This window comes from Gallinula chloropus, assembly GCF_964237585.1.
Source record: "Gallinula chloropus genome assembly, chromosome: 3".
NCBI classification, from domain to species: Eukaryota; Metazoa; Chordata; class Aves; order Gruiformes; family Rallidae; genus Gallinula; species Gallinula chloropus.
In genome coordinates, this window is record NC_140087.1 from 83,949,746 (window position 1) to 84,093,924 (window position 144,179).

The 144,179-nt window shown below is 44.2% G+C and overlaps 1 protein-coding gene across 1 annotated transcript; it reads right to left on the minus strand.

The window, feature by feature from the left end:
* Positions 1-5,066: 5,066 nt before the first annotated feature.
* On the minus strand, positions 5,067-81,112 carry CCDC85A (coiled-coil domain containing 85A; the record flags this gene model as incomplete). Its single annotated transcript, XM_084261138.1, has 5 exons — positions 80,317-81,112; positions 76,830-77,745; positions 23,850-23,926; positions 15,222-15,341; positions 5,067-5,174 (listed from the first exon to the last, which is right to left on the minus strand). Exons 1-5 carry the CDS (start codon positions 80,533-80,535, stop codon positions 5,067-5,069), a joined length of 1,440 nt encoding a protein of 479 aa, XP_084117264.1. The 5' UTR covers positions 80,536-81,112.
* Between the last annotated feature and the right edge of the window lie 63,067 nt (positions 81,113-144,179).

Here is a 144,179-nt window from a genome sequence, read left to right on the forward strand (position 1 = left end):
TGTCCTCCCCGCTTCCCACATAGGAGGCACAAGGGATAAAACCGAGCCTGGGCAGATCAGAGCCACCACGTCAGAGCATGTTCCATGGCGGCAGAGGGTAAGACACAGCTACCAGCCACACAGACATCCTGTCACAATCAGCTGGTCCCAAATCCACAAAGGCTCCACACCATAGTGCTGAACCTAGGAAGGCAAACTGCTCAGGGTCTGCTAACAGCTCCCTGGGATGGAGACACAAGCAGGACCCAGCCCCTAGAGTCCCTTTGGCACCAGCATAGAACCAAAACTGACAAGGAAATTTTCAAGTGACAAATGATCATGGCTGAAGGATGCTGAGCATCAATTATTTCATCAAGACCAAAGATAAGGTTTTATCTGTGTTAGACTCCCGTGGCTCAGTAGAGCACCAGATCGCTGTCTGATTGTTATCAAAAGCCATCTTCTCTCTATTGTTCCTTCTTCCTGCTGAGGCAGGGATATTAGCAGGGAAAAGTCAAGTATATAGTCACATGGATCTTTCATCTAAGAAAAGGAAGAGCTTCAAAGGGCCGAGAGACACTCCTCGTAGTCTGGAGCAGTCAACCTTTTTTTTTTTTTTGGTTTGTGTGTTGAGGCAACCACTCTCTCTTTTTAATCTGAAAATTTGTCTAAAATGGCTTTAGAGCAACATGTTTATTGTACAGTGCTGGCACATATCTGCCTTTACATGAGTCTCAATCTTCTGTTAGGACTTACTGGACACAGTAAAGCTATTACTTAACATAAGCACATATGGATTATGGATGTTACGTGTGAGTATACCCATAGCTTCCATTCTGTCAGAGCACCAACACAGCCCTTGTCACCATGGCTTTTAAACACATCTAGTATAAATAGGAGGGAAGCAATCCTTCCCCCTACCTAGCACCGGTGGGACATCTGGAGTGCTGGGTCCAGTTCTGGGCTCCCCAGGTGGACCTGGTCATACAGGACTGAGTCCATGGAGGCCACCAGGATGACTGGAGGCTGCAGTGTAAGATGTGTGCTTCTCTCCATAGGTGCCCAGCAAATGGATGGGAGACAAATGGGAATGCAGGAGATTCTGGGCAGATATGAAGATAACTTTTTCATGATGAGCATGATCCAAAAGGATGAAAGGCAGAGCAATGCTGCAGTTGGTAAGGGTGAACCCTGCACATCTGGTATGGTCTAGCCCAAGAGCTTAGTCCATACAGCTCCCTGCTGGCACTCAGCTGCTGGCACATGCCAAGGGCAACAGCTTCTCCTGCAGATGACTGCAGGGCACTCCTATCCTGTTTACTTCTTATGAATTGTTCCAGCATGTTTTCCAAAGCCTGATAAAACTGTGGAAACAGCTCATCTGTTCATAAGTGGCTTGTCAAGGTCCTCAGGTGCCTGACCCCTTTCTTCCGCTGTCAGGCCCTGATGTGTAATCACCGAGCAAACTTGTTCTGGCCGACAGCTTAATTACAGCCACATGCTATTGGGGTCAATGCAGAATTTAGAGACTCAACTCCAGGTAACATATGGCATAATTTACAATTACAGAGATGTACTGGTGCCTTGCTGCCTTCCTCCCCGTCTGATTATGCACATGGCTGCAAACCACATGTGGTGGATCTGGCCCAAACAGCTCTCTCCCCAGATGGTGAAAGATGGGGGCAGCTCTGCTTTGCTACACCGTACCATCATTCTGGGGACGGGCACATGTGCATATCTGCACACAGACCCACCAGAGCACATGTAAGCACCTGAGCAAAAGAAATCCCATACCATGACATGCAATGAGCCTGACAAGCAGGAAACTAAAAATATATACTATTTTCTTACTATACTGTGGATAAATTCAGTAGCAGTTCTTAATTCACGCATCATTATGAAAGGCTCAATGTTTATGAGGGTTTTTTTTCAGGGTTTTAAGTATTTCAGCATTAAAAGGCATATAACACATGCTCCCCTTCCAGCCCTGAAGACCTGTGGGCCATTTGGCTGCCAGCAGTCCTGCCAGAGAGGAGCACTGATGCTGTCTGAGGGCACCAACAGACTAACGTTTCCGCAGGGACCTGAGGGATGGTGGTGCCAGAAGGCAGCTAAGTAAGGGCAGAGGGCATCGTGGTTCAGCAAGACAGAACCTGAACCACAGAGCCTGCAATTTAGAGGTTCTCACGCTATTTGTGATATCCTGTTCCCTTGGAGAAAAGATTTTATCCCATGCTATGAAAGATTTGTCTTGCTAGATGGCACCACCCAGAGCAGAAGGCCTCCAAGAAGCCTTTTTTTGCAGTTACACATGTTCAAAGCTTGGTGTAAAAGCTAAACCAGAGCAGTCCCTGGGACCTGTTATACAGTGATAAGAAGCAGCCTTCAACTCCAGCCAATTCCTACTTCATTTCTTCATCCACTTCCTACAAACTTGGCTGCGCACACAAGTTCATCACAACTCCTCTCTTACAATGGGCCATGTGAGTGATGTCCAAGGGCCTGGACATCAGTGACTGCAGGTGTGGAAGGAAGGTGGGTAACCAAGGCTGAGAAATCGTCACTTCTGGCATTCAGCATCACAACTTCTGCCCTGCCACACAGGTTTTATCTGTCCATGGCTACAAATGCTAATGTTCAGCTCAACTGCTCTGCAACACCACTTGCATGCTGCACGAGAAAAGCATAGGAGGAAAGGAAATCCCAGAGTCAATGTTTGGTAGGCTACTAGCAGCGCAAAGTGAGCGACCCAGTGACACTTCCAAACCCCAAAATACCCAGTGCGAGACTCCAGGATCTTTAGTGAGAAGCCAAATGGATGCTGCAAAATGGCTGGAACAGGCTTAAAACACCCTCAAACCAAACCGAACAAGCGTGATGTTCACAACAGAAGGAAAAGAATGCTTTGGTGTCACATTGGTGTAAGGGGAGAACATACAAGGAGGCTTGTAAAGGCTTTAAAATGAGTTTGGTAGTCTGCTGTGGTTGAAGGAAAGGCCTTATTCAAGACATCCCTCATCTTGCACTTAATTTTAAGTACATGTTGGGGTTCCAGCCTGAAGCAAAGGGTTAATTCTCCAATTATTTCCCAGGATTAGAAGGGTATTTTTTTCCCCAGGAAACGCAGTGTTATTGTGCAGCCCATCCAGACATGCTATTTTATAATTAATATCAAATAAAAAGTGAATTCTCTCCTTTGTCTAAACAGTTTGCTTTGGCTCAGCTAGGAGCAGCAATTAGCAAGACAGCCTCCCTGAATGTATTTGATCTGCTACAGGGTTTCCTGCTGCGTATCAGAAGAACAAACCTGATTTCACACAATACGTGGGGTTTATGTTGGCTGGATGCACTATAATTAAAAAGATTCCCCCCCCCCCCCAAGGCTTTGTTTCTATGCTTGTGTTTTTCTGTGGAGACACATACACATCATTTAGCCATTCTGTTGATTTACTCTCTTGCTCCTTACCAGGTTCCCTTTGTAACGTTCAAGGTAGTTTGGTGCTGAAATTGGGCCCCGTTACTGCTGGTGTTACAGGTCCATTTTGTTCAGATGAGCAAAGGAACAGTTCCCATGGAAACGCTTCCGTGTTTCATGGTGTGCTTTTCCTGGGATTCTCAAGGCTGTGTAGGGTGGGCTCCGGGGCGCTCTGGGGCTTTCTAAATGGGCACATGCAGCAGCGTGTGAATGCTTCCCCTTCAGCAGGGGGAGAAAAAGGATGTATTTTTATGTATTTCCTCTCTTACTAAGTCTAACGCCTGTGAAAACAGAGCAGCTTGACAGCCCCACGCCACAGAATTGGCTGTTCAGGCCAATTCCCACCATTGTGACAACAATCTGGATCTTATTTTGCTAGGCCACCTCAAAACCCAAGAGAGCTTTTTCCTTCCACTCTCTGACCCATATGATTAAGGCAGGAGTGATGTTGCAGTTTAACCAGGTTGAGCACACTTGCCTGAGCCAAGATGCCCTCGTGTCACTGGGGACCATCAAAGCTTCTTGGAAAAAAACAACACGCCGTCAATCCTCTCCTCAGAGGTACTCAGGCCCAGGGAACATCACTGCTCATGGGCCAGCCCTGTCCTCTGGCATTTACCGAGAGCAAGACTAAAACCCCAATAAATAAAGTCCTACATGGAAATGTGAACCCACCTTATTTCACACAGCTGTTCCCTCAGGCCTCGATGACTTCAACCAGCACAGGTGAGCTGCAGAGCAATCAGCTTGTACCACCAGCAACCTAATGCTACCCAGGCTTCACCTGCAGCCTGGCTCCCTCTAAGACAGGTCCCCATCCCACTTCCCTTCATCTTCTTTCTTTACAGAGACAGGTTCCCAGTGTTATTCCTAACTTTGCTTTTTTTCCATCTGAAGACTTATAAATAATGTTTTATATTTACTTCAACCCACAGCGGTGGGGAAAACCCACCAAACTTCAGACCGATGGCCACCTAGCAAATTCTTATGCAAGCCGAGAGTAATTATCATCTTGTAGAAAACATATTATTATCATCATCATCATTATTATTAGTAGTAGTAGTAGTATTAGTATTATTATTATTTTATTATTTTGGCACTTCTTTGTGAACCACATGTTCAGGAAGCTGTTTCAGATGGCAGCTTGCAAAGGAGTCTCATGGGTCCTTCCCCACCAGCTGGTAGCACGAGAGGAATGCTTGGACAGGGCTGGAGCTACCCAGAGCCTGGCTCCAGCACAGCCAGCAAAGACCTTGTATCCATATAAAAAGATGCTATGGTTTGACTTATTTTTCATTATTACCCATATATATTTCTGAATTTTCTAATTACTCCCATGGAAATGTTTGAGCTTTCTCAAGAAAGATTTGTGTAAGGTTTAAGTTTCTGGTCCATGTTATCTTTAAAGTTTTTCAAACATGATAATATCTTTATGTAAGACTAAAATGTTACTTCTATTCACACTCATGTTTTTGGGTTGTCTGACCCGATACCAAAGCCAGTAGGAGTGCCCAGGAGCACACCGTGTTGTTTCACACTCCTTCAGCAATTACTAATTCCCTTGATTAAAAAGTGCAGAACCTCTGGTAACTGAATCCAGGCAGAGCTGCTATCAAGCCAGGTTCTTACCTTCAGGTTTCTGGATGGCCAGAGCCATGGAGCTAGCTGCTGGCTTGGGGGCATTGATGGCTGAGTCTCTGTGTACATAGTTCACTGGCACCTGGAAAACACAAGTGTGGACATGTAAGGAGGTCTTGGCTGGGACCTGCATTTACCAGTCCAGACTGCTGGAATTCAAAGTAAAAGACAGTCTCATCAAGATTATTTCCCTGCTGAAACTGGGCAAAAATGTGGCTCAGCCCCTTTGTTCTGTATCAAACTGGAGAGATCAGGATGAAGAATTCACACAGTCCTGGGACTTACTTCTAAAACCCATAAAAAGCTCAACAAACCACTGCACTGGCAAGGGCAGCATTCGTGGGGAGGAACCCCCCAGCAAGCTGGAAAGCCTGGGGAGCATTCTGTGTTCCAGAGGTTCAGGCAGCACGAAGGAGCACTTTGGGCTGGCTGTGCTCAAAACGTTCCAAAGAGCACACTGGCTTTGTGCTGTGTTTATAAACATGTCCATCATCTGCAACCTTTGGGGAATGGGCTCTACCGAAGCCCTTCACTTGCTAGAAAACAAGCTGCCATTCTCTACCTTCAGCAAAGCAGCTTTTCTCCACCCCAGAAGGTAAAATCCACTCTGCATCCACTAAATTTCCTCACAGAGTGAGGTTTACAGCTCATTCATGCTCAGAACAACAATAAAACACTGCTCAAAGAGGGGTTTAGCACCACTATGGTTTAGGGAAAACCCCCTCACCACGGGGGTAGAGAGCACAACAGGCCAGATGAGGGTCCATAACTACCTCAGCATTTTTTAATCATTAGTGCACACACAACAGTGGGCTACCCCTACCCTCCAGAGCACTGACCCTCCTCATACACTGCCCACTTTCTCCTCCTAGCAAGCTGTATTTTTCAGAGCCCCCCCAGGACTTAGCAGAACTGAGATACCAATTGCACTAAGTACTTAATTCCAGAAAATTTACTGCCAGCTTTCTGCAGCAGGCATCCCTTTCGCTGCACCTTCCCCTGGCCCACACAGCCTGGTTCTGGGACAGAGATGCATTGAGCACAGGAGGCCACCGACACACAGTGAGACATGTCCCCCCAGAACCATGAACATGCCTGCGTCTCTTACCTGAGTGAAAACAGCTCCAGGAGCTCCATACTGCCCTATCCTCACCTCAAAGCCACACTGAGGAGAGAGGGAGGGAAGAGGAGGAAAGGCTGCCCATGAGGCACAGCTGGGACTTAACACCTTTCACCTGGGCTGTGGCAGCCGGAGCTGCCGCATGGTGCCCCACCATCCGTATGTGCACACAGGGCAGCTACCTCAGCTTAGCATGCAAGATACAAGCAAGTCCATGGATCTGGGAATTGTTAAGATACCTGGAAAGAAAGCGAAAGAAAAAAAAATGCACAAGATGCAGGCAACTTTTCAAGCAAGCAGGAAACATTCCCAACAGCTCCTTCTCAGCTGCAAGAGCCCGAGCACCGCGCAACTTCGGCCATTAAAGGAGAGCAAACAACAGTAAGATTCTATAATTTATTACTGTCGCTAAGATGAACACAGATAGTTGATAATCATATGCAGAACTGTAAAAAAATAGCTTTAATACAGTATCAAAATTTGCACAAGTGTAGTCTCAAAAGACCGGTGTCCCTCAAATTAGCCCCTGCACATAGGTACTGCAGGCACAATACATGTTTTACGGCTTTTCGTACATATATATAGATATATAGGAATACAACAATTGAAGTTTAGCTATGCAAACAGTATGTATTGGAGAAAACAACATGGAAAGGTAACAGAGAACTGTGTGGGCTGGGTCGTGTGTCAGAAGTTAAGTGGGAGTGCGATGCTTCAGGACGGAAGGCTGGATTCTGCATTTCCAACTCAAGGAGACGGAGCGGGCAGGAGTTTTGCCTGAGAAAGCAATGCTGGACCAGAGGCCTTACGTCGAATGGTACCAAGTAAAAATAACAACAGAAACCAGTATAAGTACTGCTGCAAATTAACACACCTTCTCTGAAGACAGCAGATTCACATCATACTCCTATATAACGAAAGATTGTACAGCAACCGAGCTACATTCCACTGCAAACAGCCCACAAATACAGCATGTCGCAAGCTCAGAGAAAACAGAGGTTCTGACTTTGGCTCAAATCTCAGTAACCAAGAACAAACCAAGAACAAACCAGAAACCCAGGAATTGTTGCATTCCTTTTTTTTTTTTTTTTTTTTTTTAATTTTATTAAGTCTTTTATAGATGCTCTGCTATGGTAAAAAGATAAGCAACAGCATTCAGTCACAAGCCTGTCGCACATTCATACATGAAACTATGGTTGGTTTTGGATATACACAAAATACCTATCATTGCAATTCAATACACACAGCTAGTATCATACACAGTGGTAAAAATAAACTAAGCACGTCTAGGGTGCCGTCTGGTCAAATCTCAGGCAATCTGAACAAGAGCTTTCTGCCTCATAATAAGGAAAGACATGCTCTGAGTATAATAAACCCTTTTTCTTTGAAAGAATGCTACAATGGCAAGAAAAGCTTTTTTTTCTAATGCAGTGCGATCCTGTAGATCCTTGTAGGCTCTTGTTAAATAAACCAGCATGTCTCTAAATTAAACAGGAGAAATTAGCATCCTGACGATGGGAAAATACTTTCCAAAACAAACTCTGATGGAGATTCTGATTTGAGATCTACGCTAGCAATACCCAAGGATCCTGTTCACCACGAACACCGTACACGTCTTCAGCAGATGTGCATCAAAGCGAAAAGAAAGCTATCTGTACTTCCATTTAGAAAGAAATTGTGTTTCACTACAAGTCCTGTAGTTAGGCTACACTACTGGCTGGTTAGGAGACTTTATGGTCTTTTAGCACCTCCAAAGGCAGGTATTCTACCAAAGCAAAGAAATCATCTGGAAATTGCCTAAGCACCACTATTTTACAGACCGAAATGTGAGTTCCTAAGAAGTGACTTTCTCAAAAGCACGGAGACCAAAGGCACAGTTCATCAATGTCTCTCCAGTCTGGTGAAAAACCTCTGTTGGATCCAGTGGAAAATTCATTCAGACTTACTAGAGATTCACTGTAACTAACCAAAATAAAACTTCTTCCGTGTAATTCCTGCAGAACCCCGATTCTATTTTACTTAGGATGGAAATACCTCAGTGCTTCTAAGCGTGGTGTGTTGAAGTGAGGATGCAGTGGAACATTTCACTAGCCAGGATACCAAACAACAGTGTTCAGGAGGACGCTGACAACATGGCTCCTCCAAAAGAATCCAACCAAGTCTCCTGTAGTGCATACGGACACCCCGTCGTCAACTGCGAAGTCGCTGTGGACACAGTCAGTTCTTTCTCTCTCACCAGGAATACAAACTCTTTCTCTTCAGAGAGAGGACTTGCTCAGGGCCTTTTACATAGGTCCTTTATATTGATTTCCTGACAAATGTTGTCTAATTCCAGGGCACGACCCTGCAGCATCTCCAAGTTTCCTCCACACAACCTGAAGGGAGGGATGGAAAGAGATCTCGTTATCACCCGTGAAGATGCGCCAGGGTTCACACAGCCATGCATTTGGAAACGCCACATGCTCGATAAGCAGACCATGCAGCACAGGTACAGACAGAGGGAAGGACACACAACAGGAGAAGAGAACATGTCTCAGGGGACACGACATTGCTTCTGAACACAGAAAGCACATGCTGCTAGGTAAAAATGATTAGAAACAGAGACGAATAAACTAGCACGTGCATCACCAGGAGACGTTACGCTTCAGATACAAGAGCGAGGGCATTTACAGGCCTCAACTGAAGCTCTGTTCAACTATTTCCCAAAGGACAGCTCTTGCGGGAGGTAACTCAGAGGCACGAAGCTCAGTCCAGGGGAGTCTAAACCGAGTTTAAAAGGAGTTTAAAAAGCAAAGAGCAGTTCTCCTCTTTTTCCAAAGAGTTTACTCATTCTATTAAAATCAAGCAAGGCATTAAAGGTGCTTATTTCATTTGTTCTTCCTTGAGACGAGTTGTGCATATGGTTGCTGTTCTACACACGCCTGTGTGCTTTTTGAAGTCTACAATTCAGTCAAGTCAGCATTTTTTTTCTCCACATGGACTACACGTTACAGAGGTTCCATCAGACTCAGTCTGCTTCCATTCCCGACTGTGTAACATCCATATCACAGTTATGGAATTAAAAATGCAGAGAAGTTATGCGTCCAAACTAATCAGGAAAGTATTTTATACTGATTTGTAAAGAATTGGCCAATTCTAAGCAGAAGAAGCAGTAATCTGTGTCCAATCACCAGACAACTCTTCCAGGGGCCACCAAAAATAACAATGGGGACTAACGACCACCATACTGTGTATTACGATTTAGGATTATTTCTGTTTAACAATAACTAACTAGCTAAAGTATAACTGCTACTAAGCCACTCATTAATTTCAGGACCAACAGCGATATGACTGTCAAGAAAGCCAAACCCTGTTTTTCACTGACATTATTTATTGCTTCTATTTTAACAGTGCCTAAAGCCCAGGACTGAAGTGAGATTGCATTAGCTGGACCCGAATAAACACAAAGCAGCTGGATTCTGGGAAGTCAACATCCCAAAAAGACAACATGAGCCCCAGTTCCTACAGCTGATGAGCAAAGGCAGAACAACCCCAAGGTCCTACTGTTGTTCTGTGACAGAGATGGGAAAATAACCCAGTTCCCCCAAGCCTTGGCTGAAGAAAGCTGGAGTATAAGCAGGAAAATGAGAAATACTCCAAGCAATAAGATTAGAGTCTTACTACCAAGGGTCAGAGTCGATTAAAGGGAACCCACTTTAATACTAATGGGTGGCGTAACCCAAGTCCTGTGAACTTTCTCTATGACCCAGTCTTGCAGCCTGAAATCAGAAGTTACCACCATAAAACCACGCAGGTGTTGACTTTGTTTGCTATGCTGTGAAACTCTGTACCAGGGTGAAAGCATCAAGAATGGGTTTTCGGTGAAACCTCCTAAATCAGCCACCAATGGCTGAGCCATGGGAAGTGGGGGGGCTGGATGGGATGAGACAGGCCTTGATCCAATTTTCCTAACTTAACGTTATCAAAAAGAAAGGTCTCTTGGATAGCTTTTGTGAGCAGGCACACTGTACCTACATGTGTCTTTCAACAAACTCTCTGGTCAATAACCATCAGACAATATTTACCGAGCAGCTAATGCTGACACAGTAATAAACCCAAAGGTGACACTTCCCAATGTCCTTTGTCTCCTGCTGAACAAGTGCCCCCGATGGCTGGGAAGGGAGAAACACGCATAAGACAGCCCTGAAAGCCAACATCCTAAGTAGAACTGGCAAGGTGGGGTTCAAAAGGAATACTCATGCTGTTTTGATGGGTGGGAAAAGAGGAAATCTGTATCAGGAACCCCTTGTTCATAAGGTGCAACAGATACCTGGGTCTTGGAGGCAGCACAGCAATTTTATCTGCCTCCTGTTGGGAAACACGGGATGACATAGGCTGAATTTCAGGAGGTTTCTCACCAGAGTCTCCTTTTGTGCCAGCATATGTACAGGCCTCTGCACACTGCTGCCTTCCACACACACCCCTGGCCCTCTGCACTGCACACACGTTTTGCATTCGCTCACGGGGCCGCCTTCTCAGCTCACTAGTTCAACACTGGCTTCTCACGAGCAGCACTAACGGAATTACTCTGTGTTTACCAGCACTCGGAAGAAAAACACTGCTTAAGCATTCCTGAATGTGTTCTACGTAGTTCTGACAGAGTCAAAAGCCCAGAACCCAATGTTTCTGCAGGCACCTTGACTGAATGAAGGACAGTTCACCATGCAGGCATGGCAATCTGTTTCTAGCCTACTTCCAAGCCACTGCAGTGAAAGGCTGGAGAAGCCAGACAGAAACCTACACCCAAACTGCAGACGACAGCCGCTACGTCAACTGCTGGCTGCGGTAGCATTCAAAGCCCATGGTACTTTATGTGCAGCATGAAACGCTCGTGGACATCTCTAGGCTCACTGGTCCCTCTTGCCCAGCTTGCCCACCCATCCCACATGGCACACCTCCTCTTCCCCTAGGCTCCCAGCCCACCTGAGCATGCTGTAGCCCTGAGAACAGAACTGAGAAGAATCAGAACAGTTGCCTGAGAAGAATCACTAGGAGAACCCTTCCAGCCATTCCTGTACTCACTAATACATGATCAGCGACCTCTAAACTCACTGCTACGTATTACTATGTCCTCCTAAGACAATGCAAATACACAAAGCAAAACCTTTCCCAAACACGTTGTTGATGAGGTGGCACCAATACCATACTCACATCCCGAGGAGAGAACGCACACATCTGTTACCCTGACAAAACACCAACCTGATCACACACCACCATGAAGTTCATACCACATGAGCTATATTGTATTTCAGTACCAGTTAAGACTATGCATGGAAATTATAGTGCCCAAAATGAAACTTGTCATTGTTCCACTGTTTTCAAAGGCAAAACAATGCTGTGGCAAATGTTTTGTGGGGAAAAACCCCAACACAGAGGGCCTAAAGCTGCAGCAGAACAGTGAGCTACTAACTGGAAGGAACTGCAAGGAGAATTCAAAAGAAAAGAAACATTATAATTGGTTTATCACAGATCCAGTGTACTTTTAGCATGGCCTTAGATGAGTATATGCAAAAGTAAATCCAGAAAGGAAATAAACAACTATTCTAAAAGTAGAATAATGTATCGTTAGTCAACTCAGACATACATCGTAGAACCAGAAGGAAAGATAGCATTTCAGTGCCAGCAGCAGAACTCTGAATGGCTGAGGAACAAGGAAACAAGGTAGAATCCAAGTGTATATTTGGAATTTACAAAAATTATTTGATAATGCCAAATTTAGTACATTAGCATTTTAGAAGTGGCATCCCTTACATCATGAGACGTTTTATAGATTACTTTTAAATATCTTAGTCAGAAGCTGCTTTTTTTCCCCATAAATTGTGAAGGAATAGTTTAGGCAAGAAGACACACAGATGCCACTATACAGATGGGGAAACTGAGGCTGCCAGACTGCACCATACTAGCCAGAGTTTACTGTTATAAAGGATAAATTGAGGTCATCTGAGTCATACGGGACAATATCCAAGATATATTGTCACACATAGATTTTTCTGATCAATACTGACCAACACGTTAAAATGACAGCGCTCCTAATAAAGGATTAATAGCATTACAGAAACAGCAATTAACTTCATTTCCATATAAAACCTTCAAGGGCATGTTATCAGCTTTTAAACAAAAAATCTGTTGCATCTTCAGGTGTTATCAGGCTCCATGTGGGATGTAAAATTAAACACCTTGAACTTACACTGCACATTTCTCCATCTCAATAAGGTAGTGGAAGGAGTCTTTACCAGCCTGCCGATTTCTCTTTCCCTGAGCTTCCAAGAGAAGGGTATGTTAAAATAACTCAAAGTAAAAAAAAAAAAAAAAAAAAAAACCACTAAAAAAAAAAGAAGAAACAACTTTAATTTACAGATTTGCTTTGCAGGCCACAAATAAGAGGAGTAGATATTTAAGCCTTCCTGAGTATGGGCATGCCTATCTAACGGACCATTTGCATCTAAGGATTAGACTGCTTCAGGTGCTCTGGATTTTGGGGCAGGAGGGATCCCTTCCACTTCTTGCTCAACAGCCTGGGTGCCACAGAGCACTTACTTTTCTGCAGCAACACCTCCACTTAGGCTGAGAGCTCAGCTTTTGTCTGCAAAGCAAACCTATGTGGAATATGTGCATCACCATGCACAAGCATGCAGAGTCATCATATGCAGCTCCCAAAACAAACTCCAAAGGCATCCCAACACATGGAATAACTACTTCTGTATCCCTAGCGATCCCACTTGATCTTAAGGAATAACCCCATAGCCACACGTGGAGCATGGCCATTTCTTCCTTCAATCACCTGGCATGATAGGTCAGGGAAGAGCCGTTGTCAGAGCAGCTTGTGGCTGAGCTCCTCTTGCTCTTTCACCATCTCCACCAGTAGGAGATTTACAGGAAAACTGGTGGGTTTTTAAAAAAAAAAAAAACACAGGAAAAAATAGCACTATTTTTAGCAATGAGCCCCCTCTGGTTTCTTGTGGGTCTGTCCCTTTAAAATGCATTCCTGCTCCTCAGATTTCTTGCTGTGCAGAAGGGGATGGCATCGCTGAGGCTTCATAACAAAGCCTGTTCCTTTCTTGCAGAAATTCCAAATTGCTGGATTTGTAAGGAAAAGCAGACTTTGCCTTGTTCTTCCTCCTGCATCCGATTCTGCTTAGCGATGCAAGTGGGAGCTCTGTGTCCCCAGAAAGGTGGGATAACACTCCAGGAAACAGCAGAGTCTCCTCCCTGGCTGGGATGAGGAAGGTTGGGCACTCTGTTTAGCTGAGAGCTCAGTTTCAAACAGGAGAGAATCATTCCCATCGCTCTGTGCCTGCTGCAACACCTCCTAGCAAAGGGAAAGCTGGGCCTTCCCACCAGGCTCACCTAAATTCTGTGCGCTTCTCATCAGTGCCTTTCAGCGAACATTGTTCAAGTATTTCACTTACACCAACCAGCTACTACAAGCTGCCAAAAGCTTGTTGTTAAACGTTCTGTTCAGAGAAGTGTCTTTGCCAACGGGTGTATCAAGAGAAGCATAGAAGGCTTTTTTGGATAATTACTCACCATCTCTGGACAAAGTGACCTGGCACAGCTTTATTTTCTAAGCAACTGCAGGTGATACCTACAGAGGATGCGCTCAGGACCTTTAGCGCCACGGAACCGTGGGTCCTCTACACCTGTCCTGTCCGAGGGCAAGACAGTGAGCTCGAGGGGGAGCCCCAGAGAGAGCATCTGCCATTGGGCACGTGGAGAGGGGCTCGAGCACTCTGCTGCTGCTTCCCCCTTCGGAAACCAGAGGAATGGGCGAGGTGGCTGTGGGGAAGCACTGCGTCTGGGTTTTATGTTACAGGAAGGGATCTGATTGCTGTAATTTGTGCACAGTTCGCTTGCATAAACCTATTTCCTCAGGCTTCATCGAGGAGAAGTCAATGTCACCCAGCCATGTGGAAGATAATCACCCTGAGCATAAACTCAGATGTCTAGGCAAGTCAAAGGCACTACTGAGCCCTTACTGTGCATTGTGTGTCTCCGCGAAGGTCAGAAACAAGGGAAATAGCTACAAAAGTCCCTTCCAGTTCTCCCTTGAAGAAGTGCAAACCAATCCCTTCCAAGTAACCAGTATGGCCCAGCAAAGGCTGCATAGGTGGGCAACAACACCCACTTAACCCAGTGAGTACCACAGCACTTTAACTAATGAGTGAAGTACAAGAGGAGAGATGACCAGAAAACCGTCATGCCCGAACCAGAGGTAGGAGACAAGAATACAAAGACCATGCTCTCTGCTCAGGTCACCATCAGCTCTTGGCCCTCTCCAGAGGAGCATGGAGGCAGCTGATGCCCATGCTGCAGTGAGACAGCGAACTCAACCAGCTGTTGATTCAGATCACCTGATAAACCACTGCATCTTGGAACAGCCTTCCAAGTTCTGTTAGCTATAACAGTTTCAGTGTTGACACAGGCAGGAAACTGCAAGTTTGCCTCTCCGATTCTGTGTGTCAGTCGCTGTCTATCAGTGCAAGGTGAGGCTTTGCAACCCAACCCTAACTTCAGAATAAATCACACTTGCTCACAGAAGTTTCACCACCGACCTTGGGATGCATGGTCTCCAGCCCAAGATTCTGCTACTTATTAGGAATATACCACATGTGTTGGCTTTATCTTTGCATTAAAGGATTTCTCTCTGCATCCATTATATTTCACTGGAGAATAAATATATCCATCCTAGATGAAGTAGAAAGACTTCCTCATTCAGAAAAACACCCCTTGCACCTTCAAAGAACTCTGTGCAAGTCTAAGTGATCTGGAGAGCAGCTCCAGATGGCACCACCCTTGTCAGAGGGCCAAGGAACACACAGTCCACAGATGCAATGAGTAACACACAGAGAAACAATCCCGCTCACAACAGTAACATCCCAGTGGTGCCCACAGGAATGTTGCCAGGACAATACGACACATGTTGAGTCACAGACACGACATTTTGCATGGACTGTACCGGAGGAGCGTTACCTTCAGAGCATTTACCACTGAGTCAGACTGCGGAGAGGCTGAGCCATGTCCACTGATGCTAGCTGGCTCGTTTGCAGAGCAGTAACTCCCCTCCGCCCCTCCTGGCATCCTAACGGGATCCTTTGCAAAAAATTAATTTAAAAAAACTATTTAATAAAGAAAAGGGTTGGTAACTAATCAAAACAGATGTTAATTGTGGTTTTTTTGTTAAAAAAAACCCCAACCCTGAGAAGCACTCAAGGCTTGTTTCACTCCGAAGTCCCCCTCTTTCTGTGTCACAGTACCCAAGGTCCACATGTGGTAGCTCAAGAGCTACTGCTGAGTGTCTCTCCAACACTGTGGCCCTCAAGGGTTTCAATCTGGGGAAGCAGGACACAGTCATAACATTTCTGATGCAGGTATGGTGCCCCATAGAAGTGCTGCAAGGTTCAGAGGGAGGATTTCAACTCCAGAGAAAGGTTTTGAGAATGTGTCTAGATTTATCCCACTAATTCTGAAGGTTGCTCCTTCAATAAAACTCACATTTTTAAGTGTTGATGTGAGGATGGTTTGCATGTCAAGCTCCAGCTGACCAGGGAAGGAGCCTGGAGCTCCAGGCTGCCTGCTCACTCCTTCCCTGCCTCTGGCTGCCTCAGTATGAGGGTATTTTTGTTCCCCCCCCAGCTCGCCTGTGAGATTTCAATTTATACGCAAAAGCAACAACCTCAAGGGCTTTTCCTCACAGTGAACACCTGGAAGGGTTTCTTAGGACACTGCCAAACAAATGCAGGGAACCTGGACTCCTACAGCTCAAACCTTGCAGGATGTTAAACATCTCCTGGAGTGACTGCAATGCTGAGGTAACCTGAGCAAGCAGCCTTGTTTGGAGAAGTGCTAAAAATACCGCTGCTGCATTCACAGCCAGCAATGGGATAGCTGCACCGACAGCCATGGCCCGAGTAGATGCTTCCAAGGGGCTTTCAACCTGACTGGCTCTTCACCATCATTCTTCATGCAGAGGTTTGGTTAAAAAAATAAAGAAAAATATAAAGAAGAAAAACATTTCAGAGATCGAGAGGGGAAAGTTCCTTTCTTACTAAGAAACACCATAGGAAACACTAAGAAATAATGCAGTGGTAATATTCCTGCTGGAATGTGTGGGAAATGCATTTCTGAAGGAGAAATAATGGCAGTGGAAGAGCCTCTGCTCAGAATCAGTGCCCCGATGTGCACTAATTTGCCCCGCTGAGCAAGCACACAGCACACTGCAGGATTTTTGGGGGTGTCTCTACGCTAAACAATAGGAAAGATGGAGGTGGGTGTAGGAGAAAAAGGGCAGGGAGAGGTGACATGAGGCTGAACTTCACAGATCCAGTGTGCCTGAAAATTTTTAACCAACAAGAACCCGAGTCCAAAGCAAGTTCACATGTTATGCACAACTTCATCATGATGCACCCAGGCCTCTGTAACCGTGCTGTGGAAGGAGTGCATCGCAGCGAGACCCCCTGCAACTACTGAACACGGCAGACTCGATCCCAGCAACCGTTTGCAGGAACCTCACGTCTTCAAAAGAAAAGAAAAAGAAGTAAAAACTATTTAAAACCAAAAAAAGACTGTCTCATATTCTAAGCCCTCAGAAAAAGGTGCCCCAGGTGTGAACAGGAACCCTTCATTTGGTGCCTCTGGCACATGAATTCGTCTTCCAGGGCCACCCTCCTGCCAGTCAACGGATGCTGCATGAACTGTGGGCTCCTGAGGGTCTCGTAACACTGGCGCATGCTTAGAGCAGCGCACAGCCTATCATCCTACAATGACTGTTATCAACTTGCTGTGATGTACAGAGGGAGGTTTAGGGCTTGTTTTTCCTTGGGAAGGATTTATAGATCTGTTAGTGACTGGGCAGGCTTAATGCTATACTTGGGGAAAGGAAATGAAAGAGGACAGAGAAGGGGTAATAAAGCAGATTGGAGTAATTCTGGTTTCAGATAAATTCCCTCAGTGAGCCTTGGGTTTTTTAATAAGTCAAAGGATTCTGTTTCTTCACGGACTCCAGAGCCAGCCAAGATTTTGGTCACTTTTGAACAGTAGAACACAAACATTGCTATTAAAAGGCTGGGAAAATTAGTACCGTTTGTCCATCTAAAGCCTCTTAGATAGGAAAAAATCCAAAAATCCTGCAAGTTGTGCTGCTGTGAGCACTGAGGCTGTCCTCCAGGCAGCCGTCCTCCACAGCTTCTTCCATGCCATATGCAGCACGTTTCTGTCTCCCTTCCAGAGAACGAGCCGCTTGCCATGAGCACACTGCTCTAAGCAAACAGCATTCTCAACACGTGGTAGTAGGAGCTTGAAAATTAGTATTTCCCCTGGGGGCATCCTTCTCCCTCCTCCCTCTGCCCTTGATAAGAGACATAAGGTGTTCTTAAAAACCAAGGCTCTTGCCCAAGTTCAAGCAGGGTTTGTGGCCCTGAATCCCCAACCTCCAGCTCAGGGATGCCTCAAGCAAGGCCACCCCACAGAGGGAGTACAGGTCCTGCCTTCTTTTGAGGAAGTTCCTTCCAGCAGATGATGGGGCTGGGGCCAGCCTGAGCATGGGTCTCCTGTTCCTTGGCAAGTCCTGCAATTGGGAAAGGTGCAGATCCCTTTTCTGCTGCAAATAATGCAAACACGTAACACTAGTGAATAGAAAGTGCAGGAAACCCAACTCAACCCCCTAATATCACATAACAAAACCTCAGATGAATGGAAATTTAGCATCTCCCTCACACTGAGTCCAAAACATTAAGGATACACTGTTCTCCCTTAGTGCCAGAGGCAAAGCCTGCACTGCACCCTGCTCACAGTCAGAATAAAGACACCTGTGTAGAACAAACAGGACGCTCTTTGATGGAGAGAACTCATCATGAGCCTGCTTGAGCCAGTAGGAAACATCATTTGTTCGATCCATGCTGTTCGTAGGGTCAGTCATGAATGACACCCACTGTAGTGCAGAGCACAGCGTACAGCTCACTGCCAGCCCCTCCGGAGGAAGCTGCCACTCACTGCCTGACTCACAACCTCCCCGTGGCACGCAGGGAGAGCCAAGGAGGGAACAACACAGTCCAACACAGTCTGTCTCTGCCCCAAGGATACTCGCAGCCACCCCAATGAGGCTCCCAAAAGAAGCCTTGTCTGCTGGGCACTGCGTAGTTCACTTCCCGCTGGAGACCGACCTCACCAAATACACAAGACCTCATATCCCAGAGGCAAGATAATGCCTCTATGGGAAGCATATCCTCCCTGCTACGCCAGTCCAACCACTACCTGATTTCCAAAGCTTTTCTCTCATTTCCCCAGCCCTCAATTTCCCTGTCAGCTCAAAGGAAACATGAGCTGTGTTTGTCAGCTTGTTTCAAACTCCAAGGCAGGAGAGAGGACAAACAGAAAGCAATAAACTGCAGCATGTTGCTCTGCTGGATTGATAATGAGTTAAACAAAAAGGCAACGATGTTTTTTAGAGAAAACAACTGTCAATTAAAATCACCATTTTAAAATGCTGCACTTGGTCACTGCAATTCCTGTTCTCAAAGACCTCAGCAGAAAGAAACCTCTTCATCTGTGACATAGCCTCATGGCATAATTGAAGCACACTCAGATCTCCGAGAGGCCAAAACCATTTCTGGCTACACACCTTCAGAACAACCATCTTGAGCAGGCCTTTCAGAAGCCTCTTTTGCTAATGAACCTGTAAGAGAAAAAACACTCTGGGCTGTAGCACCTCCCAGGCTTGGAGGCCACATATATGAAGACCACCACTGCTTAAAATCTGGAAGATGGAGTGGGGTCTACTTGAAGAATTATCAGTACAAGCTAACACCAGGTTTTGCAAATTACTCTGGGGAAAGAAATAAATTAAATCTGTCCTTTTCTCTGAACTGCAACTCTCATTAATTGGTATCTTGGTCACATCAAACCCGTAAGCTCTTGTGACAGGGTCCACCCCGTCCCACCAAGATGGAAGCACTATACTAAGGATGTCATGAGACAAAGATTCTGGTTGGAACTTCAGCTGTTGGAAACTAAAGTTGCTCCTTTAATGACCTATTAATTTAAACTGAGAATGAGAGCACAGGAAAGAACAGGGTGAGTGGACGCTGTTGATTTACTTTCGGCAGATATTTGATGATTTGAAGAGGTAACAAACACAGGTTTGTTCAGTAGGGTTCAGTTATATGTTGGTTGAAGGATCCTTATTCTTCTCTGTGCTATGGCAGTGCAGACACCAACAGTATTGGGCTGAGAGTGGTACAGATCCTATAAAAACATCCTACCCTCCAAGTTCCCATCTCCTGATTAAATTTATAGCTAAAACCATGCCAAAGCTGAGGGAAAATAAAGCATTTATCTCAGCAAAAAGGTTTCTGAAAGATCTGGAAACAGCTTGAAATAAAAAGTGATAATCTAGTGGAAGGGCAAAGAAAGAGAGAAAAGCAAAGTGTTGGAAGTGCTTAAAAATAAACCAGTGTGTGCCTAAGGGTCACGTCTGCCATTTCACTTCAACTTCCAGGGCTGGAAAAGGCTAGCAAGGATGCAAAACCCCCCAAAAAGTGCCTGGAGCAACAGTGGAAATGAAAGAGATACAACAAAAAGAGATGGAAAGGCACCAAAAGACTTGTAAATGAAAGGAGGAGGAAACAGAGGCAGAAATGCCCACGGGAGGGAACAGAAGAGCGCCAGTTCAGCCCATTGGACTCATAGATCTGCACGCTGTGGAAGCTGGGAGCTCAGCTCCCCACAGCCAGCCACTGGCCCCGCTGGCCCACCCAGTTTGTTTGCTCAGGGAGCAGCATCCTGGCAGTGCTCCTTTCCCCTTCACTGCAAGGTAAAGCTAAATTCCAAGGACAAAGCATTAGAAGGGGGGGATGTCTGACAAGTCTCCATCTCTGCCTCTTGGTCCCTCCTTCCATGAAAGGAATGAAAACTGAAGCGATTCACACTGGCTGGCTTGCCAAGTACATCTTCTCCAAATGCATCCGTGTCATTACGTGACAGATGTCTGCATTTCCATAACATTTCAGCTGAGCTTATCGGCCCCGAAACATTATCCCTACAAAAATCCAGGGCTATCTTCTATCAGTTGACATGTGGGTGCCAGATCCTGATCTCGCTTCCCCCAGCATAGGGCATGGACAGCGTTTCCACACATCAGGTCTGGGAAGGCACTCCTGCTTTCGGTTAGCTGATATTACTCACTGCCATAACAGATCCGTCACAGCCCAGAAAGCTGTAACTGGGATCTGAATCCATTGCTTGGTCCCTACACATTTTCTTAATTATTGCTGAGTATCTTCGTTACAACATGCACAGACGCTCTGCTCTCTCTGGAGCACGGGCTATACTATCATGTTTGGTTTTGGGTTTTTTATGTTAGCAGCAAAACTCGATCCCTGGTGATGCCGTAGTTCACAGAATCACAGGGGTTGGAAGGGACCTCAAGAGACCATTGGGTCCAATCATATCCCATACACATTTTGAGGCAGCAGCACTGCCAGAACCCATGTGCTGTAAAGAGCTTTCCTGCCGCAGCCCCACAGGGAACCACTCCAGCTTGAAGTCCATCCAGCAGAACAGAAATGCTCTTGCTCAAATCCTTTTGCCCCGGTGCGCTGTCACGCACCCTTACCTACACGGGTGTTCGAGAAGCTGCACACCCTTGGCCTCGGGCGCAGCTGGCCCGGTTTGGCATTCTCAACAGAAGAGCCAGCTGCATACCATGTCTTGGAAAGCATCTGCTTCCTTGCACAAAAATCCTATTTGTGGCCAGAATCCAAAAGGGTCTGGATTGTATCTTGCTACGTGCTATCTGAGAGAAGGAAAAACCAACAATGGCAACAAGAAAAAAGCCAGAGCAGCTTGTTACAGCTCTCACCAACGCAGCAAACCTACAACCTACCGATGGCTCCTCATCACTCTTAAGCCCATTACTGTGCTACAAGGGGCCACGAGTCTGACTGTGCCGCACAGGAAGAGACATTAACAGGCTCCTGTGGATATGTGTGGTTTTATACCTACTACCTGAGCAGGCTAAAATAGCGACTCCACAGTGGAACTGCATTTCCCTTCAGTGCAGCAGAGCGAACTAAAGCTCAGGTTCCACCCCAACAATGGTGACAACCATTTTCTCTGGAAACATTCTTGCCACTAAATATTAATAAAGCCTTTACATTTGAGGTCTGCAGGGTTTTGAAAGGAAACTATGTATCCAGGAAGGCAAGCAAAGCCAAAGAAGCAGGAAAAGAACCACACACAAGTAAAAGGACTGATTTATCTGAAGAGGGTGTCAACGAACCTGCTGTTGTGTTTTCAGGGGTGCCACAGGAGCAGAAGGGGGGGCAAGAAAGGATTTAGAAAGCAGAGAGGAGAAAGAACAAAAGTGTAGCAGGAGAACAGAAAACCCCTCAGAAAGCAAGGCAAGGCCTTTTCAGTGAAGACCTAGGAGAGGTGTCCCACTCACGAGTGTGAGCAGTAACTTCTCATACTATGCACAGTCCTCCCAAACCCTCCCGAACCCTCCCAGTCTCCAGTCTGCCACCAAAGAGGTGCTGTGCAAAGAGCAAAAAGCCTTTTCTTACTGGTGAAGTTTCAAGGCTGTAACCAGGTCAGAGATATGCCAAAACCCTGCAGAGCTCAGCATGTATCCTCAGGTGATCTGTCAGAAGCACTCGGTTTGGCTAAACACCCAACAAACTCTCATTCCTCCCATTGAACGGAATCGATCCAGCACCAAGAGGGAATGCAACTCCATCCAGCACCCTTGTCTCTCTGGCAGAGCCTGATCACCACTGAAAGCATGTTCAAGGTGTTCCTCACAGGAATAACTAACTCCCAAAACAAACTCCTGCGAGTGCAACACCGAGGTAATGGAATGCAAAGTCAGAATGAGCTTGGTGTCTGCATTTCCTGCCTCTCCCCAAGGCAATGATTCTTCTGGAGTAAAGGTAAGGTATGCCAGGAAACACGAGCCTTTGTCACTCATAATAAAGTATCCCAAGATATTAGGAGAGTTTTCAGAACTCTACTGCAGATCCTTCTGCCAACAAAACCAAACATAAGCCAAACACTGACCTGTAGTTCAAAACCAAGAGCAATTTGCAGGCTTGCTCACCTAGTTCTTCCCCTTCAAAACCCCACAATCAGCATGTTTTGCTACAACTCAGCAGCTGTGAGCTTAGGTGCTGTTTTCACAAGCACTATTTTCTGATCTTGGCACCCCACCGAAGAAGATATTTGCAGTGAACTCCATGTCTACAATGTGGGTGTTCCAGTCTTTGGCAAGATCTTGCAATGCACTTGATGGGTCTCCACCTGAATGCCTCAAGATATGGCCACTACTAAATCTGTTGCCCCCAAAGAATGTTCTGCACAATTTATCCCTTCCCGACCAAAGACAAACCACAGCAGTGTTTTTCAGGTAGGTTCATTAGCATTTGCCCCAAACAACGTTCTTGACAAGGAAATAACAACATTCTTTACCACTAAAGATCAACCTTTGTCTTTCCTAGTGAAGACTCTGTACCTGTCAGTGAACAGACATTAACCATTCTTATGGTCCTTCTTCTCCAGATCAAAAAACTCAGGGTACAGAGAAGTTACACACATTGCTCAAGGTCACTTAGCAAGTCAAGATCTAAACAAGAGCTACAAAGGCCCTTCCACCTGTCATGATGTAGGCGAGGAAAAAGCCCACCACGCTTTACTTAAAATCTACCCTAAAGGAAATAGTTAATCTGGGGTTGAGATCTTCCAGCTAACCTTGGCTTACACAAATGAATAAATCAGAGCCAGTGATTTCACTTTTCGCTACACTTCTCTGCTATCTCCAATTTCAGATCCAAACAACAGCCCTGTACCCAATAAAAAGCACTTATCCTCTTCAGACCAGTGTCTTCCTTTAAGCTGGTGTCTGATTTCAATGGAACACAAGGTCATTTTTCTTCCATTGAGCAGCTTTATGGATTTTCCCAAGGATCACTTAATGAAATACAGCAGAAAGATGCTCTGGGCTGCATGTGTACATGTAGCAAAAATATAAATATCTCTGATTCATTCTTAACAAACTTCATAATCTTTCATTCTTAAAAACATACTGGGAAAACTTTCAACTTAATATTTGCTTATTTATTCGATTTCACGTCTGTCTTCTACGTAGCTATATATATATATTCCCTCACAATACAAAAAAAAATACCAAATCATTATTATATAAACCATTTGCACTTTTAAAGCAAAATATCTTTCTTAACTCTAAAAATCACTTGATATTTTAATAAGAAGCAGCTCTTGGAATCAAACCAGAATGCAAAAGGCTGTGATTTTCAACTCTAATTAATTAACTGTAAGTAGCGGCTTGCAGTGAGTTTTTCTTAGCAAGGTATCAACACCTGCAAAGGAGAAAAATTAATGAAAGCATTGTCATAGTCATAAATAAATACCCCACTCAATCACGAGCACGATGAACAGATGTGAGTGCCCTTGATTATCCCAATGATCAGCCTCAGTGTTCAGATGCAGTAACGTGAAATGACAAGTAATAGCGGTTTTATCTCAAGCACGAAGACTTGAGCGTCGCTGTCTAGCTGCCGGCTACTGTTCCCACCAACAGAAGTCACCCACCTGGGGCAGCATGCGATTTTCCTCCTCCAGCTGTCTTACTCTTGCCTCCAGCTGCCTAACATAGGACAAGGTTGATTCTAAAAATCAAAAAGAAAAAACAAACTCGTATTATCCACAGAGATCTGCTAGTGTTTACTGGTGTCAGAGCCTGCACCTCATTCTGACTCGTCTTCACAGCAGACCACCTCTCCCAAACATCTACAAAGAGTCAGCTCTGCTCCTCTCAAGGGCAGTGCAAGTAATGCTGATACTAGAATTAACCCAAGCCCTCGTTGCTTGTGATTCTCAACTCCTGTGCTTTAAGGTGGTCCTTCTCAGACACGAGGCATCTTACGGACAGACAACACCGACTTGACTCCTTCCAACCCATCATCCCCCCCAAAGCTCTGTGGTTTTGGAAACACTTCATAAGACTAAGGTGTTATCCCACCAAGTCACCACTGAGAATATAAGATTGTCTTCTGCAGGAGGATGCTGTTCAAGAGGCGCCCCCCTCCACACAGTCCAGACAGTCTTCCCCACAGTCATGATCTCGCCTGAGGGGAATACAGTAGCACGCTGGCACAGAGGCTGGAGCCTCCACCTGTGCTACAGGCCAGACATATTGTCACTGCTCCAGCCTATGCTAGAAACCAGATGCGTGTCCCCAGGGCGCGACTGATGGCACGACAGCCCCGGGCATGGTGCTGCTCACAGCATGTGCTCCTCGCCCCATGCATGCCAGAACAGTACTGTACTAGGACATGATCCCCAGTACAGCTTTCCTATGTCAGCTCAATTGAAGAGCAAAATCCTGTCCTCTCCATTCACAAGTAACCTCACTGACTTTTGTAAGATAATTTGGTTGATTATGGAGAATATGAGTCACTCCTACTCTGCCCTGTTCCCAAGAACTTAATATAAGAAGAGTAGATCTATGATCCATCCCTAAAAGCATCTGAGAGCTTTCTTATTACGTGTTTCTTGCATCATACAGGATTTCTGCTATTAAGGTCCTGTATCTAAAAGGAATACGTGCCTGAGAAAGCAGCACTCGACCATCTTGTGCGAAAACACTGCTGAGACTCTTGTACCTCCTTGCATGCAGACAGAAGTCCACAACATCCTCATTCCTGACTCAATGATCCACTCAACCTTATCCGAGACGTCAATTCCAGCACGGTGTTTGTACTCATTCTACCATAGAACAAGTAAAATTGTCTCTTTAATGATTAATGGTACGGAACCCACAGGTATCGGGACAGCACTGTCAGTCAGTGTAACCCTGCAAAGCTGCATTGACAACAGAGCTCTTTGCTGGTTTAAACTGACAGATGAATTTGGGTACTGGTTTCCTCTGATACCTCATCACCATGCCAGCCTGTCCGTGGAACAAAGGTGATGGGAAATGAGGTGTCACTTACTGCTCTTAGGGGACTGTGACAAGCTAAAACCCACGCGCACAGGCAGAGCATGGGAGTTTACACAACAGGAAGACAACACACAGTAATTTGTCAAAAATGATTAATACACAGCGAGGCACTGGATTAAAAATAGCATTGTATAATAAAAAGGAAAGAGGTAATCTGAGGTTCCGCGCGCTCTGCTGCGTAAGGATTGTCATAGCTAGTGATGGGTGCATCTCCGGAGAGTCACTAAGCCCAGCTCAGATGAGCACTTAGAAGATGAACAGCTTATTCAATTAACTACATAGGATGGGTCCCTCCCATCAAATCAGTCTCCTTCCCAGCAGCAGCACTTCTGGGAGGAGCTGCGGAAGCTCCCTCACCATCAAGGCCATTAGCAGAGGCAATAGCTCCCCACCAGCATATCTTTTCTCTCTGCTGTTTTCTACGCAACATGGTTTCTGTGGAACCATCTTTTTTGGGGGGGGCTGAGACTGAAGCAAGTGCTTTCTTTGGCATGAGCCATCTCTAAATTCCTTGGTCATAAGGCTTGGACTCAGACTTCCCACCCAATTCCAGCTTCCCAGCTGTGCTCCCCAGCCCACTTCATGCAGTCTCCCTTCTGGGTTCTCATCAACTCTGCATCTTTTGTCATTTTCTGGTTTACCAGTTATTAGCTCCTCCTATCATGTAATATCTCTTGGCAAAGTTTTATTCCTTCATTTACATGTTGAGAGTCCAGAGCTGAGCTCTTTGCTGCTATAGATCACTCAGCTTTGCTTTCAGTCCACAACTTCCCAATGCCAGTTCACACCAGCTGAGGATTTGGTCTGAAATCTCTGCTAGTTAACCCTTCTGAAGTGTGAAACAGTTACTTAAATCCCCTTTTGTAATCTGATTAAAATGCAAAATCAGGTCATCTACCAAAGGCTTGATCTAGCAAATCCTTATTTATGTGAGCCTTCCTGACACATAGATGAGAGGCATATATATTTCAGTATCTGTTAATATATTTATGCTGTGATGCTATGAGCTTAGAGGAAAGCATGAGCAGAAAAGCCAGTCAAGGACATGAGAGATGGAGGAGTTGAAAATACACAAAGTGAAATACTGGCACCAGCAACATCAAGAGCAAATTTAAAATAAAAGACAAAGTAGCGTCTTAAAGGTATTTATGAGAAGGATTCCATGATGCATCTGTTCTTAATCAGCCTGAAGGCCATGAAGAGCTCTAAACAAAGAGCAAATCTTAAGATGCCATCCAGAAAATGGTTACCTGATACCAGGCAGATTTTCCCAAGACAATGAAGCAATTTAAAGCGAAGCAGAAGAAACTGAGGATGGTAATGCTTCAGCATCTGAGCTGAAAACACACCTCTCCCAAAGGGAAAGCAGTACAGAAACTTTGCATCACTTCCGTACCATTACTGTTGTCTTATAAGACAGCACTTAATAGGATGCTACACTATGTCAGGGAACCGCTGCTCCGTAGTGCAACCTGTGCAAACAAGATGATCCCAAGCAGATGTCCTTAGTCAGAAAGCCTTGCTGTGTTCTGTCCGTCCCCAAACAGATTCATCTCACACTGCTCCCTTTCACGGAGCTCCAAGTACACAGAAAACCCCTCCCTTATTTGCAGAATCTTAAATCTGAGTTGTAGACTGCTTACAGATACATTTCCAAACACACATCTGCTGAGCTTCCCCTGCCCAGAACACAGCCAGGGAAAAACAGCATCAAAGCTCCACTCCTCTCCTCTGGGTAACAGCACAGGAACGCTTTAACTATACTGAGATCAAATGCATACTCAAATACAAACTACCTGTTTCATCACCTGTGGGCTCCTTGGGTTACATCATTCCTGCTCCTTCCCATCTTCCTTTGCTGGGAACTTTTGCAGGAGCAACAATTTTGGACAATTCCCATTTTCAGGAAGGGATTCCTATCAAATGAGCTTCCCTAGTTCAGCTTCCCATGCTCTGTGGGTGACTGAAAACATGATTGCCATGCGATGCTTCAACCCAGGGCTGAAAAACTAAAATTCTCTTCCAAATTATTAGAAAGTAGTTATCATGTTTTTAGGGCAAGTAAGTGACAATCCACACCTTCTCCACATCTGTCATTCTCACATGTTATTAGAGAACATCAATATTTATGTAGCTGATCTAACTCGACATCTACACTCCTGAAGCTAGCAGATATTTTGGGGTTATGTCAGACTTTATCAGATGCCTCCGTTGCTGCCACAGGCAGCATTGGCCTTGGCTTTATCCATTTTTGTGTGACTGAGTCTGATCTCCATCTATCAAGTAAGTCCTCTGCTGTTCTAGAATGGTTGAGGGTATCATGTTAAATTCTGAAGCTTTTATTTTTTTCTAGGTTTGTTGTTTTGCAGAGACAAGACAGCTACAACTCACTGGCGTGCAGCATTGACTGGAGAACTCCTGATCGAGGTCCTCTACCTGACTATTGGCTCCCTGTAAAGCAAATAGATCAGAATCCCGGGAAAAGCAGAAGCTCAAGGGTTCAACTTACACCTCCACTTGTTCACATGAGTAACACACACAAAACAGCAGGAAGGGATTTTATCTAATGATGATCTGAGGTAAAGAAAGAGTACGAGATGCAGCACCTCCAGTAGTGATAGAAACTCAGAAAGTAAAGCACAAGAAGTGTTTTAATTGCATGAGTAAAATTAACTTTTTCTGCACTTTAAAAACCCCACTGGTTCCAAATTGTAATAGTTGTCTACAAAAATTAAGTGCAGGGATTCCACAGACCTTCTTCTGACTGACTTCAGAGGACAAACCCATCGATGCAAAACCACTACTTGCTTCAGGGAAGTGAAAAAATACATAAGTGTATTGAACCTTTTAACTTTGGAGAAAGCAGAGGAGCCAAGCAGACATCCCAGAGGAAGTAAAGCCAAATCCTCCAAGCTGGAAACACTGAGAAGGCTGGAGGTACTGGGACAAGTAATGCTGTTTGCCTCAATCTCTGGCTGGCATGAAGAGAAGCAGCCGGTCCTTGTGTCCTGATTGCCAGAAAATGGAAAACATGGTTTCATGGTAACACAAACATCACCTTGGTACTGTTAGCAAAGCTTTCTGCTTCCTCCTGCTCAGCTCTATCTGCATTCACGTTCCTAAAGCAGGTCACTGGAGTCAGGAGAGCTGTCACATCCCAATACACATATTTTAAACACTTAACGGTATAAACAAGGGAAACCACCAACAATTTACCTCAGCAAAGAATTGAGCATGTTACATGTAGCCAAACTGTGATGCATGGCAGTGAAGATTCAGTTCAGGTAGATTCAACTCCAGTGGGGAAAGTCATTTGTTATGATGCTCTTCCTGCCCTGTGTTGGCAGGAATATAATCATTGCCTATCAAGTCGTGTTTTGGTCATTCCAATTCATACCCAGCACCCTGCAGTGAAAGCTAAATAATCTTTCAATAAATGGAAGATAAAAAACAAGGCTGTGTGAAGGCTACTTAAACCCTCCCTTAATTAACTGACAGCTCCAGACATCTATGAAAAGGTTTCCGTGCTGGCTGGGGAGCAGATTCAGTGACACACAAAGTATCTCCCTGTCCTGTAATTCACAGTCATCTGATTTAATTACTTCAATATTAATATTCATGACTAAAACATGCTATTACTGCAATCCATCCCATTTCAGCTACCTCCTTTGAATAGAAATAAAACCACCCCACACTGCTGGGTTTACGCTAACACAAATTTACACCACCTACATCTCTAAAGGGGCGACGCTGCTTGGTGTTTACGTCAGCAGAGGCCAGGCTCCCAGCAGCATGATCAGATGACCTCTGAAGGTCATTGTTAGCCCTGTCTTCCTTGATTTTCTATTGCAGCTGCACATCTTACGTAACGCTCCTATCAAGTGCGGGCTGGGGAACTTCAGATTAAAGTGCAGCCCCAGTAACGCAGCGGCGTTAGGACTGGTGCTATCATGTACACAGAAAGAGGTCTGCCTAAGGCACATTTTTATTAAGCTCATGTTTAGGAGCTATTTACTGCTACAGCACATACTCTGGGGATGTTCTGGGGCAGCAAACACTGAAGCAGTGGCATTAAGAGAGGGTTTGCACTCCTCAGTATTGCTGGTGTCTGAAATTCTCCTACCCCAGGCTGGGGTGTCTTGTGATTACGGATCCAGCACTTCTTCACTTCTCCCTGTAATTAAAAACGTAATTAACTAAGCTTAGCTGGTTCACGGAGCATTTCCAACTGGTGCCCTAGCAAAGGGGAAAACATACATATGGTAATTCAAACCTCCAGAATGCAGCATTACCCCTGCCACTTCATTTCATTTCTCAGGCAACATGTGTGGCACTTCCCCTTTTCAGCACACTACACACAGACATGTGCTAACTGCAACATCTCTGTAACCACACATTTTCACACAGATTTCAGATAAAAAGGGTTTTCTCAGTTGCAGCAGCTTTTAAATGCAAATTATCTATTTATCAATAGAAAAAAAAACAGTTCTGCTTGCCTTGAGGCAGCCCTAGCCATGCCCTCAATGATCCACCGATGCTGTCTGACTCAAATTGCCAACATGTTTGCATCTGTCTGGGTTTAAATGTCACTTTGACACCGTGGATTATGCAGTTGTAGTGAGAGGGTCTGGGCTTTCACTCCTTCTGAGGTCACCCAATGGCTGCCTGTGACATAATCTACTGAAAATCTAGGGTTTGTTTCCTCTTAAAAACTTTATTGATTTGGGTTGGCATTTGTTGGAGGTCTCATTGCATGTTTAGCTTTAGGGTGCAACAAAATTTCCAGTTGAATTCATGTAGAAAAAAGCTCTAGTTGAAAAAAACCTCTCACAAAGCAAGAGGTTCAACAACAGGAGTACCTAAAATTGGTATCAAAAGTCAGATGAGGTAAGGTTTTGGTTTCTGGTTCTCTGAAGCCATCTGTAACACTCTTACCAACAGCTGGGTAACACTGTCACACTAATGGCCTGCTGTAACACTAAGCTCGGTTTGTTTGGGTTGGGTTTTTTCAGCACTAGAGGTGACAATGGCAAAGTTTTTCTTGCTGGCTTGCTTGATACCCTCCACTTCAGCTTGTGCTAAATGCAACTGCCACGTTATTGATGACAACTGAGAAAATCAAATCCATTATGTGATTGCTAAAACCTTTCCCACTGGCTGTTAGCTTGTTCTGGTATTGATTTTGTGTGTTTCACGATTGGTAAAATCCTTATCGACTCCACTTACTGAACTGCTTGGGTTTGTCCTCATGCCACCGCACTCCGTTCGCTCATTAGGAGTGTCTCCCAAATGCAGGCGCGTGCCCCAAGGCTGGGAGCACAACAGGAGGGGAGCAGGGGTGCTTGGAGGGCTCCTGAGCCGAATTGCATGAAGACTGGAAAAGGCAAGCCCGAGAACTGCGCTGCTTAGGGGAGGAAGTAGGTGAGAGCACAGGCTAGAAGAGATATGTACATCAAAAAAATAGCTACAAGTCACTCTGACCTTACATCACTGCCTCCTGATCACGTTGGTCCGTATCAGTTCAGTGGTCCCTTGCAAACACACGGCCAGTAAAAAACCATGCATGCCTTGATGGCCCCATGCACCCACAGAGCCACCTCCAGCTACGGGCAGGTCTGCTGTGCCCATGTCAAATGATCACTTGCAGCACAATGAAATGAAAAAACAATAAATGAAAAGATAAAGCTCCCCAGAAATGGCAGTATTAGGGCAAAAAGCAGAGGACTAGAGGGTCACACTGAGTGAGGTGCTAAACACATGTGCTGACAGTCCCTCAGCATCCCACTACTCCCCACAGATACTCATGGCCACCCTTCTTATGTAGAATTTCAGTTCTCACTCAAATCATCAGATAATGAAGAAACTATTATGACATAAAAAAGTTACTTGGCTTGAGAATTTCAGTACTGGTACAGCAGGCTCTAGTTAATAATGATATTGGCTTCCACTGGGAAGTCCACAGTGCTGGCCAGAAGTGAAAACTGCATCTCCAGGAATTCTGAATCAGATGAAACCTATGAATCACTTCTGTGTTTGTCTGCTGCCTCATTAGGAGGCAGTTATCCAACCTGTAAACTTCCTTCTCACGGGTTACTATTTGTGTGCCTCAAAGCCAAATTCAAACAATGCTCCTAAGGGAGCAGGAACAGAAGCTTTCACATTACTTAAGCCACTGAACAAGAGTGCTCACGGTTTTTCCTTGCTACAGCTATGACACGGGTGCCAAAACTCGAAACAGAGATCGATACCCACATGAACACGTGGAGGAACAACAAACCCACAGTAAGGTGCTTCCTTGTGTGAGTGAAACCAACAGTTCCCACTCAGGGTTTGTGTGGGGCAAGTTCACATGGAGAGGAAAAGGCTGGAAAAGATCCCGCAGTACACAGGTAAATAAACAAACTGGTCACCATGGCCTGCGAGTATATGGAAGCAGACTGCGTCCTACCATCAGCAGGCTGCAGACCACAGCACACAGCAAGTTGGGTCAGGGAGTCCTCCAGTGATGTGGTCTCACCTGGGAGAACCTGGCCACAGCTTCAGCAGGTAAGAGGGGCAGTGAGGCCACTCAGGCTCTGTTTCTCAACTCAGTTCTGATCCTGCCACTGCTCCATCTCCTGCAACGGAAGCATCCTGCAGCGAACCCCACTGCAGACAGCAGCACATAGCCTTGCATAAACCCTGCTGGAGAGCCAGCACGGCGACAGCATGTACAAAATGATGCCAGCACACCCAGTCTTCAGGGGGAAAGTACCACACAGTGATAGCCCAGGAAGGCAGCAGGGTTTAATAAGCTATTACTTGTGAGACTGCTGTCTTGGGGCGCAGGAAAAGCCAAGGGTCAGGAGTCTTTTGCATTCCCTCAAACTCAGATGGGCAGATTGACAACTGTCATGTCAAAGGTCTGGAAAGAATGCAATCAACCACTCAGAGCACTGTTGGGGAACCTCCTTCTGAAGAGCATTACCCAGCTCTAACACAGCCACGTTTGCAAACTTTGTGTGGCCTGAAGTGCTCTGACCCGTTCCTGCAGTACAGCAATCGGGGCAGCAGAGAGGCTGTCAGAGTGCAGCATGCTGGATGGAAAGAGGAGCATTTTACACTGACCAAACACAGGAGGGATACTGAATGTCTCAACCAAATGAAGAAATCAATTCCTGAACCAATGTCAGAGAGGAGAAGGAAAAGGAAGGAAACAGCGAGCTGAATGCCAAGACGCTAAATTTAGAGCAGCTCTTATCCCCGCACCACAAGTATCCGCAGACAAGGAACCTGCCTGCTCGGAGCCACCACTGCAGCTCCTGCGGCTGACAACTAGGAGCCAAAGCACAGGTACATTCCACATACCAAGTGAAGTCACAGGGGCCAAACACACCAAAATACGTCACACTACATGAAATAACAGGTACATTCAGAGACCAACATCCCCGATGTCCTTACGCCGCCTCCCAACTACATGTGACAGCTAAAATCCCATGACACCTCAGCTGGTTCTGCTGGTCCATCTCAACCAGTGCTCAAGTGACGGGACCGAAGTTCTCCTACGTGCAGCCACTTCACAGCTTGGGCATATCCACAACAGACACTGCAGTCCTTCACTGAGAAAACCTAGTTGGGACAGAAGCAATTCAAGGTGTGTACAGAAAGGTGTCACTTTATTTGTGCCAGAAGACCTCAGAGTCTTTATCACAATATTGTGGTTTGGAAATAAACATATCCCAGTGTTTTATGAACGACGAGGAGTCGATAAGGGACATCATTATTCAAATACACACACAAGATAAACGTATCTGAGAAATAATGATGAAGTGCACAGCTGTTTCTCTGTGATGCCTCAAGTCCCAATTCTCAACCACAGAATAGAAAAGAAAAAGGAATAAAATTCTTTGGGATGATTGCCAGAGCTGTAAACATTCCCAGGAATGGCTCACTAGTGGTGTTCAAAGCTCCACCAATACACATTTCATATTGGAAGGATGAGTTGTACTTTCTGATGAGCACGGGATCAAATTTTGAATTCCAGACCTGTCCATCAGGCTCCCCCCAGCCTCATGGTCTGCTTCTGGCATGGGACACCTTGGGTAGCATTTGAGACACAGGCACAGAATCACAGGCTGGTTTGGGTGGGAAGGGACCTCAAAGCCCACCTAGTGCCACCCCTTGCCACAGGCATAGACACCCGGCCCCCGAGCCCAGGGTACCCAAAGCCCCATCCAGTCTGGCCTTGAACCCTGCCAGGGATCCAGGGGCAGCCCCAGCTTCTCTGGGCATCCTGTGCCAGGGCCTCCTCCCTCCTCGGGAAGGATTTCTGCCTCCCAAGTCCTCTCCAGATGCCCTCCTGCAGCTGAAGGCCATGCCCCTGGGCCTGGCCCTCCCTGCCCTCAGCATCAGTCCCACTCCAGCTTTTTTGGTGCCCCTTTAGGGACTGTAAGGTGCTTGAAGGTCTGCCCAGAGCCTTCTCTTCTCCAGGCTGAATCATCTCAATTTCCTCAGCCTGTCTTCATAGCAGAGGTGCTTCAGCCCTCTGAGCATCTTTGTGGCCTCCTACAGACTTGCTCCAACAGCTCCATATACTTCTCCCCCAGATGAGGAGACAGTAGTCCAAGGTAGGGTCTCAGGACGGCAGTGTAGCTGGGCAGAATCACCTCCCTCAACCTGCCAGTCATGCTCCTTTTGATGCAGCCCAGGATACCATTGGCTTTCTGGACCATGTCAGCTCATGTTGAGCTTCTCATCCACCAACACCCCCAAGTCCTTCTCTGCAGGGCTGTTCTCAATCCATTCTACGCCCAGCCTGTAGTTATGCTTGGTATTGCCCTGACTCACGTGCAGGACCTTGCATTTGGCCTTGTTGAATTTCATGAGGTTTGCACAGGCCCACCTCTCCAGCCTGTCAAGGACCCTTCCCTCCAGCATCAGTGTGCAGCTACACACAGTGCCTGCTGCCAGGATGGCTGGACCTCATCGCTAAGAGGAAAGAGAGGGCAAAGGGGGACACCCAACACCTCTCAACTCTAGAAACAAAGGCATGAAAACAGCAATTCCATGTCGTTGCAGGCATCCCCTGGACCAGGGCAGGCTGACTGCATGGCTGAAATCTCCATCCAAGCCGTGAGCCCCTGCAGCAACCAGCACTTAGCAGCAGTGCAGCATCTCCTCCCAGAGGCATCAGCAGGAGACACCAACCGCAGCAGGTCACCACAAAAAGAAGTGGGACGATCTGCTCCCCCAAATCCTGAGTATCTTACTACATGATGGATGTTCACTGGGAAACACGATGGGGAAAGCTACAAAACAAGCAGGTATCCAATATTCAAGAGAAGCTGGATTTATATAATTATCCATTTCCACAGATGAGTGATGAGGAGCACACCCATGACCAGGCAAGAGCAGAACTGCCAGAGGAAGACAAGCTAATGGGGACAAAACCAGTGAAGATTTAACATTATCAGGATGAAAGGGGTTTGGGGATTAATTTCTTTACACAGAGTGATTAAGATGTAGGACAGGCTATTAAATGCAGTAAAAGATGTTGTAAGATTAAATATGTCCTCAAGACTGAAACTACCCTCTCGCTTCCCCCTGCCCATTAAAGAGCCACAGTGTAACAATGCCACCCTCTCCCCACTGAGCCTGGCCACATTTAAAGCAAGAAAGATGACCGTTTTGTATAATTACTCCAGTGGCAAACTCATCACAGAACCTAATTCTGAGGCAAAATTAATCATCCATTTCACATCAGCAGCAGTGGAGAAGGTTGTCTGTATAATCTTCATCTCTTCACGAAGATTTTTTGGGGCTGAATGTGGAAGGGAGTAATAAAAAGAAGTATTCAAATGACACGGTTTAAGCAAAAATCTGCCAGTATCTGTAGGTGCTTCATCTCCAAACATATGCCTGTCAGGCCATGTGACATGAGGACTGGGCTGCTTCATCCTCAGCTGGAGCACTCATGTCTCCAGACAAAATCCTGGGAGGGGAAGGGTCCAAGAGGGATCTCAAGGGCTGGAAATCAGTCTAAATATCCAACTCCAGCTTACTAACCTGCTTCAGCACTTTGGAAAACTCTGTAGAAGCCTCATGCATCTTCCAGGCATGTCAAACAAACCTGGCCTCAGAGATCTGTACCCGACCAGACCAGGCGCCCACCTAATGCAGGATCCTGCCTCAGCCTCTCCTCTTTATCGCCCTGATTTCTGGAGATCTGAGCTGCTGCCCCTGGTGTCCTGATACGATGCTGAAACGACATGATTATTCCAGAGAGACTCTCAGCAGCCCTCGCTTCTGCCGAACCACAGCCAGGACCACAACTGTTGGCAGAGGGGACTCAGGTGCTGCAAACCTCCACACTGTGTTTTTAGGCATGGAAGCTCTCCCAGAGACAGGGACCTTTCTCACTTTTCCCCATTCATGTGGTGGGACACACGGTTCCTCCTACCCATATTTAAGAGCAAGATTCAAACACATCTCCAAGGAGCCCTAAAAAAGGGCAGCAAGCCTCCTGCAAAACTACGCTGCCATCAACCACCCAGCAAGGCCATTTCTGGGTCTCATGTCTCACTGTGAGCTCCCTCCTAAGCACAGGAACCGATGCCACACCGCTATTGGCTGCACCATCTCCTCCTGTGTACCAAGTACCATTTAATTCCGTGTGGGCGGAATTGGTCAAGCAGAGGGAGGGTTCTAGAACATGAAAGTGCTGAACCAACAGTCGCAATAATTCTGCAAGTAGTTACGTCATCTGCACGCCTTTCATCGGGGCTACAGGGCTTTGTTCTGGTGTGCAAGGGGCTTTGGCATCCAGACAAAGCTGAGAGCGACTCACGGAGCAGTCAGACTTAAGAGCTCTCACAGCTGCTTATCTGGAGCATCGGAACAAAACAAATATTTCCAACAAGGTCTCAGCTGTTTGTTTCCTGGTCACTCCACTAATGGGAAAGCAATTTACGTATTTCCTCTCCCTAAACATGTAAATAATTGAGCAAGGATTTTGTTTACAAAGGCTGTTGGAAACCATCGTGTCCTTCACGCTGAGATTTATCAAGAGTGAGTCCCTCCTAGTCCCCTCACCCTGGGCACAGGAAAAGGGGCTGCATGACCTCCTGAGGGCCCTTTCTTCCCAACCACCATCAACTGGGTCCCTCTGATGCTTTGCAGGACACATGGAACAAGAAGATGGATCTCAGGAGTCGAGACTGCACATGTTTGTGTGTGTTATGTGCACACGAGGTGAGCCTGTCTACTCACCGCCTGCCTTGAAGACCCTGGGGTTTCACTCTGACCGTGTCCTCAAGGCTTTCTTGGTAGGATTACAAGGACTGAAACTTTGCCCCTTCAGGCAAAGTGACAAAGAAGAGATTTTTCCTCCTTCGCTGAGCATTGCCTGAGCAGGTGGGACAGTCCAGTCACCGTTAGCATGTCTCTCTGATTAATACTAATACTGAAATATGATAAAGTTGTGAAATACAATACATTCTAGAAAGAAAAAACCACCAACATTTTACCACCCCAGCAGCTGCAAGCTAGGACTGCATCTCTCGAGACTTTCTAGAATGAAGACAAAAAGACACAATTACTCCCAGAGTTCTGGGCAATAAAAGACATACGTGACTGTAACCACAAACTGAAGGAAAACTGCAAGTAAAACAGTCGGGGGGGAGGAATTACAAATCAGATTATATTACTTAATATGACCGCTGCAGTTAAAGCCAGCACAACCAGACTACCTACTATGTCATTACATGGGGATGAGCTCAGAGACTGTAGTGCTGAGGGCGAGGAAGGCAGATTAAGTGTGTAAACAAGCTGTCAGGGTAGCTGCCATAACAAAATGTGGAGAGCATCCTGCAATTTCTGAAGAAAATGGAGAAATAAAGACGGCCTCCGAGGTTGAAGGCTAGCAAAAGGCTGTTAAAACAATGCTGCCTGGCTTCCTGCCCTGCACAGACAAAGGAATTCTGAGTAATTCCAGGAATGCCCGGTTTCCTTTTCGCTGCTGGAAGTGGATGCAGCCAAAAGACGGCTGGGGGCTTTTTCTTCTACAGAAAGTACTGGCCAAAATGCAAAAATAATTGGATCAAAATTAAGTTTATGACCTGTGGCTTAGAACATAAATAAAAGGTCTGTAACACATTCTGGCAGGAGAGTTATATTCACAATATATATATCGGGACAGCCCTGCTTTCACGGTCAGCTCCTGGAAGAGCAGGAGAAAACCTGTATCACTCACCCTCCTTCGCATTGTTTACATCACATTGTGTGTAAGGAAATCCGTTCACCTCAGCTGGCAAACCACCCACCGGAGGACATCCCGTGATGCTTCCTCCAGCCACCTGCTTTGACATCGGTCTTGCAATAAGGACCACAGCACCATGCTAGAGTTAAGGGTTACCCAGGGCCCTAAGTACAGTGAGATATCACAGAATCATCTAGTCCAACTGTCCCCCTATCACCTATATTACTTACTATGCCATGTCCTAAAGCACCTCATCCAACCTTTCCTTGAACATTGCAAGGGCTGGTGACTCCACCGCCTCCCTGGGCAACCCTTTCCAATGCCCAACCACTCTTTCTGAGAAGAAATTTCTCCTCATTTCTAACCTGAACCTCCCCTGATGCAACTTGCAGCCACTCCCTCTTGTCCTATCGCTACTTATCTGCAAGAAGAGGCTGATCCCCAGCTCACCACAACCCCCTTTCAGGTAGTGGTAGAGGGCAATAATGTCTTCCCTCAGCCTTCTCTTCTCCAAGATAAACAGTCCCAGTTTTCACAGCTGCTCCTCCTAAGACTTGTGTTGCAGGCCCTTCACCAGCTTCACTGTCCTTCTCTGGACATGCTCCAGGACCTCCATGTCTTTCTTGTAGTAAGGGGCACAAAACTGAACCAGTATTTGAGTTGTAGCCCCACCAGAGCTGAGCACAGGGGGATGATCACTGCTGGCTATGCTATTTCTGATGCAAGCCAAGATGCCATTGGCCTTCTTGGCCACCTGGGCACACTGCTGGCTCATGTCCAGGCAAGTTTAAACCAGCACCCCCAGGTTCTTTTCCTCTGTGAAGCTCTCTAGCCCCCCTGTCCCAAGCCTGTAGCACTGTCTGGGGTTGTTATGACCAAAGTGCAGGACCCAACACTTCAAAATCTTACACACCCAAGGACCCCCAACAACCCAGAAGGCACAAACTATCTGGTTTCCACTAATTAGCAAAGAACCATCCTTAGCTGCTCTTGGCAGTTCCGGGGCAGGCTCAGGGCAGGCTTGTGTCACTGGCTGTGGAGAAGGCGAGGTTTCACAAAAAACTTCCAGTCTTAAGACTAAAAGAAAAATCTCAAAAGCATGGGATTGGAGAGCACAAGGAATCTCCTTGCCTCCCATTCTTCTAATAGCAGCAATTACAGTATACGGGCTCCAGAAACAGTTGACACACAAAACAACTTCTTCCTGGAAATGTGCCAGAAGCTCAGGAAAATTATAAGCTTGTCTTTCCTGTAGCATAAACACATTTCAGTGAAGTTCAGCAACAACAGCCGCAGCAGAATTATCAGGCAGAGCAGGCGCTGAACGCTCCGTGCCTCACTGCTGACAGCCACTGGCACAGCCGGGCCGTGTTTTCCAAGGAAAGCGGCATTGTCTCAGGCAGCTGAGATGACCTTTTCTTGAGTACTCCGGATCCAACGCCATTAGAAATCCAACTCTTCCAGCAGAGTGCCAAGTCCCATCGTTTCTCACCACACAAGCAGAATTTGGTACCCCAAAGCACCTGGGCAGTGGTTGGAGCCACAAGAGTACTAATGGGAACTGTCTGCTTTGGATTTTCACTGGATTTTCCATTTTGCTGGGGTTTGGGGTGTTTGGTTTTGTCCTGCTGTTCCAAACAGGCAAAAGACAAAAGGACATTGAACACATCTCCAAACCACTTACAGCTTGGAGAGTGCTGGCGAGTTGATATTTATTTTCCACCTCTGTCTCCATACCTGCGTGTCACAAATCCTTCCGCTTCAAGGGTTCCCAATATCCCCAGGTTTCATTTTCGCTCCTGGCTAAAGGAATGCTTGCAGGGCAACGAGTACAGTTGGCTGAATTTTGCTGAGGGTATTTGTTCTATCATGACCAGAGACCTGGCTCCTCAGACAGCATGCAGGGACAATTTACTCTTTACAGGGCAGCAAAAAAAGTGCCATGGTTGCAGAATGCACATGGTGACAAGAGGAAGGTATTAAAAGGCATCAGACTTTCTCTGGTTTGAATGAAGTACTTCCTCTGGTAAAGGATGCTGTGAAGGGTTAACATCACTGAGGAGAGCTCTAACTTGGCCCTTGATACAGGAGATGGGCAGAAGGATTTTGTTTCTGTATTCCCCACAAAGGGCAGAGAATGCTCTTGATATCTCTCTTTTCTTTCAGTTTCCTATAAACTAACTGGAATTCCCCTAAAGGGAAACTGGATATCTCAGTAACACCGCCACCCCGCCACCCCAGGAACCGACTTCCCATGACCAGAGAACAAGGAAAAGCCCAAGATTCACCAGGGTTATACCGGAATTCCCCATGTGCATAAATTCAGTAACCATGGCAAGTCCGTAAGTAAAAAAAGAGTTAGAGCTGTCTGGGCAACATTTTCATGAAACCTTTGTCCCCATGTCACCAAAGCATCAAGAGTGTCACCTACTCACCATCTAGACGTGACTGAGGGCATCATTTTCAGCTGAACAGAGCAGAGGTACAATACGCAGTGAGATTAATTCCTATGAGACCCGTTTGCCTCTAAGCACCTTCGGGTTTTGACCTCAAGCAAAACTTCAAGCACAGACACCAAAGAGAGTGGTGATTCTGTGAGCAGGACACAGCTCCAGGGCTATAAATGATCAAACCAGTTGTCTTTCAGACTGGTCACTGAACAGACACCAGCTTCCCATACAAGACACACCAGTAAAAAAAGCCTTTTGCCACGTTCCAGATGTGGTTGTTGATTGCCATCCTGACCAAGGACACTTTATATTTTGATGGAAATGCTTGTGTAAGCCCCAGCATGCAAGTCATTGATCTGTTTTAGAAGACTAGAAGATTAAAGGGTCAGGTCTCAAAAGGATTGGATCTCTTGGTTAGAAAAAAAACATGGGATAGACTTGTGCTTGGATTCTAAGTTTTCAGAATGGAAAAGAGAAAGAGAAGGAAGCGGAGTCAGAGAAAGGAAACTTGACCTCAATTTGAAATAACAAATGAGACAAATCTTTTGTGGAAGACTGAGGAACTCAGACCTGGTTGGAAAAGTAAATCAGAGGAAATAAGTAATAATCAGTAAAGTTATTTTCAGAAAATCATCCTCTCTTTACTGCTTTTTTCTTAACACCAACTCAATGTTTCTTATGTTATGGTACAAAATTCTCCATGAATTTAAAAAGAACTGATTGTTTTTTCTAGTCCGTTTTCTTAAGTCATCCATTACCCCCAAAAAAATCTATAATCCCTTGAGCACCAAAGCATTTGCCACTGAACGTGCTAAGCGTTGGCACCAGCCAATTCTGTCTCAAAACGCTGGCTCTGCAGTACCAACTCCTACTTTCCTGCACTAGCTCCTGTCAAAGCCCAAATGACACCCACTGCTGGAGCCACCTAACCAGCTTCTCTCTGTACATTGCAACCCTTTCCAATGAAATTTCTTTCCACACTGAAGTGGTCAGACCCACAGAACTATGGGCCACCTAGCACACTAAACAGATCACATCTCAAACCAAAGTCACTTTTATCCTAAAAAGAAAGGGCTGTTGATTCAGTAGAGTAATACACCAGATTAAATTTGCCACTAATCCACGTCTTTCATTAAACAGCACTGGTTCATAATTCACATTTAATGTCTCGGCACAAATTAAAAGGGAGTTTAAATTTTACTTCCTCTGGCTGATGTGTATCTCTGCGATCAGCTGCTTTGCCACCCCTGGCAGGGTGTATTGCCACTAATCGCTTCCGCCTTTAGAGTGCACTGAAATGGCTCATGTAATTTTGGAGATGACTGATATCAGAGCAGCCACAACCTAAGATGCGGTGTAACTGAGCACCAACCTCACATCTGGCCAAGCCTATTGTGGCTCCACCGGGCGCAGGGGATGTCAAGGAGGAGATCCCCTGTGTTGTACCTCTCACAACTGGGCAAACACAATGCAACCAGCAAAGGGGTGCGGGACCCACTCAAAGGTTAGCTGTGCTCCCAGGCAGGGATGTGTGGATAAACAGAGTATTTATATCCTGTTGATATTTTTATTCTTTAGGTATATTGATACATATGCTTTGGGTGAGCTCTTGCCCCTCCTCTCCGCAACTGGCAGAAGCTCAGAGGCACTCTCAATCCCTCTTGGCGGCAATGCTGCCTGGAACTTGACGGGTCACATAAGACCCAGGGGAGGCATGAATCTTCATTTGCAGAATTTACCTATTAGCCAATTTATATACCCAAAGTGGGGACCAAAACTAAGGACAAATTGGGACTCTCTCTCACCCCCCGCCCAGCTGCAAAAACAGCTGCCTGATGCGAGCTGCAGGGCTGGGCAGCTCTCCCAGGAGCACCTAACTTCTTTCATCAGCATCCTTGAAATCGATGCTATTGGATTGGTATCTATTTTCATCATGCTGAGACTCATTTCCCAAACATGGGCCTTTACCTGCTAATTGTTAAGTTTACATTTTCACCGGTAATTGGTTTCCACACGCCACCCATGCTGCTGCAGACTTTAAGAGACCTGGAAGACTCCTTAGCAAGGACTCAGTCTAACCGAGCATGGCAAGTTGCTTCACACTGTAATTAAACCTGTCTGGCCCCGTGAACCACAATACAGAAGTTAATCAAGCGTAAAAGAAATTAGGGCTGTTGCTACTCAAAACACCCAAATTTTACAAGTCATATTTCTTAACTGTAAGATTATTTCTCGTCTGTCATTCATTTGCCCCAGCATCTCCCTGAAAAGCCAGCAGGAAAATGATGTTTATTTGAAATGTCACCTTTAGCAATCTTCACACCAAGTTTAAGCTCAATAAGCTCATACTACATTAAATTGAAAATCTGCTGAATGAAAGATGAGCTTGACTGCAGTTTTCATAACGTAATAGCACATAATCAAAGGGAAGATTGCTATCCCCAGCAGAACTCTCTCTAGTAAGAAATCGGTTTCATGATAACAGGATAGGTTAATTACTATTTCCCCCCAGTGAAATTACTTTTATATAGTTTTTGCTTATTACATTAGAACAAACGACATATGCACATTTTAAAGTATGATTTCTCACTTCATGAAGGCAATCGTAACTCACCAACAGCATCCTAAGGCTTTTCTCTGCTGTTATGGTGTGTTTACATGAAGAAACTCTCACTAAGGACCACAAAAAAGTCCTGAGGTTTTATCCCATTCTCACTATTGTCACTATCTAACAATTTCTGAGACTGAGAATTAACAAGCGTTTTCCTTACATCTTTGCATCATCCACCATAATGCAACTATTGGCTTGAACTCTTTGAGACACGCTAACAAAACTACTGGAAAGCCCTTGGAAAGCAGCAAGAGGCAACATATACGTCCACGCCCTCAAAAATTTGCTGCCTATCTTCTTGTCAAACATGTGTCTTAGATTTGACAAGTTTATCAGCTGGATAAATATCCACATGGTCAAATTTCACACTCAGAGGCTTCATTTTGACCCCAGGGCAAACATTCACATTGTGTATTTTTGCAGCTGGAAAACCCACAGAAGACAAACATGGTTTGAAAAAGGCAGCAAGATCGAGGCCATATGAATGAACATGGAAGATTATAATGCACGTAAGCAAAAAAACCCCTTTTTCTGTACAACAAAACACCCAAACAAAACATTCAAATCAAGTTAGACCCAGTGGCAAAGAGAAGTTTGAGGACAAGTTTCCAAAGAGCGAAAAGTCATTTCAGGTGTGCCACTTTTGGGCCTTTTCCAAAGTTCTGGCATACACACAGAAACATTTTGAACATGAACAAATAGCTGTATTTAACCTCTAAAAATATGCATCATTTCATACTAGTAGGCAGACCTTGTATTTGCTGGGAGAATAGCTCTGCTGCCAATTCCCATCAATTAATTCCCCATCTTACAAAAGTATCGGAGGGGGAACTAGCTGACAACGAATACAGAGAGAGATTTCATCAGAGACTCTGAAGATCGGCACGCGGTGTCCTTTTAAGCCATCCCTCCGTCCCTCAATGGGCTGCCTACCAAGAGGGACAGTGTGCAGGAGAGCACTTACAGGTAAGTTACACCCACTCTGCACACCAGCCTTTCCATCCCAGGGTTTTCACAGCACTTTGGTTTCCAACCAACAATTTTCTCTTGCACATACAGCTTGCCACACAGCTATAAAATTCAGGATGTTCAAGGGTGGATGAATGGTTTTAGCAAAACTAAACTAACTTGAGCCAAAGCTGATTCAAGATCTCGTTCCACCTTCCAAATGGGAGTTATCAGAACTCCTCATACTTGCTGTTACATAGTATGGAAGGAACAAAAGGCAAATAAAGTCACCAAGGGTCTCCTTTGCTGCAGTTCAAGAACTGGTAGTGTCTGCCCAGCCCACCCAACATCCCTCTGTCCCGCATGCATCATATAGGTGAGCTGAGCCACATGCATGGGGACCAGAATAGATCCTCTCCTTTAAATGCTCCGTTCAAACAGGAATTGCTCCTATTTATCCCAGGGGCCTCTCCCCAGCTCCAGAGAGAAAATGGTTAGTGACACATACTTCCCGTAATAAGCCAGTTCAGAAAATGTCCCCATCCTGAAGAGCCGCTATAGCAAGCTGTATGGGTAAGATTATTAATGTGCAGGGACCGAGTCAAAGTTCAGTCCCCATTTCTTTACTTGCATTATTCAATGCAGGCAGGTGTGAAGAGAAGCCTTTTTCCCTAAAAACACAGGACAAGCTCCATATTCTTTATTCCCTCGACCACAAAAGCTTCTTTAAATTACAGCAGATGTGGTACCAGTGACTGACATGATGGAAAACTATCCACAGAGCTGTCCTAAGGATGAGCTGTCAGTTCAGGATCTGACTGCAGCTGCACCAACACTGTCATCGACGTGAAAACACATCTTGCCCACAGCCTGCAGGCCTCGACAGACAGGAACGCAGCAGAGCCGCAGCTCTTCCTCAGGGTCTGGACCTGACATCTTTGCCCTTGAAGGGCCAAGTGCTGCTTTGAGAGACATGCGTCTGCCTAACACAGCATGCCTCTAACACCTACATGTGCCTACGGTTTTGAGTCTGATTTAACACAGATTTAGACCCCCATTAGCAGGACATAGGTGGAACTAATAACCACAAGCCTGTATTCTTTTCTTTAAACACATCAACGTGAGCTCCCCAAGCAGACAAAGTGCTCGGGAGGGAATCCCACCCGCACAGAACAGGACCTGTTCGCAGAACAGGATGGGTGGTGCAGACCTCCGGCAGAGCATCCACCACTTCTCTCCACAGTTCTTTCTACTACCAGAACACCTGCATTCAGCTCCGTGAACACATAACAGGTTGATTTTCCTTTCTAGCCATGTGGATACCACACCAATATGTACATGGATTGGCATTTTGCTACGCAAATACCATATTATAATTGCCCCAAGCACTGTAAGAAGAACTCTAACTCACGTTAAGAACTACAGCCTCGCTGAAGCGATGGGGGAGCTGGCCCCAAGAACAGACCATGAACTGCCGCCAGCATCAGGAAACACGGGTGCTAATCCAAGGTCCGCTGTAAATCACAGGACCTCATCCCGTCTTTCAGAGGCACCCACTGCAGTGAAAGGGACTGCCCTGTACTCGCGTCAGCATGCTGCCTACTCCAGCAGAGCTGCTGTACTCTCTGGTCTGGTACATGCTGGCTGACACTGAGAAAATCATGTGCCATCACGCCAAAGTCCAGAAGAACACGCCTGCCGCAGCGAGCCAAAAGCGAGTGGCTGGGGCTTGGCCGGCAGCCAGGCCCTATCCCAGCTGAAGCGAACAGTAACTCTTCCACCTTCCTAACAACTTATCTAATGGGTATATTTATAGTGTAAATGCTGTACAGTCCCACCATAAATGCTGACATCCCCTGTAAATCCACTGTAAATGCTGACAGTGAGCTGTCATATAACAACTTATGGGGCTGCCTTTAAAAATCAGGCAAGTGCCAGCTCTGTTCCCATTGAAGCTACCAGGAAAAAAATCTCTCTTGATTTCAGTAGATAACTCGAGACTTTGAAAACCTTCTAATTACATGAAGATGTAAAAGTTCACTGAAACAAAATGTGTGTATAAAAAATGTAAATCCTTAAGCAATTCTTTAAATTTACATCACATCAAATGGTGCAGTTTGCAGGTATTTCCCAAAGCTGTAACAGATAGGAAAGCCAAGAGAAGGAGAGAGGGAATTAATTGAGACCCATGACTCTTCAGTTTCTTAAATCCAGGCATAGCGCATCATGACTGAGCCTTAACCTCGCCCCGAAGTGTAATACATGACAGCGCAGTGTTTCTTACAGCAAAGGTAGCTATATCTTGTGGCAGTAACATGTAAAATTTAAATGACATAAATAATTAAGAAGAGATTAATAGACGCTTTAAATAATGGAAAAGTTTCATGAAAAAAGCATCCCATACATGTTTTAAAACCCTTAACTGAAGGTTTAGTAAACATTAAAGCACCTGCAGGAAATCATTTTTCCTTGCACAAAGCAGCCTACTGATTTATAATGCATTTACAGCAGTAACTACCACGTATCTAGAGTTTTCTTGAGGGCAGCTTAAAGTGCCTGTTGCATTACTTGCAAGTAAAGATCAAATCTGCTACCTTTACCCATGCTATGCTCATTCTGCTCAGGACCTGATCCTGATCACACACTCAAAGCTGGCATTAAAAGTACAAAGGCTTAGCCAGGTATGGCAGCTCCCAGGACAAAGGTGATTTCCTCAAGGAATCCCAATTTAGATTGAAAGCATCCCCCATTCAGTCACTAGCACATATGATCCTTGGTACCTAGACACTGAGGTACATCCCAGAAGCTAGATCCCAGAACATCTGGGTTAATGAAAAAGGTATTTCCCAAAGAAGTGCCAGGAGAAGAGGAGCCTCTGTCAGGCTCCTGAACCCTTTCAGCAGCTAGAAGAAAGGGAGTAGAAATCGACAGCTGTGATTCCCACAGAACTAACAGGACTCCCTTGCCCTGGAGGCAAAGGTAACAGGAGACTCTATAAAGAATTACTGCTAAAATAGCTTCTTGCATAAGGTTCTAGAAAGGTATCTAGAAATGAGGGGCACCTAAAAGGCAGTGAAATGCTTGTTCATTCAGAGCTATTTGGGCACAACAACAGCTCCCAGGAACTGCCATGACAGAGTACTTCACAGAGCACATTGGAAACCAGGCACGGCTCTCACATGCACAAGGTGGGTAGACATCTCAGCACCTCACAAATCATTCTTCAGACCAGAATACAGAGCTCTCAACACTCAGAGCACACCCCATCTCTAACTGCACTGTCAGAGAGGTAACATCTCAGAGATGAAACAGTGAAAAGCCTAGAAACCAAAAGCGTTGCAGGTACACCGTTCAATTGCCCTCTCACACGTGCTGTCCCACACAAAGATGACATCAGAAAAGCCCCATCTCAGGAGCTCTCATAACCCAAAGAGCAGTTAATGGAAGAGCGAAACTTCCCTGCCGGGACACCAGAGACCTCACACAGCACGCGTCACCTGAGAGTCAATGTTTGAGTTATAAACCTCCAAAAATAGGACTTGAAGATTGTTAATTTTCACATTCCCTTGGCTGAGGCATTACTCTAAAAAGAAACTGCTGAAGAGAAATCTATTACCTGAGGTAAGATTAAAAATCAGGTTTCAGGACAAGTAAGTTCAATGTAGAACGTAAATGTGTTTAAGAGACCCATTTATTCCATGCAGTTGTATTTCTCCCTCAGCTTCCTTTTCTTTTCATGCAACTATATTTAGAATTAATAGGATTTAGAATTATATTTGGAATTACATAGTCAAAGCTGTAGAGCTGTGTCCATCTTTTTAAGATGCTTTCAAAAATCAATGTTCTCAAAGATTTCGCCGCCATCTGAACTAGATATGGACTCTTTTTCCTCCCATTTTGCAATTTCACAGGTATCTGGATTTAAAAAAATAAAACACTTAAACAAAATTAAGCTTAAAAATAGTACCTGCTAATGACAACCATTTGCTTAATGGTAGTTGTACAGACACTGCCGTAAGAGATTGCTTACGTGTGCAAACAGAAACCATTTATAAAAATTAGTCCTACAAACCACCACACATAAATCTATGGGAAATCAATGCCCATGGCTTCTATTAGGAAGTAGTAATGAGTTATTACTTCTCCAAGAAGTAAAGTAAGCTCTTTTTCCTTTTTCCCTGTAAAATTCTGAAGGCTGGATACAAAACCCTTAACTGTCAGTGAAGCCCCTGACTTCCGCGGGCTTCAGATGACACCCTTCGCCTGTCCTTAATCTTGTCAACAAATTCTATCATACCCTTCAGAGAAAATCCTGTAGTTGTTTTAAGTACATCTAATCCATAAGGACAAAGCTTTAATGAGTTTCTAAATTTGTATCTTAAGAAGTAAAACAAAATAAAAAACCCCTGTGACCCAGAAGCTCTTCCAAAGCACTGCTCATCTTTTCACAGGCTCCTGCAGCAAAGTCTCTAGATCAGATTTCTCTCACGTACATGAGCCAAGAGGCAGAAGACAGGAAAGAAGCCTCCTGCTATGCAGAAAAATGGTTTTTCCCATTTCCCTGTAAAGACAGCAAAGGGGCCACACCCTGCGTACCCACTGTCACCCCAGAGAAGCCACCACCTCATCTGCCTGCAAGTCAGTGAAAAGCCCCACACATTAATCGTGGTTATAGGGCTTGATGTACAACTTGTTGACCCCTCACCAGAGCTTTGTGATGGGAAACCTCGATGCAGCAGTACCAACAGCCTGGGGAGACTGCGCAACGTTTGTCACTGAGGTTGGAGAAAAAGCCAGAGAAGCACTTGTCAGGAGGGCTGTGAGGGAGCCGATGCTGCCTTGGCAAGGTGGTCAGTGAGCTGACCCCGCTGAGCCTCCTCCATAGCAGTGTTCTCTGAGAGCGCCTCTGTCCCTGACAGTATGACATCATTTCTAGATGAGAGAGATTTATTTATTTGATTTCTCGTTTTTACTGAAACAAGAGCTGGAGAAGTCCAGTGGGAACAGTAAGAGCCTTCTCCTTGATTCTCACTGTCCACCCCTTAGGTGGTTTAATAAAGGGCAGGATATTGTGCATTGTAAAATGAGATAACATTCATAAGACTTCGTGTGCTCCTCTGAGTTTGTTTATAATTTGGCAGCTCTGTTATTTAAGAGAACTGAACAGTACTTTCCATGCAGCCTTTATCAACCTGAGAACAATAACATCCCCATCCATTGCCTAGGGTTTATTACACTCCTAGCAAAATGACAAACGAAAGTGAACACCAACCTCTCGCTTGTTCCTCTTCAAGAATTTAAATTCCCTCCGATGACCCAATTCTGTATCCTACAGGAAACTACAAGGCAGAATCACTTACTTAGTCCCTTTTTATTTAATTTTTCATTTAAATTTATTCCCTTTAACATAAAACAAAATAAACCAAAGCCAGTAAGCAGTTAGGGGAGTGGAGGATGAGTAGAAAAAGGAAGGTAACTCCCTCGATTGAGTCACACATGCAGAACATATAGAAAAATGTATGAAAATGCATATACAATGTATTTATCACCCCACAGAGTGGCAGAGCTGATTGGTATAGCACTCTTTGCATCCCTTTTCTCTTGTCTTCTCTTGGTGGAAAGGACACTGGTCCTTTGTGTTCTCACCCCGCTGTTGGGCACATTCAGGCTGCCCACGTGAGCCCCTGAGGCTAATGCAAGGTACAGCGGGGAGGGTCAAGAGAGCAACCGACTAAGCCTTCTCTGTTCTTGAACAGATTTGCATACTGCTTTTAAGGCCTGACCCAGAGAAAGTCCTGACTACATCAGAGGGGGCCAGGACAGCAGAAGGCACAGGTCAAGATGATGTAACTTGAAGTTCACACCCCTTTTGACTCACAATGGTGGTAAAACAGCCCCCATTGATGTTCTGACCTCCTCCCAGCTAGTGCCAGCCATAATCCCAAAAGAACCACTGCCTTCTCTAAAACCAGAGGGGGTTGCAGACAAGCTATAGAGGGGAGTCACCAGGCACACCGCAATGCAGACTGCTCCCCATCATATCACTAGTGAACAGAAGCAAGGGAGAAAGCAGGTAAAAACCCCAAACCAAACACCTCTTACACTGTGCACTGCTTCTTTTTTGGTCCTACAGCTTCTGCTCTGCTTGATCTTGCTGAGTATGTAATAAAGAATGCCTTTTCTGACATTTGTTGGGGTGCTGCTCCCTTGCCTCCTGTTTGTATTTGTTCAAACTCTCTCCTAGCTGTTCAGCCACATCTCCATACAGAAGTGTGTGTACATCTTCAGAATCCAATCCAGACAGTGTTACCTCTGTAGATATAGCCTAAACAAAGTTTCTACTTACAAATCCCCTTAATTATAACCAATCCCTTGCACTAAGAAAGGTTACAGTATTTCACAGACTTAAAATCACAGCATCCTCAGGATGACCTCTTGTCGAGCGTAAGCCAAATGATGTGTACTAGCTGCACCTCTACAGCAAGACCCTCCAAGCAAATCACTGTGCACCAAAGTGATCTATTAAAAAAATAAGTAATGCCAACAAATTATGGAGTAGGACATAGGTATGAAATGAAGCTTCAACGTATAAGTCAGATGAGTCTCTCTGATTAGTTCAAGTTGAGCAACAGGCAAAGAGCCTGTGACAGGGTGATGCAGGGTCATTTGTCCAGTGCAGCAAGGGAACACACCCTGCTCTTTAGCACACAGGAGTAAACAGAATCTTGAAATGTAATTACTGCCTAACACAGTCTGTTACAGTCAGTGATGACCCCAAACATTCTCAATATCCATATTTCAGCCTTTTTTTAATTATATTTTCTGTATCAGCCACCTCTTGTGGTTACAAATTTTATTTAAACAACATGTACATTTCTTTCATTGATTTTCAGTTTCCTGCCATTGTATTTCATAGACTAGCTCCTACATTCTCTAGAATAAATTAAAGCTTTTTTTCTCCAAAATGGAGATGATCAGAACTTCACTTATTTACAATAAAGCCTGTACAAAACATACCACACTCTCTGTAGTGTTCACGACCTCACGTGACCTAACATCATCGTTGCTTTTTCCAGTGAGCACAACACACACCCAGGGCCTCCTTCCAGCTCCAAGGCCCAGGTTCAATACCAGCATCAGTAACACCATCATCAGTCCCAGGGGAAAGTACCTGAGTCATTTCACATGCCTGTTAGAATTATCTTAGCTGGACAGTGGCCCGTGTGCTCATGAATCCAAGTAACAGTACAGCAACTCACCTCAAGGAAGGAATAATGTAAAAATGGGAGAGGGTTGCTAGCACAAGCAATACAGGTAAGAGAGAGTATCTTTTTTGTTAATATTTAGGTTGATATAATGACTTTACATCATATTCTAGTGGAGCTGGACAAATTGATGACATTCAAGTTGAACATCAATAAGCTTGTTTTGCTAAGGAAAGCATTCTTCCCAGGCATGACTCATGGATTAAGCAAACCCAGGCCACTACGTGCTTATATTCACAAAGATATTTGAACCTTTTTCTAAGAAAAAAAAAAAAAAAGGGACAGAAGGACAAATATTTGAGACCTCCTCTGGGGAAAATATTTGTTCAATTGCTACTTCACTGGGATTTTCTTCCTGTACTCACTGGCATCGTGATTGTGAATTCTGCAAATGCTCCCTTTGCTCTTTTTCAAATGTCACTCTCTCTTCATGTCCCAACCATTTATTTAAAGACAGTTTTTCTTACTTGGTAAAAGGGCATCTGAAGGCATAGCAGTAGTCTAACATTTGCAGTTCCAGCCCTGTAGCGTGTCAATTTAGTTTCATCACTTGTCTCAACCTCTTTTTATTCCTCTTGCTTAGGAACCTGCAGACATGTGGCAGCAGTCATCCAGAGGCAGAATGAAGTGGCACAAGCTTAGAGTAAGCTGAGAAAAATTCCCAAGCACAAGGTAATGCTTTTCACTAGAGGTACCAGAGTTAAATATAGCACTAAAGTGCCTCAAATACCCCAGCAGCACGTTCTGCATGGGTGTGTACACTAGGAATGCCTGTTTTTCAGGTGGTAGACTTGGGCCAAGTCCAGGTGAGGAGCAGTTCCTCCTCAGCTGGAATGCCAGCGCTTTCTGAAGTTGAGTTCCCAAAATGAGCACAGGCCAGCAAGGGGTCAAAACCATCTCCTATTTACCTGCAATTTCAATATTTTGTTGATAGCAAAAAGCATTTTCTGTGTGAGTCTGCAGGTGGTTATTTCCTGTTATAGCACGAGCCGGTGATGCTGTGGAACAGATGCCAGCTAGGAGAGCTGCTCTGGCAGTTAACAGGCCATCCTCATGTTAGTGAACAGCAGAATTCAGAATGATGAAATTAAAGGAAAGGAGATTTCATCTACATAGAGAGGAAGGCATTTGCCTCCCTTCTTTAGGTTAAAGTGTTCTGCATGGGAGTAAGGCCCATCCTGCCAGCAAGGGTATGTGGAAGTTCAAGGACTCACCATACCTGTTGGCCATACTTTCAGGTGCAAATCAAACACAGAGTAATACAGATGCTGTTTTAAGTAAAAGGAGGGTCCTCCTGTTTTACCCACTGTGGTACCTGCATCATGTCCTCACCCCTAGTGAGGACATGACTAGTTGACTAGTAACTGGTCTTCCCATCCAGAGCCCTGTGGAGCCTGAGCTGCTGCAGAGAGAGGCTGAACAAAAGCAGCACACCGAGACCACTGGCTGTCAAATGCAAGATACTTTATTTTAACCCAGTACTGATTCTTCTCTGCTGAAATCTTCCTTTATCATTCACAGGACACATCTATCATCTTTTAGTAAGAGTTAGCTTTAAACCTTTAAGGAACAAAACTGAAAATTAATGGCGTTAACATATAAGTGCAATAAAAATAGTGGCTGATAAAAATCCCTGTTAAAATGAAATACAGGTTATTCTTCTCACAGCTTTACATGCAGCTTGCATCCCTTCCTAAAGCTTCAGAAACGGCCAGGAGACAGACTATTTATCAGAAAACCACCAAGCTAGAATTCAAGCCAAGCTAAAAAGATCCCAGCTGAGCTGCTTACTTATAAATAAAAGAACCTATGAAGTACAGTACAGAGCCTTAGCTTTGAACCCCAAAGCTAAACGGCCAAACCTGCAAAACTCTATCCATGGTTTAATTTATCTCATTTTTAAAGTTCTGCTGCAGCATCAGTCACCATTGGATTTGGTATCAGGCCTTTCTCACGCATCAGACTAGAAAATACACACAGAGCCCTGCTGAAGCTGTCAGCTCATTATGGAGAGTGAATTCAAAGCTACAGCGCTATTGAGACACCAAGAAAATAAGATCTTTTGCATTGGCTTCCATAGAGGAGCCCGACAACTAAGTTCAGGGCCAACCAGGTGCCATGGTACTGGAATGGTGAAATAAAAGCACTGAAATTTAACAAGATCCATGTTACATACAAGAAGAGGCCAGTGCTGGTCTGCTTTCAGATGGAGCTTAAGGTAGTTATGCCTTTGACTGCAGCAAAAGATGAGTTATGGATCCATAAAGCCTCACCTTGCAGCCAGATTGGCTGTGTGTAACACAACTTTAGTGCAGCCTGTATCATGAAACACGTAAGATCTACTGGCTGAGCTGACCGATTAAGTTTGACTTGTGTTGTAATCAGTAAGTCAGGGTACAGTAGGAAGATGGAAATCTTGAGCATCACTGGGATGGCCACTATCCCAAATCTTTCCAGCTTTCATAACTGCTGTCATTATTTGACACAACATATGAAACGGCATGAAGATCTGAAAATCCAAGCCAAATTCTCCATCCATTGCGAGTCCGTTGCACTACACCATCTCATGTTAGCTAAGGATTTGGCATCTCATCCCTTAAAATTTTAAGCTTGTATTTGGTGCACTGGATTGCCAACACAAACTGGTACCCCTTCCCTGTGGCTGTAAGGGGCTGCTTGGACAGTGCTGTGCTCACAAGGAACTTCTCTCACCACTCCTAAAGGGAAGACTGAATTTTCACAGCACTTTCATCAGGAATCCTTTCCTTTTCCCCTCACTACATTGTCTTTGCATTTCTTAAAACTCTTTTGGGAAGAGAAAGGGAAAGCAGCAAGATGCATTAAGACATAAAAATACATAAACACACACACAACATCATCTCTGTTTTCCAGCTATTATTAAATTAAACTAGCTCCTGTAATCAGACCCACCTCTTACTGCAGAAAGCAGCAGCAAAGGAACGGCTGTGAGAAGAACTGGCCTCAAGAAAAACATCATCATTATTCCCTTTCCATTCCAAAACCTTAAACATATTCAGTCTTACTTGATTTCATCAAGATACTGCCAAAGCAAGTGAAAAGCTTCCAAAAATAGTGTCAGCACCAAGACTACTTGCACTGCAACATATTCCTGGACACTTTCTTCTGATCTATCCCTTCTGACATGACATCCAGAACATCGCTAAAGCTTAGTATCAGGCTGTGGTGCTCTGCATCTGACACTGCAGCAATTACCTAGTTCCTGTGATTGAACATCTCTCCCCCAGTAATCCCCACAGACTGGTATTCCGCATAGGAATTTGACTTTTGGAGAGAATGCTGATCTTCTGCACTCTGACACAAGATGTGCTTCCACGTCCTGCACGTTCAGCACAACCAGAGCAGCCCCAATGTGAACATCAACCATCAAATTAAAGTCCTGGTGCTCTGCAACCTCTGTCTACCTTCAAAACAGTTACTTAGGTCTTCTATCTAATGTCACCCTTGGCACATCCTTCTGCTTCCTGCCCTTTTCTTGGCTCTACTACAGCACCTTCAAACCTTGACACCAGATCTGCTCGTTGCTGTAACCACACACCGTGTTACGTGTAAGGAACACAGCTGATGTCTTGCATTTCTTCACTATCCTTCTGTCCTTCAGAGGCTTTTAAGATTCCCGCTGACACAGCCCACCTGGGAAACCTCAGCTCCAGAAAAGGGGTTGGGTTTCTCTAAGGAAAAAAATATGCAAGAAAAAATCCAACTCCCTCAAATTGCTGGTCAGACAAATGTGTTGGGGTGCTGAATGTTTAAGAGCTCTATTTCTGTTCTCTCCAGATTAAGAGCCAAAACTTCCACTACAGCATGTGTCAGCCTCAGCATGTGCAGAGGTAGTGTGACTTCACACACACCAACAAGAGTTGTTCCAAACTCGTTTTGGATTTCCCCTACAAATCAGACATTCATTCCTTCTTTACTACTTTTTTGCCATTCCTTTGTCATTCAACTGGGAACAGCTAAATGGAAGCACGCTGTGCAAAGCAGATGAGGGGTACAAAGTGCAGTATATCCCCAGGTAGGCATCAAATCCCGCCTCTGCCTTGGGATGTGAGCACAGAGCTTCTGCAAGCATCTGAGGGAGAAGCTGGTCAAGATTTACTTGAGATCCCGAAGTAGAAGCACAATGCTTAAGTTGGCTAAACTGACAGACCCAGAATTTGGAATGGTACCTGTGCCCTTTGGAACAGCACTTCAGAGGATCCAAACTATGGCTCCAGGCAGCCTCCTTCCCCTGTGCCTCTCACAGGCAGCTGAAGACCAGGCTATTAGTCCTTCCTTGTCTTCTATTCCAAAGTTTTATCCTGTTTCAACAGGGGATGCTGCTGACAACACTTTTAGCTTTTTAAAATTTTTATTCTGATTATTTATATTCCAAAACATAACATTTTTGATGTGTGTCCTGTTCTTACCCAGAGGGATTTTTTACCCCTTGTTCTTCCCATGCGGCGTACGGAACCATTTTTGTTTTGCTAAAACATCCAAAGAAGGGACCCTTTCCCACACTGAAACACATAGCATCTTTCTTGCCTTACAAAAAAACTGAGCCCAGGCCTCCATCTGTTCAATCTGCCACATTTAACACTTCTGTGAAGGAGAGCTAGTGCGATCATCACCCATCTAGACTTTGATAGAGCGATCACAGGATCCTGCCTAAAGGATAGTAACAAATTTTGGTGCCTCTCTTGTTAGCAGCCATCAGGTAAACTTATGAGACTCAGAATTATGCAAAACAACCCCTATTATTCACAATAATAATAATAAAACTATTATGCATGTTGTGAAGAAAGTGAGGAGTACATCACAGACACAGAAGGGAGCAGTATTTGCAAAAGGCAACAGTAAAACATATTCTACCACTGAGAGTAAAGCCAAGGCCGAGTAGTTCTGCCTTGAGCAGACAAGGAAGACCTGGGGACGTGTGGGAAGCCCAAAACAGGGGGAACTGCAAACAGACCTTGGATTTTGCCAGGTTTGTCCTGCTAGGTCCAGGCAGTACCACAGAGTACCAGTACAGCAAAGTCAGGATGATTTCTGAGAGCTAGTAAAGAGCCCACAGAGGTTTGGCTGCCAAGGAAGACAAACAAAAACTATTTTGGACCTAAGACATTCCTCTAATATAAAAAGACTTTTCCATAACACAAGTGTGATGGCTTCGTATTCCGTAAGTGACTATTCTGAAACCATTGGTTTATGGCTACACTGAGCATGACTACATTGATGTCTACTTCATCAACACCTATTCACTTTTTACAGCTTCTCCAAGGGTGAAGACTGAGATGCCAACAGCCCTTTAAGGAAACTGTCTCCTTCATACCTCCAGTCCCTCATCAGGCAGTCAAGTCAGATCTAAGTATGAAAGTCCAAACACCAATCCACTCTGACAAATCTGTCATGACAGATAACAGAACAGGGAGATGCAGAACAAATAACCACGACTGGTTTTTTACCAAACAATCACTGGTTTGTGGCAATGCAGGGCCTGGTCTCCGTAAGGTGCAGTGATCAGTTGTGTGCAGCTCAGGGTCATAAGGCACGGCAGTTGTTCTCATGTAACCAGAGTATGGGGGATTGCAGAGACATCCAGTAGTTACTTGCCACCCATGAAACGCAGAAGTCTGGCTTCTGCATTTTACAATTCCCTAGCACTGAATTTTCTGAAGATGTGGAGGGAAACAGTTTTCTCTTTCCAAAAGAGAAAACAGGTCAGGCAAGGGATTTTTTTCCCCCAGAACAGGAATCATCCATCTCTTCTTGACACAGTCCTGGACCATTTCCATCCTCAGCAGGCATTTTTGCTTATTATGAAATCTATTTTATCTTCCAAAAATATAACACTGAAGAGTTGCAGAGATATGGGGCAAAGACACAACCTAAGACAAAAGATGGTTGTGATAGAGAGAACAGGTGCCACGATGAGAGAAGAGAAAGCGAATCTGCTGCAGGACTCAAAGCAGATGGGCACACAGGGCTGTGCTTGCCCAGAAGCACACTGCAGCATCATACCGCAGTTTCTGACCAGAAGTGACTGCACCACCGATATATGCAGAGAGCCTTGGAAAAACTTTAAAGCTCTTGGTCTCAGGGACTTCAAATAACAAGAAAGCATCACAGCTTAGTATTTCAACCTTTATCCTTGCAGTATTTATGACTGACTCAAAAGATAATGGTTTTTCCAGCCCTGCCTAACAGACCTGTGTTCCTCCCAGTGGTTAAAAATCCAGGTAATGACCCTGACTGACACAGCCCACCTTACAAATGCTGAGAAGTGCCTTGCTTGCAAAAGTACAGCTTCTTTTCTTTTAAATAAGGAATTACATAAAACACTGAGTCTTTGCTTTTGTTAGCCAAGACACCGCTGAGCTCTTCTGCCACTCTGGAACTGCACAAGAGCCTATGAATAAAGGAGGATTATGAAACAACCTCCGAACAAGGCAAAGTCATCAGCTCACCTGATCTCTGTAGGGCAAGGACCAAAACTACTAAGCACCTGAAAAATTTTACCTAAGCCCAACACTTAGGTGTTACAGAGATTGTCAGAGGGTATATCCAATGTTGCCTAACTCCATGGATTTATGAAGTGTGGTCAACACTGATCCTTCCATCAGTAGACATCAGTAGCATAGCCCTGAAGCCAGATGCTGCTGAGCCGTTCAGCAGCTGAGATGGCCTTTACCCCAACGAGACTCTCAAAAAACACACTGCTCACCCCCAGGAGCCAACGCACATCATCAACTCATTTTATAAGAGCCAAGATTACCAAAAGATCTCCACCACAGCTCTGAGTTTAAGGAACCCACTCAGGAAGTAGCACTGTTTTTTCCAAATGCGCTCTGCATCCTCCTCTGGATGGATTCTCTTTTGCTATCCCATGCCTAAGCAGGTTATTGGCCCCACAAGTTGAAAGGTTGGTCCAGGTACTTAACTCAGAGCTGAAAATTCCACTATTTGAGCAAGCCCTGATGTGGGCATCTCATGATGACTGGGCTCCCACTGCCCGGGGTTTCAAACCAAGGCCTGTCAGCTGAAATCAGCACAGAAACTGCCAGGGGGAATCAAGGACCATGCAGAAAGGGATGATCTATGCATTTCAGCCCATCTCCTGAGAGCTTTCAAGAATAAGACCAGTCATTTGATAAGGAACCAGGAAAAAAAAAAAAAAAGTGAGCCATCTTTTTGCAGCATAAACTGCTGTTAGATGAAGTCTGCAAAACATCTCACGGGGAAAAAGGGGGAGGGGGTATTGTTGTGAAAAGCAGAACTGTAAAATCACTCACGTTTTGAGTTTGTTGGGGTTTTTTGAAATGATGTTTATCAATCATACAAGATTCCAGGTGGTACAGGCAAGTGATAACATGAATAATCCACTGAAAATTAATTCTGCAAGTTGGTTCTACATTTTTAAAGTAATAAATCATCAATCACCAGCACAGGACCACGACATCTATTTCATGCATGAAGCAGCACTTGACCATGGTAAATTTAGTTGTGTCTTATTAACCTGACTGCAGTCTCTGGCCAGCTGGCAGAACCTGAATAGGTTTTCACATTGTACTCCTCAGAGCTTAAAGTAAGTAAGAGTTTCAGGCTCATCTCTCTGTGATTTTTAGAAGACAACTTAACCATTTCAAGTACTGAGCTACTCGCCAAGCAGTCTGAGGACTCAAAGTCCCAGGAAAAATCACTCTTCGGCTCCCGTGGCCCTGGCATAACAATCATGTTAAAGATTAAAAAGTTAATTTCACCTCCTTGCAGTCAAGCAGATTTTGTTTCTACACTTTTCATTTTGGGTTGAGGTATTTTTTGAGCATCAGTAAATCAGTCAACACCAAAAGGAAAGTATCACAGGCAAACGACATGGCCAAATCCTGCTCCTCTGGAAATCAATGGCAATATTTCTACAAGAGGATCAATTTCTCATTCAAATTCCCTTTCTCCCACCAAAAATGAAATTCAAGCTATTTAAGCATTTTCCAAATCCCTCTGTCCCTTCTCCCCATTGTTTACTAGCCATACTATTCTGGATGTATTATGTGTGGCCAACTGTGCCGAGGTTTTATTCCAACCCCACCTGTTTCCTTCACAAGATAAATATTGATTTTAAATACTTCAATGACCGTGAGAAGTAAAGATTTAGAGACCCAGTTGACTATCAAGTAGGAAACATATGCTCCCATGAAAATAAAATCAGAAGAGAATTCTTGTGTGACCTGTTCTTTGCCACAAGATAAATTTCCCCTCTCTTCCGGACATGACATTTTTCTTAAAAATCAAGAGGGGGTTGAACGGGCAGGAGATGGTACTTCGGAACCGCCCCTGTCTTCTGCTGACCTACAGCACCCGAAGCAGTGGCTCCGAAGTCAGTGGCTGCTCCCAGCAATCGTCATTCTTACTCCTACTTCAAGGACTCCCCTGTTCAGCAAGGAAACAGGCCCAACAATCCGGCTCCAGTGTTTTCTGCATTCTGCTTTGACTCTCTTTCTGTGTGTGTCCAAGAGATTACATGACAGACACATAAATAGATTTCTCTTCCTCTGTACATCTGTAGTGAAGGGCATGACTGAAACCAACATATTACACTCTTTTCACTCGAGATCCTTAAGGACCAGAACATCGAACGTTAACACACGCTCAATGAACTCCCAGAGTTCCTCTGATTTACCCGTGAGACTCTGGGCTTAGTGTTTCAATATGCCTGTTGCCAGGATGAACGCAGGAGCACAGCACTGGGATGTGGAACGCTCATCAGGCTCACAGTCAGAAGGTACCAAACACATCCATTTTTTTTTTTCCACTCTGAGATATTAAACCTCCAAATCTTTCAAGAGTAAACTCTTGACAAATTTAGATAGACCTTCTTGATCTACATAGAGTTATAAAACTTCACACAATTTCTGTTGTTCTGTCCTTTTACTCTGCACTGCCAGGTATGTACTGCTTATGAGGTCTTTTTCATATGCCTACTCACAAGCCAGCTGCCCAGGACGAGGAGTCAACGCGAGTATTGCCACTGACTTTAACCTCACCTAAAGTGATGACAGGAATAACTGCAGCTCAGCAGAACCTCATCTAAAGGCTGCACAGTCCTGTTCTTGTCACAGCTTCCACAGCAACCATCACTATCACATTTCCCCATCTAGTTCCAGTTTCCTGAAAAGCAGTTAAATACTTCATGCAATTCCTTAAGAAAAAAAAAAGTGCTCTAAATCACACAGCCACAGTTGTGACTTTTAACATCTCTGAGACCGAAATCTGCATTTCCTCAAGGAGAACAGCCATCTTATCAGTCTGTCATTATCTATTTAGGAAGCAAACGCTGCTGGCCCTTAGCTGTCACCAAAGCAATGTTGAAAGGAAAGAGGCAGAATGCTGTTCCAGTCCCCAGAAATATAATCACACCACAGCTTGAGTGCTACTCACGTATAGTTCTTCTTTTGAAGCATCAGATGCAGCCCTGCACACAGCAAGACTGGCTCAGACTTTTGTAATATTAATTTATTGCAGAGAGCAAGTCTAATTTCCTGCCCTCAGTACAGTAATAGATTGGCACCGCTCTCCTATTAATTTTCCTTTCTCTCATCTTGCTGAACATCAGGCAGTGTGTATACTTAAATACTGAGCTTATGTGCATGGTTGCAGGGTAACCTATGGGTTCCCACAGTGTACCTTCTCGTGCATGACCTCTCCATTTGGAACAGATTTAGAAGCTCCCACAAACAGGTTCACATCCTACATGGAGCTTTGTACAAAAGCCTATATGCTGCATGGAAGTGGGGGTGTGGGGATGCAAATGCAGCCCACATCTACCGATTTTCTGGAGAAGCACTTATTACCTTGCAGAGAAATTGGAAATCTAAAAATCCTCTCTGATAAACACCCTGATAAAGTGGGGTGGCAGTCCCACCTGCCTCTCAGACAGCTTACACTTCGTTGAAACACAAAGGCATTTTCATGTGAGCTCTGTGCAATTATAAATAATAAAATAAGTATCTGTTTCTCTTTTCAGTGACCCTGAAGGAATCCCACACTACTATTGGTTCATGCTAAATTTGTCAGAATTACCATTGAGACCAAATAAGAGATTAAAGGTACTTAAGGCTATAGTCGTAAGACTAAAACTAAGCCCCACAAATTATTTGGGTAAGATTATTTACCTGGATAATTTTGGAAACAAAACCACACAGTTTATAATGACTGACCAAAACTATGTGGTTTAACGTTGGCTACATGGTGCCGTATAGCTACGCAATATACAGTGAGATGTTGATCAAGCACTACATAGTAGCCTTCATAACTGAAGTTAATTCACTGGTTTTACTTTAATTAATGTGATAACAGGTATGCAGATGGGCAGTCGTGTTTGTGCAGCTGAGTGAACATCTTCTATTTGATTTGAGACAAGTGGTGCCCTAAAATTAACAAGTGTTACCATGTATGGACACACGTAAACTGATTCCTCAGATTCTGCCCCATTCTCAGATTCATTAATCTGAGAATCTTCCCAAGTGCAAAAGCACAGGCACCTTCAGAAACCTACAGTGCCATAAACTTCATAGCACCGTCTTTATCTGACTGCACTCTGTCGTTCAAACCGTCGCTAGACAAGGACTGACGAGGAACCAGGAGGAATTTCTACATCCCTGTCTCGTTCTGAGTAACACACCACCCATTATCAAAAACAAATCAAGGAAAATCAAACATTTTGGAGGAGTCTCGTCTTCTCAGTCACTGACAGATTTGCAATGATACTGCTCTTCATGGGAACAGGCACTGTGCAGCTGAGACTGCAAAAGCCATGTCAAGACCAAACCCTCAAATGAACAAATGCTGCTTTTGTGCTTAAAACAAGGACCCCACAGAAAAGCTTACAGAAGACAACATCATCACTTCAGCACAACGGGTTAGAGCTGTTTGGAAATGACACAGTGCAGGGTCGAAGATGTAAGCTTGCACACATAGAAACTGCAACTCCAATGTGTCAAGACAACCACATCCAAACCTATGTACTGAGTTGTTACTTTATTCCAGAGTAACGTGCGTTGTCCCTGGTCTGAGGGACCACTGATTACGCTCCTGTGCACACCACTAAGCTTTTAAGGAGCTCTGCAGTGCTGGAAGAGCAACGTAGTAAAAAGCATCTCGATCTTCCACTGAGAACCTTAGAGGATCCTTCTGTACTCAACCTCTTCTACCACTTTGGCCGCTGCCTCTGTCTGACTTCAACGCTCAATCTCCAGTCAAATCCCAGCAGAGATTTGCAGGCACAATGGATTTTGTGCTTTGAGGAGAAGCAGTTGACTATATTTTTAAGAATATATATTGTTGCAGCAACAAATTACAAAGAATTGGATTACCTCTGTTCTCACCTATAAATGGTCTAAACCATGCTTATAAAAGGCAGAGAAACATCGTCGCTGCTCCATGTAACTGAAAGAAACGAACACTGTATTTTTTTAATCTCACAGACTTTTTGTTGGCCTTCCAATGTAATTGCTTTTTCAACAGCAATAATCATCAAAGGACTCAGAGTAATAGCTCTCACAAATTGTTAAGATTAATTTAGGAAAAAGTGGATAGAAAACCTCTTCTGCTTTCTCCCTCTTAAAGAGGAAAGCCTAGATTTAGTAGCAGAGTTCATCACCTAACACAGACTTTTCAGCGATGTCATGGCAGCAATTGTTTGAAAAATTAAGTATTTAATAAAGAAAGACTTCTGCCTTTCAGCAGGCAGGGGAAGGGTCCTGCTCTACAGCAAGCTCTGGGAGAAGAATTGAGGGTATGTACGAAGACATGTACATTCCTACACTCTTAGCTGCTAGGACTGCTGAAGCAGCTGCAGCTGGACTTTGCCACTCACAATCCCAAGGGAAGACCTGCAGTAGGCACCTTCAAGTGCTCAAGACACAAAAGCCAGGGGGAGGTCAGAGATGCTATGGAAGTAAAAATGCTCAGCACCCACCATGAGTCAGTCAGGATTGACGCCACCATGGCAGTGCCACCATGGCCAGCAGATACTGTAATGAGTTTTTCATCTGAGAGCAGGATGGGGGGTGGGAGGGAAGGACAGCAAACCTTTGTGACTAAGCACTGCACAGGTCTTAACAAAACCCTTCAACTACTGTATTTAGCACCCACAAAAGTGCAATATATAAGCAGTCATTACCAATGTTGTTTCCTGTCATTCTGAGTTTGGAAATACTGGGGATCTTGTTGCCCCTGTAATCTAATTCTGCTCTCCTGCACCTGTTCTCATGATGCAGGGATACCATTAAATATGGTGTAAATTCAACATAATCCAACCTTGAGTAACAGGATTATGACACTTTCTCTTCTTCGTAGTCCTCACTTTGATATTTTCCTTACTTCAGAGTCCTTCACTTCACACCCAGTGTACTCCGTAACAGAACTCCTCAAAAAACTCTTGGAAACCACAAATTCTTTTCCGAGCAACTATTTATCATCTGTGCTCAGCAGGGTGCAACTCAACCCTCAGCATCAAACACAGCCTGCTCCCATTATAGGTACAACACCAGCTTCACGTCTGAGTGACACTTCCCTAGAGATGGCAATCAGCTTCTGAACCCAGTTTCAAGAGCAAGGAGAAAGGAGATCCTGTTTAGTTCATCCTTCTCCTTCCTTTCCGCTTCCAGCAATTGTGCATTTGCTACTCCATCTGTAAGCCCTCGGGGGAAGAGAGCTTTCTGCCTCTGTGCTACAGCTGCCCGAGCATGACTGATTGAGCTGCTCTCTCTCTCCCCTTTCCTGGAGACCGACCAGGCTTTCATCCCTTGTAGGGTCATTCAGGGTATTGCCAGAGCTCGATACTTGCTCTGGCGTTTCCAGTGCAGCAGAGAGGGAACCCAACATACTTCCCCTGATACTAAAAGCTGCAGAGGCAGCTCCTACCGTGTCCTCAGTGTGGGCAGGAACCCAGCCCTGTGGTGGTCAGTGTAGGCAGTGCCCCAGGGACAGAACCTGGTCTGAGTCTCCAAGGCAAAATATCAATCTCACTGAAAGCAGACAGTGGAAGAATGGAACTTTGAAAGAGAAGTTGCAAGATTTTGTTCACATCAGAACATTAAGGTCATTATGCTGCCATCTTCCCCTTGAATAAATGTCTATGTCCCAGCTCATATTCATGTGACACCATAAAAAAAAAAGTATGAAATCAGCCACCTGCACAAACAAAAGCAGTATCAAACCCTAAGTGATTTCATCAGCTAGATCAGTATCTCCAACATGACACAGTGAGTCACTTTGTTTTCAGAAGACCCAAGATTACAGCACACATACACACACACGCCTTTCTATAGCACTGTACACTGAGTCTAAAACAGGCAAGTCATCCTTTATTCCAAGTAGCAAAAGGTGCTTCAGGTGTTGGCTTAATACAACCTGCCTGTATTATTCCTAGAAGGCATGTCAGGATATTTTCAGCAGCTTGTCTTTCAAAGTCTGCCCAATTCTATCCTTACATGCACATGAACTGCTGGATCCTGAACACCACAGCTGCTGGGAAGCAACAGGGCAGCACAGGACCCCAGCATCAGCGTAAGGCTCAGAGCATCACCTAGAGCAGTGCATAACCTGGGTGATGCTCACCACGTGCCTGTCCCTTGGCATCTTACTTTACTTCAGAAGGGATAGAGCAATCCGAATCCTTGCTTTCCTACCGCTGTGAGAAATAATTCTTGCTTATTTCTAAAGAAGTTAGAAACTTTTTCAGGATGTTTATCAGGCCAATTAGCCTCCTGCTCATCATCTCTCATGCTGGGTCCAGCAACGTAAGCAAAAGCATAAAATTGTTCTGGTTCTTCTACTTCACTTTCCCAGTTATGCCAAACCCTCCAACCTCAGAAACACACTCTATTTCCCTTCATTGTATCAAGATGAACATGTTGCTATTTTACATTTTTAACACATGTTCATGACTCAAACTTCACATGGCTCACACAGAACAAACACTTTCACTAGGAAAGTGCCTTCACTAGACTGACATGAGGTGTAACATTAACATGTGAGTGCCCTGAACACTACTAGAGGGCTCCATGTCTCCAGACCATCAATGATATCTCAAGAGCTGAGTTTAAAACAAACAAAACAACTCTTATTTTGACTCTTGCAAAGTATCTAGGAAGTGTTTTGATGAAGTGGGTTTTTTCCATGCGTTTATCATGACTGTATTTTCCACTAGTCTCTTTCTGCCTGCTTGCTGTTTGTTTTTCTTATTCAGGGTTCCAGTTTAATGTCTTGACCTACATCCAGTAAAAATTTACGACTACAAAAACATGATAATCCCATGCTGCAGTTATAAAATTGGTTAAATACATTAGGAATGTTTTTACAGGAGAAAATTCTATGGCTCTGCAGAAAATTTTACAAGCAAAGATATTTAGACAAGTGCTACATCAGAAGTAGCACCATATGTTCCCATACTTCAGCATGAAAGACAAAATGCCCATAAAATGAAAAGCAATCATTTTTTTTTTCTTCCCCAAAAGTACTACCATGAGTACTTAAAAATACACACTTATTTCAAGTACCAAATAATCTAACCAATCTAATTAGGAAAGAGATAATTAAAAGACCAACAGGTTGCTAAGTCATGCTCAGGACACACAAACTGGCATTAGCTCTCTAGTTTATAAGTTAAGATTAAAATAGCAACAGACCCAACGTGTCTCTCATCTCTGCACAGGTCTGAACCATTAAATTGCACTCAGACCACATTTCATCATGAGAAGCGCCATTAAAAACTCACCACTTAGCACGGCAGGAAGCTGCTGTAATTGCAGCCGCTTTCTACTCCTAACATGAATTGGTACTGTGGTCCTGTCATCACATATCACTGACTGGAAATGTTTAGGCTGTCGTTCCTGAGCGTCAGAGCCCAATTCCCCACTGAGTTATGTGACTGCGGAGCTTTAAAATCCTGAATTCTGATCAGTGCCCTTCATAAACATTTTTAGAAACAACTCTGCTACAGATACGTGGCACAGGAAACCTCCGTCTTCTGGCAGACAGCAAGAACCTTTGCCCAGCCTTCCCTCAAACACAGCTACCCCTGTACAGGCCTAAGTGGCATTTCAAGCTGTGGTATTTCCCAGGGGGCAGCAGCAACCACCTACCTGCTAGAAATTAATCTACCAGCATTCAGCAAAAAGAAAATCTCACAATACAGCAGTTCACCAAGTCCCTATCATCCCCATCTGCCAAGTCACACAGATGTTCTGATGAGACTCCTCGTGGAGACTTGTATCTGCCAAGGCCCATCTCCCCACTCCCCGGCATATTCGCAAGCTGCCACACTACTGATTGATACTAAGGGTCACATAACCATTTCGGCCAAATACTGTCTTTTGGGGTTTTTTTTAGCATCAAAGAGCTTTCGTTTTCAATTTTTATTCTGATGAAAGACTACTGGTTCTTTTGATCGTACCAGTCAGCGACGTGAAATCCCCAGCTGATGGCTGAGCATGCCTCCGATTCTATCAGCATCTTGATTTCCCCAATGAAGACAACTACAGTTACACAACTCGTCTGTGACATTACTGACCTCAAGAAAGGAGACAGAAAATACAGAGCTTCTTTTAGTAAAGTTACTCAAGCACTTAATTTCCAGTCAAAGTTTGGATTCATTGTAAATCACCTTCTCTATGTGTAAAGACACTTTTAAGTACCCCACAAATGCAAAAGGTACATTAACAACTAATATGCCCACCACACAAACACACCAAATGTAATTTAAAATAGCTTTGGTTCCTGCTGGCTTGGTTAGCACAAGTCAGGAAATTCAGGAAGGAAGGAAACATTGCCTTAAAAGCTGATTTGGAAAGGAAACACATTGAAAATGTTTGTGTCAAGCTAATTGTTCATAAAGGTGTTTTCTAGGCATGTGAGCAAACTCAGCCCACAATTTTACACAACACTTAAAACAGACTTAATGAAGAAAAAAGCTGTTAGAAAAGCAGTACGATGCAATGGAATAAGTGGCTAAGACTCAGGAACCTGGGACTTAAGGTTTAGGTGGTGGCTGATGAATCCTGTCTTGTCACTTCTTTAGCCCATTGTTCTTCAAATCACAAGATTTGCTTCCTTTGCAAATTGTTTTGAGAACTACTGATAAGATTTCTAAGTAATAAGCAGGGACTACTAAGGGGTGTAAGAATTTTCTCAGGTTAGCAGCGCAGCCATAGCTTACTACGCACATCAAGATCTCAACCTCACAAAGCCATTTACTCATGCTAGTAGGTGAGTAAACCAACTGGCTGGTTACTCATTGTCTAACTACTATGACTACTCACACTCCTGCGGAACACAAAGACTATGCTGAGTGGTAAAAACGTGACAGTGAGGTTCACTGTTTGAAACTAAGATGCTTCTGGTTCCCTGGGAAACAGTATTTCCTAATAAACCGAGTACAAGCACTATTTGGGTTTTTCTCACTCTGGGCAGTGCAAAAAAAATCTACTAAATCACTTTCATCTTCCATTACAGATCCTTTCTCCAAGTTTGAAGAGCTTCCTGTGCACAGCAGTGTACTTCGTAGCAGCCTTGCAAGAACAAACCAATTAAAATCAAACAAATTTGGGGGGATATTAAAAATATTTAATTAAAAATATTAAATTTGAGATCAAGTGTTGCCTGACTCTTCACAGTCTCTTCCCTGTTTCTTCTATGATGAGGAGAATGAATATCCAAAAATCTCGGGTTAGGTTTAAGTGACATCTAAAATGGGTATCTAAAAACAAGTAGCTGAATAATGCACCTGCTAAATGCACCTCTACAAACACAAAGCAGATACAGCCAAGTTTTGCTGCATTTGAAGTACAGAACTTTTCAGTGATAAATTCAGCAGATAGTCTGCTCTCCAGCAAACAGAGGTTACTAACCGTTAAAACTTTCTTTGCTAATCCTTCAAGTATCTATTTTCCAAACTGATATGATTTTGTTAAATAAAATAAAATAAAACCACCAACACAGAACAGAGGTGAAATAGAACATGTTGCCCAGGAAACTGACTCTTCGCTTCAGAGCCTGAAGTCCACATTTCTGGGTGGCAGTGGATGCACAGGGACTTGTCATTTAAGTACAATACACTTTGTTTAAAGGGGGTTGTTGCAGACAGCATAAAAGAGGGTCAAGCAATTTCTTCCGTTACATCTCTTTTTGGACTCCTCCAAGTATCGTTTCAGTATTCTGTGGGTCTACAGCCCAATGTAATTGCAGTAGGGTGATCGATACAAGGAGTCAGCATTATCTACCTCATTCCTGACAAAACCAGGATGACAGAGTGACTGGAGAGGGTAAGAACTGAGATCCAAGCTTCCAGACAGTCTGATCAGTCACTTCTATGCTGTCAAACAATCCAACAATTCATTTTTATCAGTACACTCTAAAAGGTTAAGAAATCTTTCCATTTTGGTTATAGAGATGGCAAAATATCCAAACACCAATGCCTATTGCTGAAATCAGGATGACTTTAACATGCTCAGGATATTTTTTGCCCTCCTATTTCTCAAAAAGATCTGCACATGCTATGGCTGCAAGCAGTCAAAGTGCAGCATTCAGCAGTGCTGACTGGAGCGTAGATCAGGTGTCAAGTTCCAACTACAGGAAATAAATCAGCTAAGGCACCTGTACCTGGAGGAGACAGATTCTGGTACCTTCTGCTCTTTAGCTAAGACCATAGAACCATTGTTCTTGGTGGTTGGAGAGCTGGTTAGGAAAGAAAACGTTGGAATGCTTAGCTTTCATGTTTTCTTTACAGACTAAATGATACTGCAAAACCCTAAAATACAACGGTCTATCCTCAGGTTACACAAACTCCTACAGTGGAAACAAGCAAGATGAATGACTGGAACAGAGAAGCGACTTCATTCAGAGCACTGCAAGAGCGTGGATATTTCAGCATCTCGCTTCTGTCTGAGCATCCAATTTCAGCACAAGTCAGGTGCCAACAAGGACTGAAGTGCTCAAATAATTTGAAGGATCTAAGCCAATTTTAAGGTTCTACCTCAAAGCATTTATAGACCTGTGCTTGAAATATTCAGCTGCCTTCAGTGAAATGCTCTTTTTCTCCCTCCCACAGTCAAACAGTATTTTGAGAGACCCATCTTAATATCATGGCTGATGCTTTCAGGCCACAAAAACGATGAGATGGATTTTTATCATCATTAAAATTCACCTACTGTAAAACAAAAATAGCCTTGGAAACCGAGAGGGGATGTGGGTCACCCATCGATACTTTTCTCCTGGCTTAGCCAAACTGCATAAATGTGAGCTACAGAGTAATGAATCAGCCCCGCAACCTCTGTAAAAGGTATAGATATATGTATATTTTCTTTGAATCCAAGTTACAACTATATGCTCCAAAAACCTACAGCAAGTGTTGATCAAGGCAAATTTTCACAATTCACAGAAACTTAAGGAGGTCTGGTGAAATAAATCTAGTGAGTTTTGAGGTCAAACATTTGAAGGAATTATCTCACTATTGATCAAATTAGAGAAGTTCGATATTACAGGCAAAAAAGCTCTGGAATAATTTGGGTATCCGTGAGGAAGTACCAGATTGGAGACCTTTAGAAGATATTCAAAACTGCTTGTGCTTTTTCAGCTGTCACGGATCTTCTGACAGTGATTCAATGCTACTGTGCTTGACAAGTCTAAAAAACCACTTAATACTGATTTGCACAAGGCCATATAATAATTTTAAAACCTTGTCACCATTTCCCCACCTCTAATCTGACAAAGTATCTGTAATAATATGCACAAAGTTCACAGAAACCATGTAATAAAAAAATAAAAGGACTGAAAAGAACCTTATTTGCTGAAGTATTCAGGTGCAAACCCACTGGTTCCTTCCTCTCCCCAGGAATGTACCAAAACAATGCAAAGATGCCAGAAGTTTTACAGCAGAACTGACAAGTTGAACTAAAACTATTTGTTATTCACAGCCTTCACCTAACTGTTCATCTTTTAAGGCAGCTTAGCTCCAGACAGCAGCTTTCCCATTCACAATCAATATATGTGCAGTATTTTCATGCTGGATACCAAACACTCAGAGACAGATCTCAAATCACCATCCTGACTCCTTTCTGTGTATCTTGCAGGATTAAAATTACTAAGAATAAACTAGTTACAAAAACACTAGATGTGCATAGACTAGTATCATTAGTGTATTTATTTTTTAAAGACAACTGTAGAAGATACCCTTCCTACACATACTATACTTGTATAATTCATTTCCTCCAAACCAGATTACTGTTATTAGTAGTGTATCTTGCTGTCTTTCAGTCCCATTGTCCAAGGCCTCTACCAGGTTAATCCTTCCCTTTTCTCTGTTTGGTATCTTTCTGTTGTGATACTGTCTGAAAATCCCATCACAAGCGCTTAGATTTCCAAAGAAGAAATAGAACAGAGAAAGTGAGAAAGGTGGATTTTTTTTCCTCATTTCCTTAAATTTGCTTATAGATTTTAGAGTGATAATCTCACAATGATTCTAAAAGATTTTAAATTCAGAGATATAAAGGAACAAATGAGTATTACTAAAACTCTTCACACTACTTCAAGTTTGCACTACCAGGGAAGACCATATTAAGTCCTTGAGGAATATTACATGCCACAGCTAGAGAAGGAGCATGTGAGAAAGCTGCACGCACATACAAAGGAACACTGATCCAAAGAACCACCTTACAGGAATTAGAGACTGCCACGCTGCATCAGGGCAATGCTGTCAGTAATTTACCATCCCCAGCCCCAACAGGGATCAGGACCAGATGTTTTAGAAAGAGGAACACAGAAATTTTTGCCATCAACAGCAATGGAACACCACACCGGAGTGAAATTCACCCTCAGCTTCTATGACCTGAAAGCTGATGGTCATCTTAGACCAAATGGATCAGATCACTCCTCCCAAGCAGCAGGGATTCCCGTATTATCTTTCATTTTGTATTATCCAGACACTCCCTATGATACTTCTCAGGCCTTGAACTGTTGTTGGGCTCTGTGACACTTCACAGCATTGGGCCTGGCTCAATCTGCTAGCGTGGCTTAAGAGTTTAGTTACAAGTGACCATCCTATTAAAATACTTCTCCAAATTTCATGGTAGAGCGCTCTGTCCCTTTTACTTTACTGAGGCTTAGTGCCGCAGTCATCAGTGTTCTGGTCTGTCTGAAGACGGTCACACAGTGGAGTCTTATACAGATTCAAGAGCAAGGCTGTGGTAAAACCAACTGTACTATGAGCACGGTATAATTTGGTTTGAATCCTCCCACAAGTGTGGATGTGGTATATCAAGATGCACTCCTCTCTGCATCGAGAAAAATTCAGAGCTCAGTGTTTCAGTCCGAGCTGAGCCTCCTAACAGAGACCATCCTTTAACTATTCAAGAATCACATGCAGACAAGATTCATATCAAGATCATGACTTGAAGGTAGTTCTCAGTGCTCTCTCAGTAACTGTACCTCTGTGCATATGACAGTAACACCTCTGATAAGGTGTGCTTCAATTTGCTAATTAAGACATGACTTTCTAGCTTGGAAGCCAATGAATTTTCATTGCTGGAGTCATCTTCTTATGTACACCAAGCTTTACGATACCTCACTAAATACCCTACAGTTTGGGAGGTGTCTCTGTCCTTGACTCCAGTCAACATCTATGAACTTTGTGTGTGAAGGGAACTACAGAATTTTACTGTTGTGCCACACTACACTGACTGCTCTGCTCTTCCCTAATTATTAACCAATTTGGCACCAATCCCTTGCACAACCTGCAGCAATCCTTTGTTAACTTCCTAATAAAATTGTAAAGGCTAAAAACAAATGAAGAATTCCATTTCCAATGGGAAAGACAGGACAGCCTTTGACTAGCACACATTATACCCCCTACAAGGGTGAAGTTCTTAAACAAGCAGCACTTAGCAAGAGTTATTATAATATTCTAACATCGCATTATAATTGCCACAGTTCAGAGAATTTGATAGTATAATCACTGCAATATTTCTAAAACCATATTTTGCTATAATAAAATCACAACACTAACTCAGAAAGCTGTGCAAAGGACCACGTTACGTGAGGTCCCATCCTAAGGTTAAAGGTATTCCCTCCAAACAACGACTCGGGTAAGGCTTTAATGTGAGAACCCTCAATTCTGGCACTCAAAAAGAAAAAGTAAAATAAAACTCTGTCCACACATTTCAGGCAGACAGCACTAACAGCTGTGAAAGCCCCTGATGAGCTCTCAGAAATAACAGCAAATGTCTTCATCCAATCACCATGAAAAATATACGTTTCTATCAGATTCAGTACATACCAAAACAAACTCCCACTCACTGCTCAGACAATACATTATTTCTAAAAACATACCAAAAAATAAATAAATAAGGAAAATAAATCTCATGTCAGACCCATCCTAGGTGCAACACTAGCTTAGTCAAGTTAGTGCATGCGCCCAAGAGCTGACTCGCAGAGCGTTTGCCAAGACACTGTCAATACCAGCACCGTGATTTATTGTCAGCTTTTCACTTCTAGAGGTCTGTGGTCAAATGTCAGTGAAGTTCCAACAGACACTCACAACAAGAGATATAGCCACACATCTCAAATCCATCAGCCAGGAAGCACAGCTGCTAACCTCTACTTCTGCTGGGCCAGTGCTGGAAGATAAGGGTGCTATTCACAGTCTGACAGGAGTTACTGAATAGGGTTTATCAGCGCTTCTGTGTCACTCCAGTATGCAGCAAAAACTGGCGGAACCAAGTAACCGGCTCATTGGCAGAAGCTGTGTAGTCATCACCAATTCCCTCCCACCTTATTAACACACATCCAGCCCAGACTAATACAGTCCTGCTTCTAAAAGATCCGTGGTATACTGGTGATGAATTGAAGATAACATACCTCTACTCCCTACTCCAATTCTTGCAGCAGAAGTGTCATTACTTCCATCAAAATCACTGGATTAGCATCCAGCCCTTACAGGATAAGCAACCTAAGGGAAAAAGGAGGAATCATGCAACTTGAAAGTAGCGAGAGCACAGAAGTGATGTCCGTCACACATGGCTGTGGTGTGTTCTGAGTCCTGCAACAAGACTGTTCAGCTGAACCCTTCCTACATTTACCACCGTAACACATGGTGCCACTGCCATCAGACAGGGACAGAACCAAACCTGAGAGCAGGACCAGCCTGTCTGCCACTTCCATCATCTACTGAACTCAGAACACCCATATAATTGCCTGAAACCAACCAGGGTCTTTATAAGGAGAGGCATCAGTCTTCCTGGTAAGGTCTCAATAGTTTTGCTGGAGGGATTGGTTTTGTCAGTGAAGTTAAGGATATGTAAGCACAAACTTCTCCCCAAAGCCCTATAACATAAGGTTCTAGTAGGTTCACTGTTTTGATATTACAAGCCACATTTTCAATTTTTAGTAATTACTCCACAAATACTGAGTTTGGCAATATGTCATGCCTCAGTTCTCTTCCAGCATGTAACAGCTAAAGCTATTCACAAGTTTGATGTAAAACCTATGGAATTCAACTGAACAACTCAGATTGATGTTGAGTTTGAGAGCTCTACAGAGAAAATAATAAGCTCCCGAAATAAATAATAGATTACTTTATACTGGCAAGCAAAAAATTCTATTGAACCAGGAGCCTTTGTTTATACTATCAGTTACTCTGTTAAGTAACGCTGTACCAGGCTCTCAACAGCAGATGGACAGTAGCGGGTGCCACCAGGAAAGCTCGAGTCACACACAAAGTACTCACACTGCTATTAATGACAGGCAAATTATTTCCACTTCAGCTTTAAGAAACAGAACACGTAAGCAAACCTACACTGAAACATGACCTCATTTCACTGTTTGGCCAGCAGGACGTGAGCCATTTCCACAGAGAGGCTATCAGTTAACTCAGTAACACCATCTGAAGCCTGCTCTCTCCGAAGCCATCCTGCAGTTTCTTCTCTTTACTCAGCACAGTCTTCTGTGATTTTATTGTCCTTATAAGAAGCACACTTATAGCAGAAATAGCTCAGAATTTGAGCCGAGTCTCTGCTTAGCCTACAAATACCTCTGCTTAAGGAGAGGTGCCGTTGCATTTCTTCCATAAGAATCCTCACACCTCCATCAGTATACATTGTGTTAGTCAGCAGTTTTACTTCTCTTCATTAATAACCTCAGCAGGGAGCAAAAAGCACATGTGAAAGCCTCCTGATGCTCTCACACAAAAGTCAAAGCCCCAAGTAAAACAAAGGGCTTCTTAAAACAGGAAGTTTACAATAAATTGCTTGGAATAAAAAAACACCACTTAGACTGCAAATGCTGAAAGCACATTAATTTATATAGAGGCACTTACACTCCACATATTTGTGTCAGAGTTAAACTGTCATGTATTATTCTAGGTCGCATAAATGTTCTCTTTAAGAAGGTTTCACTGCTGGTATTTTCTCCTCCAATTTCAGCTGTCTTTCTATCCCAAATACCTCCGTGCTCATTACCCGTAACAGTTAGGTGTGATCCCAGCAAGACCGTTACTGGGGTTTACTTGGTTAGAGCCTTTCAAGTGAAATGTCCATGTTTTCAATTAACAAACGTCAAGCCAAATTCAGCACTCTCAACCCTTTCTCTGTCACTCCAAAGGCTGTGGACACCCATTGCAGAAAACTAGGTAGAAGAACCCTGAAGGGTTTTTTTAAGCTTTATAAATCTTATAAATGAAAGCTGACATGTCATACAAGAAAAAATACCAAGATCAAACCTTTGAGCATAGAACATGAGGAGAATTACGAAAGGAAATATTATCACCTCATCCTTTATTCCTCAGCTGTGCCTATGGACCAAAGGCAGCTTCAGACTGAAGCAACTTCCCCCCATACCTCATGACAGCTTAAAATCCGCACAAAGCCCACATGAATAATGTATATACTGTATCCCGTAAAGCAGACTACAGCTACATGGCATATTTCTGATAGCACTGTAATATTATACTGCAACTGCTTTAGCTTCAGTTTAAGAGTCTTTTAGAAACCTCTAAGTATTCCAACTCCATTCCCCAGGTCCTTACATACAACATTTGTACAACAGGATGCATAAATGGAGACTTCTATGTTGCTGTGACAGAAACAAGTGATAACAGGTAGCACTTCTACCACTTCCATACTGTTCTTCTCCACAACTTTACAGGAGCTGACAAAATCAAAGCACAAAGCCCCAAAACAATTCTGCCTTGCTGTGGAGACCAAACATTTTTCTAAAGTCTAAGGCGTCTTCTTTAGAGAAAAGCTGTCGAGAGCTTTACCACTGACCAAGGTCAGATTAATGTCAGAATTAAACCACATGCCTGCATCAAATTATATGAATATGAAAGAAGAGAGGTTTGACAACTTACTGGTGAGAGAAGCCCTCTGCAATAATAATCACGAGGTGTACAACAGGCAAAGCTCTGATTAAAGTCAATAAACAGACTCCCAAATCCTCTGCCCTCTCCAGCACTTGTGACCCAAGTCCAGATTGTAGATTGCTGTAATACTCTGCGCAAAGGAGGCCAGTCAACTGAGGTTTAACGTAACAACTGCTTTCGCTGCACTGTTCATAGTATGAGCCAGAAAAAGAAATACAATATTCAATAGGCATGTTCTAAGACCAACTTCTATAACTTCGGTATTATACATCTGCCAACAGTTGCCATACACTCACCCATCAGAAAGCTTAAAGAGAAATCTCTACACTGACCACTTTGGGGGTTGCCAGCCCTGTCAGGTATAGGCACTTCTGCCAGGAAACTGGCTCTACCCCTACAGAGTGGGTTAGCTTAACTGAAGGCATGCTGTGAGTTAATCACGACAGGTAAAAGCGAGACAGCGAGGTGAGAAGTGATGAAGACAGCACCGGGCACAGCGCTCACTGTCTCCTCCATCCCACAAGCTGATCCAACAAGTGGCCAGTTCCACCGATGTCAACACAACTTCTCACAGCTGCTTAGAAATGAAAACACATGAACTCCAGGCAACACCATTTATGAAGGCAAAGCCACATTTTCCTCAGAATTATACTTCAGATTTAAGCATAAAGGTCTGAGAAACAGGTTCTCAACCATGATGCTAACAGCCTTCATGAAAACATCTCAAAGCACACAGAAGAAACAAAACAGAGCAGCCTGGAGACATCCTGCTAAGTCTATAGGAAGTTATTTCCACAGCACAGCAGGATCTTTGAACGTTGGTTTTAATCATGTCGTTTGCTGTTATTTCATTCACTTCAATATTGCTGTAACCGCCTGACTTTCAAAATACTGAAATATTTAAATTGCCACTATCTTAAAGTAATTAATTTCAATAGTAAGGATACACAGCTCTTAAAACTGCGTTTGTTTACTAGGTATCAGGCAGCAATTCCACCACAAAAAAAAACCCAAGCCCTTCTTAATTTTTAATTTCTTTTAATTAACTCCTAAAGCATTTCACAGCCTTGAGTTCGCATGCCATTATCAGCTTCATTTATATTAAGCTTAGCTCTTCATCTGGGGTCTTTTCCAGAGCTTCTGGAAAAGGATACGAGAAGCCTTCCATCAATAAACAGGAAATTTTAAAATCTTTAAAACTATAGACAAGAGTAGGTTAGGAAAGCAGAAATTAAATTGGAGCCATTCACCCTGATTCTGCTGACTCAAAGATAGACAGGACAAGAAACACACACAACTCCTCTCTGATGTAAACAGCGATCTACCTCGGGACAAACAGTTTATGTCTCCCAGCCACAGGGCAGGACCAAGGCCAAGAGCTGCTTCTTGATGCCTTACACCAATGCTCCAGACGAACTTTTCCTCTACTTTTTTAATCCACCCAACACCTGCTGTATGGACAAACAGGGATATTCCAATTAAGTCACCTGCTAAAGGAATAAAGCTGACACCAGGCTTGCAAACATGTCTTTCACATAAAACATTGTTCCTTTTCCAGAAACACTTGAAAGAGCACTGAAACTACCTTAGTATTTCTCAGAGTGAGTTTTCACTAAGCATATTGACCCACCATTCATTCCATTGTATATACTTCTGTGGTGAGGTGACAGGTCATCTGTTACTTGTCTCCTGAGGGTACCTTCTCTGCTTCCTCCACTGAGATGTTTGAGATGCTCTGGGCTCCCTCCATAGTGTTGTTTGAGATGCTCAGGGCTCGTACCCCTCCCTTTGTGGAGATGTTCTGTACTTCCACTCGGTGTGTGCTTTTGAAGATGATCTGGGCTGCCACTGCTGTGCTTTTGATGCTCAGGGCTGCTACCAGGCCTCTGCTTTTGAAAGTGTTCAGGGCTACTACTCAACATGTGCTTTGGGATAGTTTCGGGGCTGCTGCTGCTGTGCTTTTGTTGTTCAGGTGCTTTGACAATGGTTTTGTGATGTTCCGGACTAGGTCCTTTCAGGTGATGATCAGGGCTGCCAGAACTCCGAGGCTTCTGGAGGTGCTCTGGGCTGATACTCCTGTGTTTCTGATGCTCAGGGCTGCCTTCACCCCGACTTTTCTGAAGGTGCTCTGGACTAGTGCTCGGATGATGTTTATGATGGTCTGGACTGTCTGTACTTCCCGTGCTAGAAGTACTACTCCCATCACCAACATCCCTTATGTAAGTACTCGTGGCAGTTAACTGGCACAGGCTGATTTGGCTGTCGATAGAGCTCCGGCTGCCCGCTCCACCACTCTTCTCCTCATCCAGCAACACGCACAACTCTTTCAGCTCCAGGTTTTCCTTAACCACTTCCTCTTGTCTCACTTCCAGCTCTTTCAGCTTCTGTAAGTATAAGGCAACCTCTTTGTGCATAACACTAGCACTGTATCTGCCCAGTCTCTGCCATTCACGGGACACCTTCTTGCCTTTCTGCCTGTCATCATCCAGAAAGCAGCAAAGGTCTCTCAGTTCTTGGTTATCTTCTTGCAGCTTCTGGTTGATATCCTTGAAAAGAAAAACAATCGTGACAGAGAAGTGTCTAGAAGAATTAACATTACGCCATTACTGTTGCACAAGCCAGTAAACAGCACTGCTATAAACCCATGGTCTAAGCACTCAAGTGAGGCATAAATAATTGTGTGCATAGATCTGGCACGTTATAACAGTATCATGCTTCAAACAAACAAAGCTGCTGTCAGTGAAGAGTGACTATAAAACATGGAGCTAATCTCGAAAGGTTCAAAAACTATCTTCTGATATAACATAAAGTTTCAGGTGCTTAATTAAATTTCATGCTAAATAGCATAATAATTTAGCTCCCAAACTGGGCAAAGATCATAAGCACTCTCATGATGGTCTCACTCCCTTGAGAAACGGTCACCTGCAAGTTCTTGCTGACTAAAACTGCAAGGTATATCAGAACTTGTAATCTCACTTAAATAATTAATTATTAACATTTATACTCTCGATTTCCTAAAGCATATTCACACATAAAGATGAACTTTTTAGAGATTTAAAATATTTGGGTTTTGTTTGATTTCTGCTTCAGATTTGCATAAAAGAGCCTTGTCAGTCATCAATCAGAATCACTTCAACCACTCTGAAATGACATCACCTCCTTTAATAGGTTTTTCACTCCTAATAAATTGAAGTAGAGAATCCCATACCCTTTTTTAAGCAAGGAACAGTTGGAAGCAGAAGCATTCACGCTATTGTTTTCTTTGGCATATTGTTCCACTAGGGCATTTTCAGTATTTTGCCTCATAGTTTTACTGCCTTGCAATCATATTTATCTTCTCCCACCTAAATATTCATTGCTTCTTAGGTATGATATTAGAAGTAGAGATTAGCCACACTTGAGCCCTATGGAAAGCCCTTATTAGCATTGTTTCTTAAGAAAATGAAGCTTTTCTAATTCCACTGGATTTGTGTGTATGAATGCACGTGTTTGACCTTTACCTCAAAATAACTTTGAACTTGACCTATTTCAACCTGTATTTGCCAGAGGAGAAATCTCAATCTTAGAAATCTGTGCTTGTGAGAGGTCTTTAAAGTGACCCCATGGTGGAATAAAAGATGCCGGAGTGGAAGTTTGTGATCCAGCAGTGGGAAGCAGGTGCCCCCCACCCACCAAAACCAGGTGCAGCTGGTGACTGTTACTCATCAACCAACTATTTCACACGGGACAAAGGAGGTAGATGTCCAGGACACCAAAGTTGGGCTCAAAACAGCATTCCCACAAATTCCTTTTCAAGCTTCCAGCTGAGGCATCCAAACAAAAGGCGCAAGTTAAACATTGCTTAAGGAGTTCAGAATGCGGAGGTGAGTTTGTCACTCCTTCCTACACATCTTGGTGTGTTTTGTTACTTAGCCGGAAGAGGCACAAACCCTTATGATGCCACAATCCCTTTGCACATAACTTGACAATATTGTTGCTGTAGTTTAGCTTACATTTTAAGTGTAAGCTTTATTTTTACTAAAGTACTATCATGGTTGGGTCTTTTGTACCCCCAGACACCACATACTGTCGAGTGCAAAGACCCACACACACTCATCCTTTGCAGAACAACTTGGGAGACAGGAGCAGTGCTCCCCCCCCCACTCTTCATTTTATGCCACACTACTATCAAAGACACTTTCTCATACTTTAGGTGTTTAAAGCCATTCTGCAAGTCAAGAACTCTCTTCTAATGTACTCTCACATAACAATTCAGAAGCCCACACTGCATTGCCTTCCCTCCAACCTCACCTCACTGAGGGCATTTCCCAGTAATAGTGTCCATTCTCAAAGCAAAGGGACAAAAAATGTTTTGCAGCCATGCCTACTTCAAGACAACTTTCTAGGTCTGTAATACTTATGCACATGCTGGATCAGGGTAATTATCTGTAAACAGTCACACTATCTTCCCAATCCTCAGAAGGAAACATTAGGGATTATGCTTCTCAGGCATTACAGACCTGGTCTGCCTCTCACTGTAGTCTGCAGAAGTAAACAATCCCAAATGGTTTGATCAGAGATGTGTTATCAGATGTCTTGTTCAGCCAATAAACGAGGGATTGGTTCTGATCACCCCGAAACTGAGCCGTCACCTGCCATACGCTGCATCCTGGAAATGACCAACTCTCTCCAGCAGCTCCCAGGCTGCCTGGCAGATGAGTAAGTCATCTTAAAATAGCGACAGAAAACAGCACAAGCTACACAAACCCTTTTGACTATCTACAGCTCTGCACACAGTTCTTTCATGAGCAAATCAGACAGGTTCAATTAACCTTACCAAAAGCCTACCAAGCCTAATAAGAAAGTGCGAAGACCAAGGCATTTTTGTCAACCCAAAGCATACTGGGGCAGGGCATACAACAGCTGCGTTCCACAGCCTGCCAAATAGTTGGCCATCTCTTAACCGGACAGACGATTTTCAACCGGGATCAAACGCTATTCAGTCCTTTCTCCCTTGTCATGCAATTCTCGTTAACGACTGCTCCCAGCCCATCCACCTGATGACATCGCTCCCGGTGGGACGGGCGAGGAACGCGGGATCAGAAAGTTCAGGGTTCCCACCCGTCCCACCCCGCTACCTTCAAGCCGCGGATCTCGCCGAGGTGGAGCTGGAGGCGGCGGTTCACCTCCCGGATGAGGTTGCTGTGGTCCAGCATCGCGCTCATCTTCTCGGCCTCGGCGCGGCGGAGGCTGCGGATCAGCTCCTCCTTGCTCCACTTGAGCAGCTCCTCATCCGACACCTTGGACAAGTCCTCGGCCGGCGCCGCCCCGCAACTTTCAGCCGCCACTTTCGACATGGTGGCGGCCCGGCAGTCCGGGGGCACCCCGCAGCCAAGGGGCTACGGCCCGCCCGGGGCCACCCCACCGCCGCGGCCGCAAAAGCCCTGCGATGCGCTTGGCAAATGTCAAGCCCGGAGCCCGCGGGAAGCTCCTGCGGGAGGGCGGGGGTACCCCCAGCCCCAGCAAACGCTGGGCCGGGCTGGAGATTACAAGGGAAACCACTTCTGGCTACAGGCAGCAGATCCTGGCTAAAAGGAGGAGGAAAGGGTGTGGAGGAAGCCGGGCCACAGCCTGGGGAGCAAACTTCCCCCGTCGGGGAGGAGGAAAAAAATAGAGGTGAGAGGAAAAAAAAAAAAAAAAAAAAAAAAAAAAAGAAGAAGAAAAAAAGCCCAAGACAAAGGAAGCCCCCGCAAGCCCGGCTTTTTCAACAGGTCAGCAGTAGCAGCGTGAGGCTCGTCTCCCCGCAGCGCGGGGCTGCCCGGCCCTGGGAGCGGCGCCTCTCACGGTAACCGACGCCCCTCGGCTGAGGGACGCGGGCGCGCCGGGCGGGGAGGATGCGAAGTCCCGAGCCAGCGCTCCATGGCAGAGCGAGGGAGGGTCGGCTCGGATCGGGCCGGGATGCGCGGCGGCCGGCCCGGCTCCGGCTCCGCCGCGGCGAGAGGACCGAGGCGGGCGGCCGCTGCTGGCGCCAGTGGTGGGCGCGGGGCGGCTCGCGGCTTTTCACCGGGGCGCGCGCCACGTGCGGGCGGGGGAGAGACGGGCGGGGGGGGCGGGAAGGGGCGGCGCAGCTCCCGCACGGCTCGCGGGCGCCACCTGCCGCGCGATGTCCGCCAGCATGGCGGGGGCTGCCCCGAGGGGACCCTGCGGGGCACCACCGGGCCTCCCGCCCGCCCCGGGGCCGGCCTTCGCCTGCCGCCGCCTGCCTCCCGGCCGGCTTCGCCCGGGGCCGCGGGAGCGCTCAGGGCCAGCCCCCAGGGAGCCGCCGCTACCGGTACGCCCAAGGAGAGCGGCGCAGCGACCCCCCGGCCGCTGGATCCACAGCCCTCGGTGTAGGAGACACGGCGGGGACCAGTTTTGTGTTTGCACGGGCACCCTCCTATCCCTCTGAGCCCTCCGCTGGGGCAGCTTGAGAGGTCGCATTACATCATCACCGAAAGCCAGCCCCGCCTCAGCTTTCACCTCATCCTTCCTTTGCAGCGGGAGGACTTGGCTTTACAGAGCTGCTACCCGGCAAATCCGGACACCGGCAACTCTTCACCCAAGCTGAAGGTTGCATGCTGTGACATAAGCGCCCCCCCCCCCCTCCCCCCCCGCAAGGAACCGATCTGGGGATCCTCACATTTCCTCCTGGAGAATGTTCAGAAGCAGCGCGGCAAGCAGCGTACATTGCCCCGTTTGCTTAGAGATACCAAGGCTCGACATAAATCTGTCTCACAGGTGATCTGAGAATGGAACTTGGTAAATCCAGTCATGGTGCTTACAGAGAAAGATGACAGGCTGTAGTTTCAGTTCATCCACTTCCCCTACTGAAATACTAGGTGAATGATTGGTTGCGTTCCCATTTTGAAGTCACCTCATTCCCCCGAAACAATCCCCCGCAGGCAGAGGAGGGTTCTTCACTCAATAGGCTCTCACTGCCTCCAGTTTTGCCATTTTACAATTACTCAGCTTTAGAAAAGATTTCTGATCCTTGAGGGCAAAAATTGAAGTCCTTGGTATCAGCACTGGCAGATCACGAGTCTGTAGCCCCATAAGCAGGGCTGGCTCTGCAGGAGGCAGCTGCAGAACATGGTTCCACAGTCACCACCCCAGCTGGCTCCCTTGGCATCCTGCTGCCTCAGGCAGACCTCTTCCCTGCCTGCTGGGAAACGGGCCAATGCCAGAGGACCAGACTAGCCAAGGACTGTTTTCTGCTCTGTCCCTACCTAGAAGTTGCCACAAGAACAGTTAAATCAGATGCTATTCCTTTGTTCTTATTCCTGGTCTCCTTAACTACCAGCTGTCACTTGATCACAGTCAAAGTTCTCCTGCTCCTATCCACCTTGGGCTACACGTTGCATTTTCACCATACCAAAAAATCCTACAAGTTTTCCCTTTCCAGGCTCAATGCATAGATGTTCTTTCAGCTGACCCATTTCTCACACACCGCCAGTTTCCCAGCATCATGCCAAACCCTCTGGTTCCAGGCAGGTGGGTCCCAGAAGGACCCAGGAAGGTAAGCCCCAGAAGTCCGGCTTCCTCACGTAACAGTCACTTCCCAAAGTCCTGGCTCAGGAATCCCATTTCAGCTGCTACCACAGGTACAGGATGATACCCAGAACAATTACACACACCCAGTATCCATGCTGCAGAAGGAAGCACAAAAGGATGTTTGCTGAGCTGCAGAACAAACCCTGAAGTCCATCACTGTCAAAAGGAGTTTCAACAAAGCGTGGAGCTTTGCCATCATGAAATCCCATTTCCTGGTCAGCTGAGTATTGTGTGAAAATTTTATTTTCTCTCAAAACTCCATCACTCTCCTAAATCCTCTGATTTTTTCCACTGTAAAGAACAAAGCTTTAGATAAAAGCATCTGACCAGCCGTAGCAAAAATACAGTACAAGGCCCTGAAAAGGAGCTGTCATCTTTTATGCCCAAATATATTCCATTTCAATGCAACTAAAAAAGTATGCTTGGGGGAAAGGCAGCAATAAATAAAGGCTTCTCTTATTCTTCTAATCCAGCAGTATATTAGTTGAAAGGTCGTACGACATTAGATTTTTAAAAGTTCAAAATGTATTTCTTTCCATGAAGTAAACAGGTGCCTAAAAACCACCTGAAATGTTTTAATCCCGAAGCTTCAGGAAGGAATGTCCACTTGCCCCAACTCAACAGCCTTTCTCAGGAGAGCCTTTGATTGGGGGTGCCATGGAAAGCATGGTTCTGAGATGAACAGCTCCAGGGAACGCTGCATTCTCCACCAAGATGAAACGCCTCCACCTTTGTGCCTTCAGGAGGCACAGCTTTATTGTACAGACACAAACGTGAAAGGAGAATTCATGAAGTGTGACCATTAGAAATAAAGTCAAACTTCAAAAGTTTGGGACAAACGGAGCTCTAATAATGGAACCAAAACATATCAAGTGAAACTAATTTGGAACATTTCTATAAGGAGAGGATCCAATTTCACATTCACTCACGCTTGTGTAACAAGATCAAAACAAGAGTGGGAAGTGTGACATAATTATTCCCATCTCCTGGCAGTTTTAAAACTTGCCTTTCAGATAGCCCACCCTATTGCCCCAACACCAGGTACTTCCCTAGGCCTGGGCTGTTATCATCGGTGGTGATGACAACTGCCCCAAAAACACACACTTCATTTTTCAGGTTAAAGCCGACTTTTCCAACACTCTCCTACTCCCCTGAGTAATTCACGGGTTGAAGTGGAGAGAGTAGGTAAACAGGTAGGGGGACCGCAGTGCTGGGACTGCTGCGGCCTTTGGCCACTGGCAGAGGGGATGGCAGTACCCCTTCCTTTGTGTTCTCCCACGCCCTGCATCAAGTGCTAGCAGCAATGTGGACCCGCATCCCAAGAAACTTCCAGAGCTGACCAGGAGTTGCCAACTAGGTAATGTTTTCACTGCTGTGTCCTGCTCACCCCTGGATACGTGGCCGCTGCTGCTGGCAAAGTCTCTTGTGAGTCCCAGAGGGCTAGCACCAGCTTTCCCTTGCCACTCACAAACTATGCAGTGCTTTAAGTCTCTGATTGCTGGGCGGAGACTCTAAGCATTATTATAACTAATAATAATCATATAATTATTTTAAAAACACTGTTGGACATTTCCAGTGAGGCCCTAAAGCTGTTCAATGGCTGTATGCCAAAAATGTGTCACAGCAAATGAACACTTTCATAGCAGTCGCTTTACACAAAGATGGCTAAACTGGTTTTGTTCAGACTTTCCAAAAATACTTTTGAGAACAGTTCAGACTTGAAAAATGTCATTCCCAAATTGGAAGGAAGTAGAAAGAGCTTTAAAAATGAGAAGTTCAAGTAATTTTAGTTCTAGTTGCTTCTATCATTCTCATGTCTAGAGCTGACACCCAACACAGCATCGCCCACGCCAGCTGCTCTCTCTGATCCTAGCCCACTAGTTCTCTGCTGGCTCATCACCCATCCCTAGGCTACCTATCGCTAATTGCCTATCACTAACAAAAAAAGGATGATTCCCCTTCCTCACCCTCCTGTCCCATCCTTCTTAAAGAGCCACTATCCATCCATGGCAGCACCCCAGTCACATGAGCTATCCCGCCATCCCAGTGAAACAGCAAGGACCACACTTAACAGCTGGTTTTGCAGTGGATGATTGCACTGATCTGGCTTGCAGTACTTATACTGGATGCAAGGCAGGTGGAGGGAACACACAACCCCAGGGGGGATGGTCTTGTTCCACCTCCTTCCATCCCAGCAGCCTCCATTTAGAGATGATTAAACACACAGTGACAAGGAGCCTTCAGGAGAGACACCAAAGATGCTCCAGTCAAGAGGAGCCAAGAGGAATTAGCACTTCCTGCTCCACTTTATGTGGTGGCTGTGGCTCAGCCAGACTTACAGATTTCACTTGGAATCTATGATAGAATAAAAAGTCCTGAAAGGTCTTATGTGGGCACTGTGCTTTTTATTTCAACTGGAAAACTGATTGAAGATTTTTGGGGCCACCCCCTCCAGGACAAACCCGGGATCCTCATGTCATGCATTACTCATAGGAGGTGCCAGGAAAAGGTACTGCCAGTCAAACTGACTCCGAAATTGCTTTCCCAAGGCTTGGCTAATACTCTAAGCCATTTGTGAAGTTCACTGAGGTACATGTAAATGAACATGCTTTCTAATCTGCTCCAGGTTAAACAGTGGTCATGTGACTGATCCTTAGAAATGAAATCTAGGAGCAGGCACCTTTTCAACTCAGCAAAAAACATACCTGAAACAATAACTTCAAGACATCCAAAGATGTTAGAATGAATTTGTTAATTATAACATTTTTACGGGGTTGATTTTTATCGTGAAGAGCTTGGCAACTTTTCTACACAGCTAACAGTTTGTTCTGGCTGGGATCCAACTGAGATGCATAACCAGAGCATCTGTGCGTTTGCTTTAATTGTACGCCTGCTCAATGTCTGGGTAACACTGGGCTTTGTTTTGTGTTTGTAGTTGATTAGTGAGTTAATAAGGGGCCAGGTACTTCTTTCCACTATTGCTGATGGAAGTAAAATAGAAGACTCTATGGTGTCTATGGTCTCTATGGTGAAGCAAGAAAAGGCACATGCCACTACAGCGTAATTCTTTGCTTCTCCCAGCCCTGTAAAAGTTGCTAGTATCAGCACAGGGATACTACAGGAATGAACAGAGAGAACTTCTGTCCTCCACTAAGACACCAGCACAACTGTAGTAAACCATACCTGTAAGCATTTACAACACTTAGCATTTACAACATACAAGCATTGAATGAGATTAAGGCAGGATCAGTCCTTGAAGGAGGGGGAGTAAGGAAAGAAGTTTTGGAAATTAAGCAATATCATGCCAGAAAGACAGACACCACTGTGTGGAAGGAGGGACATGGAAAAACCCTTTGCCCTGACAGACACTGAACAGTTCACATGAGCTATTTTTTTCCTCCAGCTCTCTTCCTTTTCTTTCAAGTTTGAGCTCTGGTATAATGCAAGAAAAACGACATAGACCGACTGGAGCAGTGGGTGTTCCTTGATATACAAAACCAAAACTCATAGACTTTATAGCCACCTGCATAAGCTGTCATACCGGATAAGCCACACTTCTTCAGTCTGAAGAACCATCATCCAAACCAGTGATCCAACTAGTCTGGAGGCAAGCCTCTATACGCCATTGTCACTTCCTCCAAACTACAGCACAAGAGAGTGTATTCTCAATCTAAAAGCTTCTTTTTTAATCTGTCTCTTCAGTGGCATTGCTATTACCTGTTAATAAACTCTTATTTGAAAAAAGAGATTCTTTGTTGTATTTTATAAAGCTAAGAATGCTTACATAAAACTAATCTACAACAAGTATATGGGACACATCTCATTGGAGATGAACAGACACTCTCATTGGAGTTTGTAACACGATACTTTTCATTGAAAGTCATCTTCGTGTATCCCAGAATACTTATATTGCCCAGACATTCTGGCTCCTGCACAGCTATGTGATGGCCCTCTATACCTACCTCCCCTCCTTGGTGGGACAGTATTTTGTAAATAGACTGCAGTTGCAACCAATCTCCCCAAAATTCACTTGATGCCTGTAACAAGATGGGCTTTGTGAAATCATCGGTTATTTATCCATCACTTATCCCTTTGCCTGAGAGATGCCAGCAGTCTGTAGCTGAAGCAGATTTCTCCCTCTCTCTTGCTGTTTCATGGTGACAGCTTCCACAGTGGAGCTTGGTGGGAAAGAATTCAAGGGATTTCCAACTTACCTCGACTTCCTGTTCTGAGGTGTTCACGTCTTTCTGGATTACCTATTTACAGGGAAGCAAAGTGAGATTCTTTTTAAGATTTCCTTGGACTCACTTCAAATACTCAGCTACCTTAAAAATACAAACCAACCCGTTCTTTCCAGCCAGGCGCTGGTTCTTGTGTACAAACTGGAAACCAAGTAATGAAAACAAAGCATAAAACCAAGGAACCCACACTGTCCATATCAGTCTCATGCCTCACTGCAACTCTGATCTAGTTTATCTACAGAACTTCTCAGAACCAACTGTCACACCACTGCATCTGGAGTGCTGTTTTTCAGGGGCCTTATTTGGGTTCAAGAGCCATGACAGCAACAGCTCATTTCCTAACAGGTATGTTCAGAGTTAACCAGCAATGGTGCGCTGCCAGCCCTACACCCATGCTTCATCTGAGGGGTGTTTGTTCTCTATAGCCATTTCGGCAAAACAGAATTCCAAGACAAAACCCCTTCACCTTTTATCTAATAAAAGGCAGCAGGAGTAACCCCACCCCTTTAGCAGATGTGTATGTGATAACATTCACTTCCAACTGCAGCTCTGATAATTCCTGTTTCCTTCTCCCTGTTCTTTAGAACTGGGATTTTTTTCCCATTCTTTTCTAATTTATAAAAACAAAACTCAACCTTCACTGTTTGTGCTCCTCTAAAGCAAAGCATTCAGAGCTTAGCTAACAGAAAGCAGTATTACCTATTGAATGCAATCCTTGTGTTGCTACAGTGGTTAAAAGAAGTATTGCAACCTTTTTTAGCATATTTGTCACACATCTGATCAAAACCCCAGTCTCCAGCTCACTGCTAATTCTTCACCACAAAATGAGAAGGCTGTCCTTTCTATAGTATCTAAAACCACAGTGCTGCTAGAATTTGCAAGCTACACTTTCGACCTCTGATTCATGCAAAGTGCAGGGGAATGGGCGGAACTGGTTAAATAAGACTGTCCCATTTAATATATATTAATTTTTCACTGTAAATCTACACAGACACTGTAGTACTGAAGGAAGAAACCACACTAAAAGAATCAGCAAAAGTCAAACAGGAGGATTACGAGGTTTTCTGTGAGAAGAAAAGCAGGTGTTAAGAGAGAAAGCAGAATTCTAAGGAGTGTGTTAGTGAGAATTATGCCAAGCAGTTACAAACCCAATAAGGGAAGGGAACCTAAAAACATTATGAAGGCTACAACAGCAAAACCAAAAGAGCTGCCTTGAAATGACTGGGCAGATCTGTGTTCTGTTCCAACTCCTTGCACGTGCTAAAATGATGTAGTGGCTTCCAACTATACTGTCAGCTCAGCAATCAGCAATCAACTTAATATTTACCATCATGTCACGCAATAATACTTTGAAATTCTTTTCTGGTTCAGGGCCCCGGAAATAGGCGTATACATATTAATGCATATGCAATACAGCACTTGGAAGAAAGGTATACAGTGATTGGGAAGGCGGCTCACAAGGTTATTGAATGAACAGTGATCCCCACAGATCACCTTCCTCCACAACTTTCATCTCCATGAACATGCTGCTCTTTAGTTATTCTGCTGATTCCTCTCAGCCGGAAAAATACATTAAATATTTAATTAAGTGGTGTTCAATATATTAGGTAAGTGAACTATTCTATCTAGCGCTGTACATTACATGCTGTATCATAATGTTCTGCACAACACAGCCTGGCAATGATGTGCACATTACTGGAGATTTTGTTCTATTTGCTTATGAACACTAAAAGTAGAAAAAAAAATTCACACCCACATCCGTGTAGCTATTATTATTTAATCAAGAGGAGATGCAGGAACTCTGGAAACTGCTGAGGTACTAATAGGTGGGCATGCAAGTGAGGGGCTTTTTTGCTTGTTTGGGTTTTGAAGTGGAGCAGGAATTCATTGGTAGAGAAAATCTCCATGTATGATTTGCACAGGCATGACAAGACTATAGCAGGAACTTTAACCTGAATAGACCAGAGGTAAAACAGAGGGGGCAACTTGGCGGTTCCGAAAAATAACACGTCACCTAAGTACAGACAAACCATCGCTTCAGAACTGCCAGCAAAACCTTGCCGACCTCCATCAATTCCCAGCAATCAGGAATGACATGCACCATAACGTTTGGAGTATACAGGAAGAGGAAAGAGAATCAAATCGCTGTACATTTTGTCACAGCTGACGTATGACAATTGCCAAGGGCAAACGTTTCTGAAGGTAAAGTTATGGGCTGCAGTTGAAACAACTGCTTCCAACAAGGAAATATTAGAAGCCAAAAAAGCTTGATCTTCAGGGGACAAGTATTTCCTCAGTGGGTAACATTAGATAAACAATGAGCAAAAAGCAAGTTCACTGCATAGGAAATTCTTGCAACTGCAGCACCATGTGAAATAAGAGGATCCGATCCAGAAACTTCATTTCCTAGGCTGACATAGCAAAGATTCACCAAAGGTTAAATAAAAGATTTTAGCTTTCTGATACCTGAAGATAAAGCCAACTGGGTTCGGTCCTACGACGTCTGAAGAACTGGGAAAAAGATGCCACTACGTGAAAGCCTGGAACTAATAGAAAGATACCATTAAAGGAGGGGAGAAGCCTCAATCTTTTGTTATCAGGAATTTGGCACTATAGGAACAGACAGCTGTTTGATGTTTTACAGTTTGTCCCAAAACTCCCTGGCTTCAATAGATGACCTTCCATTATTTGCAAGGAGTACTGAATTGGCACCCTGCTCAATTCCTTACCGACTGGCCTTATTCCTATCTGTTATTAGAAGCAGGCTGACATTTGCACAGAGAAAACACAGAACAAGCAGGAGAGGAAAACAGCTCTGAAAAAAAAATCATATTGCCTACTTTTTCTCTTGTCAACTGGAATCCCCTCACAGTTCCAGTAAGCCAAGTGGTAAGTACTTCCTTATAGTGCCAAAAATGCAAAGATGTTAAAGAGAATTTTGCAAGTCAGCCATATATCAGAAAATCCCAGATGACTTAACTCTGATAAATGTCTTTTATAATAAGAGCAAATGTATTCCTTTTTCTACTGTAATGATTTTTTTTTCCTTTTTTTCCTATTAGAGGAGGGGAAAGGATTTTTAAGTGGGGAGTCTAAAACCAAAACATCCTGAAAAATGCAGAGGACAGAGCCTTGTGCAAGCGGACACGGGAAGATTTGCCAGCTGCCCAATTACTGGTTTGGAATTAAAGCAGGTTCTGGAACTAGACATCGACGCCTTTACATAAACCCCTGATCTTGCAGGGGGTGGGAGAGAGCAGTCTGGGCCAAACTGAAAGGAAAAATTCCCAAAGGTTTTCTTCCAAGAGGATCAGAAGTTGATGCCTCCCTCAAAAGCAGTTATTTCTAAATAAATAAGGCTAAATAGAAACAGTTATCTTCCCCTCATCTTTGTGAGCCACAGGCGAGAATGAAGGACAATGTCAGTAGGTTTCAACATTATTATTACAGACACAGAAAGAAAAAAGAAAAAAAAAACTATAAACGGGTACTGTTAAAGATACTACTTGTTCAAAGCCAAGTAGTACTGGCTTTAAAGATACTACTGGTTTAAAGCTTCTTGAAAGGGTGACAACACAGGGAAATGGAGAATCTTCTCATCTTTGTGTTATAATTCTATTATTTCCAGTCTTTCAGGGCCATAAATCACTGCTTAGGCACCACAACTTGTCCTTCTGTAGGAATACCATCATTAGTCTGGGCTGAATGTGTCCTGGCCTGCTCTTAGACAAGGAGAATTTTAGCACAGAGGGAAGCCATCAGATGCTAACGTTCATGTAGGACAAATATAAAAAGATTTATGTATCAATCCCCATAAACAAACTAGTCTTCTTATTTGTATGTATGGGCACTGCAGCTGTTCCCATCACAGATTCTGAAGATAGCATTTGGTCCAAAATCATATTCTCTAAGCTTACATCTCAATAATGCAATTGAAGTGTACAAAACCTAATTAAACCTAGTGGATAACGATAGTAGCAATAGTACATAGTCATTTATAGCACTTTCTGTCTTCAATGCCCTTTGCAGGCATTAGCTAATTAATGGATAACATGAATTCAAAAATCAATGCATGAGCATAGAATATGATTAGAATTTACATTTCAATTATCCTTCTTCTCTGACCACTACATTTACAAAACACTTATTTCTTTGTACCTGCATGCAGTAATTAAAAACGATTCTGTACAACTTACTACAAAGTAATTATAGTTTCTGAACCATCCTATAGTCTCAATGAGAAATCCCATCCACTCTCATCCTCAACATTGTGCCTTTTTAGTTGATTTCCACAGACTCCTATTAATGTAATCACTTTGTCTTAAACTCTGCTCACACACAGGGAGTCCTGTGCAGTAACTTCAACCCTACTGCAGCAATGCCACACCAGAAACAAGGTGAAGCTCCACAGCAAAAGCCACCAGAGCTGCCATTACCTTGGGACTCATGTGCTCACATGCAGACATGGGAAGTTCCAGGGATGAAACCTTCATCACTTCTGCCCATGTTGAAAATACTCTCATGCAATGATTCCAGCCTTCACTGATCACTCCTGGTATTGCTTGTGCTATCACCAGAGCAGCAGAGAGCTTGCCATAGGCTAGCTGCTGCAGACCTGCTTCATGGGCCTTTGTTTTTTATATATATAATTTTTTTTTTTACCCCAAGCCTTCTGATTGCGCCACCACAGCCTAAATGTAACTCAAGTATATCTGTGCAGGGGCCAAACGTGGAACTCTTCCACTGGGAGGAATTGAGGCTTTCAGAAACAGCAAAACAAAGCCACATTTTGGCAACTCATCCTTGCCTGCTGCCAATTTGAATCTAACAGTTTAAAATTACTTCCTTTCAACATTTGTTGTTTTTACGGCTAACAGATTGACCTTTTTGAGAAGGGAAAAGTTCCTTCCGGGTTTTTCTGCAGGGATGTCAGACTGAGTGCCTGGATAACTCACTGTTTAAGTTAGAGTTTTCCAATTGTTTTCAGGTACTAGAACCAAACCCAACATCCCCAAAGCCGTGAGAGCCCATATACGCTAGTTGTCATACACAGCCTACTATAAAAAGAAACCTCCCTCAGCTGCCAGGGTAAATGCATTTGCCTTTTCTCCATTACAAGAATCTGTAGCACAGGGTCTCCCTGCTGCTGCCTTCCTACCACTGCCCTCTGCATCTGCAGAGTTTGTTTGCCCTCCTGCTGATTCATGCACTTTTTTAATGAAAATTAATTCATATTGCAGTCTTTTCCCTGCTGGATGTGTAGGCTGAGCCTCTCTTCGCTCTGCTGTTCTCTGTTTTCCTTTATGGACCAATGCAAATTGCCCAGCAAGAGTTTCCTGTACAAATCTCTTTTTTATTCACATGTCCACGCATTACCCTGGAACTGGTAAGCACACAGACAACCCTTTACCCAGCCTGATGCAGTTCTTTCCTGCTCATGTCTTAACTCTCTAGCTGGCCGTATAAGCCTCTGAGTAGCTGGTATCCCTTCTAACTTGTCTGTTTTGGTGCCAGTTACATGTATGCAATTAATGAAATCAATAGCATACTTCTCACGTTCTCCCTGTTACATAAATATAGATCTAACATTTCCAGCGTACAGGTCAAAGTGACAAAAGAAGAGGAGCGCAAGAGGGAAAGCAAACAGAAATCACTCAAACCCTGATGAATAAAGGTCTTACTAGTAATTCAATTATCAGATTTTGGTTTTCATATAAACTACTAAAATATCCACAAATTCGTAGCAGGAAAGACCAGTGATGATTTGCATCTTGCTCATTCCATCATTTGCTGCTGACTGCAAGGGCTACAAATACTCATCCTTGTGCTAATTAATTTTTTTATTATTCTTTGAAATGGAATATTTCTTTCATTTAGAGAGAATCTAGCTGGCAAGATCTACATAGCAGTATTTCAAGCTCATTGCTTTTCAGCTTCAGCCATGAAAAACCCTGCAACTACAAAGACAAGTTTCAATCCAAATGCAGTTGATCACTTCAGAAAGCATTTTGCACACTCCATAGATGGAAGAACTGTGCTTATTCCATGTTAATAAAGTTTTCTGGACCCTGAATGCAAATTCTCATTGGTAAGTATCAGCATTGGGACAGTCTAAACCCTTACTACTGTCTGTGAGGAAGATCTTATAACAGCAAGTCTGAGACAAACAGCTTGAAATCGGAAAAAATCCAGGGCCACGCTGAGACAGAACCCTGGAAGTTGAAACAGTGGGTGCTTACAATGCAGTAATCAGATTTAATATCAGACTTTTCCAGGCAAACAGAAGATGGAAGGATTCCTGGTACTTTGACATAGAGGCCCCCTGCCAGGAATCCACCTAAATCCACTCCTGTGTGCAGCAACTACTGCTGCTACTGTTGCTCTGTGACCTCTGAAGAGGATAATGAGGGCAAAACACCCAATTTCTAAAGCATGGGAAAACATTTTTAGAAGAGAAAACCAATTTGCCCCATCTTGGTATGCTTGGGAGAGTTGCTGGAGAATAAATGAGCACAGGAGAGGAATAATGCTCTGAACCCAAGAGATGATTTTTACACAAGACATAGGCACTCGCACAGAGCTTGAGGAAATTTCCACTGCTCTTAATACTGTCTGTCATCTGGATAAATAAAGCCATCCCCTTCCCGTTGCCTTTCAGAAGTAGTGCACTTCAAAAAAATCAGTAAAAACCTGACGACTGCAGGAAATGCAAAGTACTTCTCTCTTACAGTGTTCTAAAGGAAAGAGGTATCACAGGGAGAAATGTTTCACAAGAAATTACAGCCTCAGAGCTACCCCATTTTGCTTTGCCATTTATCATTTCTACCCACCTGCTCACCCACCCACAAACCCCCAGCGTTATTAATGCATATGAAAAAGCATAAAGTTTTCATAATAAAGAATGGTTTTGTCCATTATCTAGAGAATTTTATAGTTCATTCAATCTGTTCCCTTTGGAGGAAAAAAACCCCATAACATTTTGTTCTGCCGCAACTAGATGCTCTTTCTCAGGACAACACAAACTACCCAATTTTCTTTTAGATTTATAAGAAAATATATATTTTTACAAAACCATTCGGCCTGGAGCTTGTGATTTTCAGTGTGGTGATGCTTACCCATAGACAGCGTCCAGTGTGCTGTTCGCTACGTACCATCCTGTATCATGTGTAGGACAAGGAGATCTATTTTTTGATCCTAAAAGCTGAGTCTGTTCTTTTTATCTCATTACAGAAAAGACAGATGTGCTAAGGCTCACCTTTTTGTACCCAAAAACCTACTTCAGGGATATGCTTTGCTGCCATTTATTGTTTACTTCTGGAAAGGGCTTTATTAGCCAGAAATATGGTGATATCACAAAATCATATACTTGCAAAACAACCTAAATAAGCATTTGCTTATGCGAAGGTTAAGGAATCAGTTGTGGAGCCAGGGATTTCAGCTGACAGTGCTTTACCCTAATATCCACAAGGTTAACATTAAGGTAAAAACAGCAGGAGCATCTTGGGTAGGGATGTTTAGAGAATCTTTAGGCATAAGAAGGGAGAGGCAGCCAACATTCAGGCAGTTCAGTGCTCTCTAAATAGAAACCAAAGTGTTGATAAACCCATGGCAGCAAAATGACAGCCAGTGCTGAATGTGGAAGCACTGGTACAGAGTCAGCCTGTAAAACTGGTGGTCATCTTTAGCATTACCTAAAGGTACTGAGCAGTCTTCAAGGATAAATAGTCCTCTGTTATTCTGCTTTATGGTAATTCAGTCTAGAAGGAACCGAGCACTGGATGTTGTATTGAGGGACATGGTTTAGTGGGAGCTAGTAGTAATAGGTGAATGGTTGGACTGGATGATCTTTTAGGTCTTTTCCAACCTTAATAATTCTGTGATTCTGTGATTCTGATTATGAGCAGCAGTGACTATAGCAAAGACCGCATCAGAAAGAAAGGCTTGCAATACCTGTCCCACTGAAGCTGATGTACCCACACTGAGGTTAAGACTGCCACCCAGGAATTCAGGGCTGTTAACAGAACAAGACCATAGAACATCGCCACCTGTTCAGCAATGGGAGCTGACATGATTCCCCATCGTGCCCCTAGTGCTTTTCATTCCTATATGCCTCATCTCCAAACCGAATTCACATCATCATTCTTTCCTAGGGATTGCATCTCCTAGTGACCTTACAAACAGAGGGAGGCTACGGAACTTCAGCTTGCATGTTGCAAGGAGCACTGGCTGAAAGCTCGGTGTCTGCTGGATAGGATATGTAACTGTTGTTCCCAAAACCCTGGCACACGCTGAGCCATGAAGGCAGCCTAACAACTTACTGGGCTACAGAGATCGAGCTTGTTAGAGTCCTCAGGGAGTTATTTAGCAAGGATGGGGCAGTCCCTGAAACATCACTGCCCCAAAACGAAATTTGCTATGCAATTGCATAGCAGCCTCGTCTGTCCGTGAGAGGTACTGCATGAGAAGCGAGAAACAGTAGCAGTGGAGTGCCCTCCCACGTGGTGAATTTCAGGGATTTCTTTAGTCAACAGTCATTAAAAAACAAAAACAAACCCACAGAAGTGACCTATTCATTGAAATTGTCAAAACCAGCTCAGAGTTAGCACTGAAATTACAGAAATTCGAAATAAAACAGCAAATAAAATATGGTTGCACAGATGAGCCAAGAGCTACGCTCCACTCTGGCTTTTATCTACTTAAATCAAATACAGCCTAAAAACCTTTCCTTATGCCTGGCTTTGGATAGAAATGCTGACTTCCTTCCTTTAGTTTTTGCTACCTACCTGAACGTGCTCACATGGAGCTGGTCACCCTGGGTGCCCCTTGGGGAGAAAAGCACTCTGAGTGCAGGTGGCTCCACTCTCTAAGAGCCCTGGGGACATGTCCTCAGACCACAGACCCCCAGGGACAGCAGGCTGGGAAGCTACCTGGTCCAGGCTAGCTGCACCCACAGAGCTAGACCTACTCACAAGTTACACAGGGCAAATCCAGGCTTTTCTTCCAGCTCAGGAAAGGCGTGCTCCCATCAGAGAGAGCTCAAATAGCAGGTAACTTCCAGAACCACACACCAGAAACAAGCACTGTGAGTACTGAAAGGCCATTCCTATGTGGGGATAACAGCAGAGCTGCTAATGGAAAGCAGAATGGAAAGCAGGTTTTCTTACATGCAATCGCTGCCTGCATTAACTCAGTGGGAGAGGGGAAGATGGCTGGGAGTCACACCTGAGAGACGCTCTTCACAGAGAGCAGCCCCACACAGCTAACATTTCCTCTTGGCTGCAGGCTTGGTTCTCCCCCTAAGAATTCAAGTACAAGGCAAACGTGTGTGATGTAGAACACGGCATCGGTCAGATCATGGATTTCAAAATACCTTCAGCCTGCCCCTCAATCCCCTCTCCTCACGGTTCACCTGCCCGTGCCGCGAAGGAGCCTGGGCCTCTCACAGAACACTGCCCGCCCCCCGCCACACACACACCCCGCGCTCTCTGAGGAGCCGCGGCCGGGAGCGCCTGACACGGCCGCTCACCTCACCCCGAGACAAAAAGTGCGGCCGTGAAAACCCAACGCAAAGTAACGGACCCTCCGCTGGCGGGAAAGCGGCTGCCTCAGACTAGGCGGCGGCTCTGGCGGCAGGTGGCGCCCGCACACAGGCGTTACATGGCGGGAAGGCGGCCGTTACACCGCCCGGCGCGCGGTGCCGTGAGGAGGCTGGCACTGCAGTGCACAGTAGCCCTAGATGCACACACACATACATATATATGAACGTATATGTATGTATATATACCCACACACATGCAGCAGCACCAACCTGGCCTCTCCTGAGACCTTCCCCCAACTCCCGGATCTCCACAGAACAAAGGGGCTTCACCTCAAGCTGTGCTTCTTAACCGCCCTCTGCTCCTCTGAAGGGAGCCAGTGGGAAGCAGCATGGCAGCCTCCAGGCCCGCCTCGAGTTTCCCCTCCAGGGCCGGGCGAGGGACACCTGCCCCACAGAGAGCAATTCCCACAGGTGCCGCTAGGCCCCAGGTTTCTTGTGCCCCTGCAGAAAGGCTCTTACCTTCTGTGAAAGGCACTTCCATGTCTACCTGGCTTCTTACCAAGGATCGGCTGCCATTTTACAGGGTTTCCTCTTTGCAGGCCCTGTTTCACTCGATCTGTAAGCAAGTATCACCAGCAGCGTTTCACACATCCGGCGGGCTTAAGGTTATATGCAGCCTGCTGCTCAAGGACCACTGAGGTCATTCTTAAACTGCGGCTTGCAATATTGTCTGATGGAAAAGGAACGTGAGGCATCGCTTACAGGTAGAGAATGAAAGCAAGCAGAACAGGACAACTTTGTTCCCCCCCTCCCCCCCAGCACCACCATGAGTCAATGTTATTATTTTTCGTACAGAAATCCCTGTGAAGCTGGGTCCAGAAGGGATAAATGAATTGCCTGAAGCAACAGCAAGCTGTGATCGAGGCAGGGAGAGGACAGAATTCCCCATACCTGACAGCTGCTCTAACCATTAGGGCCAGCACTGTAAAAACTTCCACCGGCTCTTCCTCTCTCTCTCTCTTCCTCTCTGGCACTCAAGTCATGAAAGTCTGTTGAAATGCAACGAAATCTAATTTTAAAAAACTAATAATGAAAATAAAACCGAGCTATTTGCTTTTAGTGCCCAGAAAAGTGCCCTATGAAGGCTACGGGGCAGTAACTCACAGCTCTCTCCAGCCATGCTGAAGGAAAACCAAGGGGCGTTTCCTGAAGGGGCCACAGACCATCTAACTGCAGCTTATAAGCCTGAAAGCAGCTGATAAAGTAAGCACCAAGAAAGCCAGAATTCCTATGTGCTGCAGCCTCCTCAGCCTCTCCAAAATCATTTGTGCCTAGAAATGCTTTTGTGAAACCTCCTTCTCGCCCAATGCGTTGCTTTCCTTACAGCAAAGTAGGAAGAAAATATGTCCCTTTAAGTAGTGTATTTTATTAAGTACAGTAGCTAGATTTCTGTAGACAATTCACTCTGTTGAGTGATAATGCCTCACACTATCTGCACAGGGATCTCTGCCAAAGACAGCTGGCAAAGGTACCTGACAGGCTTGTTCACGTCTGTGGGGCTGAATAAGTTCATTAGCCTTACAAGGAAGAACAAGCTCAAATAAAACTGCTCACATCAATGTGCCTTGCCTTCATGAAAATGTACTATCATCAAACAGCTGACACCAAAATACTACTGACACAAAGGAACTACATGTCTCTCAGTACTGCTTTATTTTCAACTTGTCAGGCAGGGTTTTCTGTTGAGGTTTTTTGGTGGTTTTCTTTGGAGGGTGTGGGCAGTGTCTCTATTCATTGGGCATAAGAAGCTGCACCATGTGGAACCAGGTCTCATGAGTTTCTGGATGTGTTTGAGAAAGCACTTGAAGTCAAGCTTATCAAGATAGTAATTGGAAAAGATGTGTAGGTCTTTGTGATTTGGTGAGATTTTTATGATCAAGATTTTGTGAAATACCGTACGAGTATTGACCATCATTTCCTCTACTTCCCATTTTTGTAGCTGATTGCAACATTCCACAAAAGAAAAAGATTTTCTGGAGTTTGAGGATAAACAGAAAATGCTAGATTATGCCACTAGAGTTTTCCACTTGGATTTTCCGCTGCCTATGAAGCCTACATCAGGGCATATAAGGAAGAACCCTTCCTGCAGGACAGAACCCTGTGGGTTAAAATCTTCCTCGGCACCACAGGTATCCTGCCCTCTGCACAGTGGTTGCAGCACTAACACTGGCAGTGATCGCCCCTTCAGCCCTTTCTCCACAGCCTACCTGGAGACACATCAGACTCCCGTCAAGTCTTTGAATGGCAGTCATCAAGCTAAAGGAGTGTTGGTATGTGATTGAAAGAAGGTTTGTGTGTTACACATATATATCTCAACACGATGAAAAGCAGACGCAGAACACACTAGACCAACTCCAGCAAGACAGCAGCCATCAGCTCTTTGGTCTTCTACCCCTTCTCCCAAAGATCTCTCCTCACAGCACTCAGTACAGGCTTGATCCCATGGAGTGGTCTCCAAGGGAGGAAGCACAGAAATTCAGAGCATGGATGGTACTCAAGCCTGGCCCTTTAGGACGAGCACTCTGTGTTCAGCATCAGACACCTGTGGCACTGGGAACATTTTAGGGAACAGGAGCCAAAAAGCTAGTCCCATTAGTTGCTGTGCCGAAGAATTATAGAACCCAACTTTAAATTGCAATGCTACATTTACACTTCAGAATGAAATATGAGCATCTGAGTAATTATATAGCTTTCTCTACAGAAAGGGGGAAAAAAAGTCAGCCCTGTGCTGCACTTTTAATATCGCCAGACCTCAAGTAATGAATGTCTGCCTCGGGTGTTTCAACACCGCTCTGTCCACTAAGTGTTTGTGAATATACGATATGCACTTTGTTCTGACAGCTAACTAATTGATTCTCAGAGAGAATCAGGATTCCAAAGGTGAGCAAAGATGATTTATGCAAAGAAGCATAAATACAGCTTAAAAGGAATGAAAAATTTTACTTGGAATATGATAGAAAAAGCATTTCAGCAAGCAGAGTTGCGTTGGCTCATATTGCTTCCGAGAAGAAAAATCTGTTTCTGTTTTTTTCCCTTTGTTCTCTTCCTTGCAATATAGAGAATTTAAAGTTATTTTTCTCTATGCCCGCTTTTATCAACATGATATCTTCCCAATGATCTTGTTCATACTGGCTGCTGAAACTGTGGTGTATAATGTTATGCCATTTTGCAAGCCATTACAGCATGTTGTTCCAATGATTTGCAATAGAGTGCAATATAAAGCTGTTTATAAGGCAGTTACTTGTGTATATAGTTTAGCATAACTAAAAGATATTGAGAAGAAAGGCTCCCAGAGCCATCATTTTTTTATTTGCTCATAAAACTATTCTGGAACTTTAATACTCAAGTGTAAATTTAAGCCAAATTAAAGTGCTGAAATGTTTGCTGAGAGTCATATTTTAGGAACAAATATCTTCAAAAGTATTAAGAAAACAAAAAATAGGATCTGAAGGCATACCTCTGCACCGAACCCAACATTCAAACAGTATGGCTTAGCTAGAAAACAGTACGTTCAGTCAAAGTGAGAAAGCAATGAATAACCCTCTTATAAAGGTGCTTCGGATTGAGAAATCCCCCCAAATAAAAGAGGCTGAGAGAAATGTCCAAGCTCCTTTGAGCAGCAAGTGAGAAATATAAATCCAATGTACATAGGCCCTTCCTTAAAAGAGGCAGGCCTCTGGTAGGTAAAAATAGTTGGAGCTTTGCTAATTTCAGTAGAGGACTTGAAAGTGTTTTGCAAATGACCTGTTCATAGCAATGCTCCTGGGAAGCAAGGGTGTTACTGTGCCCCTTTTATAGAGAATGGGCATTAAGCAGGTTTTTGTTACCACATTTTACAGCATCAGCTGTGAGGTAGAAACTATTTGGAAGCAGGACTGTCGTTAATGGAGTTTTAGGTCAGCAATGCTGACCGCTGCTGCTGAAATGCTGTACTCTGATTCAGTGCAACAATTCCTGTGTTCCCAAAATTGAGGCAGGAGAGGCTAAAGGCCATCACAAAGAGTACAAAGGCTAAGGAGCAAATTCTCCTATACTACACTGTGAGTAAACACTACCTGCTTACTAATAACCCTGCCCCAAAGGCAAGATGCTCTGGTAACGGGCGTGCATGTGAGCGAACCAGGAGGAGATGCTGCGGGAGCCAGCACGAAGTGGCAGCACCCAATGCTGGAAGCTTCCCCAGGCAATGCTCAACTGGTGCTAGAATATTTGCCCTAACCAGAGCAGCCCTTTGGGGCAGTATCAGACACTGAATTTCCTGGAAGGGGGACAGCAATTCCCTCTGAGGTGCTGTCCGGTGGCATCTGGCAAGTTTGTTGCTTTCCACATCTTTTGCTGGTTTGCATTACTGAAAAAAAAAGACAGCACAAAGTGGAAAAAGCACATGTTTCCAGAGAGCAGAGAGGCCGTTTCTGACAGTTTATGCCATGCAAGATGGCCCAACTATTTTTCTTTTCCAAAAGAAAAGATTCCCCTGAGCAAGCCTGAATTCCCAGTTCCAAACTGACTGGCAACCAGGAGTAGATGAGCGCTCCAGATCACGCTCCATCACAATACAGTTACAACTATTTAAAACCCAATTAATTCTCTTTCTAACTCTCCCATCAAGCTGTAAAGTTCCAGTTGGCAAGGCTTTTTACTTTGATTTTGAATTCCTGCTTGGAAGATTAACTGAAAATGGATTTGGCTTGAACAGCTGCGCCGAACATATTTTGTTTTATTTTGTTGCCATCTCAAATAACAATACTTAGCACTCTTCATGTTCAAAGCATTATACAAACATTGAGTCACATCCCCTCACAACACTCTCGTGACATCACCTCCTGTAAATAAAATCATTCTCATCACAAAGAGGTGGAGAACGATCAAGAGCTCCGCAATTTGTGCAGGGTCACAGGAAGAGCCCTTGGCAGAGGTCGATGGGGAAGCCAGGGCCTCACAGGCCCCTTCTGCTCCTCACTTTATTAATCTCTACTTCTGCAGACACGTGTGGGTTGTTTTGGCCTGGGGTTTTCCTTCTTTTGTCCCTCAGTTTGTATGATGGTAACATCCCTGTTAGCTAGTGTACGCGTGTGTTAGCTTGCAGGCTCTCTGCTGCTACATGCCCTGCCACCTGAAGCCGGGCATGCATGGCTGGGTCTGCGGGAGGGAGTTCCCTTCTCCCTCAGTGACTAAAAGGTATCTCTGGCATGGTTGTACCCAAGTGTGTCTTTGCCCTGAGGTTACAGAGGCATGTATAGCTGCTACAGCTGGCCAGGGAAGCTCATCCTTGTCTTCAGACACATTCAACTCTGACAAAGTGATCTCCCAAGGAGTTCACTCCCTGTGCCGAGGCAAGGAGCGCTTCACTGAGCCCTCAGCTGGAACAAAAAATGGCTCTGATATCTCTGAGGAGATGAGGAACCCAACCTCCACTGCTCCATGGGTGGGCCAGGAGAGACACGAGACTCTGAAGGTGGCTGTGCCACGGCACAGTCACTGAACGGGCCCAAGGCACCCCGGGTCTGTGCTGGGCAGCCCTGACTGTTCTGCATATGGGCATGGCCTCCCCCATGCATTCTCTGCTTTCCCACCATCAAGGAGGTGTGGTGAGGAGGTGTACCTTGGCCACAATGTCCCCTGTGGAACAGGGCACCTCCAGCTGGGACCTGCATCCCTCTCCAACAGCTCTGTCTTCTCCCAGTTGCCCCAGTGCAAGGTCTCCACTAGGTCCTACTCAGTCAATGAGACCCATGCAGGGCCCAACACTTAATCAGAGCATTGTTTACACAAGGCTAATACACTGGGCATTGACTTAGGTGCCTAAATTAGGAGCCTCAGGTTGCTCTGAACTTGGTGGAGAAAGGCACGTCCTTTCAGGGGGTAATGCAGAGATGTTAATTTAGGTGCTGCTGACTACAGAGACGGCCTGTGCTCCTAAATCTAAGACATCTAAATCAGTAGTCTGTGGGAAGCAGAAGTTGTGTGAATACATGCCTATAAATATATATTCTCTGCAGTGCCAGCTCCCATAAAGTGAATTAATGTCAAACTTGAAGAGCACATAGTTGTCAGGGCTTCTTTTCCCAAAGAAAACTCACACAGAAAATCTGCTATTTGTGTTCCTCACACATCTTATTTTGTTGTCCCCTAATTTGATTCCTCCTATCTGAAGAGATCTTTTTAGACTAAACTCCTTATAAAATGATAGTTACCCAGAAAGCCCCTTCCCAAGGTGTTCCAAGTCTCAAGCGAGGGAACTGCTTCTCATAAGGCACAGCAGGTATGTGGCAACCAAATCCAGAAGGTTTTGTTGAACTGAAGCCTCTCTGTGAGGTCTAGTAACCTCATTTCATTGGGAAGAAATGGCATTACAGGGAGACTGGATCACTCGGCAAGTAAGACGCTGGCCCAGGGAAATTCCCTGGCCTGTTGCTCCTGCGGCACAGCTTTTAGCAAGTTATATCTCCTCTATCCCTCTTTGCCTTGATCTCAGGAGACACCGTCAGGTGCTTCCTAAATGAAGTCCTAGTGCCAACATTTGAGTTCCTGTGTAAATCACCTGTACAATTCCCAGCAATGATGCCCACGTCACAGTGGAGCGGAGCTGTGCCGGTGAGGCAGCGTGAGCAGGCTCACACCAGTACTGCTGCCCTGGGCCTTCTCCCTGGCATAACATCACGCCAGACCCCGGAAGCACAAACGGTGACAGCTCCTGGCCCATTTCAAATACTTGTAAGAACTCTAGCTTACCTAAAACAGGGTGAGGGCATTAAAGAAAAAACGCCCCGCAACCCAACGCCACCATTGCAATGTGTATTCTGTGTTCTGGTTCTGCAATAAACTATACGATTAGAACCTGGGCAGTTTAGCCCTCTGTCTCGATCGTGACAGCTCCTCTGTCAGAACTGCAACAACCTAAGGCGTGCAGATCCTCATTATCAACAAGAGACTTCTCTACGAGAAGCTGAATTCTTACTGCCTTGAGTGCAGGAAATTCCAGCCAGGAAAAAGGTCCTTCAACAATGGAAGCTGGAGCCAGTGAACCTGGACCCAGAAACAGTCCAAAATCTCACCAGGAGCTTGAGCCACCCCACCACTCTTCTCACCATAGACAATGTATTTCTGGTATCTCAAAGCAAAAGGGAGAAGTACAAATAAAAAGGCACCATTTCAAGCAGTTAGTATGACCCCCAAAAGCTAACGCTGTTACCAACACAGACCAACCCCACATCTTCAGCAGCACATCCTGGCCTTTTAAGTCTCCCACAGAGAGACCTTTTTGGCCTTTCTATCCCAGGGGTAGCAGGAACACATAAAGACACAAAGAAGGTATAAAACCCCACAAGAATAGGAAGAGGATATAGCTGACACAATTTTTGGAAACCTCTTTCTCTCAGTATCAACTCCCCATTGCTGGTTCTTGCTTTATTCTGGATCACCTCCATTTCTTCTGAGACTGCAACCCAGGGACTGAAATAAACCCATTAGGCAAACTGTATCATACAAAGTGTGCAAAATAACTGGCATTTCCATATTTATCAACCATCTCCACACATTCTAGCTGTAGGATAGTAAACTACAGCATGACAAACTGCATGATGGAAAAAGCAGGAACAAAGTCTTGTTCCTCTTGGACACGCTTCTGTGCAGTGAATTAAGAGGTGCAGAAGGATGAGTTTGAAATGGATATTTCTCATTGTGCAATAATGCTACTAAAGTTAACAGAGCACCAACATTGAAAACTGAATCAGATTCAGGTTCCCACTGACATTGCAACGTGGGACATTTTAGATCTTCCATCTACCACTACTGGAGTTTCAGGTACTATTTCCTACCAGAACAGTGCCTTACACAACCTTCACTCCGCAGGAGCACCAGTGTTTTTCGGATATAATGAAATGATGAGCTGTGGAATAAAAAGGAAGAAAACAGTCAAGGTAACTATCTAGATACCAAAAGACTCTATGTATTTGTTACTTCAAAGCAAAAACACAGTGCAGACGGGAAGGGGAAAAGATTCAGTAAAAGCAGTTTCAGCAGAGGAATTTAAAATTATTCACATATTCCTTGGAAAGAATCCACAGCTCTTTCATCTGGTAATAGTAGTGCTGTGTTAGGAAACAGCACTTAGAAATTCGGGATTAAATAGCTATCTTGTAAAAATCAGGCGGAGGCTGTTAGTCCCAGTCAACTCTAACCAGAATTAACCCCCTGCAACGAGCTGCAGCAAAGGGCACGTGTCAGGAGGAATAAAAAGCATTGCTGATACAACCCAGAAATGGGGCTGTCATTATATGTCTTCTCCAAGGGTAAGCGTGGATCAGTGCTGGTAACACCTGATCCTGTATGAAAGAACAGCTCCATCGCACCGACCGCTTCATACACAGCGGGTATTTACAGAGAGCAGCTGATACATGTGAATGGTCACAAATTCCTTTCTTGGATCCAACTTTGAAAGTTCACCAGTTTCTCCGTGCTCCTCACGCTTTTACAGAATCTCTCAAAGCCATGGAAAGATGATAACAAATTTGCATGTGGAGATGCTGCATGCATCTGATACCCAGGCAGCCCGTGGCACAAAGGACAACATCCTCAGCCCAGGCTGAGAGAAAAGCAGTGATAACGCCAAACAAAACCACAGGTGCAGCCAGACAGTTTGAGACAACCACCTCCTCTCCCTGTGCAGAGAAGTGGGGGAAAAAAAGCAGTATACACACAACTAAGGCTGGATGCAGCTTTCAACGGGAACAGCTCAGGAGGCAATGTTAGGTGCCAGCTCATACAGAAGCTTTGAACAGGTTTAATAAACCAATAATCTAGCTAGCACTTGATTCTGAATCAGCTGACCTGTCCCGGAGAGCAAACAAAGCAGCACGGGAGGAACAGGAGGGAAAACCCCACCGCAGCCAGTCCAGGGCTGAGGGGAAGTTTTGGGGACTGGACTTAGCACAGGTCCCCTCCCCTGGGTTACAGCTGTTATTCCAAGTAGCTCCTGAAAAGCACTTTCATTCCATTCCTAAAAAAATAAACAAGTGAGTAAGATGACCACCATAAATACACAAATAAAGGGTAAAAATACACACAGGTATGAAATATATATATGTGTGTGTAAATATAAATATCGACTGAGAATGAAATGTTCTCAGTTATATCTGAGAATCAGCAACTGTACAGACAGAAAAAGCCCAGCAGTTATGGCCATCAGAGATTTATAGAGGATTTCTGTAAAAAGGACAAGGCAAAACACCAGAAGTCACCGAAGCCCATTTCATTAGACAGGCCAACTTAATTAATTTGTTCAATTTGCTTCTCTTCTATGCATGGGTGTAAATGCAGGTTCAGAAGCAGAAGGCTAGAGGTGATGGGAATGAAGCTCATTAGGAAGCAATAAAGAAGGAAGAGACGCCAGAAAATGAATGCTAGTTCATTGGGAGAATTTTAAGAAATGCCATTTGTCTTCATGACACAGGGGGAGAAGAGTTTGGCGAGCCCATGCATATGGTTAGTGTGCAGGGACCTTTGGCTTCTGCTGGCCTCTGACCTCAGCGTTTCAATCATGACCACACTAAGCTGTGCACAGTGCCATCTTTTACTATCCAGTAACTACAGGTCTTACAGATTACAAGCCAGGAAAAAAAGACAACACCTAATACAGGATGTCAGCAGAACGTAGGTTATAGATGCTGGCGCTGAAAATCCCAGACGAAACTGGCCCAAACTGGGCCGAGCCTCTCACAGAATGACAGTGCTGGTACTGTGCTTTTCTTCAGCTGTGGCTGAAGGCAGTGAGTAGCTGCTAGTTAAAGATTTGCCTGGCACATCAGACGTGTTGCTACCAACATTTCTCCTTTTCACCATCTTTCAAATTCACACCTGCCAATAGGGAAAAGAACTCAAACACAGGAGCAACCCCTTAGTATCAGGGATCTACAGCATTCCCCTGGGGACCTGGGGTTTGGTCCTTCCTCCTCAGCATCATTACAGCACTTCTTGTGACCAGGGAGAACCTTACCTGCCCAACAGAAAAGCAAGCGCTGCCAGCTTCCCAGCCTAACAGCAAAACCTTCCTTGCAGGGGGAGAGACTATGTGGCTCAACAAGGAATCAAGCCTTACTACCCTCCACACCGGTGAGAGAAGAGGGGCAACAAAGGAGCTGCAGATCTGTGTATGGCCCCATGCAGAGCTTTGTCCTACTCCATGCCTATGCGATGTGCGTCAACATTACTCTCTGAAGGTGTATCCCACACTTCCATACTAGCTTGGACTTAAATGCTATCAAACTGGGACCATTTTTCCAGGCAAAAATGTCACTTTCTTTAGCATAAAAATTTATTTTGCAGGGGGTGGAGCTTGGAGGAAGGCTGGCCCCTTCTTAGGAAAGGAAGACTGGCTGGTGAGTGAAGCTGAGTGTGCAGCTGTACCCTGGACTCTGGCTGACAGAGGCACACAGGCCTAAATCTAGTCCAGCGTGCCCAGGAGCCATGCTGACTGCTTCTACAGTCCTCAGGCTGCCACCCCTGCACCAAAACAACTGCAACAGACATTAACTGCTTCCCCAAGCAGCTTCTCATCGCTTTCTCCTTGACTGCTGAAAACCTTTCCGAAGGTGTTTCCTCTGTCTGGCTCTTTGGGAAGAGCAGCTGTGGACATTTGAGCAGTAGAAGAAGATGGTTGTGCCCTTAACCTGGCCAGGAATTGCCGACACCCACCGGTCACCTCTTCTTCCTCGGTCAGGGCTCTGAGCTAGCAGTCTCCTCAAGGAATCTCTGCGATCTGAGACAGCCGTATCCCATAAATAAGTCAGACTCAATTATTTTATATCAAAACAATATCTTAGCTTTTAATGAGTGCAACTGCCAATACAGAGAGTCACGCATTATGAATCACTATTTTCTCCTTCCTAGCACTTTCTAATTTCCTGCTAAGGAGACAAGCTGAATGGGGTCATTAATCTGAATTAGAAATACCGTGACCTGCTCTGCACTTTATCAGCTAACGTTTTCCAGTGGAGCTCTATAGGATGGGATTTCCTAGTTCAGAAAACAGTAGGATGTGAGAAATGTAGGTCCTTGGTTTAAATAACCTCAGGAAGAAGTGTGTTTTTACTAGCAGAGTCCTAAATTTAAACACAGGGCAGGGCTCTCTGGCTTGAAGCATCTCAGAAAATACATTGGCCAGACAGCAGATAACCTGTTTTTTAAACAAGCTGAGATGAGGACTTTTCTCCTTTACCTTCCAGTTAAATACTGGAATGTTTTTGAAAAATACATAGATGAACAAGGTCAAAGAACAACTGCAAATAGAAATATAATGCATTAAAATAGTTAAAAAAAATGCTGACAATGTTCAGGAAGTGAATGAAAACCACTGTACCTAATTTTATTTTCCCTTTACAGGGCAACTTTCCTCACTTGGGAGTCCAAGGGCCCTCACAAAAGACAGGTCATGCCGGGTCTATGTTTTGCAGGCAGAGCTGAACTCTGATCTCTACAGAGAACTGTTCAAAGACACAAACATGATATAGCCGAAGTGGTCCAATATCCGAAAACACTTATGCACTCAAGACTTCCCTTCTATTTTGTTATTACTTTTTATTAGACTAAACTGGAAAGTGCGAGCTCTAGTCATGGAGTACATTCCCATTGTGCGAGGCACAGGGCAAATTCAGACCAACAAAAATAACCCGCCAGCACTGAGACCTGAGTGCTGCCCAGACTTCTTGTCAGCCGTTACACAAAGGAATGCACCTCCCTCAAAATAACTTTCCACAAATGGATAATCCCAGCAAAGTCACTGGGAGTTTTCCACAGGATTTCAACGGCTCATGGAAACACGTATTTCCAGCAGCCAGCCCAAGGCCCCAATGAGCTCCTATGTGAGGTTTCCAGAGCTCCTTTAGTGGGACTGGGCCTGATTCAGAGAACAGCATTTACAAACGGCCCTGCCTGGAATGAGAACAGCACTCACCCGGGACTCGGCATCCTCGACAGCCACAGCACCAAAGGAAGTTTTGGCTAAAGGTACTGAAGCAGATGCAGAACATTTAACATCGTACACGACAGAAAATCCCAATCCTCACTACAAATTATTCAGAAATTACTCTCCAATCCCTATATACATTTGAGAGACCGAGAAGATTAAAAGCCAGTTGTAAAACTATTCTTCCCCTTACTTTCTTTGGTAAAGTCCTCATTTTCTCCTGCCTACGGCAGTTTTACTATACCAAAATCCCTTCAGCATTTAATTCTACTTAAGAACTGAGACATCTTTCCTCTGACCCAGACCTCTGCTTCCCAGGGTGTTAAATTTATTACCAGCTTTTGATATCATGTTAGACAGATACGTTTCGTAGTGCAGACATTTTTCAGCTTTGCAAACCTTGTTAGCTAAAGATGTATTAAGGCAGATTAGAAATGAGAACCAAGCGAGTTAATTAAGGCAGAAGAGACAGTTTTTTGGTTGCTCAGATTCCTCTCTGTTTCAGGCACTGGTTAGCTGTGCCTCTTTCCTTCTCAAGGTAACAAGCAACTCATATTTCAGCTGCTTATCAATCTGCTGACAGGACAGAGGGGAGGGAGAAAAGTTAATGCCATGCTCCCCAAGTTTACACATACCAAGTAATGTGTTTAAAAACTGCAGACTCAGAGCACTCCAATTATTGTACAACAGGTTCTTCAACAAACGAGCCCTGCTGTGGTGTCCGCCTCACTCATCTTCCCCTCATACTTGCATACCACATGACAAGAGAATATGAAATGAAATGTTAGTTCTTGAAACAAGATGAGGATTGACAGCTGAGCTGATTTCTTCCCTTCTTTGCACCAGAGTTTTCTCTTCAGTGCAAACAGACCACGAACAATACAGCACCATTTTTTTTGCCCTATTTCTGTTAACATGTGACATGACAGAGGATGGAGCTGGAGCAAATGAAAAATGACTCTGTAGCTCCTCACCATTTGCTTTCTTCCTAAGTTTGTCCTCCCCACATCTCCCTTTCTTGTTACCAGGATAGAGAAACCCCCATAAATTATACAGCTACTTCCTCTGACTCAAAAAGACACCTTGTGCCAAAGAAAAGATTAAAGAGGACAAAGAGATGGAAGTGCCTGTCTTGACTTTTTTTAAAACAAACACACACAGTGGCACACAAGCTGAAAAGAGCAAGGTAGCCTTGGAAAGTCTGCATGGATCAGAAGGAGCCTCCATGGTATTTAATAAGTTCTGGCTTCCTTTTATTCAAGAGAATGAATTGCAAACTGCAGTGCTGATGACCTGCGGTTTGACAACCGGTTTAGCATCAGGAAACAACTTGCTCTCTGCTGGGCCAGCACCGTTGTGTTGTTTTTTTTTTTTTCCCCCCCTATTTTCAGCCTTTGATTATATAAAAAAAAAAATTATTACCTTTTGGCAAAGAGTTAAGAGCACAGGAATTGCTGGTCAGCAGTCTTGTTATTGCAGTATCCTGACTTTGCCAGCGGTTTTCAGGAAAGCCATTTTTTTTTCCTGGTCAAGCTTTACAGGTTCCTATTGTCACCAGGGCCCATACAAACACTCCCTCATGGCTGTGCCCCCTTGGCTAAGCACATCAAATAGTCTTTCCTCAGCTTTGAAGATGGTCCAAACAGTCATCTCACCAACCTTCTTCATTGCACACTACTAACCTTTGAGGAATTTTATTGTTTCTCAAGAAAAACCTCATGATTTTCCACTGACACATTTCCATCGCTGAGCAGTACTCCTTTCCTCACGGTGGGTCGCAACACATTAAGAATAAGAAAGTCTATCCCCCAATGAATTCCTTATCCAGCTTGAGTTGTGACACCAATAGGTACATCCTAAACTCTCTATTTTATTTCCAAATCCCAGTATAGCTGTAACATATTCTAACACTTTTTTTTCCCCTCTCTCCTTACGCTGCCATCCAGTTTTTCCAAAGGAAACACAGCAGTTCTTTTCATGAGCTTTCGAGAATTTTGGAGGCTGACACTCAGCCATCCAGTAATTCCTAGAAAAAGTAAAGCAGAACAACTGAACATTTGAACTCCCACAAATAACCTCCGCAATGATTTTCCACATGACCCAGAAGAATTATTTTTAGAACCAGCAAAGTAGCTTTCTTCTCTATTTCCATTTAGCCCTTGTGATTTTGGATAGGACATTCAGTAAGGATGAGTATTATTATTTCTCCGTGATGTGTATTCGTTTGGAAAAACTATAATTCCTAGAAGTCCCAGCCATGATGGAGACACGCTGTTCTAAGCACTGTGGAACTTATGGTAAGAGACAGCCTCTGCCCCCAGAGAATTTACAATCAAAACAGACGAAACAGAGAAAACAAGAGGGTGAAGAGTCTGTTTTGCAGGCAGGGGATCATCCCTGGGTTCCTGTTTTGCCACACAGATTTCTGTGAGATAGGACAAGCCGTCAGTCTTTCCAGGCTTCAGACACTACTCCCTGTTCCATCTCAAGTGCCTGCCTTGACTGTCTTGCTATGAACAGTTCGTATCAAAGGCAGCTTTGCTGAGGGACACCTAGGATCCAGGAGGCAACTTCCCTCTACCCCTCATTTTCCTTTGCCTTCCCAGCGCTTGGAGGTATTAGGTGTCATTGGGCAGTCATAGAAGAGGCTCAGTGGTGCAGATCAGACCATCACATTACCAGTTTTGATGTCCCCATAACTTCAGAACCCACCAAAATTCATGTTATTCCGACAGCATCTCTACACTGGTCACATCTCAGGCAATACATGCTGCTTAGAAGGACAACAAACAGCAGATGTTTACGGCCACCTTACAGGACCCCAGGATTTCTGACTCTAGGTCTGGAATTCCATCAAGCTTTCAATTACCAGAGTGCTGAGGGGAGATACATAATACGCTATCATCCACGGTATAGTAATACTTCCCACACAAATTTACGTACTTGCTAATCTCTTACTTATTCCTGCAGCCCGAGGACATGCAACAGCCAATGACAAATGCTGTGTAAGCAGCTGATTCTGCATGAAACCACACAGAACGTGAATTTGCATGCCCCAGGAAATGAAGCCATAAATTCTATTTACTGTAAAAGCCCATTACTATATATCATATTACCAACCAACATGGATCCCGGTGCGTGCAACTGAAACATATCACAGCAAAGGGCTGTAGAGGAGCTATGGAAGTGTGGGCAGGGTGATAGATTAAGTCCCAAGAAAAGGCTGCTGCTGTCCACAGATGGGTGATTTTCCTCTCAATTAGTCTTCTGGTCAGACAGAAGAGGGTTTGAGCACCAAAAATTTATGAGATCAAATATAAAAATATAATAAATAGAATTCTGAGGTAAAATATAACAGCTCCTGAATACCTATTTTAGTAGTTAATAGTAAATATAATCCAAACTTATTTATAAGCCACTTATTCATTTCTGAAAACCCTTCCAGAATGGGCAGACAAGCACTTGTTTACCCCGCTGCTTTTCTTCCCGTTATCTACTAGAGCAATCACGCCAACAGCAAGATGCAAGGAACACATTCCTGGTTTTAAAGAGTTTCCATTTTTACTGCCTTTTCCCTGAAGCTTTTCCAAATGCCACTTCCTTGGGACCTATGAACTCTGTTTGAAGCCCAGGAAAATAAAGGGGAAGCATCAAGTGGTTAAAAATAGGTTTGAGATTCATGCCTAGGTACCCAGCACAGGTTAACCACGATCCAGTGGATCTCTGCAGTTTTCCTTAGTATCAAAAGTACACCAAAACGTTCCACAGCATTTATATTCCTCCTCCCTGCAACAAACTACTCCACACAAACCTCTTTGTGCTTTGAAACACTGCAGATGAACTTTCATTTCTGCAGGTTCTCACTTCTGATATCCAGTTGACCCATCCATAGCAACACCAACAGAGGCTCAGTATCCATATTTAACAGGCATTTGTTTCATTTCAAATTTATTCCAGAGCTATAGAACCTAATTAGATACACTGGGTTTGGTCCTGGCTTTTCAGCCCTGCTTTGTCAGTCATGTTGTTTGTTGGGGTTTTGTGATCTTTGGGGTTTTTTTTAAATTTTTATAAAGGTGGCTGAACATAGAGTGGCTTTAAAGCTGAATAAAGCTTCCATGAGAATAATCACTTTCATGAAAAGTGAAAAGCTTCTGTGAGCGCATAAAATGTACAGTGAATCAAAGGGGAAAATTCTAATTACAGAATTTTTTAGTTTGGGAATTTTGCACAGTGGATGTGACTTTGCGGTCTCACTCAGAACACTTCAGAAGCACATGAAGTTCCATGTCATCTACTGTATGATAGACTGGAGGAATGTCACTGGAGAAACCTTTCCTCTCCCTCGCTGGTGTGTGGGGCTCAGCTCGAGACCCAGGCCTGCAAAGAAATTCACTTACCGTGACAACACACACAGGAATATCCCCAGAACATACTTGACCAACACGACAAAACCACCTCACTGGTCCTTCTTCATTTGCCCCTTTCCACAAGCCCTCCTCTGCCCCATTCTGGAGAAAATTAGATTATTTTTAATACAATGTGTCACAACATTACTGTTGTGTTATCTCAGCAGGGAGTGGGCTGCTGGTGAAAGCCAGCACTCGGCAGGGACCAAGCGGCGCTGCAGCTGCACCGGAGCATTATCCCTCCAGGTGCTGCACTGCTCTTGGAGGGAAAACTCACTTGTTTGAGGGTTTTTCCTTCTGTTCCCCATCCACTGCTCATGGTTAGAAAGAGCTTAGAGAGGAGTTAAGAGCCCAAGGGGAGTGGGAAGGCAAAATACATCTTGTGGCTGAACTCGAGGCCGTCGCACAGTGCAAAGTGGCTGAGCGTGTCCCGGGCTCTGTGTGCCCACAGCGAGCGGCAGCAAACGGCCCGAGGTTAGTGTCTGTACGTCCTCACCCCAGCACCAGAGCCCAGCCGCTAAACTCAGGAGAGCTCTCCCAACTGAGCCTACGGCAGCTGGGCCCTGCACAGGGAGAAGTTTGCACAAGGTGTAAGGTTTTGCTTCTTTTTTGGGGGACAACCTATGCATCCCCTCCTTCCAGTGAGTACCCACGTAAGGATGAATTTGCATGTTGTTGCTCTTTTGGTTTGCGAGTGTCACAAAACAATTCAATCTGCATTTGTTTAATAGCAAAAGTCTTTATCATCATCTCCAGGTCAGAATTCAGAGAAGCTTTTTATTATCTTTTTTTAGGTTTTGCTCCTTTTGGTACCTCAGTGAGTGAAAACTCTGATTGTGGGGAGCCCAAGAGACATTTAGCCATAATTCAAGCGATCATATCCACATCTCCATGAATGTGCAGGGTCAACATGCCGGGTTCTGTTTGCTTAGGTGGCTCTCATTGTTATCCCATTCCTTCCTCCCCTGGTTAACGGCTGTACAGACAAGCATGTTCCATTTCTACAAATAGCATTTTAGTTCTTTAATTAAAATACAGCGTAATAAGAAGCCACTCAACAGACCTCACCAAGGCACGAGACAGAACAGCTTGTAACACAAGCCACAGTATTAAGGCTGTAGACGATTCTCATTTGTTTCCTTATTAAGGGCCATAAATGAAGCCTTATACTATTTGAAGGCGCTTAGAGAATATAGGTATGAGCACTTGGTGGGTTAATCACTTCCAGGCAGAAGACTATTGGTAATTTCTTTAATTACAGTACAACTAATCAAACACAGAGAACTCAAAAGAATTGGCTGGTGCCTATGGATTAGACTGCAGGGGTCCCATCTAATTTCAGCGACTTAACCCGTGATTTCAAGTGATGTATTTCAACTCAAACTCCCGAACAAAACCCAGAGCTGTACAGCAGATGGTGAGGTTGCCATTCCCTTTTCTGCAGTTTTATTTAACGCAGCTACAGCTGAGGTTTGGTGGGAAGAGAATACGAATGGAGTAAACTCACCAAATGAAGTCTCCTTCTGACTATAATCAGTTTAAACTTGCTGCAGGAACTCCCCAAAGCCTCCTACTTTCAACCTTTGTTGGGAAGAACGAGCCCAACTGCTGAAGCAAATGCAGTTGTACAAACTGCTGCTTTTGTCTGGTTTAAGGCATTAGTGTTTAAGACTGGAATTTCTCCTTTTTTTCCTATTGTTACTTAGGGTTTTTTGATGTATAAAATGAGTTACCATCTTTGGCTTAATATTTTCCCAAATTGTAACCCAATTAATTTCCTAATTATTTTTAATAGGCATTTTCCATATTTTTAAATTCCTTTCTAAAAATAAGATATGTGTACTTGGCTAATGCTGAAATTATTAAACAAAAAAATAATTCCTGAGCCTGGTGACTCAGGAATCAACTCTTGCTAGAGAAGATCTAAAGAATCTTAAATGTATTTGCAGCGACACATGGAATAATAATTACTTTTACATGGCACTATAATGGAGGAGGTAACAGAGTCTATTACAATGCATGAAAAAGAACACCCTGCCTTTAATCCAACATAAGTTTTTTATGAAAGATGAACTTAAATTGTGGAGCAAGCAGGGGAAGAAAGAAAGGCAGGCTAGCAAGGACAGTCCCTTTACTACTTCAATATTAATACAGGAGGAAGAATATCTTTCTGGCAGAGGCTGTTCACATGAGGATGAGAAGTTAAATTTCAGGGAAAGGCCCTTCATCAAATACAGCAGTTGGAAAGAATGTAAGCGCCATCCTTTACTCTCTCAACTTAAACCAGAAAGGAATTGCCCAAAGACTTGCAGATACCTCTGGATGTTCACAGCTAGCTTGCAATATGTCTTTCTGCATCTCGATTCTTCAGAGAACTTTGTATCCTCCTGCTGAATCTCATTTACAGTCCAGGCAATTCTCACCTCAAATTTTCTAGGCGCCTTCTGACCTCAGGTGCACACAGTTAATTCTTCTTAGTAATTTATCTTACCCTTCTCTGCAGTTAATTCAATTACTTCTTGATTAGCAATACGAGACAAAGAAGAAAATAAAACTAGTGTATCATTAATGAGCAGTCAGGAAATTCACCTGCAGGTTTCCATGAGAGGTCTCGTCAGCAGACCCTAATGACACGAGAAATGAATAGGGGACATCGATGCCATCCTTCAGCGCAATCCTGAGGCAACAGGGCCAATTATGTGCTGCTTGAGCTGGTCCGCTCAGCTCACAGGCAGCATTTTGGGATTCCCCCCAAGGTCTCTGCAGTAGTACACCCCATGCAGGCCAATGCACATCTGCCACCTCTGCTTCTTGAGGCAGCACAGGGAGTACAAGGTTCTTCGGTGCCTCACCACAGCACACTCACTGCCGTATAATAGTGTATATTATAATGTTATGTGGGGTGTAATTGTCTGGCCCTCAGTCCTCTGCCCTGTTCTGCTCTTTGGTGCCACCACAGAGCTCCCACACTGCTGATGTGGAGCACTGCTATTGCCCAGTTACCAACCAAATGAAGCCTGTGTACAGACAACGCTGCCTTTCTGTTCTGCTGATAATCTTTCACCACTACATATCCATTAAACATGGATTAGGGAAGCAATCAGAGCATTTAAGAAATAATTACTGTGTGCTGATTTCTGTGAAGGCATGAGACAAATTAGTTATGAGGTAATTACAGGACAGATCTTCTCAGGACTTTGTAGAAGAAACAAGAACAACTGTAATGATAGATTCTTAACAAGAGTTGCCAGCCCACACTTCTACTTTATCTAACTCAAGAAAACAACAAAACCTCTTCAGACAAATACCAAGTTAGAATAAAATAGGTTTCCCTCTAGTAAGTATGTTTGCTAAGATAAAAAAGAGTTTTAAAGCCTTCTTGGAGCGAAAGAAATGAAGAAGATGACTGGTCTGTGAGTGAAGATATGAACTGGGAAATAAACACCTCTTCCTCTTTGGAGAGTCACGTGATTTCCCTGAATCCCAATTCCCCAATAAAAAAACAGCAGGAATGACACTTCATTATCTCATACAGACACGCTAGAGTATCTTCAGTGCCCTGAAAAGCCTAGGAGCTGTGCAAGTCACAGACAAACACCTGAAGACAGAGCTGCCAGTGAACCCAGAAACGTGCTTATTCCAGAACTGTTCGGTTTGAGTTTGCTGAGTGAGGATGTCGTCCTGTTCAGACACAGTGCATATGGATGCAATGAAGCAGCCTGTTCTCTGAGACTCAGAAGTAATGATGTGCTGCACGTGCATTCATGACAAGCCTTCCTGACTACTGAAAGGTTTAATCAAATAATGTCCTGGGTTTGGTCAGGATGGAGTTAATTTCATTTGTAACAGCGGATGGAATGCTGTGTTTGAGAGTTAAAATGGGAGTAGTACTGACAACACCCTAATGTTGTTAATTGCTGTCAGACAGTCAAGGACTTTCTCAGCTCTTCATGAGAAAGGAGGGGCGAAGCCAGGACAGGTGACCTAACTGGCCAAAGAGAGTATTCCATGCCAATTACGTCCTGCCCAGGATATCGGGGGGCTGACGGGAGGAAGGCCTAGGGCAGCTCTGGGACGCACAGTTCTTGGGAGATGGTTGGGTTCCGGGACGGCTCTGGGTGGCACGGCCTGAGTTGTGTGGTTCGGTGAGAAACTGCATTGTGTATCAACAGCTTCATATATTTTTGCTTTGAAGTCCTGTTAGTATTGTTACATTGTATCTTTCTGTTTTCTTAGTAAACTATCCTTATCCCAACCCACGGGCCTCTTAGTTTCTTGGTTTTGGGGTTATTTGCCCCTGCCTCTTCCTTTTCCCTTCCCTTACCTCTCACACCACCCCCTCTCCCCCCTCTTCCCTTTAACCTGCTCTTTTCCTTTAAGGAGCAGGCAGCTGCGTGGATCTTGGCCCTCAGCCGGGGTGAAACCACGACAGTCTTTTTGGCACCCAACGTGGGGCACGAAAGGTTGGGATAGCGGTAGATCTGACCCTGACCCGATTGTAATTAAGACAAAGTTGTGATAAGCACTTTGGTTTAAGCAGTCTCTTGTCACGATGCTCTGGTATTTACTGATATCGTTGATCGTGAACTTGTGCTGGTATCTGTATAAGATTTTGCTGCCCTGGGAGGGGGCAGGTATGGTGGGAGTACAGCAAGAAATATCTATGCTGCTTTCTCTTCCTTTGGGCTAAATACAACAGCTCTGGTAACAGTTTTTGAAGATTTCCAATAGCCCTGGGATATTCAAACTAGCATTTTGCTGTTTTTAGGTTTGGTGCACATGGTTCAGCTTTTGTTAAATATTAAGCAAAGGTTTATGAACACCACTCAAGAGTGTTCTGCGAGGCCGGATAATCACGAGTGGCAGAGTATGTGGCAGAGTATGGGCAACTACCTAGGCACATTCTCACGCCCGATGGTTTGGAGTTTCACCCCTAGTCACAGAGGGTTCCCAAAATGTTTGAGCAGATACTTAGGCACACCGTTCCATCTGCACACTTCACAGCAATCCTTGTACTCTTAAAACAGTCTGCTTTGCTTTAGCTCCAGCCAGAGAGGATATGAGAGGAAAGTGGAAGGCCAATTCTGCAGGTCCCAGAGCTCCAGGGAGTCCTCCTGCTAGTGTGTTACCCGACCAACTCACCTGCAGCGCTGGTGCTGCCCAACTCACCTGCAGCGCTGGTGCTGCCCAACAAGTCTGGGCAAACTAGAATAAAAGGCCTAATGTCATGTAGTTTAAGAAGTTGACACCAAGCTCTACTGACCTAAACGTCATTTTGGAGCGCAAAATAGAGATTACAAAGAGCATATGAAGGCATCATTCTCTGCCTTTGAAAATTCCCATGGACACATGCACAAAAGCAGGTTACTTGAGGCTTTTCAGCATCCATCTACCCATCCTTTAATATCATAAATAGGAAGAATATTGTTATCTCCAGTGATGCTACAAAAGGGGGTTTCAAGTAAAGAGCAATGGCGCGAGGTGATGAACCTGACAAAAATAACCGTGCTGTCAGGATGAAAACCTTTCTGCTACCACAGACAGGACACAGTGAATGCTACTTACAGTCAGAACGGTCTATAGTCAAAATTATTTTACAGAGTTTGCCACCTGGTACCACAGCAGCCTTAAATATTCCTGCAATCAAAAAAGATGTCACCAGGCATCATGCTAGATTCATGCAAGTGCTCTTCTGGTTATTAGCTCACCAAGAAAACATCAGAGTGTGGGGAGACTTGAGCTCCAGAGCTTGTTTCAAATGAAGAAACTTACACCCTGCCCCAAGAAACTGTGATCTTCTCAAGCTGCTATGCAAGATGGCCCAAGTTCTCCCACACCACTGCGGCTCTGCTCTCTTTATATAATTCTCTTGAGTTACCATATGCTGGGCTTAAAACCAGGGACCGCTTTAATCGAGGCTTATTTAGCCATTGTGCAGTTGGAATTAGGAGATCACCAGAGGACCCAGCTTAGTGTAATGATAGTGAATAGAATGACTTTGGTTTAACAGAGAAGTATAAGCTCGGACTAATGAGGATACATCCACTTTGTGCCGACTGGTTATGCGGGGCTGGCGCAGATGTTTAATATGTACACACTTCTCAAACCCAATCTTTTAATTAAAACATGGTCATAAAAATGAAGATGCTCAGCTAAAGATAGCTGCTTTGTCCCGTATCACGGACATTTTATTCGTTCATTTAAGTTTTTGAAGCATAATTTCAAGCAGCATCTTTGCTCAGCACACGAGAGGGGATCCCACAGTATTTATGCAGCACCAGATATTGGCTATGGGATGGAGTCAGTCAGGGCAGTGTCAAGCTGTCATTGCCACATCTTTGTTATGTGTAGTGGTAGAGTACTGTACTCTGCTAGAGGCAAAACCACAACCAAACCAACCGCTCCGTGGAAAGCAAGGGAAAACTGTTTGGTTTTCCTTGATCCACAGGACCAGGAACCTTTTCCAGGGAGGAACGAGCCCTGAGCCATCAGCAGACTATTCATTCCCTGTGCCCACTCACTGCTGGCCAGCGCTCCAGGTCAGAAAGGAAAGCGAGCACGGGTCTCCTCCTGGCACAGGAGCGGGTTTGGGACAGCCCTGATGCCCACACTCCTCCCGCACCGTATCTGCTGGGCAAGTGTCTCCTGCCCAGCAGTAAGCCATGTCCTGTTCATGCCATACAGCTGTTCCAGATGCACCGCAGTCATTCTGTATGGAGATGTGTATCCCAAGTAGGCATAAACGTAGCGACCACTGTTAGGAAATTTGTTGAAGGATCAGCATTTCCTAGCAAGCTCACATTTGCAACTCTCCCTGAAACAAGGGTTCCAGTATAAGTGTGGTCAAAATCTGGTCCAAAGGAAGCTATGATTATTTATATTCTGGAGACAGATTTGAGCCCTTAGTATCTTGTTTTCCATATTAACTTTAACAAAGCTCGCCTTTTCCAAGGCTCGTTAATGAGCCTAGCATACTTAAGGAAAAAATGTAAAATATACAAACAAACTCACTGTCAGATGGGTTTTTCCAAGGCCTGGACTGAAACTCAGAGAAGTAAGAAATAAATGTCACATCCCTCCAAATCTCATACAAACTCTGATGAAGAAAAAAAACCCAAAAACAAAACCACTGAAAAAAACCTCTCCAAAAAAACCCCAACCTTGATTTTCTGGCCAAATCTCCCAGCTGCTTTTGCAATTCATAACGGGTCTGGCTGAAGACTTGGTTCACTTTTATAAACCCAGTTCCTTTTCACAAAAATGTTGCTTTAGTAACATCCAAATCCTGATTATTTTGTGCTTAAAACCAACCTCTGTTAAAAGACAATGCCTCTTCCTGCAATGCACTTTCACCCAACGTATATGAAGACACCTCAGAATTTCTTTTGGAAAGAGCGTGCCCCTTCTAGAAACAGTGTTGTTAATCAGAGATGACTCTATTTGAGAGTTAAATTAATAAATCAAGATTGAAAGTGTCCTGGTTTTGGTCAGGATGGAGTTAACTTCATTTGTAGCAGCAGATGGAATGCTGTGTTTGAGAGTTGAAATGAAAGCAGTGCCGATAACACCCTGATGTTTCTAGTTGCTGTCAGACAGTCAAGGACTTTCTCAGCTCTTCATACTTCTCTATTAATGAGAAAGGAGGGGATGAAGCCAGGACAGGTGACCCAAACTCGCCAAAGAGAGTATTCCATGCCAATTACGTCCTGCCCAGGTAACGGGGGGCTGATGGGAGGAGGAGCAGGGGCGGCTCCGGGACGCGCGGTTTTTGGGGGACGGTCGGGTTCCGGGATGGCTCTGGGTGGCACGGCCTGAGTTGTGTGATTCGGTGAGAAACTGCATTGTGTATCAACAGCTTCATATATTTTTTGCTCTAAAGTCTTGTTAGCATTGTTATATTGTATCTTTCTGTTATCTTAGTAAACTATCCTTATCCCAACCCACGGGCCTTTTAGTTTCTTGGTTTTGGGGTTATTTGCCCCTTCCTTTTCCCTTCCCTTGCCTCTCACCCCCTCTGCCCCCTTCCCCTGCTCTTTTCCTTTAAGGAGCAGACAGCTGTGTGGATCTGGGCTCTCAACCGGGGTAAAACCACGACAGAAAGGTAGAGTCTAACATCCCAGTGATCAGTAAGATGTCAAAGCAAGGCAGATACTAAAGCTTTGGAAACCATACACATCCAAAATTCAACTAACTGGTTGGTAAACAATCCATGAACTGACAGTATCCCTCCGAATGCCAGAATATACAAATCTTGGTTTCTGAAGGCCATATTTCATTGTTTCTCCTGTATGTCATCAGTGTGAATCAGATCTGGATTCTCAAGGACTTCTCTACCTTCTCGCAGGTGTAAGGCTTTCAAAGATCCACTAGCCAACAGCATTTCTTGCATTGCTCATAAATTCACGAGTAGAGTGTATTTGGTACCTAAACTGTTTGGAGCAGAAATCAGGGAACATTGTTGTCATATATGCACAGAGTCGTTCATGCAGTTGTGTAACTTGTGTGTGCAAACACAGGGCTGAATTGCAATCCTGACTCACCTGAGCGCGTGCCCCCTCACCATGCTCTTTCTCCTGCCAAATTACCCAAAGCCACCCATGCAGGGCCCGAAGGGGATTCTCAGAATTGAGGGCACCACGCTTGCCACAGAGCCTTTTTCTACTTCCAAGCTCTGCTACTCCAAACAGCTGTAGCTCTGAAGGGTTTCCAAACGGCTGGAAAGACACAAAGCAGCTTTCACATGTGAGCTGCAGCCACTTGTTTCTCACCTACTAAGTGAGAGTGAAGGGGGCTGCAGAGGTCTTGCCCATATTAAACCTTTCCTTCACCGTCCGCACCAGAAGTCCGTGTGTAGCTACGTCTCATAACATGCCTGTCTTTTCAGCACAGGCCGCTTACTTCAAGAAGTACATATTGTAATGTCTGACATCTTAGGAAATTTGATGGACAGTACAGCAGGTTTTAGCCAGGGTGCCTCTAATGCTGGTGCATACAATGAACCAGCCCTTGCAGCTCCCAAAATAATAGCCCATGCAATTTCGTTTAATGAAAATTTAGAAACCAAATTAATATGTATCACATCAATCACACCAGCGTTGCAAAGAAGCTGCCTATCAAGGTCAAAAAGCCGTCACCTAAACCAGGGTTATCACAACACAGAGATGTAGTTGGAGATTTTAGTTTCCTTAGACTACATTCTCCAGCTAGTCCTGCTTGGAGGAAAGGCACGTCCTTGCTTTCTACTTGCACAGCGCAAGCCACGGCCATCTTCCTGTTCACTTGTGGATACATCACAGAGGAGGCCAGCTCAGTAAACTGGATCTTCAGAAAGTAAAGGGAGGACAAAGCCAGCACAGCGTCTGTCATACAGCAAAGTCTCACAAAGTGCTGTGCCGTGGTATGAGTGAACCGAGTGCCACCAAGCCCACCAAGGAACATGTCACCAAAAGAGAGGGAAACAGCAGCAACCTGGAGCTTCAAAAGCTCACGGCTCCTCTCCACAGAAGGCAGTGCTGCGGTGTTTCAGGGAGCAGGGCTCCAAGCCAAGCACCAGCAGACCTACAGGACGAGGAGGACTTTGAGAATTCGAGAGTTTGCTGCTCCAAAAATACACTGTTTGACCAGCCTGCTGTCAGAGCTGAATCCTACTAAAACAAACATTTAACATGTGCAAATACTAAAAGATGAATTTCCTGTTTGAACAGTCAGCACAACAGAATATTGCCAAAAGAATCATTGCAACATCTGTCAACGTAACCAACCAACTACCAGCCAGAAAACAGGATAACCATCATCTGTCATCAAGAGACAGAAAGAATGTACCAGCAAAGCCTTGCTATATCAAGTTCCACATCAGAGACCAATGCCTAGCAGGACAGGGTGCAAGCAAGGCAGTCGCTGTGATCTCTCACCCTTCCCTCCATACCCAAATAAGCCAATAATCAGCTTAGGAGGTAACGTACCTTTGGTGCTTAGCTCAGAAGATGAAAGCAGCAAAGGAACCACACTCTGAGCAGCAACAGGTTTGAGACCCTCCCCAAAGAGGCAGATTTGCTTACAACCAGGGTGCTGTTTCCCTCACTCTCTGAGCTAAGAGAGCTTACAAGCCTGGCAGGTATGTAAATATATTGGAATGATGGCAATGGCCAGCCATTAGCATCAACACGAGGCTGTGCTTCAATTTCCAAACACATTTCCAAGGTGTTTGTTCATTGTCTAAGCATTCACACCTTCATCATCCCTCGCTTCCAATCAACTGATCATCGAGTTGGGTGGGAAAAGGTGGCATTGCCGATTGTACAGCATGGCTCATTGCCCACTCCTGCTCAACAGAAACCTGCAGATGTGTCACAGTGTTTCCTTCAGGCTGGAGAGCTGTCTGTACGCACCGTGGGACATGCCAGGGGAGATGTTGCTGTACTGGGAGAGACGATACAAAAATTCTTCTCCAGCCTGAATACCTGAAAAGTTATTCCAGGAGTGTGCAGTGAAAGGGTAAGTGTTATCAATTTTGCAGCCATGCTTTAAAAAGTCTGTTAATATCCCAGAGGAAACCAAATTAAATCCAGCCTAATCTGACCAGCCAGTTAACGAATCCCCCAGGGCCGAGGAGGAGGTTTCTGGCCACAAATGACCAGAGGAAAATTCCCTTTGCAAACTTGCTGCCAGTGGAAATCTGGTGAAGAATTTGCTGAGCCAGTTCTTGCTGTTGTGGCACATGGAACATGCTAGGGGATGAAGAAAAGAAAGAGGAGGGAAGGAGGGGGGAAGAAAAGGAAGCAGTTTATAGTATCTCAGGTAGAGGAAGCCTAGCAGTAGCAAGGTGGAACCAATTTCCAAACGCTCTCCCCTGGATACCTGCACTAAGTCCGCAGGGAGAAACAGCGCTCGTTGCCATTCCAGTCCCACCTGGCATGCCTGGGATTGGTAAATGGGAGCAGGGCCCTTCTCTTCCCAACCCCTTTTTCCTGTTTCTATTTTAAACTGAAAGGAGCCACTCAGCGCTTGTAGAAGAAGGTCCAGAAAATTCTCCAAGCTCAGGGTAACGAGGTAAAATTACAGAAAATGAACACGGAGGCTGGGGGTGGGGGCAAAGCAGCAATTGCTCCTGCTCAGGACTGACACCTGCAGCGGTGTATCTGCTGTATCCAGGGGTTTGCACTGGTCCCAGCTCACTTCCACACAGTGCTGATGGAGGTTTCCCATGTTTCCTTTGGGAAACCACCCCCAGACATAACGTACCCCATTACTGGGAAGTCCTCACTATCCAAGCTCAGTGTTCTTCCCAGTCTAATTATGCCTTTTCCCTCGTTCTGAATTACTCCTCTGTTACTTGATATCAAATGCTCTCCCTTGCACTGATACTCGGTGGAACGGTTCATATTCAGGAAAACCCCAAGATGAAAGCAATTAATTAATGGGGAAATTTTGTAAATCACTGGCCACAGAAATAAAACCTCCACTTGATAATGAGCTGCTTCCCATTTGTGCACGACAGCAAAAAAATCTATCTCAGTAGTTCGGATTCGATTATTCAACAACAAGTTTGGAGGATAAAGACCCAAATGCATCTGTAAACACGGAGCGCGGCCATAGAGCGGTTCCTTGAAGACAGGACACGCGGTTTGAAGCAGTTCCATCCAGCTGGCTGAATGATCATACAGCTGTGGCTTCCCTCAGCTCTTAAATAAAATATTAGGGTGTGTTTCTATTGTTTGTTAGCTGTCATCAGCCCATCTTTCAGCTGACGGAGGTTAAAGGCTATGTAGATTCCTGGGACAGCTGTTTGGTAATTGTCACAGCCAGTTACTTGGTAACCCATGAACGGCAATCTCAGGAGGTAGAGATTGGTTGCTAAGCGATAAATTCAGGTAAAATAACCTTTTCCTGGATTTTATTGCAAATGCAGGCTCCAACTAGATAGTCCAAAGCTCTTTCCTATTTTTTTTATTCCTTTTTTTCCCAGGGATGGGATTTAAAATTATCACTGAATAACTTTCCTGGGCTCTTATGCAGCATTCAGCATGGGCTAAATGAAGTGGCACTATATCCCGCTCCTGTTTCAATGGATAAATCCACAACAGACAGCGTATTGCAGCAGGGGTAGTTCATTTGCTGGGTACAAGGGAGTGATGTGCACAATAACAGGTGGAGGCAAGCAGAGAAAGAGGCAGCCCCCCCTGGAAAAAGGACGTGGTATCCCTACTCCCTTCCGTTTTGGGGTCTGGGATTTTCTTCTTTTTAAGAAAAAGGAACGTGCAGGTTTGAGCTGAGCCAGGTGCTTTTGTGACTAATGCTTGCTAAGCAAAGCCCCAAAGACCTCGCTGCCCTTGGCAGCGTTGCAGGGGTCATGCTTCCACATGTATGTGTGGTTTCCCATGAGCAGGAGCTTGTGAACATGATCTCAGCTCCAGTGCCAGCTCTTGGTGCTCCTTTATTTCTCCACCTGTGAAAAGGAGATACTGGCAACAAGCCTCATTTTTGTACATCACAACCTTATTTATGAAGGCCTTTGAGGATGAAATCCTGCTCTTGCCCAATAAACTCATAACTTTCTGATGTTTCATTAGCAGGGATACAGCTGTGCACAGTGGGGATGGCAAGTCGCTGGCGATGGGTGAGAGAGGGACCAGGTTAGCTTGGCCCCAGCTGTCAGCAGCTCATCCTAACTCCAGATGCGGTATCCGTGTGTGAGCCCTTGCGGAGCAGCATGGGCTGGCTCCCAGGGAGGGCTGATGAGGAAACAGGCAGCCTCTCTGCCCTCTCTGCTCAGGGAATGCTTAATGTCCCTGGATGCTTCAGCTCTCTCACACAAATATGCTTTGCCCTTCTGCCTGTTCATTTCATTTGTATTTTCAATAATGATACTATTAGTGGCTGCTCCAGGAGAACCCCCTTCTACCTCTTGTCATTGCTGTTTATTAATTCTCATGTCCATCTTCAAGGAATTTAATAAATCAACACTTGCCTTCTTCCAAAAGAGGTATGGAAGCCCAAGTTCTCTGCACCGGCCTCCCTAACCCCATCCTGCTATTTCAAAGCTGGACAGAAAAGCTCTGTGGTTAGGACTGGGCTGCCAGGTGCACAGCAAAAGTTCAGCATGAGCTTCAGGTCAGCAAGATTAGTGTGGCCACCTGCATGTGGCCATTAGCAAGCACAAACGGCCACTGAAGGCAGTGGTAGTGCCCAGGAAGTAGCTGACTCCTCTTTCTCAGGGTCTCTGACCAGCAAGAAGAAAATCCCATCACACTTCTTATACCTGCCCACCTTTCTGCAGAGAGGTGGGCATGGCTTCTCCCATAATATCTGAAGGAGGGTGACGTGCTGAAGCATGCTCTGGCACCTTGCTGGCTATGTGCCACTTCACTTCTGGAAACAACCAGCCATGTACACCCTACTTCCCAGACACACTGGAAGGATTGTTACAGGGCTCTCGAGTCACTTTGTGTTAACCTCAAGGGAAATAAATCTACAGTGTTTCCTTGTTCAGGCCCTCGTACAATAAGCTATGATGGGGAACATGAAGCTCTCCAGAGCTATCAATCTGGCATCAATCAAAAGGAACTTTCAGGAGGGATTTCTGCATCCGGTTCTGCTGTGCAAGCCCAGTAGATCAGCCCATTTCTCACTCTGCTCTCAGCAACTTGGGTATGTCCAGGCTCTCCTTATTGCCTTGACCAGTTACAAGCAAACCCCTCAACTGAAACACCCGGAGCTGTGATACAGATACACCTTGCTTACAGATACACATGTACAAGGGAACCCCAGCCCTAGAGAAGATGAGTCCTAAAAGCTTAGGAAATGAGGACAAATTCTGAAGGCATTTTCTGTCCTGATACTCTACAAGAAACCAGTGAAACGCACTTGGTAATATTTAAATTTAGGATAGTATTTCTTTAGCACATTTTCTTTGTGTTCTAACCACTGAACTGTGCTGATAAAGGATACCTCAGCTAACCAAATAGCCCCCCTTTTTACTACTACAGGTTGCAGGAGTGTACTTAAACCAGAACGATGGTTTGAACAAGTAATACACAGATGTGTCACAAACCCATTTGTACACAGTCACTGTCACGAAGATTACAGAAGTGTTCTTATTTCAATTAGTACAAAAAGTATAATGAAGATCTGGCCCATATGTGTACAAGAATAGTAGAAAAGTTAGGGCTTACACAGAGGCAAAAGGCCCGTTTTGCAGTGACACATTTCAGGTGAAGTAAGAAGCTCAGGTACTGAGGGCAATGCCCTGCCCTTTTCCTAAAGAAAAATGACACAGATTATTTTGAATCCAAAATTTAGTTTCCCTCAACCTTGCCTTTTTTTTTCCCTTTAATTAAGTTACATTCAGAACTGTCACAAAATATATTTGGAGAAAAAAAAGTGCATTAGTGAGGAAGCAATTGGTCCCATCAGATATGGGGAAGGTGGCTGGGTCCAGCATGCCCCAAGGCTTTGGTCAGTGCAGGCTGTTCCCTGCAGGAGCAGAGACAGCTCAGGGAAGGGGGTGGTTGAAGGGTCCAGGTCTTAACTTATGGGTCTGGTGGCACCCTCCATTTTCAGCTCCTGTTTGTGCCATATAGTGAGTGATGGGGCCTGACTGGATTTCTTATCTTACTCTAGCTTTATGCCCAACTCCTACAGCCTCAGAAACACAGAAGCTCTCAAGCTGCATTACCGCTTTGGGTGTTCCATATAACATGCAAAGAGCAGATAGAAAATATTCCCCTGCTTTGGATGTGCAATTGGCAGAAGTCAGGTAAAGCAACTTTAAATGGAGTCCACACAAAAAGCCCAGAGTCTAAAGGTAACACAGGTAAAACCAAGAATGGGCAGAGGCTTTCAAATGCAAAAGAAGGAGAGAAGCAGAGCACAGTAAAGGGGAATAGCACAGGGTAGGCATGGCTCCAGGCATCAATGAAAATACAGACATATTTCAATACATCTCACATGAAAAGATGTGATCTGATTACATATAATAATACTCCACTCCCACCTATAAAGCACCATCCTAACCCGTTTCAGCTCTTCTTCTAAATGGGGGAAGTGACAGTATCCAAGGGAAAGGAAAATACTGGCTTCTGTGTAGTCTGAATCTGATCCAGCATCTACGGAGTCAATGAAAACATTCCTGTTGGCTCCAGGATGTTTTCCCCCAGGCTCATGTTAGAGAGAGCCTTATATCATGGAATCCTCTATTAGGATAAGAAGATCTCTTAACCCAGTCTTCCTACTCGTCAAAAACTCTCTTTTGAGGAAACAAGGGGCCATCATTAATGAGACATTTTCAGGCAGCTTTGAATGCCAAGTAAAAACACCCTGATACAGCCCCCATACCGATAAAGGGTTAGTAAACATGCCTCAAAATGCTACAAGGACCTAGCTCAAGAATTAAGCACAGTATTATATCCCTCTGTCATGCAGAAGGGAAACATGCTTTTCTACAGCATATAATCATCTCGTGCCTACAATTCATTTCTTCCCTTAAAATGGCATTCTTTTCATATTCTTCTTTGTCTTGATGTTAATGTTCCAGAAGATAATTAAACTTTTGGCAATTAAGCGGTGCCTTCCTCCGAAGAGCCAGGCCCAGTTTCTGTTTGCTTATTCTCCTGCTGCTTAGCCAGTAAGCCTACCTAAAGCAGGAGCGATTAAACAAGCCACGACTTTTTGGGACACAGACAAAATGTAGAGTAGAACAGAGAAGGTGAAGATTTTTAAGTCACACAAGCCTTAAAATAGCATCCCTCCTCGCTTGTCATTTTTGTACCTTGACAAGATCTCCAGCAAAAAAAAATTTTGCATTTTCAGTCTCACAAAAAAACCATGGGTTTTCCAGCAATGAGGCAACGGAAAAAATCAATACTTGCCATGTACCATGTAACCAATAGAATAAGGGCAATGATTTATGTATGGATGGATGCAGACTGAATCAGCTGGGGCCTCAAACAGAGGGAGAGAGAGAGAAGGAGAGAGAGAAAGAGAGGTGTGGGGGTGAGCCGGACTGCAGTGATTATTCCTACACTATGGCCAGATTTTTTTTTTTCCTGCAGCAATAATCCCCCTCTCTAGCACTGCAGGACATAGAGGAAAGACTAGCAATGTCTGGGATATATGATGGACCAGCTTTTCTCTTTTTTTGCCTCAGAATAATGATGCTATGTTGAATTTTAAGGTACAGTAAAAAAGGAAGAACGATGTATGGTCTGCGGTCCTTCAGTCTTCCAGCTACCTCCACCCTAATAAAGACCAATCCAGTGGGTCAACAAGAAGTAGTTTAAAGGGAGTCAAATTATCAACAGGATAAAAATGTACCATCACTGCTTCATGACAAGAAAAAGCAGGAAGGGCTTACTGAAGAGAACTACTGTATACCCCAGGAGTTTCTGCTGAGAATATAGTTTTGTAAATTGGATTACCAGGGATACGGGACTATAAGGTATTTAATGACTGTGGTAACTTTTAGGATATCTAATACTGCTGTTAATTTAAAAACAAAACCATCAATATAAAATTTACTTATCTGTTTGTGTGGTGTAGGTTACCAATAAACACTTATCCAAACTATATTCAATGCTTTATTGCTGTACTATTAATAAATATCTAGTCCATGGCTTTGAAGTGACGGTGATTTGCTAGAGAAATGTCATATTATTTTATGAAAAATACCTCCTCTGTACTTTGTGCCAATTGCTAACATAATCTGTAAACATTTTTTGCAGTGCCTCAGCTGCTCAGGCTGCATTTCCCTCTTTGCGAATCAGATGTTCATTCAGTACTTGCAATATTGTAGTTTGCCATGAAGTAATCTTGTTATAATTAATATTTCTGCTGCAATTACCGATGACTGAATCAATTCTCTTTTCTCCCTATACCATCTATACATTTAAGCCTTGGTATTGCTGGTCTTTTCTTTTGAAAGGCATAATATTTTTAGATAATGCTACAGAACAATAGGAGGCCACTAGTTAAATACACCAGTTGTGCTATGTTAGAGCAATTAAAGCTTTACAAATGGTAGTGTGTTTAAAAGCCTTGCATTTTATAGCTGCCTGGGAATTTGTCAGGTCAGAATAACACAGGAATAATTTTATTTCTGCCTGTCCACAACATGGGTATCAGGCTACACTGGCGAGATTAATCATTAGCTACCCAAGTACATTTGTATGTTTTATGGTGAAAATAGCAATGACCCCAGGAACAGCATTTCATTTAAGCACAGATCAGTATTTGTTTTCTAAAGAATGCGATTGCACGTCACCAGAATTAAATGCACTTGAATTAAAACATTTCTGACCATTTTCCTTTGATATCACCTCCCTAGTTCTTTTGGGTAAGCTATATTATGCTCAGCATATGGTAACATACACCTGCTTGGGCTCAGCCAAATAGCAGCAATGCAGTGAAACAACACCCTATAAATAGAGTTTGTATTTCATTTCCCCTTCAGTCAACAATGGCAGACAAAAAATGTGTATTGCAGAGAATGGAAGTCATTGAAACACCTTGTAAAGCAGAATAAGTATATACAGCTCATTACTAATTCAGTCAGTGCCAAACACTCAACAGCAGGAACAACTAACGGCTCCTAGGTTCCCAGGTTCCTTGGTTTTCTATCTTTATTAGTCCCACAAATTAAAATCTTGATAAATTAAACAATTTCTAAGGCCTCAGAATTATGTTAGGGGCTAAAATGGAAAAAAGCTGTAGCCTATGTACCAATTAAAGCATGACAGAACACAATCCACAAGTGAAGACACATTAAAAACAACTTCTAATGTGGAAATAATATGCTGTGCGTAATTTATGGGGATTTCTCAAACTCCTCAAAGTGCAGAGCACAGGTTATCAATATGCTTACCTTTGAGCAACACATCATAATTCTCCTCCTCCTATTTCCTCTGTCTCTTCAATAAGCAGAGCAACAGAAACTCCACAGATGATGATGGACTTGCCTGACTTTTGTTTGGAGCCACGGACCTGGAGGATTTGGAAACAGAGAGGGAATGACATGGAAATCTTGGCACCAGCCCAAGGGAAGAAGTGAAACAGTCATCGGAACAGGTAATGGCTCACAGCATCGCGACGAGGTGAGGAACCCGAGCAAACAATGATTCGGAGCCGGTGACATGGAAATTACTGTTGAAAATTCAGGAAAGCACATTTCCTTGATCCTGGTTTGAGGACTTGAAAGACAAGCTTAGATAGTTAAAGAAATCTGGCCACAGCCTTTTTAAGTGTTCACACAGTTGTAGAACAGAGCAGCAGCCAATTCATTTGAAAGCAAGAGACAAGTTCCCATTTTATAAACAAAGGCAGGGTGCTCTCTCGCCGGTGTCACTGCATCGTGTACGCCGTGCTCAAAAACCGAGTGGCAAACAAACTTTACAACCTGAATTATATTGTTACAATTAGGAAAAGATTAACAGAGTGATCATATTTGCAACACAGGAAAGTATTTTGATGTTTTGGGTGAAACTCATGTGGAAATAACAGTTTCCATCCAGCATCCTGTACTCTTTGCAAATTAGTGGTTGTAAAATACACTGAAGTTGCAGAGTACTCTGCCTGTGAAAGTCCACAGCTGTATTAATAGAAGCTGACACAGGAAAATACTGGAGGGAACAAAAAAAAAACCCCAAACCAATAATCTTATGCACCATTTTAAAAGAGGACAAAGATTTTAATATGATGCCTGCTGGAAGAAATACAAATTTAGGGCACAGACTTGCTCCCGTTTACATTAACAGTGAGATGAGCAGTACTATTAATGACAGCATTCCAGGTGAAATCTTCTTAGCATTTAAATATCTGTAATTTGGAAAAGAGACCAAAAGAAAAAAGGAAGCTGGTGTATGACTCTGTGCAACATCCTTAAAAGATGCCTTGTAACAAACGTGGTATTTTGGATTCACTTTCAGTACCAGGCAATCTATGCGTAAGGCTGTGTATTGCTATCTCATAAACTCTTACTTCTCTTAAAAGCAATATTTAAGCCCCACCAATAGAAACACACATTTAAAACTTTTTTTCCGACATTAATTACTGTAATTAGTCAGCAGAATAAGGAAATGTCACAGAATTGACTTAATTGAAATGCTTTCTCACGCTGCAGAAAGTGGAGTGCTCCAGTTCAGATTCAAAAAATCTACAAAAGTGTAGATCTTTTTTACGTCTTCACAACTCTTTGTCTTTGCCTGGCAAAGCCCCGTGGATATTTGTTAGAAACCACCACGCTGCTGCCGAAAATGCGCGGCATGGTCTGCTACCCGTTAGTAGCAGGGTTAAGGAACAGCACGAGATTCAGCCCGACACAAACCAGAGGAGACCAGTGAGTGTAAGAGAAACATAGCACGTACCACAGGGTGTCAAATTTAACAGGCAGGAAAAGGAGAACAAAACAAAGCAAAAATCAAGTCAAAAGCATTCTAGGACCAGATTTGAAAATGCCGGATACACAAAGCAGCACTGGTTGGAAACATCCTGGTGTCCCCTGGGCAAGGCCTCAGTATTGGGAGAAAATGCAAAAAGATAAATGCCCCTTGTGATTTGCCGTGTAACAAACCCAAAATATTTGTGTGTCAGTGCACTTCCTGACCAGTTGGACAGCTGGCAGTTAGCATTTGCAATTACTGTAAGTGCATTTATTCTTTGCTATCAGTTCCCATACTCACGGTGCACAACATCTAACTGATTCTTTTATCTCATGCAAACCACCCCAGGTCTGTCAACAGCTCCTGAATTTTTAAAGAGGGACCCTATCCCTCCCCTCTTTATTCCTCCTGAAATTTTCTGACCCCAGATCTTCCGATAGAGCAACTTCCATGGATTAAACAGTTCTACAGGAGTCACCTAATAAAACACTATTAATTGTAATAGATTTTTGTTTCTTCTTCCAATGATATTTCCATGGCAACATTTTCACGTTCTATTGTTGAGGGTGTTCTTCATTCCCAGAGCGGGTTAACCACAGGGCAGGAAGGGCAGGCTGTTGGTCAGCCTTTATTTTCTCTGGTCCTTCAACAAAGGTTAGTTGAGGTCATCAGAAGTCAAAGGGTAATTACTTTTCCTCAACAGGGTTAAAGTCACACAGATTGCTATTGAGACAACTGTATGGACGACCTTCAGGTTTTTATGTTCAATCTTCTTTTCTTTTAGCAGAGCAAATGTTAATAAGGATAGTGGATCGGGTAAAAGCCCAGCAAGCTGCACACCATGCATATCCCCACGCTTTGCACTTGTGCTACTGACTATTAGCACAATTTTTTAACAAGAAAGCAATTAGGTGAGCCCAAACCAAAGAAGGTTGCGTAGTGATTAAACATGACAGCTATCAATAGCCAGAAAAAGCTGTGAATTCTCTATCCAGCAGCTTTAGCAAATGAAAATATTTTAGCCAAGCCAGCAGACCCCCGTTCTGTGCTTCCCCAGCCTCGAATCCATCACTAATGTCACTTGCTTCACTCCAACAAATGAATTGGGATTGCAGGCTTTACCAAGGGAAGACTTTAATGCTCAGTGTGTCCGGCCTGACCCCTTCCTCGAGCTTCCCAGGGAATAGCCATCAGATCAGGAGCGTGGTGGGGACGGAGGAGGGAAAACCTGACCTCAGCTGCAGTGAAAGCCAGGCAGCTGATTTGGGTAAATAAAGATTTTGCATGGATTTGGGGGAGGGAGAGTGGGCAGTGTCTCCAGCGCAGCGTGCTCGGCTCTCACCCTACTTAAAGAGTGGAAATGCACTCACATTGTTAAACAGCTTACAAGAGAGAGATAGCCCTTTAAAAATATTTAATGTCTAAGAGGAAGTGAAACCTCAGCGTTGTTACAAGGTGGTGTATGTAGGAGGACAATGGAAAGCTGCCTTGCTGTCCTCCACGGGCTTCAGCCCAGATGGCACTGGCCACCCAGCCCCAAACCAACCCTTCCCTCCTGAGGAGGCATGCACATCTGTCCTGAGGGTGCCCATCAGTGGTGTTGGTCAGTAGGGGGTCTCCACCAGTGACTCGAATCACCAGGCAGTGGGACCAGAGGCACACAGGCAGGCTCTCAGGGGATCTGGCAGGTCTGCGGGTACAAGTGACACCCAGAGCATGGGCAGGCGGCGTGACCCCGCTCACAGCCCAGCACCAGCACTCCCAGGCAAGCCGAGCGCTATGCTTCTCTCTGTGCTACAAACCCAGTGACCCCAGTGCCTTCCCAGGCACCTCTGATCTCATTACTAAAATTAACAGCACAGGGCTTACTTTTTGCAGTACGCTTTTAAGTAAATATTACAATGCTTAAAGTCAATAATGCAAAGTAAGGGGTGGGGGGAAGGCAGTTCGGGGGGGAGTCATCCTTCTCAGCCGTGGCTTTAGGCTCATCTCTTTGGGCTACTCTCTTCCAGCTTGGCTTTGACAAAATTAAATAAATAAACAATAAAAGTATAGGGTAGTGATCATTAAAATATCCATTATAAATCAGGGAAGTGCAACTCAGCTTCTTGATTGATGCATTACTTTGTAAACTCAGCAAAAGTTATAAATAATCACCATGCTGATAAATGATAGATGGAAGATTTGGTAATCAATCAATTCAAATGGGGCTAAATGGAAGAATAATGCATCATTTATATTTGGCTATACTGTACAGTATGTAAATTATTGAATACTTGCTATACCACTTTCACATTGAAGAGGTGGTAGACAAATAGACGATCATAAACCAGTATTATCAGGCTCCAGCCTTGTAACACTGTTTAACCATCTGCATGACACACAGCGTGCTGGTGGCAAGCCAAAAGACCTCAGAAACCTTCTCTCCAGGTTGAACAAGGGCAGATCCTTCTCTGTTTGGGAGTTACACTTCCTGAGTACCACAACCACTGCCTTCAAAGGCTGAAATACTTATTCTCAGATAGAAATCAGGTTAAACAAGATTACAGACAGTATCATTAAATTAAGGATAAATGCATTATAGGGACTATCCACCAAGAAGAAGCTTCAGGAACTTAAGAGTTACACCTCCATGTAGAGCTTACATCTGTAACATGCATGCATAAGAGAACCAATCATACTGTGTGACAAAAAGCTGTTTGCTACAGGCGCTCAACCTTAATTCAATTTTGAAACGACTCTACGTAGCAACCACATAGTGAGGATTTGCTCTTTACTCTGTTTATACTCTTACACTTCACTAAATTAATGAAGATGCTAAATATGTTGGAAAGGGAATTTCCATTTATCTTATTCAGTAGGAAGCGTGTCAGTCCCAGACAGTAAACAGCCCTAAGTACCAATGGGCAGGTGTCACGAGCACCAGATACCCATCTCATAAATTCTATGCTCTGGAAATCATAGAAACATTAAGTTGGAAGAGACCTCCAAGATCATCCAGTCCAACCATCCCCCTGCCACCCATATTAGTCACTAAACCATGTCCTGAAGTACCTCATCCAACCTTTCCTTGACCACCCTAAGGGACAGTGACTTTACCATCTCCCTGGGCAGCCTGTTCCAATGCCCAACCATCCTTTAGGAGAAGAAATTTCTCCTCATTTCTAACCTAAGCCTCCCCTGGCACAACTTGAAGCCATTCCCTCTTGTCCTATCACTACTTTTCTGCGAGAACAGGCTGACATCTTTACAAGATCAGGGTTGTAAGGCAAAATTAAGGGAAAAAAAAAAAAAAAAGAAAAAGAAGAAAAAGCCATTCCAGTGCATGGTTGGTATGGGATTTTCAAACACTGGTTTCTCAGTTAAATTAAAATCAATGTCCTTCATAGTAAGGCTGGGCATTGCAACTTAGGCATAGCTATTTCCATGGCAAATCACAGTGTCTTTTTTCTGTGAGGAAATTAGGGCTTCCCAACTATCAGTGATCTGTGCAATCTGAATTTCCCAAATTCTCACTCTTGCTCAAGCTAACACAAGCGTTAATGAGCCCTTTCCCTTCCACCCTGCAGAGTGACATCAGCATACAGGAGCTGGCACGGGGCAGGACAGGTGCAGGACACTTCTCTGCACATGTAGTGCAGTGGTAGAAATCTTTATTTCCCATCTGTTTGGAAAAAAAATTGGGCTTTCAGGAGAACACATAAACATCCAGGACTAGATTAAAAAACCCAGGGAAGTCCCAAACAAATTCAGACAGCTGTCCTGGATTAACCTGCTTCCTTAGGACACATAAACAATGACTACAGCTACAAAGTGCTGACACTGGCAAGCCAGGGAGCCAAGGAAGGTTTATTCACTAGTTTTTCATCATTAATTTAAAATATATTGTGTCCAATTTTATTCACTTAACATTCTTATGGCCAAATGCAGGCTTTCAGACTTGGTACTGAATCATTAAAAGCCACAGCGATATGATATAGCTGCAAGTAGTTTTATAGATTTAAAAGGCAGGAATGGCAAAAAGCACTACTAAAATATAAATTTCAGCTGCCTTTTCCTTTAGGAAACCTGCAGCATGGTACCACCACTCCTAATGATTTGTAAATGGTTAGTTGGATACACTCTGCATCTACAAAGTAACTACAAGTGGCACAGACTTGAAGAACGCTGACTGCATAGGTGGTTTTTTTCATGTTGAAATCCTCCTCCTGGGTTTTTGATTGTTGTTTTATAATGAGCAGAGACTGGAAAACAGAACCTCTGTGAAACACCTAACCTTCAAAAACATGCACTGCTCTCCAAAGTACAGCATTCTGTTGTTACTCTGTGTTTGTGCTCAAGTAGCTCCAAAATTATAGAGGGTTTTGGTGAAAAGAACAATTGGAAACCCCCAAATGCCAAAACAGTTTCCTGACATTTCACACATTTCACCAACTTTTCCTGTAATGCCTGATCTCAACCTCTGAGTGCAAAGGTTTCCCAGTGTGGGACACTTGAACGTTCTTCAGGTCTTCAGGCAGCAGAGACCTCTTGAGCCAAAAAGGCTTCACAGAAGTTCGAAAAATATTTTCCACAACACTGAGGCAAAAAGAATTTTATATCTTTTTTTCCCTCAACATGTGGAGGGAAGAAAGATGCCCACACCAACCAGAGAGTGTGCCTGTGTGAGCACTGCTCCCCACACACATTTCCCTTCCCATGCTGTGGACACACGATGCTAAAAACGACCTGTGTCTCTGAAAGACTGCAAACAACCTGCTGAAAGCTTCTTGTAATAATGTGAGCCGTGAGTGCGACTGCCCATGAGCGTTTTGATGTTCAGGTGCCTCCCTGGTCATTGTCATTTCCATGGCTACTCTCAAAGTCTGTCTTTCCTATTGGTTCCCTCAGGCACGTTGACTTCTCTCTCACAAATTCTATAACCAACTAATGCTATTAGGAATAATGCTTTCCTTGGAATTGTGTAGAACAGGCTGTCTGAAAACTAAAAAGTAAAGCTTCCAATTGCTTTGCCTAACTTGGACCCAAAAGGTCACCTGGCTGTAGACAGGTAGAAGCCTGAAGCGAGCCATGGTAACTTTTCTACTGGAAACAGCTCTCTGATCGCCTTCCATACCACTCACTCAGTAGCGATACGCTTCTCTTACAGCACTTAACATGCTCTACATAAAAACTACTGTAGTACCAGTCATACTAAGATAAACATATTCCAACTGGAGCAGAGAGCGGACACATTTAACCAGGGCTTGGAGCCATTGCCCACCACCCTCTGGATGTGACCAGCCAGACAATTCCTTATCCACCATCAAATCCAACTTAGAGAGAAGGATGTTTAGGGGATCGTGTCAAAGGCCTTGCAGAAATCCTGATAGATGTCATCCGTGCAGGCAGATGGCAAGGGGGCTGCAGAGTCTGTGTGTTTCTTTGAATGTCACCAGGACAAGCACACACAGGAAAGCCACATGCCCCAGCGCAGCATTTATCTGTTCCCCCATGACAAGTACCTTCTTCCACACTGTGACCCTCAGTGTCTTGATTTTCTGTCAGCTTTTAAATCCCAGCTAATTAGAAGATTCACTAGTCCTTATGATTCCTGACTTTCACAGCTTCTAATTAGTCTTTGTAGCAGTCTATTACCTAAATGAATTGTGATATTCCACTCGGTACGTTAAATGAAAACAACCAACTTTGCCATTTGTCCTCAGCATTATTTACCTCATAGCAAAGTCATTTTGCTGGGAGGAGAGCACCTCTTTAACGCTGCAATGCAACTGCAAGCCACTTAAATGAAGAGAGGTAAAAGGAAACAAACCCAGGTTGAATATTAACCCCACTTTTCTTTTCCAAAATTATTCCTCAGATTAGGAGTCTTGATTGGGAAGATCTGTTCATGGCGTTGTACTTACAGATAGGGCTGAAGGTCTGTACACCAGATAGGCACGTAACAACTGCCCGTGCAGTCTGGCACAGTCCGTGCTCACGGGACAGTGGTGACCAGGACGATTCTTCTCTCCGCACTGCGCTGCAGATCCGTGCTCTCCCTGCTCTCGCTCTGCACTGCAGCAGCTATGGAGTCATTCAAGCAGAATACGCCAAGAGGTAAGAGAAAGATGAAAATCATCCCTAAAGATAGGGGAAGGCACATCCAGACGCATATTAAATTAGGAAGTGTAGGACAATGAGGGTTGGTTTCCACTGCAGGAGGAGAGGCGCTGGTGATGCTGCACCTGGAGTACTGTGTTCAGTTTTGGGCCCCTCACTACAAGGGCATCGAGATGTTTGAGTGTGTCCAGAGAAGGGCGACAAAGCTGGTGAAGGCTTTAGAAGACAAATCTTATGAGGAGTGGCTGAGGGAGCTGGTATTTAGTCTAGAGAAAAGGAGACTGATGGGAGAATTCAACATTCTCTACAACTAACTAAAAAAGGTGGCTGTAGTGAGGTAGCAGTCTGTCTCTTCTCCCTGGTAGCTAGTGACAGGACAAAGGGAAACAGTCTGATGTTGTATCAGGGGAAGTTCAGGTTGGATATAAGGAAAAATTTCCTTACTGAAAGGGTTGTCAGATGTTGGAACAGGCTGCCCAGAGAGGTGGTTGAGTCACTATCCCTGGAGGTGTTTAAGAGCAGAAGATGTACTTGATGGCATCATCTATTGTTGGACCTATCAGGGCTGGATAGATGGTTGGACTCAATGATCTTGGAGGTCTTTTCCAATAAAAACCACTCTATGATTCTATGAGATGAATGAATGTGTTCTATCTTCAGAGTAACACAGGTTTCTGACATTTGTGGACCCACCAGGTCCACAGCTCTTCAATATCACAGCAGGTGTTCAGCAGAAATGCTAATATCAAACAGATCATCTCTGGGCCTGGTCAGTGTAAGAAATGCTGCAGAACTGACCTCTTGTTATGATCAAGGCTGGTGGTCACCTTGCATGGGAGCCTCAAGTGGTGACCATGCTGGAAATTTAGTGTGGTTTCACCTTTTTTGAGCTTAGCCTCCAGACCCAAGATTGATACACCACTAATCTTTCTAGAAAAATAATGTACTATGAGATTGTACAGGGTGGTTTTCTTTAGCAGTAATAATTTGAGCAACAAGACATAAATAATATTTACCTCCCTCTTCATCTAGTGCAGCAGAAACACTGTGCTTGAATTTGTGTTTCCAATTTTAGGATCAACACACAAACTTTTTGTCCTGGTTCTGGCCAGGGGAGGTTAACTCTGGCCTGGCCAAAACCAGGACACTTTTAATCTCTTTGTCCATGCTAAAACGAATGAGTAAAACTTGTGGAAACGAGGAACTCAAGACACTTAAAGATTAAGCTTTTTGATGGCATCTCTGGCATTTTTTAAATTGTTTTCATTCTGGACATTCTCTACCATATTGCTGCTTTCCTACTACATAATTTCATATGACTCCATGAGGCCACAGTCTCAGCTATGATCTGTGCCCCTTGTATTTTTCCTATACTGCCAATCCCAACAACATTATATGATGTTTTCCCCAAATCAAATACTTGGGGTTTGCTCAGAGTGTTGTATTTGACTTCTGAAACCGTGAGCCTTGAGCAAATGATTTAAATTATCAGTTTTACAAGGGGAGCAAGGAGATTTCTCACCTGCCTTTCTGCTAGGCTTTGGAAATTTGTTCCAACTGTTATGCTGGGCTTTGGCTGAAGACCTTTGTGTCTCCCGGTTTGGGGACTTCTTTTTAATCCTCCTATTTTTTCTGTTCAGAACTTCTTTCAGTCTCATGCAAGGTGCATCCCCTGGTGCAATCCAGGCAAAGTTCAAACACCATCAGTAGTAGTTAGGAGGTTGTGCACTCTTTCAACTCCTGCACTTAATTCCACGACACAACCCACTGCCCAGTACCTGTAGCAGTATTTTATGCATGTATATGTCTGTATTTCTGCATACAAAAGGCATTTCTGCACACAAAATGTTACCTGAACAGTTAAATAGCACATGCCTACCCAAATGTCCTTTCTGGGTGCAACTGTGCATTCAAAAGCTTGCTTAAAAAGCAAAAAAAATGTAACACTCTTGTGAGAATCTATTATTGTAGTGTAATGTAGCTGTAATGGAGCAGATTGTCCCCCATATCCACTACCAATTACTTGCCAAATAATTAATTTAGGAAAGCAAACTAGCAACGGGCAAAATCACTGCTTTTTCTCAGTGGGGATGATTCCAGAAAAGGAGAAAAAGACTTTTAAACTTTCTTCCTGTGGCTTTTTCTTCATTACCAAGTGTGCATTACTTTCCTCTGGTTGCTGTCCTTGCCCCCAGAAATGCAGGATTTAGAAAATCAGTTCTGATCTTCACCCTGTACATCCCAAAGAGCTCTTAGCCCTTCAGTACAAGTAATTTCTGGGCACGTTCTACGGAGCTGAAAAGAAACACACCTATTTTTGTGTCCACCAGACTCGTATCACCACCCAGCATTTGACAGGAAAGATTTTCAAACTGATTATTTTTCCAAGTACAGGACTACATGATTCTGTGGAATGTTTAATAACCACTTTAACAAAAGCTTCCCCTGCTCCATTAATTTCCTTGTCAGACAGTACTCTGGCAGCAGACAAAGAGTTAATGTCAAAATACATCTCCTGATACCTCGATTGCCTTTCCTCCTCCATTGTTTTCAAACTTCTTTTGAATGGTCTGAAATTTTCTGCCTGAATAAACTCTCAGCAGAAAAAAGAACTACAGCAAACAGAAAAAATGAGTAAAATAAAACCAGACTGCATTGGCAATATACGAAGGGGAGACCTGGTTATAGAACCACTAATTTCTAGCACCAGTATTTATCCTGAAAGTAATGTGATTAAAAAATGCAAATTTTGCCCTCTGGAAACACAATTACTTAAAGGTAGAAGCATTCTGTACGATAGGGTAAACATGGCAAATTTAGCTCTGGGTGACTCGATGCTCGGAACGGAAAAGAAATTAGCCCAACTCTTTGGACAGCTTTTATAAAAACGCTTTTAAAAATAGCAAGTCACTGTTTTCCTAAGAGCTCTTCCTGTCTCAGCTTTCTTTCAGACCGAAATCTGACGCTAGAAGTAGCATTTCTCACTAATACACAAGAGCTTCTTATTTCGACCTGCTGTTTTGATCCCTCCTTAGCATTCTCATCTTCCTATCGGTAGGGAAAAATACATCCTTATAAAAACTAAGAGCAGAGCATTTCAGTTATGGTTATCTATTGATTCAGTTACACTTGGATTGATCTCAAATTGTTTCAAGCAACTGTTCTGCACCCAAAACACCACATGAACCACAGAAACCAGATCAATAGATTTCAAGTGAAATAATTGTTTTCCTTTGTAAGACCCCATTACTTCTTGAATGAAGAACTGTTTGATTGACCTCCAGGAAAGCAGCAGATGTGAATAAGCCAAGCACCTCAGGCCTTATCATTTAAAGCAAGGCCTTGGAAATTGCAGGAAAGTACACTGAACATGTGCTGGGTTAGCTCTGGGAAACACACAGCTGGAGAAGCCACAAAACCACGTTATACTCAGATAATGTGAGAGCAGGAGTTCGTACAGGGCAAAAATGGGCTTTTAGAGTCAGGCACTGGTGAACACACCTAATAATATTTTACTAGTTAAGAAAATGGTTCAAGGAATCTTGGGTGACTCGGTTTTCTTTTCAGGGTGTCGGTATTGGTGAAGTACACAGCAGTGCAGCCCAGAGGAAATCAGGGTGGCTTCGCTCATTCCACTGGCAGGGTGCAGCTTTGTACCAGATTAGCAATTTATTTATCATAAGGGGTGCTGCCAGACTGAGATAGGCTCTTTTAGGGTCTGAGTTTGGGTTGAGAGAGGGGCTGTGCCAACCTTGTGCAACACAGCCAGCCCTAGGAGATGGAAAGCTGACAGTATACCCCAGCTGCCAAATCATGAAGAGTCATAGAATCATAGAATATCCTGAGGTGGAAGGGACCCATAAGGATCATCCAGTCCAACTCCTGACTCCTCTAGCTGCAGCCCTGCTTTGTGCAGTCAGTGCTGCTCCCTCTGCCATCACACGACTGTCTCCCCGGGATAAAGCCTTGCCACTGTCTTCCCTACCTGGAGGATGCCCTTTGCACGGCAGGAGGAGTCCAGGGACCATCATTTCTGCCCATAGCCCTGAGCAAGAACAGCACGATGGTGGAAAACTGAGTGAGAGTGTGACCAAAAGGTGTTGAGATGTGTGGTGTCTGAGGACATGGGTCAATGGTACAGGACAGAGCAGCTGGACAGAGGGTTAGACACCTTGTGATGGTGATTATGGGAAGGCACTGCCAGAAGTAATAAACCTGACAGGCTTGACCTGTCAATCTCAGCCCAATATACCATGGTGTCTCCATTATCCAGACTTAAATGGCACATGGCAACAGCAAAATGAAAACATCACGGAGTTCCCCCAGTAGGCATCATTAGCAAACAACAAAAACCATACGTGTACCTACTTAGAAACTGCAGTTGTCATACACAGTTCTGTTGTTAGATAATGTCTACCCTTAGCTGGTATTTCCCCCTACAAAAAAAGTAGGAACTCAGAATACAGCAGTGTTATTTTTGTGGTCTTAAGACAAGTGTTGCTGTCCCTAGTACGAGTCCTCCTGGCCTGGGAAGTTTTTATTTCTTTTAATTATATTACAAATAAAGGAAACATAACATAGCTTAGACTGTTTCTGTAAGGAAGTCTTGGTTGGCTCCTTGCACATCTTAGACCTGATCTAGGCTTTACTCTTTTATGAGAGCAATTAACTGCAAACACCTCGTCATAAACATTTTAAAAGGTCAAAGAGATTGCAACAATTTGGCTAAAGAGATAAATGGTCAAATAAAACACGGAATTATTAATTCCCAGGTGACAAAAAGCTGCATGAGCCAGATCAATAAGAAGACATACTGAACGAATTCTGGGATAAAGGGCGGGTCAACCTTGAAGTGTTAATAACCTGTTCCTATTATTTTGCTCTGGCACATCATGTGTCCTAGCAGGTAACATTGCTGTTAACAGCAAATTAATGTCCAAGGATTCACAGAAAACTGGGCACCAGAGATTAATGAAACAAAAAGTTTTGGAAGGATTTAGCTCTGATAACACAAGGAAAACCAGCAAGTTTATAAAAGCCAGGTTCAGAGCAGTCTTACTACTATTTCTGATTGAATGTATTAGGCAGTTGCTGGACTCTTTCGCTCACTGCAGATCTTCTCTTGTCAACCCTGTCCTCGGTGCCTGGGTTTTTATTAAACACTGTCAAAAGCATACAGCCTTATCTGAGTTAAGAGAATTGTAAGAAAACAGTCCACTGGATGAAAACTAAGTATGCTGAAGCAGATATGCAGCTGGTTTGGCCTGCCAAAGCTGCCATTATAGAACTGTGACGGCTTGTTCTGGCCTCAAGTCTGTGCCACGGAATGCATCCATGTTTGTGGAAGGGCAGAAGCAGGAATTAGCATCCTTGCTGGGTATGTCTAAGAGAAGGCAGATACTTTTTCAATCTTTCTTGAAGTAGATAATGGTGTGACCGTTATGTTCAGCAGTTCTGTCTGCTGGAGGGCAATTTGTAACTATAGCTACTTCAGAAGTTAGTCCTCCTTTTATTGGGAAAATCACACCTCTCTGTCCATACTGACCCTTTAACTCAATAAAATGCCAGTTTGGAATTGAAAACATACAACTGACACTCAAGACTGGCTACACTACTTGAATGAAAGGTTCTTCAGGTCAAAACAGGAGATACAGAAGAGGGACATAAAGAATTGTTAGAAGACACTGTCTGTTTTCTCTAGCCCACCCCATTCTATATGATACTGGTTG